General features: G+C 42.3%; 2 protein-coding genes across 8 annotated transcripts; one reads left to right on the top strand and one right to left on the bottom strand.

The window, feature by feature from the left end:
- Positions 1 to 2,232: 2,232 nt before the first annotated feature.
- On the bottom strand, positions 2,233 to 6,982 carry LOC147633720 (U-box domain-containing protein 6-like). 6 transcript variants are annotated; one of them, XM_086804734.1, is made up of 7 exons: positions 5,734 to 6,933; positions 5,486 to 5,551; positions 5,090 to 5,272; positions 4,895 to 5,002; positions 3,533 to 4,746; positions 2,669 to 3,433; positions 2,233 to 2,538 (listed from the first exon to the last, which is right to left on the bottom strand). In XM_086804734.1, exons 2-7 carry the CDS (start codon positions 5,546 to 5,548, stop codon positions 2,529 to 2,531), a joined length of 2,343 nt encoding a protein of 780 aa, XP_086660860.1. In that variant the 5' UTR covers positions 5,549 to 5,551; positions 5,734 to 6,933; the 3' UTR covers positions 2,233 to 2,528. The 6 variants fall into 6 exon arrangements, with proteins under 6 accessions (XP_086660860.1, XP_086660861.1, XP_086660859.1 ...); XM_086804735.1 differs by having other exon boundaries at positions 6,158 to 6,933; XM_086804733.1 differs by lacking the exon at positions 2,233 to 2,538 and having other exon boundaries at positions 2,588 to 3,433; positions 5,734 to 5,835; positions 6,158 to 6,935.
- A 64,193-nt stretch (positions 6,983 to 71,175) lies between these two features.
- Positions 71,176 to 130,943, top strand: LOC147633719 (uncharacterized). Of its 2 annotated transcripts, XM_086804729.1 has the most exons (3): positions 71,196 to 71,332; positions 129,909 to 130,158; positions 130,291 to 130,943. In XM_086804729.1, exon 3 carries the CDS (start codon positions 130,298 to 130,300, stop codon positions 130,694 to 130,696), a length of 399 nt encoding a protein of 132 aa, XP_086660855.1. In that variant the 5' UTR covers positions 71,196 to 71,332; positions 129,909 to 130,158; positions 130,291 to 130,297; the 3' UTR covers positions 130,697 to 130,943. The 2 variants fall into 2 exon arrangements, with proteins under 2 accessions (XP_086660854.1, XP_086660855.1); XM_086804728.1 differs by lacking the exon at positions 129,909 to 130,158 and having other exon boundaries at positions 71,176 to 71,332.
- The last annotated feature ends 13,236 nt before the right edge of the window (positions 130,944 to 144,179 follow it).

Raw genomic sequence — 144,179 nt, 5'->3', positions numbered from 1 at the left:
AAGAAAGGAAGCTCTAAATGTATGCTTCTCTCGAATTTAACGAAATTCTAAAGAATCTAGTACAAGAAGGGAAGTTCTAAATGTTGGGATATAGGGAGAGAAGGTAGATGTTAGTAGGGTTGTCAAGTAAAAGGTAATATTGGTAAAAGAAAACCATGGTGGTAGTGGGATAAGAAACATCACCAATGCAAGAATAAAGAGAAACAAACTAAAAAGAATAAAGAGGAACAATAATGAATAAATCAAATTGAAAGGGTTATAGAAGAGTGTGTGGCGTGTGTAGGCAAGGGTGCAATGGGAGAGAGGGGAAAGGATAGCATGCCAAGGTTGGTGCTTGATGCCATCAAAGCATTTAGTTTTTCAATAGCCATTTGTTACCATCTATTGTTGGAGCTTGCTAAAAATTTGTCACCCATCTCCCCCCCGCCCCACCCTCTCTCTCTCTCTCTCTCTCTCCCCATCCTGTAAGATCTCCATGCAAGGCAAGCAAAGTCTCTATATCTAGCCTCATGCAAAAAATGTGAGAAGAAAAATAACCCAAGAATAATAAAAATGAACCCAGCTTGGCATACCATGTTTAACCACCCAACCATTATATATACCAGTGACCCTGAGTGTCCGATGTGTACCTTATTGGCCACACACCATACTCACATGCCCCCCGTGTCCCCTCCGCCGGTACCCCATGCTACACATCACTTGGTCTTTGGCCCACGAACGTTACCTGTTCACACTTACTATAAGCGATGATATGCAATAGTATGCCGCCATTGGTTTACCCACACAACATCTATGTGTCCCACTCATTACTATCATGTAAATCCCACATAACAATATGCACGTCCCACGTGTTGATCACCACGAAAGAGATTTGATCATCGAGGATCAAAGCAAATGATCACCATGGGATTATAACACAGCATTAAATACTAATCAAATATGTAATGAGATAATCACATGTTGCAAGAGCATAAACCCTATTGACTTTTTCATCATTACAAGGACCATTGAATAGGCCAAGAGTACAAGCCTAGGATGACATCATTGATTACCTTTTTTATCTCCTAAATAGAGTCCTAAATTCTAGGAGCATCTCCCATGGTGGTCTTTACTTTTTGCTAGATTCTCACTTCTACCTACCTAAATGAGTCACCTAGAAGACATAGAAACCTTTTACCTTAGTTAGCTCTAAACCCCTAAGATCCAAGCAGTATCAATTTGTTGTACATCTCCCATAAAGTACCCTCTCCCACCATTACCATTGGCATTAACTATTCCCATTCCAGCATGGGTGCTTGTATTTGATAAGGAGAAGGTAGTAGGCTGTGGGGAGAGCATTACTAAGCTTTAGGAAAAATATGTGTCGGTGGATTGAACGGAGTCACTTGAATGAGTAGTTTGAAGAAGAGCTTTGGCCATAACATTGGAATGCCAACTCAGATGTTAGATCTTCATAATTTACAATTAATAATTGCAACAAAACATCATTAGGACACTTAGCCTGAAAAACTGAAATGATTTACCTCCATGTAATCCGATGTTGTCAGCTTAGGGGCCAATGGGACTATTAGAGTGTCAATGAGAAAATCAACTTATAGAGATGAAGATTCTACGTTTGTTTGTCCCTCATTGTTAGTAGGTGCAAGGACCTACCCATGGGATGGGAGCAGTACAGTAGAAAGAGGCCTATGTATACGAATATGCTTCTTCCCTCTTTATTATCATCAAGATTTGGGGAAGAAGGGGGTTTAGTGATATTTAAAAATGTATTAAGCTATAAGTATTACTCTTGAGAGACAACAATAGAATATTCAATATGCTCTAGAGATAAGTCATATACCACCAAAGACCAAGACCAAAATCTATTTTGATATTTTGATAAAGCTTTAGGATGCCATATGGGTGTGCTATAATGAACTTTCATGAAGGCCTAGATAAGTTAATGTATCATAAGCTTCTACCCATCTCTGAGTAGAAGCTTCAGGATTCCATATATGTAGTATAATGTACTTTTATGAAGGCCTAGATAGGTAAACGTATCATACATAAGCTTCTACCCATCCCTAGGTAAACCACCGCAAATCGTCCAAGAAAGCAGAATAAACTCTTATTAATGACGCCATGCCTAAGAAAGGCCTGACAAAATAGCTAAAAGCAATGGCCATAAGGTCATACCTTATGCTTGTGCTCACAGTTTCAAAAGCCTTATACCTCAGTTTTCGTACAGCGCTATTTTTAAAACCGCCTCGCTACTTCATAATACATGTTTATTACATAAAGGTTACATCAGGTGAGGCACATGATTTTTGCATGTCATGTAAGAGCATGCAATTAGCCTGCTTAAGTACTGAGATCGAAAAAAGTACCTCTTGGAAGCGCAACCAGGCACCATGCCATTGTGGGCATGTAGGCAATGTGATTATATAATGAAATAACCCCTCTTCTAGGTGAATTCGTATCACCGCCTTCATGCTTGGAGAGGCAGAAGGTTTTCAAGTGGCCCAGCATCATTTGATCAAAAATGGTTCCTATGTACACCTACAAATTGAACTTGGTGGTTGAGTTGGGCTGGCATGAGAAACCATCATTGAAAACAGCACATTGCTTCTTCATAGCAAAAGCAAACACAAAATCACATCAGCAGCGATAAAAGGAGAGAGACTTTGACCGTCGAAAGAAGCCAAATGATGGTCCAGGCCGAGTCTTCCTGTGAGAAACACCTTTCTCAGAGCTGTCTTGTGCACCTCCGCCATTCAATGGCATAGATGGGCAGGAGACCTGGGGGGCAGAATGCCATGCACATTCCTTTTGTCTCTGCTCCCTAAAATGTTGTAACAATTTCTGAGCTTTATCTTTTCCTCTTGCACTTCCATTCACCGAAAGCATCACAAGGGATGGGATAATTCCTTCCTGTAAAACTAGTTGTGTGTGATGGGAACTATTTGTACAGATAACCAGCAAGATTGCTGCCACTTGCTCTTTTTCCTTTTGTGTGCCATTATCTAAAATTTCAACTAAGGAAGAGATACAGCTTTCTGTCTCCATCATGGAAGACCTCCCCTCCTCAATACAGGACAGGCTGTAAAGAATAGCAACACATTTACCTGTTAACTCAGTATCACCTAGGCTGAGTAGATAGATGAGCTTGGGAGCAGCATCCGCATTGACTATACAAAGCTGGTTTCCAGAAAAGGCACTCAAATTAAACAGCGTGCTCAGAGCATCTTTGACGCCTTGAGTTGAACCACTGTCAAGATGGTCCACCAAGAATGGTACAGCCCCTGATAAGCCAATGCGCAACCTGTTTTCCTCCACGCATGAAACCGTCAACAAGACTAGTATAGCAGCCTCCCTTACTGTTAAGGCTGCATCTAAGCCAAGTAGCTTCAACAAGAGTGGAATGACTCCAGCATTCACAAGCTCTCCTCTGTTTCTGTCAATACACCAGAAACAAGCAAGATCTCAGAGAGTTGAAAACAAAACTAAGGAAAAACTTTCTCTTAGACTTTTATCCCAGCCGCATGCATGATACCTGTTATTGTTGACAGCAATATTTGATAAGGCAAAGCAAGCAGTTGCTTGAGCAGTTTCATCTCCAGCATTGATTGCTGCACTCAAAAGCCCTGCTAGAGCCGGAATAGAGCCCAAATAACCTAGACATACTCTAGCATCTGCATTGTCTTTTGTCAGAAATCGAATCTCCTCTGCAGCTCTGCACTGAAGGTCTAAAGAAGTGGAGCAAAGTTGCTCTACCACAATTTGCATGTCCTTAATATCATCATCCACCCTCTGCTCACCACTTTCCTCTGTTAAGCTAAAGCATTCATTAGCCACCAAAGATTGGGGGTAGAAATGGCACTTTCCATTGACACCCACTTTTCCTGCAAAATCTTCACCAACCATACACACAACTCCATTTTCAGGCAAGAAAGCTATCTCCAACTGAGTATCAATCGCCTTTCTAGGGGCAGATTCAGAAAGAAGATCCCATCTCCAATTGGTAATGGGTGAGGGAGGAGGAGAAGGAGGACTAGGGATCGGTATAGACTGTCTCTCACACCAACTTATAATTAGTCCCTTCACACAATAGTTTGGAGTAACACCAAGATGTGCAAGCTTTTGTTGAGTCTTTGGGCAGGTATCATGGCCCTCTTCGAACCATTTTTCAATGCAGACTCGTTCATATGTCTGACCAGAGGATATGATGACTGGATCTGCCATGAGCTGCAAAGAGATAGGACACCTGAATTCCTCTGGCGGTATCAGGGCATGGCCCAAACAGCTCGTTCCCTTTTTGTGGACTTCAAAACAAGACAAGTCAGAGCTGAAATCACTGTCTCTCCCACTAGTGCTAGCTTCAGAACCCCTCTCTGATGGAGATGGTGGGCAAGAATTAGAGACATCTTGAAAGGATCCATCCTCCACAGTTGCAAACTTCTGCACCTTGCCATATTTCCGCAGAAGATGCAACAAGTACAAAACAATGAGCTCCTTCTTCTTGTCCTCCTCGTTACGAACCTTGTCGAGGAGTCGTCGTAGAGCTTTCTTCTCAGCTAAGACTGCCTTGCTTGATGTAATACCTAGCACTGAAGCAGCCTCGTCAAATATGTCCAACTCTGTTAGAGCATTGTAACCAGGAGCTTCCTTCTCCTTTTGCAGTAGTGAGATGATCTTGTTGCCTGCCTCCTGATCTGAAGCATTAGGCTGGCATGTTGTCTCTTCCAACTCAGTAACCAGCAGGGAAACCTGGATTACAGAACATACATGCCACACAACAATTACCAAACAGGTTTGAAAAAAAAAATGGCAACTGGACATGAAAGGGTGCAGTTCCCCCCTACAGCGTAAGCACAAACCATGAAGATATCTAGCTGGTCAGATTGAGTGGGCATACCTCCCCAGCGAGGGCCTCAGGAACATTCAACTGCAGCCGCCTCAAACTCTGGTCCAAACACTCTTTTACCTTCTCAAATTTGAGAAGAACCGAGTCACTTGTAATGGCCTGAAATATGACAGCTCCAAGCTATCATGTTAAAACTAATCATGTAACTAGCTTAGCTGAATGAATAGAAAGGCAAGCAAGCACTACCAAGTATAGCTTGCTCGAATGAAAAATTTGCTGAAGAAAAGATTTTGCTTTATCCAGCGCCCAATGCAGCCCACATAAGGCTTGCATGCCTGACTTTGGTGGTTGAACAGCTTCCAATGCTGGAAATAAATTAGTGATTTTTTGCACCAGCACAGCTAGTTTGTGGCACATGTCTCCATACATCTATTAGACAGAACCATATAGAAGATTGAGGTCAGCTAAGGTATGCAGATGTTCTGAAATCTCATATGACAACAAAAGTAAATTCTGCCTTTGAAATATCCTGCTACTCTGAGCCTATTTCAACTGAGAGTGTCTGACTTGGAGCCAATAGATTGTTCAATATGACCATGCAGAAACTGGGTGGATGGTATAAAAAGATGAAGGGCGACAGACCCTTCGATCATTGAAGACACCTGATCCTTCCTCTGCTCCAGTCTCCATCGTGTTTCCCTTCATCACCTACGCATTATAAACATGAAAGAAATTTGATATGCTATCATAGAAAGAAATTTGATATGCTATCTGCTACCTGGAAGACTAAAGAGAACCTAAACACCTTCTGAAGTCTAGACAAAAAGGCGTAGCTGACACAATTTGCTAACAATACTTGAATGAAGTGTGGAGGATTGGGTTCTACTTACTGATTCACTTTTATGACAGAAAAGAACAGGGGTGAAAATCTTTGGAAAGGGTTTGTAGAGGGCTACTACACCACACTGTCAGGCAGCATCAGCAAAGCTAGACTGAAAACAGAAGACGTGTGAGAACTCTAGCATTACGAACGCACGTTTTTTAGCTGCCCCTTACTTTGACACAAAGTTGGGATCAGAAAGAAAGTTGCTTTTACAACAGTTGCATTCTATCGTAGACTGTAGTGGCATGTTCATCATGCATACCCTCCTGTCTTGCACTGTACACAAGTTGTCTCAAAGCTGTTCCACGAAAAAGGAAACATAAAGGAAAGGAAGAGGGCTTGGGTTTCATTGTCTCATTTCAACCTGTTTTGTTAGCTTTTTCTTGCAGTCGTCCTTCTGACAAGACAAGACGAGAGTAGGAGGGAAGCACCTGCTGCTATATGAGAAGAAAGAGGCCATCGCTGCAGAGAAACCCTAATTATGAACCTTCCATGGTGTCCTTGATGTTCCCTGTTGTGTTGAAAAAAATGCCTTTCTGCCTGCAATCGATGTCTTGTATTGCTGTTGCTGTTGCTGCTGCTATCATTTGTCCCCCTTCTCTACGTCTTGCAGTTGCAAAAAAAGCATCTCCATCTGCTCTAGGGCTTCTCATGCAGAAAAAGGTAAAAGTTTCTACTCGGGTGTCCGTGCAGATAAAAACCTCCAGCTTCAGCCACGTTTATTTGATTTTGGTGCAGAGGTCGGCTAGGGTTCTTCTGTGCAGTGAGAGAAGGAAAAATCATTTCCTGCTTCCGCCTGCAAGAGCTGCCTTTGCATTTGTTTCTCGTGCAGCCAAAAGTGAATGCTCCGCCACTTGACAAAACTGAAATCTTCGAACTAGGGTTTGATGTGCAAAATCTAATCGGTACCTCTCCTGCTCTATCAGAAAAACGCGGACTTCGTTACGGTGAGAAAAGCCTCTACTGCATCGCTAAGGTTTTCCTGCGAGAAAATCCACCACAATGTCGCACCAGAAGAAGAAGAAGAAGAGGTGCAGCAGCGCATAGGCAGGACAAGATGAGGAGGGGAAAGTGAAGCAGGACAGTATTTTAACAGGGGAGCACCTCGCTATGGCGAGCGCAGAGCTTGCTAGCGCGCACACAGGGGGGGTAAAGAGAAAGATGATGAACTGACAGAGGTAGAGAGGGAGAGATGAAAACGAAAACCACGAGTTTCTTTATTTTGGCGCCTTTTACCCCCTTCTCTCAGTGCATCCTACACGTTGATCTTCAATCCAACGGTTTCTATCGAACCACGTAGGCACAGCTAGCTTCGTAATGCCAGCCATGTGGAGTGAATAAGGCATCGATATGACCGCCCGCCGAGCACATATCAACCGTTGGATCAAAATCTAACAGCTCACATCTCGCCAACGTTACCGCGTGGAATGCCAGCTTTGCGATCCGACAGTCCGCGTGTCAGGTAGCACAACATCTTTAGTTTTTAACTCATCAAAGTTCACTATTTCATCACCCACCCCAAAAAAAAAAACAAAAAAACAAAAAAAAAACTCGCTAGTTAAAACCACCCAAAACTTGGCTAGAACATTACTTTATGAAGGCAATTGTTTGTATGGTGGCCAAACCACTATCTATTGCATCTTTTTCCATTGGTGAATGGCCCCATTCAAGGCCTATCTCTTCTGTCAAAGTCACCTAATGGCCCTATCCATGTAGCATGTGGTTTACTTCAGCCACAAGCTAGGCTTCCACATCAGTCATAGCCATGGATATACTAGTCTTTATCACCAGATAATGCCCTTTGTGGTGGTGGCATGTGAACTGCTTACCACTAAACCAACTCATTGGGGTTTGACGATGCAACATTTTAGATTCTTAGATTATTTGGAGATTTTAGAATGGAAGCCTCCGAATAAGTCAAATTATGCAAGAATTGCTTATCTTGGAATTTCTTTTTTGCGCTCCTATATCATTTACTCGCTAGTTTTTACTATCAAGCTGCCTTTTCACTACCAACTTTGCTCTTCTCCTGCCAACATCATCCTTATCACTATCTTTACACCAAGTGCATGGTATTGAACACGCACCCTTGAGCCATCACTAGCGTCAAAGTAATCTTTCTCATAGACTATACTATCTATGCAGATATAGTAGATGTATATTTGATTAGTCTTCACTAAACTTGAACTACAACAAGGGTGCTAACATCTTATCTTGCATACACTTACATGGACAATAAAATATATGCAAAAACATGTAAATTACATCTTTTTTGTTTGCTACCCTTTTAGAGTGGGTGATTTCTTACCAAAAAAAAAAACTTAAATTGTGACGAAGGCCCTCGCATAACTAACCCTAGCCCCAAAAAGGAGCTTTTAGATACCATGTCTTTTGTCATAGACAACTTAAATCATGATGTATAGATCTTTTCTAGATCATTTTTAAAAAAAACTTCCATAAAATCTTTCTATAGAAAATGAACACTTGCACATATTCGCTAAACTCAAGAACAAGAAAGGAGATCCTTCCTCCACATACAATAGTTGGTTATAATGTGGCCCTCTCCTTCAATGCAACCTTTATCTTTTACACTTGATGTATATGTATCACATCTTATGTTTAGTATTATTGCTAAAGTCGTAGTTAAAAATTCACCTAAGCCCATGTTTCAAAACATTGAGGGGTCTTATGTTTTGCAGTGGTGAAAATCATTAGCTTCAAGGATTCTCCTTGTGTTGATGGGTTGGAAAAAGTATCATCTTCAAGAACCGCATTTACACTCTTCGCCGTGCATCATTGCTTTATACCACATGTGTCTTACATGGCTACAAATTTACATTTGCTGGTAGCTCCTAATGTTTTGTCTCATACACATTTGGTGGTAGCTCATAATGTTTTGTCTCTACCCATCCCTTTCCCCTAAATCACAAGTGTAATTTCTACCATTTGTTTCCCCTAAATCATAACTTTTAAGTGCGCACAACCATAAAGCATAACAAGAACCAACAACAAAGGGGTGAAGGATCTACTTTCGTTCCGTTGAACACGAATAGGCAAGGTCCATCAAAGCTTGCAAACATGGCTCCTATGAAGAGCAAAAAACGTAACTCTTGCTAGACCTTGGGGAGTCTCCCTAGTAGCCATAATGGTTAATGGGGATTATGACGAGCTTTGTAGAGGATGATATACCTAAGAAGTGCTAATTATTGTCAAGGAAATGAGGGCTTAGGTCTCCCACTTCGACTCATTGACTCAATGCCAAGATGTAGTCTCATTGCTACATCGATGTTGAGGACATCCACTCATGGATGAATTTGGCGGATTTAAGCTTAGATATTGGAGTTGTCAAAAAGGTTATGGCTAAGGCAATGGGGTGTATTGCGCTCCATTAGTATTCCTATTTCTACATCTCTCCTACTTTATTTCTTGAATAGTGGGCTCCATTTTAGTGGGTGGGTTAGAGGGTTCATTACACAATAGAGAATAGAGAAAGGGGAAAGCGGGCAAGGGGAAGCAATGATCTCTCCTAGTTTATTTCTTGAATAGGGGGGAAGCGGGTAGGGGGGGGGGGCAATGGATAAAGAATGCTCAAATTAACATCACGAGAGGATTAGAAAGGATAAAAGCTAGGTAGGTAGTCTACTTTGTGTATGTAAATAACTTAATCCATGTTGCATGCATCAACAAAATCTCACACCTTGTTACGTTGACTTATACTAATCACGTGGTGGCGTAAGGAGGGGCTCAACATGGCAAAAAAAAGAAGGAAGAAGTGGATCCATCACATCATCACCTCTTCTCGCAGTCTCCCCCATCACAATATGTACACCAAGCAAGTAAGTGGCATGGAAACGGGGGAGACCATGCAATATCACGTGGCTTCTCTTCATTTCCTTAGTAGTAGTAATGATAATAATATCTCCTCCAAGCATTTGAATGGGCTCTTTTTCTATAAGTTTTATTTATGATGAGTGGAGGCAAAATAGCTTTACACTTGATTAGTATCTACTATGTTGAAATTCCATAAAGGGTGCTATTTTTCCTTCATACAAGTAGGTGATGTGTGGGATTTCTTAAAAGTGAAGCCCTTAACAAACTAGGTGACATGGTAGATTTCTTAAAAGTGAAGCCCTTAAGAATTGAAAATCTAAATCATGATAAGGGTTCTTTTTGAGATGTTATTAAATCATGACTATATCACAATCTCTAGATACCATATCTTTTATGTTATGTAAAGTATGATCATGATCTATATTTTGGTTAAGGCAAGATACTCATTATAACATACATGAGTTTTTGTCATTTTGTGTAACTCCATCGTGTATAAATCGTGTATAAATATTACATCTTAAGTTAAATTCTATATTAGCCAAACCTTATAACAATTCATATAGCCTATTGTTTCAAAGGAATGTGGCATGTCACTATGGCATTATATATTTTGAAGTGGTGAATATTGTTAACTTCAAAATTCTCCTCGTGTTGATTAGGTGGAAAAAGTATCTTCTACACTGTGCACCGTCCTTCACCTTTTACATCCTTCACAAGGCGTTCTTGCTTTTACAATACCATGTCCCTTCCAAGGCTAGAAAAATGACCTTTAGTAGTAACATCTAGTGTTTTATCTTGCACAAATTTTAGAACAAAGTACTTCCACCCATCCTTTCACCCCTACCAAGTGTAAGTTCTTTTTTGATGTGTAAACTTTCACCAAACTTTAAGCATCACTTTTAGCTTGCAAAATTCCAAGAAAAGACTTCCTTTGCTCTAGGTACAACCATATAGATGAATTTCCTTTTTATGATCTATGCTAGTCTAAAAGCACACTTTATAATAGTATTTAGTTTTCACATCAGTCATACATCATTACTTTACAGCATCAAAGATGCTTGTGACTACATAAGACAAGATAATGATTACATTCCATCGATAATTTTTTGTTTTTTTTTTGTTTAAACAAATCCATTATGTAGATCAATAAACCATAAAGTAGTCTAAAAAAGGTTGAACAAATGTTATAAAGCCTTTTTTCACTACTTATAAAGTATTGGATCATTTCAACTTTTGAAATTATGAATTTTTTACACCACCAACATGATATGAAAATTTTGGTGTAAGATTAATTTATGGAAAAAAATATAATAGGAGAAGATAAGTGCTTTTAGCAACAAAAAAACATAATATGACTTAAAGTTGTTTTCTAATGTGCTACATATAAAATTTGTTGTACAACTTTTTGCGGTATTATACTGCTTACAATTCAAAGAGATATTTTATTTGTGCAACAAAACAAGGATCCCTAGTGATACTTCTATAATTTGAAAATATATCTTCAATGTGAAAGGATTTTGTTACATCTGTTGAAATTTTAAATGCAAATTTCACTCTCACAATAAGAAACCTTTTAAAAAAACTTTAAGCTTAAAGCACACATTTTACTTTTTTGATTCAAAACACAAATTTACTATCAAATGAAATGGTTTTCCATACTAGCCTTTCACTTTCAAGATCCAATTGAAACCTTGGAGAAATATAAGCAAATATAAAACATGAAAATTGTCAAGCACTAATGATTTTACTTTCTCATTGCCTTGTTTTATTTTAATAATTAACCATAGTATGTTTTTTATAACTATCTCCCTCCAAAACTACTTAAATCTCCACTCTAAATGTTTTTTAAAGAAAAAGTTAAAATCACAAAAAAAAATTACTTCTTTGTGCTTGTTTTATTCTTACTTGTGTTATTAAATGCGAAAAATAAAATGACATGTGCATTTAGGTTCACAATTTGAGAAGTAAGAATATGGAAAAGTAAGGTATCATGGTTTCCAATATAAAAATTTCCAAAGGGTGTATACTCAAGCCTAACATGTGGCCATCCTTTTAGATGACTTAAGAAAAGCTAAAAAAGAAAGAATAGCTACTACTACAAGGAAGAAAGTATGGGCCTTTTTCTCCTTCTGATTTTGTCTTGCATTGCTAGTAATCCCCTTAAAAAAAGGAAGTGTTAGAAAATCATGGGACAAATTTGCATTAAGAGATCCAAACATGCAGATGTGAAGGCAAAAAATCAACTCATAACTACATACACAAAGACACATAGATAGCAATTTCCCCACAAAGATACATAACTACATACACATAGATAGCGATTGCCCACAAAGACACATTCTTGAGTCTTTAAAATGCTCTCTTTACTAACATCCATCCATATAGTTATCTCTACAATTTGTATACATCTATGATCTATACACAATCTAAATCAATGATGGTTTGCATAATTTGAAACATTGCACACATCGGTTGTACAACATCACAGGGAGATATTGGTATATAAGTTATGCGTGAGCGATGTATATAGTTTATATAGCTATATCGATGATGGTTTGTAAAATTTTTGTTTTTTGAAACATTGCACACATAGATTGTACATCATCACAGGGAGAGATTAGTATATAAGTTATATGTTAGCTATGTGTATAGTTTGTATAGCTTCTTTCTATATAATGCTAGAATCTTTCTATATAGTTTGTGGTTCATTACCCTAGTGCAAGCTCTTGCATACAACTATTACATGTTAAAATGTTATTGATGAAGAAAATGTGGTCCCTAAGTCATGCTTTTCTATAGAGGAAGAGTGTTCTTTTATGTAAGGGTCATTTGTCCTTTAACATTTAAAAAGCTTAAGCAAAAATTACGAACGTATCTTATCATATAACATTAATAAGAACTTATAAGTTTTTGCGTAGCCTATTATTTATAAATTTGGAGCACCCAAGGCAGCCACTTCATTCATTCAATAAATCCTTTTTTATGTACATGCAAAGAAATTAATTCATGTGTTTATATAGGACATGATTTGACCAACACATGCAGAAACACAGATATCCCATAAGTTAAAATCATGTATTAAATAACCTATTCTCGAGTGTTGCCCACATAGACATCTACTAGCTTTCCCTAGGTTGTTTGGTCGAGAGACCTCCTTTGGCCTCTGGAGAAATATGGTTATCCAGTCATAGCAATACTTGAGATGCATGGCTAACTTTTAGGCCTTGATAAAAGAATGGTCTTCTTCATTGGGGTTTGTTAAGCAAGAAATCAAATCCAATCTAAACTCACTAAATTAAACAGCAATCACCATAGTGTCTCCTATTGAATTGGTTGACATTAACTAAAAAGTTTCTTTATAGATGTGTAAGATATTTGATGTCTCTACACCCACTTTGTGTTCGGATATTCTCTAATAATATATTACCATACAGCCACCCACTTTGTGTTCGGATATTCTTTAATAATATTTTAGCATAGATACCTTAGGATATAGTTCATTCATAGGACTAATTGTTTGTTCAAGTGGAGATGCACAACAGACATACATGTAACACTGTAAGGCGTTTACTAACATTCAGTTCTCTAAAGATGTAATCCATGCTAGGACATGTAAATGATATACAATACATAGTTTATTCTCTCTAGTTTTTTACTATTTGCATGATGTCTTTTGTGGATTAACTAGTCAATTAGTATGTTTATCTTTTTGTGCTAGTTATCCAACCCACCACTTTTGGCGATCATGTTGATCTTCTTTTATTATTTGTTAATAAGTTTGTCTAGGATGTTGTGGGTTCTAATATGGACATGTTGTTGGGGACTTACCTCTTCTGACAAAATGGGCTATTGTTTAAGGTTTGTTTGAGTTGAGGACTTATGTTTGTATTAATGGCCTAGGATTCCTCTTTTAGGATCCTCATCTTTATGAATGGATCTTGTTTGTTAGTGTTTTTTCCATGTTGTATGTGAATGAGTGTCCTTCCCATAACCTACTTTCAGCTAGCTAGTCATCAGGGGTATTTTTTTATCATATAAACTAATTATTTTTCCAATGGCTTTGGGTATTGGCAAAAGTCTTATCTTTGGGAGATTCCTACCAAAATGTGGTTTTAATGGCTTTGGGTATTGGCAAAAGTCTTATCTTGGGGAGATTCCTGCCAAAATGGTTTTAATGGCTTTCATCAGTATTTTGCCTCAAAAAGTGGTATGCACGTGTCCTTTCATTAAGTGGTATACATGTGTCATTATTTTCCCTTATTAAGTGGTATGCATGTGCTCTTTAATTCAAAGATGAAGCACAAACTAGAATAGCCTTAGATTCTTTGGGAAAAACATGGATGTTATTAGTAGAATTCATTCTGTAGTATGTAGATATTAGAGTCACCATAAATTCGTGCCTAGTACCCAAGGGTTTATAAGGGTTAAGGTCCACATTGTTTTAAGGTTATTTGTCCATGTAAAGGCTCAATAAAATGTAAAAGGGGCACCTCCCTCATCCAATGGAGAGGTGGAGTGATTATAGCCTTTATTAAGGATGTGTAGGCTAGATCATAGGGGTTCTTTTTGTTTACGACCCTTACACGTGGGAAGCGTACACATTGATACGTGGGATTTACAGTCAATAATGTGTGGGACATGCAGGCGTTGCTGCGTGGGAAAACCAATGGCGGCATACTATTGCATATCATCACTTATAATAATAAGTTTGAACATGTAATGTTCGTGGGTGATAGTTGTAGGCTAAAGACCCAGTGATGTGTAGCATAGGGGTACCAGCGGGGATACAAAGGATGTGTGAGTATGGTGTGTGGTCGGTGAGGTACACAGTGGACACTTGGGTCACTGGTATATATAATGGTTGGGTGATAAACATGGTATGCCAAGCTAGGTTTTGTTTAGCTATTTTTGAAGAAGTTCTTCTTCTTCTCTCTCACCTTTTTGGATGAAGCTAGTTTTTCACAGAGCTAGGTTGCATTGCATGGAGGCCTAACATTTGGTATCAGAGATTAGGGATTTGTTCTTGGCTATGGGGGAAGGCTTGCACCAAAGCTTGAGCGGGGAGAACATGGAGGTCAAAGATTTACAAACTTGTTTAGCTATTGTAGTTTTTCTGTTTCTTTTCCTTGTCACCTCTATTGATGTCAATCGACGCCAAATTTCCATCATCGTTACCGTTCCTTTGTACTGTCGTCCGTCCGTTTCGTCATATTGTCGTCCGTTCGTTCACATTGCCATTGCTATGGTGCTGCCGACTATCACCATCACACCAAAAGATGGTGGCTAATCCCTTTGTGTGGTGCTTACCAAACCACACTCTTCTTTCTTTCAACCTTGCAGTGCAAGCTACCATCATTGTCGCCTGTCATCATCAACACAGAAAAAAAAGGCCCACAATTTCTTTACCACAAAATCTTATTAAAAATTAAAAGCCCTAAGCTTTTCTACTCTAAGGTTCCATAAGGAGGGTGCACAGTGCATCTCAGGAAGAGAATATCTCCTTCTAGTGGTTCATTGATTGCAGCACCTGGCACAATCTTTGAAGCTATAGCTCTACATGGCTTCCACATTCATCAGCTTTGAAAACCTTATGGACCAAGGGGCTCACTTATCCCTTCTCTTTAAATGTTTTGTCATTTGGTGTTTCTTGTATGGTTAGAAATAGAATTTGATCACTCTGCCCCCCACAATCACCAGAATCTATCCCTCTTCACCAACAAATGCATGATTTGCGGGAGAAAATGAATTTATTTATGAATGATATCCGCACTATGATAACACCTATAGTACCTCAGTCCTGACTTCGGATACCCATCACTTAGGTTATCCTGAGGGTACACCGATTAAAGCCAAAACTTACACTAAAGGATTTGAAACCACCAAAGTACACTGGCACTTTACTTTCTCGCACAGGTGATGTAGTAGATCAGTGGCTTTCTAAGTGGGAACAATGCTTTACGTTGTGTGATATCACAAGTGAGCTTATTAGAGTCGAGTATGTTGCATATAATTTATAGGATCTGGCTCATCATTGGTGGAGGAAAATTCAAAAGGACAAGGCAATTCGAGATACTTGGGAGGAATTCAAGGATATGTTTATTGAGAATTTTGTGCCACCAGATGAGCAAAGTAGAGCCCTTGATACTTGGTTTTTTATCTCTCAAAGGAATCTTATAGTTCAGGAGTATGCTGATAAGTTTCGAGAGGTGCTTATAAAAATTTCGTAAATTTTACCAAATTTCTTACAGATTCATAAATTTGCCTTGGAGTTAAAAGATAAACTTCGACCATTAGTGTGCCATGAGAAGTGTCAAACCTTATCCAAAGCTATAGAAATGGCTTTAGTTTAAAGATGGTCATCAAAAGGGTCAAAATCAGGTAGTGGGTCAAGTTTCCAAGTCTCATTTCATGGTGACCTACTTATGAAGCTTCGAGGTACACTAGTGGGCAAAAGGAAATGGCATCTATGTCTAGTGTACATTCCTCTACAAAGACTCTTGTAGGAGTTAAGAGAAAGGTGTCAATGAAGAATGACTGCATATGTTCTCTCACTCCAAAACAATTTGAGAAAGAAAGTGAAGGCTTATGCTATGCTTGTATGGGCAAGCATCAAAGGTGTGATTGTCCATTGAAGAAGTAGCGCATAGCTGCAACTATGACCACTGAGCCTATAGATTCAGATCATGGGGATGATCTCGAGGAAGATTTATGAGGAGGAGAAAGTGTTTCTACTTGTTCCTCAGAGGACTGAGACGCCTACCAAGTTGTTGCCTAGATATCATGGGCCATGTACAATTTTGAAACAAGTGAGATGTGGCTCATAAGTTAGACTTACCCACAAGATTATCATGTCCACCCAGTATTTCATGTGAGTCAATTGAAGCGTTATCTTTACGACGATAGTGATAATTTAGTTGATGTACGATTACCTTACAGGAACCTATTCAAGAAGATCATGAACTAGAAGAACAGATCTTGTAATAAAGAGAAAGACGATTGCAAAATTGTACTCTTTGGGAATTCTTTGTAAAATGGAAAGGACATCCCTTGATAGATGCAACTTGGAAAACAGAGTTTCAGTTTCATAATCATTATTCTCAGTTTGTCATCGAGGATGATGATTCTTAAAAGGGGGAAAGTATGTTACTGACCTCTACATGTGGCTACATGTTGGATGCGTACACACTGATACGCGGGATTTACACGCCAGTAATGTGTGCGACACACGGGTGTTTTATGGGAAAACCAATGGCAGCATACTATTGCATATCATCACTTTATAATAATGTGTAAACGGGTAACATTTGTGGGTAATGGTTGTAGGCCAAAGACCCAGTGATGTGTAGCATGGGAATACCAGCGGGGACACAGGGGGTGAGTGAGTATGGTGTGTGGCCCATGAGGTACACACTAGATGCCCATGATCACTAGAATATGTAATTGTTATGGCTCACCCTAACCCCCCTTGAAACACATCCAATAAGAGATTACCTGATGGTGAATCGCAACTGTCGTGTGAGGATCTTTCCAATGGCCGAGCTCGTAACCCTTGAGGGTCTCCAAGCTCTACAACTTCTTGAGAAGCAATTCCACCGCTGCGAGTGTTGTCACACTATCGTACTGCACTACGGGTACTCGTCACCCTCCTCTCACCTCAATTCAATCACACACACTCACTAGCATACATTAGGGAGAGAGATTAGCAAGAGTATTAGCAAGAGCAAGACTCAATTGCACAATGGGAGAGTCTATTGTATTATGAGAGATATTCACTTATATACATGGCCATAAGTGTTCACACTTACTTAATTTGTGGCTGGCCGGGCACTTTAGGCTCATAAGAGGCCTAATGCTATTACAATGACTACTCTCATAATATATCCATGAAGTACATGACTTAGGACTTCATCCTAACTTGCTACCACACGCTCTTAAAGTGAGAATCGCCATAAATACTCTGTCACACCATTACGGGAACCTGTCCAAGTTGTAGCTTTGGACACCATTGTTTCATATCTTGAATGTATGACCCTTTGGTGTATCTACTGTGACTCCTTGATGTAAGATAATGGCGATAGCTCTTGTTAACCCTAGGAATGGGTTAACATCCCCCCCTTCGTGATGGCGATCTCGTCCATGATCGCGTTGAAGACCTTTGTGGGGGGAGAATGGACAAGCTTTGTCGATGGCTTTGATGTTGATTGACGCTCAATGGTCTTTGTCCCTTCTTCGGAAGGAATGAGAAATGTTAGTTTAGTGAATGAAAATGTTAGTGGTGTATTGGGAATTCCTAACTGGGTGGGGTTTTTTGCGAATGATTGCAGTTTTATATTTGTGTGAGCATTTACTTTTTTTCCTTTTTAAAAAAAAGTTTTTTTCTCACTTTGTTTTTTGCAATCATAAGCAAGGTTACATGTGATTTGTGTTAGTGGGAATGCTAAGAGATGTTAATAATGGGAGAGAAGAATGGGAAGGATCCGGAGGAACGTAGATGGTGATTCTCAGTTCCTCATTTAATTCATTGAAGCGACATTCATCATTTGAAGAAATTGGCGTTCGATGATGTCTCTTTGTGTGGCATGATTCTTGTCAAATGTTGAGTAGGACCTGTTCTTGCATGCTTCTTCCAATGTGTTTTTTATGTTTTATATATATTTAAGTGCTCTTATGAAGTAGATATACATGAAGTACAAGAAGTGAGTCATATAGACTCTTATTCAACTGCTCTGTGTTGAAGGAGCCACTTGTTGGCAGTGAGGATTGAAAGAATTACGTCGGCTTGCGAGACTAATATAGATATCTTCACTAAGGATTGAAGATCATTGATTTGCGAAGATGGTAGCATCATTTAAAGAGTTTTGGAATTTGAAGAAAAATTCAAGACAATGGGTTGTACCATTGACTAGGCTTTCGCCCACCCCCCCATCGAGAGATGCACTTGGAAGTTGTTGTGATGAGGCTTTGGTGCAAATGTCCTCCAGTGCATGAGCATGGATATGTACTCATGGAGTAGCTGCTACGTGAATTAAAGAATAGTAAGCGATAAGCTTAACAAAATATAATGGCTATTGAAGATCCTTGGGAGTTTCCATATGCGTTACTCCCTTTTTCTTATGTGCTTTTTTTTAAAACTACCACCTTGCGAGCAACAGGTTCTTGTGGCTACTCTCCTTTTTGAGAGAATAGGTTCTTATGTCTGCCGCGTAGCTTTTGCACTTACACTTCTCATCCAGAGGGGTGAAAGAGCATTGTGAGTTTGTCTTTGATGCGCTCATAAGTCTTCGTTATTGATTCTTGAATTGTTAGCTCAAATGTTGTCGAGGCGGTAGGTAAGACTGCTGGTTGGTTACCATTGGGGTTGTTTGGACACATAAGCTCTTGTGTAGGTGCTGAATGCACGAGAGTGGTTGAGTGACTTGCTTGGTGTTGTTTTGGCCTCCATTCTTGTTGAATTTTAGGTAAAGCTGTTGGGGTTAAAGTCGATGGTGAGGCTTTCTTCATGTTGTTCAATTTTGGCAACCATATGATGGCATTACCATTATAGCATCCTTGTTGTTGAAGCACATGTATAGGCACCCATCTTTGATGAACATTATAAACTGGTGGGCTGATGCCTTTGGTGTTAAGGTTTGTTTCTTTGAACAAGTTGAGGGGACTTTTTGATTCTCTTTGGAAAGCCAAGTGTTGGTATGTCCTTAGTAGTACCCTTATGCTTGCAGTAATCTTTTTGTTGGTACCCTTTGGTGTTAAGGTTTGTTTCTTTGAACAAGTTGAGGGGACTTTTTGATTCTCTTTGGAAAGCCAAGTGTTGGTATGTCCTTGGTAGTACCCTTATGCTTGCAGTAATCTTTTTGTTGGTACCCACACTTGTTGACTTGATGGAGTTCTTTTAGGAACTCGAATAGGCTTTTGTGGACGGTGTTGTGGAGTACTTTTATTTTTCCTTGGCCTTTGAGTAATGTGTTGAGGAAGAGGCTTTGATTGTCGTGGCACCCAAATTTGATTGGCACCTTTGTAGTACCTTGAGCTACAAGTAGCTGCTTCTCCACCCACATCTTGATAACATTAAGATACCTTGATTTTGGTTGTCTTGGTGGAATTTTCTTTTTGGTTGATATGGAAGGTTTAGGGCCCTCCTTCACATCGGTTGACGTGCTGAAGGCTGGCAGGTTTGAGACTCATGGGTAATTTTGATGATGATGAGGCGAGAGTCTCTTGTGGAGTGGCTCTATTGATGATGATGCTTGCGATTTTCTCCTTTGGTGTGGTTTGTCGATGAAGAGATATAGGCTTTGGGGCTTTTACTTTGAGTTCCTTGTTAGAGATAGATGGTTAAGGTGTGGGAATTTCTTCAAGAATAGTTGTTGATTGCGAGGTATTGGCATCTAACTTCATTGGTGAGGATGGGGTTGAAGGAGTAGATGCTTTATCAGAGTCGTTCGTTGACGCACATGGTAGGTCATTGTATAGAGGGACTTCTATGGAAGAGGCTTGTAACCTTTTACGTTTAGCATCATAAAAATCCATTAAAGTTGGATCCTCTTCCTTGTAGTATGGTATTGTCAACTTTTTGTCATTGACCATCATGATAATGAGTCTATTGCTAGCAAAACACAGTGGTGCTTGGGCAACAATAGTCCATTTATGCTCCAAGATCAAATCTACTTCTAACACATACTCAACCATAAAAAACTTACAAGTAAGGGGGTTAGTTTCAATATACATTGTATGTTCAAAGTACCCCAAGCATGGCATGTTCAAGTCTTGTGTAAAGGGAGTCCTTTCAAGATGAGCCATGAGTGTTGGTTGACCTAACAAATCCCATAACTCGAGGGTCATGAGATTGTGTTCTTGTGTTGGATAATGTTGTGCTTGAGCTGCGATGATTTCATTGGAAAGTTCCAATCCAATCAGAATCGTAGGGATCTTTTTAGTAAGATATGTTGGAGTTCTAGCTCCTCCAAGGTCTCTTCCTTCCGTTAATAGCAATTGTACAATGCCTGTAGGAGTGTTCAAGGTGACTATTTACATGGATTCATCTATTGAATACAACGAGTCACTTATCCAAGTTCCACCAAGGATTATACTCAAGAAAATCTAGGGTAACATGGAATTTAAATTCCACATCTCCATCGATGGTTTGAGTAGAATAGCTAAAGTAACCGAGAACTTCAATGTTTTGTCCATTGGCTTCAGTGTTCAAGGTGACTATTTACATGGATTCATCTATTGAATACAACGAGTCACTTATCCAAGTTCCACCAAGGATGACATTATACTCAAGGAAATCTAGGGTAACATGGAATTTAAATTCCACATCTCCATCGATGGTTTGAGTAGAATAGCTAAAGTAACCGAGAACTTCAATGTTTTGTCCATTGGCTCCTCTTGTAAGAACATTGTCTGTAGGGATGAGTTTAGGTTGTCCCAATAACACCCAAGTGTCTATTGTTATGATGTTATGCACTAGCTCAAGGGCTAATCAACGCGCATTTGCACTTAACATCATTGCTTGTAGGGAGATCTAAGCATACCATGATAGAATCTTCAAGAGGAACCGTGGATCCTCTTGTAAGAACATTGTCTGTAGGGAAGAGTTTAGGTTGTCCCAATGACACTCGTGTCTATTGTTATGATGTTATGGACTAGCTCAAGGGCTAATCAACGCGCATTTGCACTTAACATCATTGCTTGTAGGGAGATCTAAGCATACCATGATCGAATCTTCAAGAGGAACCGTGGATGTTTTAGTTTTTGTTTCAGCTTCAGATCCCGTTTCTATTTCATATTCCCATTCACTTTTATCCTCTTTTTGGCTCTCATCTTTTTCAAGAGTAGCCAATGTGTACATTGGTACACTTTGTCCCCTGACAATTCTAACTATGTTCTATTTGGAAACTTGTGAATCCTTACAGCCCTATTCTATGGAGCTCTTTATGTCTTGGTATAACTCATGTTGAGCCCTTAAGGGTGCAAGTGTTGATGTTATGCTGGCTTCACCATTAGAGAAGAGCATTCCTCCAAATGAGGTTTTGAGAGATTGCTTTACTTTGGTAAGGGAATTATCGAATTCCTCACGTGCTTTCTCAACCGCATAATTCGTGCAACCTGTCTCGAATGACTCTTCTATAGAGAGTATGTCTTCCTCTTGAAAGGGGAAGCGGTACTCCTCTAGGATTTTTATTTTGGTTGCTTTTTTAGGATTGGCATTATGAGGCTCAATCAAAACCGGTGATCCTGTAAGACACTCAACCAAGCTAAGCATGCTCTCCTGAGCTTACTTTTTGCGTTCTGCATATGTCATGTGATCATGATTTTCAATTTAGGGTGGTTGGGTGGGTTCTAGTTTCTTGATTGGTCTGTGAGGTGCAGTAAGTGAAGAGTCAAAACTTGTTTCATCCTCACTAAGTGATGTACTAGAACTTGTTTCATCTTCTTTCTTTGGATTGTCAGGTTTTCTTTATGTTTGACCATGCGACGAGATCGAATTTTCCTTTGGGCTTTTGTATCATGTGTCACATATATGGGTTTTGTGGTTTGTGTGGTGGCCTTTGAGGTGGATGCTTCTGCATCATTTGTAGCCTTTGGCTCTTTTGGGTTTATATCCTCCACAGGCTCCTTTTCCTTGTCCTTTAATTCAACCTTGGTTTCGATAGTTTGTTGTCCCTTGTTGTCCTTTAATTCAATGCCACATCGTTCACACATGGGTTGCAAAGTGTCAGTGACTATGGGCATGGAAGTATTCCAAACTGTGCAGTCTGCCACTTTGTGAGGTCCACAACAATAGAAACACTGAAGTGTTTGATTAACTGTCTCTTGAGCAGTTTCTACCCTTTGGACTATTTCTGTTTGGTGCATGGGAGATGGGGGTTTTGAGTTAATTGTCTGTGAATTGGGACACTTTTTAGTATCATGATCAAAGGATTTATAATATATGCAGTATAGAAAAGTCTAGGAAGGGGGGTAGCCCAAGGACTTAGTAAGTCTCTCCCAACAAGTGTACTCACATACAACCTAAGTGACTCATACAAGAATATGGTTGTACAAATCTCCAAAATCATGGGCAAATACGATGGAACAACAGACTCTGTTGTTCAATTCATACAAATGTTTGAATAGAGATGTGAAGCCTTTGGAAATCCCAACTGCCCCACCAAGGTACATGCATTGAACCTATGCTTAGAGGGAAAAGCTAGTCATAAATGGTTTATCACATTGATGCCGGCAATCAAGACCAACTTCAGAACCTTGAAAACAGCCTTTATCCACAATTTTTCAAGACAACGTGATTGGTGGAGTGCAGAGAAAGAACTCCATTCAATTGAGCATAAACCAAATGAAACCATTAGAGATTTTATCCTTCAGATAAAGCTCTTGGACTCACAATGTGAGTCATGGGAAAAATTAAATGATTTTCAATTGAAAAGATGTTTCATGATGGGCTTAAAGAAAAACAGCTTACACAACTTGATCATTGTATCCAATCCAGATCAGAGTTGTGAAGAAGCAATATGTTTAGATGACAACATGCTAGAAGATAATCATGCTACAAAATGTTCCTCATCTAAACCAAGTGAAGCAATGGCTAAAGAACGATCGATCTCGGGATTGTCATTCCTCGAATTCTATGTAGTCTTGCTTAAAAGCTTTTGATCGACATCTCTAAGAGAAGATAAGCTCCTTCAAAACCAACCATTCTTAATGCCTCAGTATGTCCAAGGTGTGGGCATCCAGGAAAGGGTTGATACCTATAGGATTTGTGGAGATGTTAGGTAAAGGACCAATGCCCGGTGGGATTAAAGTGACAAGGGGTGTAAAACTCGATGACACGCTTGTTATAGGCACATGGTCAATGGTATTTGGAGGTGCATTTGTTGCGGCATAAATCTCAATGGCTCGAAGATGTCAGCCATTGGATTCAGTACTTATGTGATTCCTGGCAATCCCTCTATTATTGCCATATCTGATTGCCTAATTTCTCCTTAATGAGCAAGCACACGTGGTTTTTTTTTTTGCTTTTTATATTTTCTCATAGCTCGTCAGCCTCAAGACACCTGTCGTTCTCTTCGTTGGGTCAAACGAGTGTCCATTCACCCTAATTAGCTTAGGCGTTATACGCACGTGAACGACCTCTTAGAGATAATGTTTTGAAAAAAGTGCATGCTAGTAACTTCCCAGATGGAAGAGGAGGTCCTAAAACCTATTTTCCATCACTGTCTCAAGACGAAAAAAAATTCGATAATTTTTCCCTGCTTCGCAGCATGTTTTTTAGGGTGTTCCAAAAGGAATTTTGAAAAACTATGTATGAGAGGGTTGTAGTATTTTTGGAGTACTACAACTTTATGAGTCGTTCATGATTTTGTCGTTTAGACCCTCAAAAAGTAGCCCGATTTTGGTTTGACATTGTTTTTGCGCCGTTTTTTTACGGTTTTTCATACTTTTCGGGCTATTTTACCTCGATTTTTGGGTCAAATTTTGCGGCTGCTGGTCGAAGGCTAAAATGATCGATTTTGACTTTGGACGGCCACGACCAAAATTCAAGAGCTTGATGTCAGCTTTCCGATAAGTCCTAGAGCACCTTCATCGGATTCATGGTTTAGGAGATACGAGCCTCTAAACAGGGGTGTTTTTTTTTTTTTGCCGATGGACCCCCTTTCACATCGTGAACTAGCAGGGTGCAGTTCACCGCGTGAAGCGGACTTCACTAATTTTATCAATTTTTTTTTCATGTCGTGAAATGTTAGTGTTTCACACCGTGAATCGGACTTCACTAATTTTATCAATTTTTTTTTTCATGTCGTGAAATGTTAGTGTTTCACACCGTGAATCGGACTTCACGAAAAAATTAAATTTGATTTTTTTTGCGGCGTGAATGAAGTCTTTCACGTTGTGAACTGGACTTCATGGAAAAATTAAATACGATTTTTTTTTTCAGCGTGGACTCCTAGGACATGAAGCCTTAGGCAATGAAAGTGTAGAAATGGTTAATGGTGTGAACCTTTTTTTCGATATTTTTTTTGGGCGGCGTGAACGAAGTCTTTCATGCTGTGAACTAGAATTCACAAAAAAATTAAATTCGATTTTTTCTTAGCACGGACTCCTAGGGCATGAAAGCTTAGGTCGTGAAAGTGTAGAAATGGTTCACGTGAACCTTTTTTTTGGGCGCGTGAATGAAGTCTTTCAAACCGGACTTCACGAAAAAATTAAATTCACAATTTTTTTTTGGAGTCTAGTGGGAAATACGAATTTTCTTTTTGGGGGGGATATTTTTTGAATTTAAAATTAAGGAGATATGGGCATTTTCCCAAAAAGGTAAGTGATAATAAAAAAAGTCAACCTTTTTATGATACCCCTTATACCCTTCATAAATGACCCCCAAAATGGACAATTTGACAACTCATGAGCATCTACTCATTGAATGCTCATTAGCCTTAATGAGTTATGCAAAAAAATGATTAAGAATTAATACTTTTACTAATCTTTTCCTCTTTTACACTAATCAAGGACTGTAATTAACTACTAATCTCTAATTAATTCACACAATTGAGCACATCATTGGATAGAGCAAGGGAATCCTAATCTATGTGCATTAATAAATGTGTAAATTCATCTAAAATAGGAGATTAATTAGACTCTTAATTTTGGTCTCCTCTTTTAAGGTAAAATTAAGGAAAGAGAGTCAAATTCCTCCAATTGATGTGATTAGGTGTTTTGATGCATCTAGATGCTCTCAAGTTACTCAAAAACACTAATTTCAACTACTCACATGATCAATTTAGACCCCAATTAACACATTTTCTAATTTTTGATCCCCTTGTACAAGATTAATCACCCTTAAAGACAAAAACCAGTCCATTAAGAGAAATTAGTCGAATTCAAGGGTTTTTTGATCGTTTTGAGAATTTTTTTGAAATATTACGCTACTCCTAATTCTTGCTAACACTCTAATGCAAACAATTTCAACAAAAAACACACAATTAAACTAAAATTAATGATCTTAGTTCTATGTTTAACACTAAAGAGAGCTAACATTTACTAAAAATTACATTCTATTGCATTGTTTGATGAAATGGATGCAAACTAAGCCTAATAAAACTATGTGCAAGCCCTAAGAACATGAAAAACAACAATAACAACAACAAAAACAACAAATTAAGCAAAAAAGCATTCTTTACAAACACAAAAAAGAGAGCTATTCTACACCAAATCACATACAAATCACCATCAAATCCACATCTTTTTCATGGGAAACCATTAATCAAGATAATAGGCAATGGATAATGTGTAGATTAGAGAAAAAATGATGGAAAAAGCCAAGGGATGGCTCTCCAGTAGTGGTACCGAAAATCTTATGGCTCACCCTGACCCCCCTTGCCAACAAGAGATTACCTGGTGAACCGCAACTGTCATGAGGATCTTTCTAATGGCCGAGCTTGTAACCCTTGAGGTCTCCAAGCTCTACAACTCCTTGAGAAGCAATTCCACCGCGCCTCCCGCGAGCGTTGTCACACCGCCGCGTTGCTCTACGGATACTTGTCCCTCCTCTCACCTCACTTCAATCACACGCACTCACTAGCATGCATTAGTTAGAGAGATTAGCAAGAGTAGGACTCAATTGCATAATGGGAGAGTGTGTTGTTCTATGAGAGATATTCACTCATATACATGGCCATAAGTGTTCACACTCACTTAATCAGTGGTGGCCGGCTAGGCACTTTAGGCTCATAAGAGGCCTAATGCTATTACAATGACTACTCTCATAATATATCCATGAAGTACATCACTTAGGACTTCATCCTAGCTTGCTACCACACGCTCTTGAAGCGGGAATCACCATAAATACTCTGTCACACCATTACGGGCGCCTGTCTAAGTTGTAGCTTTGGACACCATTGCTTCATATCTTGAAAGTATGACTCTTTGGTGTATCTACCGTGACTCCTTGATGTAAGATAATGGTGGTCTTTCTTGTTAATCCTAGGAATGGGTTAACAGTAATGGTTGGGTGGTTAAGCATGGTATGCTAAGCTAGGTTTTATTTAGCCGTTTTTGAAGTTTTTCTTCTTCTCTCTCACGTTTTTGCATGAAGTTAGTTTTTCATAGAGCTAGGTTTTGTTGCATGGAGGCCTGACACTTTCCTTCTTTCATGTACACAAGTTTTTGTTAGCTTGTTGATGTATCCAAAAGCCTATTTAAGAGGCTAAAAGGCTTAATGGAAGTACACTTGATTATGCTTTATTACGCTTGTCATTAGTGCACCATTTTCATCAAATTTTTCTTAGTACGTGTATTATGCTTAATCATTATACTTAATCCTCACTTTTATCCTCCATAATATTTCTAATCCTCTGAATTCCATTATGGTATCAAAGCTTAGGTTAGGATTAACATAGAGATTAGCAATGCCATTAGCAAACTGAGCCGTTTTTATCCCTTTTTCACTCCTTTGCACTAAAATTAACTCAAATATGAAGCTTTGAGACTTTCTACTGTAAACAAAAACATTACAACCCACTTGTCAACATCCTTGCGCTCGTCCACATCAAGGGGCTAGGCCCAATTTGAAGTGAAACGCCATAAAAAAGGCATAACTCGCAGCACTAAAATCATAACTTTGTCACTATATCTTAGAGAGAAGCCAAATCCTCTTACATGCTTTTATGCATGGTACAAGCTACCCACAAATCGAATCTTGGAGAAAGTTGTCAATTGTAGTAGCCGAACATTAACAAAAAACCAGTTAAGAAGAAATCATGAAATTTGTGCCTCCTCATGGAGAGGCACAAATTTCATGGAATCATGAAATCTACGCCCCCTCATGGAATGGAGCAAAACCCTCTTAGGGGAGTGTGATTTTTTGGAATGGAGCAAAACCCTCTTAGGGGAGTGTGATTTTTGGGGGAGTAGTATGCCACCAACTAAGCCAACAATCCATGGTTGGTAAGTTTGCATCAGCAACTTTGCCATTCATCCACCCACGATCTAATGTGTCTGTATTTTAAAAGTTCCTCTTTCTCACTCAATGCACAACGCCACTGAGACGACATAGTCGCTTGTTCTTTTCCTAAAAATTCTTAACTACATATTGTACTGTATAAAGAGAATGTGGGAAAGAGAGAGAGCTTGAGTTCCTTGCAAGCAAACATAAGAGAGTGCAAGACACAAGAGAGATGGATGACTGAATTTTCTTCTATCTTCTTCTCTTCTCTATACAATTTTCTAAATTCAAGAGAGTAAACAATAAGAAGAGTTTAATTAATCACTTGGTTAATCTTTCTAGGTTTAAGAAGGGTTGGAATGTAAAGAAGAGAAGGGGGTAGCCTTTTCATCAAAGGCATAGCATTTGAATTTAATTCAATCACCTGCAATTCATAAAAATCAAGAAAACCATAGATTTTTCATTAAACTTTGTAAACAAAGTAAGAAAACTAGCTAACATGGAGCTTGTAAGCTCTCCTTTGGCTTGAGGGATTGAGGGTTCTACTATTGTTTGAAGCAATAGTGGCCACCAATTCACTTTGGAGAGGATTAGGCCAAAAACAATTGAATTATTAAAAAAAATCAATGTAGATGGCTCAGGACAGGAGTAGAGTAACAGTGCATAAACACCATTAAGCTTTTACAAAGCTGGAGGCTTCTATTTATAGGAAAAAGTGAGCCTCTAACCAAGCAAACTGATTCTAAAATTTTTTCAGATCAGTTTGGTCAAATTTTGACCATTTTTGGGTCAGTTCAGCTTACTTTTTGGATCTAGTTTTGAAATAGGAGAGAGGAGAGATGAAAATGTCTCATTTTATTGATTAAAAATTGAGGGTAATGATGAGAAAAAGGTGCCTACTTCATGAGGGGAGATCCCCACACTAAGGTGTCAAAATTCAGTTTTTTAATTATTTTCTTTGGTCCTTAGTCCACTCTTTGTCTTATGTGAGCATTTACTCATTTTTGGGGGGTGGGTTTTCCTTTTATTCTTCAATTTATCTCCTCCCTACACTTGGATTGATCCTATTGGCCCATAGGAACCTTAATTGTACCATAATCCAAAAAATTTTAAAAATTTGGACCCTTAGGCTAAGGTCCTTTATACCTATTTTCAATTAATTCCAATTGCACATTGGAAAGTTCTTTTTGAATTTCTGTTTCAGAGGAAACTATTTTAGACACTAGGAGGATTTTTATATCCAAAAATATCTCAATTTTGAATTACCTCCCTCTAGACATTTTCTCTCTCCAGGCCAAAACAGGGTAAAACAGGATCTTTCTTTTATTTCAGAGGGGGGAATAATTATAAGATAAGAAGGGGAGGTTCTTACACCTGCACACCTCAAAAGCTGGAGGGAGGAATCTTACACGACCAACGGTGGGACTTGAACTCGGGTGGATCATGGCCTTTATAAGAGAGAGAGAGAGAGAGAGAGAGAGAGAGAGAGAGAGAGAGAGAGAGAGAGAGAAATTGAAGTTTAGGCTACATGGCACCCCTGTGTAGGTTTTATCATGTCTTGTGAGACATATCTTGAGACAATCCCTGAGGTAATTGCACTCTTAGAGGCTTCATACAATCATCTTCATGGTTAGAGAGATCCCCATCCCTCCACCATGCATTTTGTTACGTCATTGGAGAGCATGCTCGAGACTCTACATGCCCTTGATGATGTAGAGTCTTTGACAGCATGGTTAGAGGCCTAGCAAGGTGGATGTATGCATCATGGGTTGTCACATTGAGAGGTTTTGAGACTTCCATAGATCAGAGATAGGATGCTATAGCTTTTCATTCATGAGGATGCACGAGTGGTGACTATAGGGTCGCTTAAGGTGGCTTTTTGTGCACTCATGCAACTATGGTGGCCCACATTCTCCCATGATATGTTGCATACTATGGTGCCATGCCCCATCATCTCATGAGATTTTGAGATACTTTGAACGACAGCTCTATGCTGAGTTCGTTTCTATCATGATCATTGACCTGACATTGTGGCCACGGGATGGTGTAGGCCATCTTCAAGACCAAGACAGGACACCCAAGGAGTAGCTAGGCCACTCCCCCCACACTTCAAGCACCATGTGGGAAGGAGATGCTTCCTTTTGCCATAGAGCATGATCTTTTTGTACAAATTGGTCATCATCAAATATGTGATGCTACTGAGACCATTCTCACGACACGTGGTGGGTCTTTTCTTGGACTAGATCACTACCACAATATTCCCCCAATTTAACCCTTCTAGAGTAATCTTTTCATGATTTGTATTTATAGGTAGGGGAGTTATCCACCAAGATTTTATCTTGTTTGTGTAGGACCCCACACCAATATTAGCGATTAGCAAGGGTGTAGTTCCAATGCATTTTCAAGCTTCTACTTTAGATCAAACAATGAGCGACTTGGGGTGGTATCACGTTTCCCTATAGCCCCTAGCCATGTGAGTCCATTGTTTTGGTTAATTCCCCTTGCTCAAGAATGCTTTATTGTATTTGTCTTAAAATTGGCCACTTTCAATTTTCAGGATGGCAAGATAGATAAGCTTTATCGATAGGTTGCTCAACCTTCTTTCGAGTTACAAGAGCATAATAAGGAGTTGGAGCACTAGAGACAACTAGTTCGTGAGGTGGATATGGAGAGATGGATTGTGTACTATCACGCAGAGCACTATATGAGGGAGTGGTTGAGATGTAATGTGCCAACGTGTATACCCAGCATTGTGATATATCCCCTATAGCCAGACTCGAGACCACATGCGGCTAGCCAGATAGACTATTGTGGCATTTACCTTTGTGAGTTTGACACGTGGGGGTGGTACACATTAGGGTGCCACCACCACTGTTTCCATTTGTATTGCCTTGTCCACTCATTGGTGATGATTGACAAGTGTCTAACATGTTGCCATGGAATAGGCTTTGGTTTATATTATCTTTTGGGAATACTGTACCCTAGGTCAATAGTAGGTGATAGTAGATCTTCACACATGAAGACCGATTGGTAGCACCTGACCTTCATATTGGATATCATTGTTGTGGATGGATATGCTGCAGAGGATTTGTTAGACGACTTTGAGGTACTAGTCCATATGGATATGTCACTCAGCATCACAAAGAGCATGATGGGCTCACATAGACGAGTTTATTGAGAGGAGGCTAGAGAGGTGGCATTATACATGTCATGTAGAGCAGGGGAGTTTGGTGGACCCATTTCGCATCTACAACCAATGGTGGAGGTGACTACACAAGGATGTTTTGTTGCAAGGGTGTATGCTAACCTCCACTTATGGGAGGTGAGGCATTAATGTAGAGCCAACAAGGCTGCTAACCACCAGGAGCTTTCTAATGCCACTACTATCGCACGTGGTGAGTCATCATGCCACAACAAAGAAACCTTCCACATAGAGGACCATTGTAGAGTGGGTTGTATAGGAGCCGAGGAGGAGGTAGAGGGCACGCCATCTAGGAGCTTATTATCAGGTCCTCTTAGATGAGGATTATACATATATATATATATGACATACACTAGTTGTATCTAACATCATGTTATATATAGGACTATAACATATTGGCAGTTTGACCTTTTACAAGTTTGTATTTATCTTTGATGTCCTACTTAAATTGGATCTTTTTTGTAAATGGGACCCCTTGGGCCATAAGCAAAAAGACTGGGTTGTACCACACACCCATCACTGATGGTGGTGAAACTTAGCAAGGGGGGGAGGGCAACCCCATGGAACCACTTGCCAAGTTTTTCCCTCGAGATGGGTGTGATGCCCTACCCAAACCTACTCTTCTTCTTTTTTTTGGGCATACGGGAACCTCTTGGACCATATGCAAAAAAGAGCAAATTGCACCACACCACCCCATAGCCATTCGGCATTTGACTTAGGAAGTGGTGGGAGAGAAACACCATGGAGCCACTTGCCAAGTTTCACCCCCATTGGGACACCAGCGGATGGGTGTGATTTCCTCCCCAAACTAACTCTTTTTGGCATACGGGACCCCTTGGACTGTGTATGTAAAAAAGAACCAGTTGGACCACACTGCCACACACATCGACATCCGATGGGGGTGAGACTTGGCAAGTGGGGGGAGAGAAACCCCAAGGACACACTTGCCAAGTTTTAACCCCATCGGGCACCGAATGGGTGTGATGTCCTGGTCAAACTAGCTTTTTTTGCATACGGGACCCTTCCCAACCATATACAAAAAAGAGTAGGTTGCACCACACCGCACCTGTGTGGTGAGGGGAGAGAAACCCATGGACCCACTTATCAAGTTTCACCCCCATCAGATGTTGGATGTGTGTGATGTCCTACCCACACGCATACAGGACCCCTTGGGCCGTATGTGAAAAAGAGTGGGTTAAACCACCCTGTTGGCGTGTGATGGGAGTGAAACTTAGCAAGTTTGGAGAGAGTAAGTTTCACCCCCATCCGATGGATGTGATGTATTACCCAAAACCGCTCTTTTTTGCATAATATGAGACCCCTTGGGTCGTATGCAAAAAAGAGACCCCTTGGGTCGTATGCAAAAAATCGCTCTTTTTTGCATAATATGAGACCCCTTGGGTCGTATGCAAAAAAGAGTGGGTTAGACCACACCACCGCACCCATTCGGCATTTGGACCCAGTTGCCAAGTTTTACCCCTATTGGACACCGAATGGGTGTGATGTCCTACCCAAACCCACTCGTTTTTGTATACCAAACCCTCTTGGGCCATATCCAAAAAAGAGTGCGTTGCACCACACATCCGGCATCCCAATAGAGGTGAAACTTGGAAAATGGTTGGAGAGCAACCCCATAGACCCACTTGCCAAGTTTCACCCCTATTGGATGTTTGGATGTTGGATGTCCGACCCTCACTTGCTCTTTTTTTCATACGGGACCCCTTGGGTTATATGCAAAAAAGAGTGGGTTGGAACACACCACCAATATGGCATCCACAATAGGGGTGAAACTTGGCAAGTGGGGGGGAGGGCAACCCTTGGACTCACTCTCCAAGTTTCACCCCCATCAAACATTGTATAGGTGTGATGTCATGCCCAAACCACTTTTTTGCATACGGGACTCCTTGGGCCGTATGAAAAAAAGAGTGGGTTGGACCCCACCGCCACACCCATCCAGTGTCATTTGATGGGGGTAAAACTTTGAAAGTGGTGGGAGAACAATCCCATGGACCCACTTGCTAAGCTTCATCCCTATCAAATGAAAAATAGGTGGATGTCTTTCTTAAACCCGCTCTTTTTTATATACGGGACCCCTTGGGCCATATGCAAAAAAGAGCGGGTTACACCACACCCATCCAGCATCATCTGATGGGAGTAAAACTTAGCAAGTGGAGGGAGAGAATCCCCAGGACCCATGTGCCAAGTTTCACCTCGAACACCAGATAGGTGTGATGTCTTGCACAAATTGGGGCTTTTCTGCATACAGGACCCCTTGTGCTGTATAAAAAAAGAATGAGTTACACCACAGCACCACACCCGATGGGGATGAAACTTACTAAAAGTAGGGGAAGAGAAACCCTATGGACCTACTTGCCTAAAGATAATGGAAAGGAGAGGGAGAGCTTGGGTTCCTTATACAAGAAAACACACACATACACACACACAATAAGACATAAGAGAGAGATGGATGACTGATTCTTTATCTATCTTATTCTCCTCTCTACAACCATAAACATAAAGAGATACGAGTACATACTCTGAGGGAAAGTATCTCCTACTATAATGGTTCATAGTGTGAATCCAACTACATGAGCTGGTGCTATAACTATACCATAACTCAAGGGTCATCAATGTCCATATAGCACTAGTTGAGCTCGATATCTCAACACTCCCCCTCGATCTCAACTCCACACACTTCACTCTAAGAAGTAGCTTCTAAACCTATGGAGATTCTCTGTACCAAGTTTGTGAAGATGTTAGCCTATTGTTCCTCTCTACTGATATATACCAAATTTACATCACCTGCTCTAGAACCTTATCTCACACAATGCACCTCAATGTACTTCATCCTAGCATGATATACTAGGTTACTAGCTAACTTTATGCTATTCATGTTGTCACAATAAATGATAACTGCCCTATCCAATGGGCTCATCTATATCACTAAGTAGCTTCTGAAACCAAGCTATCTCACAATCTTCCACCATAACCATGCCCCTGTACTCTACCTCTATACTCGATAAGGAAACTATCAACTATTTCTTGCTCCTCCAACTCACAACAACACTCCCAAAAGAAAACATAAATCCACTGGTAGATATTATGTCTCTACAATACTACCAACCCAATCAACATCTGTGTACCCATGTAGTTGTATCTTTGTGCCAGCCTCATAGAAAAGTCCATAATCAGCTGTGGACTTTGTGTACCTGAGAATCCATCTAGCCACATCCAAGTGTGGCTTCCTGGGGGCTTGCATAAATTGACTCACAAGTCCAACAACATAGCTCAAGTATGGTCTAGTAAAGCTTTGTATTTTTCTCGAATGGTAGTGAAATAGGCTTACAACATAGCTCAAGTCTGGCCTAGTAATGCGCATGTACATAGTGGCGTCCTCCAAAAGCTCACATGTATCTATGGAAAGCTTTGTGTTCTACTCTAATGGCAGTGAAAAAGTCTTATAGTACCTCTATGCCCAAGAAATACCATAGCTCACCCAAATCCTTCATCTTAAACTTCTTCTTCAAAAGCCTCCTAACATCATATATGTTAGCATCATTGTAACCAGTGAAAAAGCCTCCTAACATCATGTATGTTAGCATTGTTGTCGCCGGTGATCATAAAGTCATCCACATAAATGACTAATAGCATGATCCCTCTACTATCGTTTTCACATAAAGTAAAAATCTACATTAGAGATATCTCAAATCTAATGGTAACAAGATACTCCCCAATCTTGTTTGACCATGCACTCAGTGCTAGCTTTGCATAACCTGCACATAAAGTCTAGGTGTGCATCACTCATGTAAACTTCTTGTTGAAAATCACCATGTAAGAATTCATTCTTTACATCCATCTGATGTAAAGACCAACCCTTAAATCACCATGTAAGAATGCATTCTTTACATCCATTTGATGTAAATACCAATCCTTCCCTGCTTTAGCCATAGTAATGAGAGCTCTCACGATTGCCATTCTCACCAAATAGGGTTGAATGTCTCGTCATAGTTAATGCCATAGGTATGTGCATAACCCTTGGCAACCAATCTTGAATTATACTTGCTGACTAATCCATTTGAGTTATCCTACACCCACAATTGCCTTCTTTTCCTTAGGTAAAGGTACTAACTTCCGTGTTGCATTTTCATCCAATGCTACGATCTCCTCATCATCATAACATCTTCCCATTTCTTATTTTCAAGTGCCTCCTCAAAATAAGTGGGCTTCAACTCCTATATTGCTTTAACCATGTAAGAATAATGATGGGCTATATATCTATCATATCTTAACATGCCACAATAGGGTATCTAACCCTTGTAGACCTGTATACACCTAGATCATTGCCAAGTTTCCTCTAAATATCACGAGGAGTAACCATTAATGGAATGCCAAGCTCATCACATCAAGGCTTTGTTCAGAGCCACTAAAGTCTTCATCCACATATGAGTGACCTTTTGACATATTAGGCAAAAAATGTTAATCTACCTTTTCCTTCCCTTTGCATGATATATGTGTGCTTACATCTCTCCTCAACCTACCTGACTATGGACTAACATGGATCCACTATTAGAGAACTGCTCTACATGTGGGGTAGCATCATTACTTTTGGCATCTACATCTTCTATTGACTTCCCTAGTGCATACTAGCTACTCATCTCATCAAAGATAATATCTTTGCTTAATGCATATCACGAGTGATAGGTTTATAATATCTATAACCTTTCTACTCCAAAGCATAACCAATAAAGATGCATTTCTTTGCCTTTGGATCCAACTTTGTTCTCACTTCATCGAGAACATGCACTTATGCAATACACCCAAAAACTTTCAAGTGATACACATTTGGTTTTATGCTTGTAAACTTCTGTTCATGTGTCATACCATGAATAGCTATAGTGGGGGTCACGTATTGTATTGGTTTTTCTAAAAATCATGAAAACTATAAAAACAAGGATCCATCGGTTGTGTTCATGACTTGCATTGCATTCCTAATCCTTGGCACAACCTTTTTGGATCATTTGGATAGGGAAATCACCCTCTGACCATCATTTTATCGACCCAGTTGTAAACACGTGAAAGTACAGGAAACAATTCACGACATGAACTACAATCTACTACTTCACGGCATGAAACACTTTCCATAATCAGCATTGGGAATCTCGAGATTACCTTACTAAAATTAGGGCATCTTATCTTGACACATCTGACACAACGAAACAAAAATAATCTTATCTCGAGAAATAAAACTCCATGACATGAACAATACTCTGTTTCATGGCATGAAGCATAGTATATATACTTCACGATGTGAACCATAACCTGCTACTTCACAACGTGAACTGTCATTTGCTAGTTCATGGATTAGCAGTTCACGAAATAACATTTCACGGTTTGCTAGTTCACGGATTAAGGGTTTTTAGACCAGCGATAAGAGAGTACCCTAATTGCACCATTGGAGTCTATCTAACTCAGATTAAGGTAATCCTAAGTTGAAAATTCAAAGCGTTAAACACAAATTATCGTGGTGTGAAACATAGTTCACGATGTGAACTGCAGTCTGCTACTTCACGACATGAACCATTGTTTGCTATTTCACGGAGATCTACTATGTCACGACCAGAAAAGACAATTCAGCAAAAAACCAAGTGAAATGGTTGGAGTAGTGATTGAGCCTATTGAAACACGTTATCATGCACTTGAGGTCTGAGAAACTCATTGGAGATGACCTTACCCCCGATGCCGGTGCATGAAATCACCCAGGTTCTTCCTATAAAAAAGTGTTGGCTCAGGACGCTCGGCGAACACTCAATTGAGTGTTTGTTTTGTGATTTTTTGTGGTTTTTGGGTTGTTTTTTGCCTCGATTTTCGGGTTGAATTTTGAGGCTACTGGTCGTAGGCTAAAATGATCGATTTTGACTTTGGAAGGCCAAGTCCAAAGTTAAAGAGCTCAATGTCAACTTTTCGCCGATGAGCCCTAGAGCGCCTTCATCGAATATACGGTTTAGGAGATACGGGCCTCCAAACAAGGGTGTTTTCCAAAGTCTTTTTTTTTTCTTTTTGTCGACGGACCCCTTTTCACATTGTGAACTAGCAAGGTGCAGTTCACGGCGTGAAGCAGATTTCACGAAAAAGTTAAATTCGACCTTTTTTTTTACCGCATGAACGAAGGGTCTCACACCGTGAACCCTTAGCATTTCACACCGTGAACCACGGACTTCAGAGAAAAGTTTTTTTTAAAAAAATTTTGCCACATGAACGAAGGGTCTCACACCGTGAACCCTTAGCGTTTCACGCCATAAAGCGGACTTCACGGAAAGGTTAAATTCGTTTTTTTTTTGCCACGTGAACGATATCCTGCTATGCAAAAGCTATCCATAGCGTATGAAGTCGTGGCCGGCTGTTCGAGCATAAAAGCGGTAGCGATTAAAGTGGTGACGATTGATTGTGCTGAACATACCCTCTCTACGTTTATGAATAGCCAACGTCGAAATTCTGTGAGTTCACAAACACAATTTTTGCATTGCATAGCTATGTTGCGCTTCCACTGTGTGCCATTGCAGGTCAGCAAAAACACAAAGATATGGCAAGTTTGTGCGTCTCTGCTGTGCCTAATGCTCCTCCCCCCTCATCTACACTACAAGGAGAGCCTAGCCATGAATTTTGCTGAGCTTTAGAGGGCCGAGAACTCCTGTATCCAGCCCTCGAATTCGGGGTACAATGGGCACAACAAGCTCACCCTCAGGATTGGATGCATAAGAAGTATAAGGGTAAGATTTGCAGGTACAATGCACGAAAGCGCCTATTCAAATGTATTTTTGATGGAGATGCCAACCGTGAACTCTTAGCATTTCATGCCATGAATAAAACGTCACATAAAAGTTAAATTCAATTTATGTTTTTGGCCGTGAACGAAGGGTCTCACACCGTGAACCCTTAACATTTTACATTGTGAACTTGACTTCGCAAAAAAGTTAAATTCGATTTTTTTTTGTTGGGCGCAGGCTCCTAGGGCGTGAAACCTTAGGCCGTGAAGTTGCAGAAATGGTTCACGGCGTGAACCATTTTTCAAAAAAAAAAGGTCTAGTGGGAAATACGAATTTTCTTTTTTTTTGAGTGGGGGGGAGGGGTATTTTTTGAATTTAAAATGAAGGAGATATGGGCATTTTCCCAAAAAGCTAAGTGGGAATAAAAAAAAGTCAACCTTTTATGACACCCCTTACACCCTTCATAAATGACCCCTAAAATGGACAATTTGACAACTCATGAGCATCTACTCATTGAATGCTTATTAGCCTTAATGGGTTATGTAAAAAACTAATTAAAAATTAATCCAAGATTAATTCTTTCACTAATCTCTTCCTCTTTTACACTAATCAAAGATTTTAATTAGCCACTAATCTCTAATTAATTCACACAATTGAGTACATCATTAGATAGAGCAAGGGAATGCTAATCTTTGTGCATCAACAAATGTGTAAATTAATCTAAAATATAAGATTAATTAGACTCTTAATTGTGGTCTCCTCTTTTAAAGGTGAAATTAAGCAGAGAGTCAAATTTTTCTAATTAATGAAGAAATTTATATAATTAAGTGTTTTGATGCATCTAGATGCTCTCAAAATACTCAAAAACACTAATTTTGACTACTCATATGATCAATTTAGATCCCAATTAGCACATTTTCTAAAGTTTTACCTCTTAAATAAGATTAATCACCCTTAATGACAAAAACCAATCCATTAAGAGAAATTAGTCAAATTCAAGTGTTTTTTTGTAGTTTAAAGAAATTTTTTAAAAGATTAAGCTACTCCTAATGCTTCCTAACACTCTAATGCAAACAATTTCAATAACAAACATACAATTAAGCTAAAATTAATGATTTTAGTTTTATGTTTAACACTAAAGAAAGATAACATTCACTAAAAATTTACATTTTATTGCATTGTTTGATGTAATGGATCCAAATTAAGCCTAATACAAACTATGTGCAAGCCCTAAGAACATGAAAAACCACAATAACAACAACAAAAACAACAAATTAAGCTAAAAATTAAACAAAAAGCATTCTTTACAAAAACAAAAAGAAAGCTATTCACATAAATCACCATGAAATCCACATCTTTATCATGGGAAACCATTAATCAAGATAATGGGCAATGGGTAATACGTAGATTAGAGAAAAAACGATGGAAAAAGCCAAAGGATGGCTCCCCGACGTAGCGGCGCCAAAAATGTTATGACTCACCCTAACCCCCCTTGAAACACATCCAACAAAAATGTTATGACTCACCCTAACCCCCCTTGAAACACATCCTTACTTGGTGAACCACAACTGTTTGTAAGGATCTTTCCAATGGCCGAGCTCGTAACACTTCAGGTCTCCAAGCTCTACACAACACCTTGAAAAGCAATTCCACCACGCCTCTCGCAAGCGTTGTCACACCGTCGCATTGCACTACGGGTACTCGTCCCTCCTCTCACCTCACTTCACTCACACACACTCACTAGCATGTATTAGGGAGAGAGATTAGCAAGAGGATTAGCAAGAGAAAGACTCAATTGTACAATGGGAGAGTATATTGTATTATGAGAGATATTACTTATATACATGGCCATAAGTGTTCACATTCACTTAAACTATGGCCGACCGGGCACTTTAGGCTCATAAGAGACCTAATACTCTTACAATGACGACTCTCATAATATATCCATGAAGTATATCACTTAGGACTTTATCCTAACTTGCTACCACACACTCTTGAAGCAGGATCGCCTATAAATACTCTGTCACACGATTACAGGCGCCCGTCCAAGTTGTAGCTTTGGACACTATTACTTCATATCTTCAATGTATGACCCTTTGGTGTATCTATGGTGACTCCTTGATGTAAGATAATGGCCGTAGATCTTGTTAACCCTAGAATTGGGTTAACGAAACCTCTCCCTCATTGGCTCTCTCCCCCTCTCATGCGCTCTCTCTCACTCCCTCTCACTAGCCACCCCCTCACCACCCTCACTCTCACTCCCTCGCCACCCACACCCTCACTCTCGCTCCCTCGCCACCCCCACTCCCTCTCCCCCATCACTCTCTCTCTCTCTCTCTCTCTCTCTCTCTCTCCTCTACTAGGTTTTTCTCCCTCCCTCTCCCTCACGAGCTTCAATTCATATTACTCTCTAGAATCTCTCAATAGTAATGGCTTCTTTATCTTTTCCTAGTTTGCCACTCTCATGGAGGGGTTGTGCGACAAATTTATGCCCTTGGTAGCTGTCACCTGTTACCTTCTCGTTGCGCACACACTTCAGAGAGTCTCTTGCACACCCACATGAGACGACTTCATGGTGGGCAAGCTATCTCAAAAGGCAATAGTTTCAAGTGCCCTTCTTTGGATGAATCAAACTATGGCTCACTTCAACCCTCAGGACACTCAAAAGTTCCAATAGCATTATTGTGAGTTTCTTGACTATTTTGTTAACGGTCAAGGTCCTATATTCTTAGTGAATGTCAAGGTAGACTATGTCAAGGCAACATACAGAGTGAATGTAAATTGTCAGCTACTACTTGCATTCAGGTTATCCGTCTTTATTTCTATTCGGAATTACAAGTAAGTCAATCAAAATATTTTTAGTATACTTGGGTTCATATTTTAAATTGATTTTGTTTTTGAAAAGTAAGCTAAGTGATTTTTTTTTTGTGAGGACTCGAGTTGATTGATGAAATGATATAAAATGAGATTTTCACCCTAGTTAATCATCTTAGATTGTGACCAAATTGTCCATAGTTAGCCTGCCCATCACATGGTAGAACTTGATTCCTTCCAGGGGCTAATTTAAACTTACGTCTGTGTGATTCCCAAGACCTAGGATTCGACTTGAGAATACCAGTGTTCATGTCTTTATCTCTGCATTACTTGAGTACTAGGACAAGATAATTCTTTTTTTTTGTAAGTATAAAAATTAGAATTGTTTATTATATATTATAGAAAGTGAATGTTCTTTTTAAAAAAAAGGTGATTTTCTTATACATGATTGTTTATTTTGATTTCATACCTAGATGGTTCACAACAAACATGGTCTCAAAGTGTGAATGATGATGATGATGAATTTGTAAACTAAGGGACTTCCCCCTAAGGTAACCATTTCAACGAGATCAGTTTGGGACAACCATTTCAATGTGATCTGTTGAGTGATCAGTTTGTAGCAATCAGGCACTCTCCACCCAAGGCAACCAACTCTAAGAATACTTAAAATAGAGATCGAGGCAACTGCTTTCGCGTTGGGTAACCCACCACGAGGTAGGGTGAGGGTTCTTTTTAGTGGTTACAAGCCTAAGCTGAAAATGTCTTCCATAGCAAGAAGAGGGTGAAGGGGACACTTCTCGTTCTCCTATGCGAGGCATTTTTTGTCATGACGATTATAATCTCTAGACTGTTTTGTGGCTCGGTGAACCAAGGGGTTGGAGATGGATGAAACTCCAGACGCCTTGGGTTTGAAATTATGGTTGTTCTTATGAATTTCTATCTACATGTGAAATGACTTGATTATAAAAGAATGTATTCATTAAGAATAAAGGAACCTATGCACAAGAATAAATACATGAATCGTATTGTAACTTGCATCAATGAAAACAATGTGCTTAGTATCTTAGGACAAACCTCATAAATGAATGGTCTAGTCATTGTCGTTGGGAAGTGGGTGGTCCGGTGGTCCCTATGAGTCGAGTATTTCCTCATATTAGACTAGAAACCGAAATGAGATATTTTGACATATTAGGTAGGACCCCCAACATGGTAGAGATTGCTTATAAATCGGATCGTCCCAGAAGAGGCACCAATGAGATAGCTCTCACAATGGGTTGGGATTGATCTTACTGAGTGGGGTGCCTCTCTACTATCCCTGGTGATGAGATGGGTGGGCATCTTACACCTTCCATAAGAGAAAAAGGGAGAGATAGAGGAATAGAGAGAGAGAGAGAGAGAGAGAGAGAGAGAGAGAGAGAGAGAGAGAGAGAGAGAATACATGGATTTGAGAGGGCGTTGAATTCGATACACAACAATCACTAAAAACCAATATATAATAAGATTACATAAAATATTTAATAATTTTTAAAATATTTATATTTTTTAAAATATACATTTACAATTAAAATAATAAATGCATGAAAGTTATGTATACATTTAATATTATATTCTCATTAAAAATGAATTTTGGATTCTCATAATGATAACGTCACTTATAATGATTGAAAGGATGTTTATATTATTTTAGGTAATACTATTTTATTTTATATATTTAATTTTTTTTAATTTCTTTACTTATATATTTGAAACCATTCTTTTAAACTTAAATTCATTTTCTATTCTTTACAATGCACTTCTAGGTCATATATCCTTACAAACAAAGATCTCATTATAATAAATATCCTTTTCCTCTTTTTTTAATTTGTGTATTTTTTATTAGGTTGTATAGTATCTTACAAATACAAATCTCCTTCTTCTCTTTCTTTTTTTGATTTGTGTTTTTATTTGTTGAAATGGAGAACATAACATTTCACATATTGTAGGGGGTTTAGAATGTGATCCTATTATTAGGACTCTGCAAGGGCGTTTTTTATATTTCTAAACCTGATGATTATGTTGAAATTTTATCTACTCTATCTGGGTTAAAGGTATTTGTAATCAAACCAAAGGAGGATAGTATAGATAATCTTATACCAATCCAATCAGGGAGACCCATTGGACAAGAACCATATTATATCTTTGATAAAGATATAACAACACAATACCTTGTGGTTCTATTAGTAGGGGAGTTGAGCAACAATACAATAAGCACACTAAGGCAATCGATTATTGATCTCACAATAGAAGAATCTTATACTTGCCCTATTAGAAGAGTGTGGTGAAATACTTACTATCTATGGATTCTCATGTAGGTGTTCTTTGCAAAATGATATTAGCCTGCACACTTATTGAAAAAGTGAATGAGATTACTTAAATTTACAATGGTAATGTGGCTTTTGAGTTACCTAAGGTACTTGATCCTTCATCCTCGCCAATGCAAGGAATGAAACAAGCATACTATGGGCATTTTTAGGTGAAACATATGGAGAGTCTTGTAAAGTTTCCCAGAATAGGTTTGTTTGAGTGCACTTATGCCTTATGTGAAAGCAGCACTACTACATGATGCTTATGTTTCGATGGCAAGTTCTAACACCTTAGTGTCATCAAAATTTTTGTCTGAATGTGGGTCTACATTTTCTTCTATAATATCGTCGGAATATTGGTCTAAAATATTTTCTATAATTTTGACTGAATGAGCAATAGAAACTGTGTTATAAATTTGTTTTTCCCCAATTTTTTCTCCACTAGTCTTTTTGTATCCAAATCAATGTATATATATATTATCACTTTTGGTATACATAAATATATATAAGCATATATGAAACCAACAAAAAGAGGAAAGTTGGGCACGTCATGAGAATATTTGCATGTTTACAAAATCATAGTTGATCATTATCAACTCTCTCATCTTCAAAAAGATCATTAACCTTGAAAAGATCTATTTCAAGAAAAATCTCTCCATCTTCGAATCATGTAGGACTAGAAGATACATCTATGTCAGCCTCTAAATCTTCTAGCTCTAGTCCTGGTTTCTCATTTGTTTCTAGCTCTTCGTCACTATCACCACCTCCCGTGTCTGAGGCATCTCTTGTGTCTAATTATTCGATCTATATTCCTTGCTCTTGTTATACTTCAATATGCAAAGTAACTTGCTCTTGTTGGTGGCATACACCAATCTCTACTTCATCTTCTATTATTTCCATGTCCTCATAAATTTGTTTACTGCGTGATGATACTTGGATTACAAACCACCATCGGATGATCTCTTGGGTCCTCCTTAAAGATCACTTGCTCACAATGCTCCGGTAGTACAAATGTGTCCTTTTGGTTTGTCCATATCTTTGTGGAGTCCACTTGAACTAATCTGAATTTGTCTCTTCATACAGTTGCATGTGCTCTTATTGTGACTACCTTTAACCACTTCATACGGTTGCGTGTGCTCTTATTTGTGACTACCTTGAACCCCTTCATACGGTTGCGTGTGCTCTTATTGTGACTACCTTGAACTACTTAACATCGAAGATAAACATATGAAACTTTCTAAACCCAACCTTGATATCTTGGATCTTGGATGGTTCCAAAGTAATTAAGCATGTTCACATCCGTATTTAGATCACTTACACTAGCCCTGCTTTCTTGCATGAAGTTTTCTTTAACTTCACAATCGAAGGTTGTTCTCTTATTGATCCCCATTCCACTCGAAAATGGCATCCATGTGACCATAGTGCTACAAATTTTTGGTACTAGAAGCAAATAACACATTGTCCGTTAGTTTGTGGAGAAGTTATAAACAATATTTGGAGAAAATGTGGACATGGCTTAGACCGAATGAAATCGCCTACACGGTAGTGATAACCATATGCAAGCTCCTCTTCCTCATCCGTATAATAACTTCACCGCCGCCACCACGAAGTTTTGCTTCTTGTAAGGTTTGTTGGAGCCATCTACTTAATGAAAAGTCTGGAAGTATGGCAAGTGATGGAGGGTATGGTTGGTGAGCCATAGTCTGACTCCTTCAAAAAGCTCAACAAGCTCGATTCCTTTAATTCTTGGCCTCTCCATACCGCTCAATCCACTTTTGCATACTCCCTAAGTTTAAGATGTAAAATTTATTGATCTTGTCTTGTAAGCCACATCCGCTGCTCTCTCCCTTGTACTTGCAACACTTCTCCAACTACCCTATCATCCTCCTCTGTTGACCATAGTTTAGGCATTTCATGGTCTGAGGTACTAAGAAATTATGTGATGCACACTAGGGATTCCTGCACAAGCCATCCCATTGCCATACTTCCCTCTAGGTGTTCTCTTTGATGGACAAACCCTTTTAGCTTCTTCATGAACCTATCTAAAAAGACATCCACCCTGCCACCTCATCCACAACATGACCTAGGAGATGCATGTGTATGGTTAATATATTGGTTAGGAGAAACTTATCCACCAATGTAACAGCTTCTATGGCATTTAAGAGGGCTACTTCCTCCTTTAATGAAATCCAGCGGACCACGGTGCCAATCTTGTATATTGTATCCCTTATGTTGTCGTGAGGAGGCAACCCTTTATGGCCATAGGCAAGACAAATTGCAAGTAACTTATGCCAATCGTGTGATTTCAAGGTGGAGAGCTTGCCATCCTTTGTAAACGCCCCACTGGGCAATATTTGATCCCTCAATGACCTGTCATATTGGCCACAATGATTAGAAAAGGTAAAATACATAGATAAAAATGGAAAGGGTGATAAGTACTTACGCAAAAAGTTTTGATACGCTAGTATCGAACTATCCAAATATTGATTGCAAGTTTAGCATTGCAAGGCGTGTGTACAAAATAGATATACGTGTCATTTCTTGCTCGAGATCCCCTACGTCATGTAGGGTGTCTATCATATCATCCATGTCTTGATCCAAAGACATCGGAGAGTCCACCATAGTTTCTTCTTCAACATGAGGCTGAGTAGTACTTGCTTGTGTCGTTGTCCATCTACTCCACTCAAATTGAAGGTCCAAGCAGTCGATCTGTTCATCATTTTGCGTAGACGCATATTCACAACAACAACTAAGACATTTAGATGCTCAACTGAAAATATACCATTCTTTTTTACATGGTTGTTGCAAATTCGCTGTTCGTCGAGAGATTTGGTACTTGCACCAATTGCAAGGGCATGAGATGACATGTTTGTAGCAGTGTTTTCGAGGTCCATGATTGATTTGGGAGGGGAGAATGGCCCAATTTGTGTTTTTTGGGAGGAGGGAATGGCCCAATTTGTGTTTTTTTGGGAGGGGGGAATGGCCCCTTATATAATAGGTGTCGGTCTAGTCAGCTAAAGTTTAAATTCAAATGGAAAAGGTGTCGGTCTAGTCAAATGGAAAAGGTGTCGGGACACGAAACACATTTGAATTTCAAAGGCCTTTTATTTATTTTGAATATAAAATCCCTCGTAATCTGTAATGATCGTAAAAAACGTCAAAAATTTCATCTAAAATACGTCAGAATATATGGATAACATTTATGGATATTATTTTCGATGTTGTTACTGATGTCTTTACCAACAGTATTTTAGATACATTTTCCCCAGTTATTTTTGACACATTTTGACGGCGTTAGAATTTTACAGCGTCGAAAACCTACATACTGGTTCGCTTTCTTATAGGTACTTGGAAGCTCTGTGGTGATGGAGGTGAGTTACACCTGCATCTCCCCCCCCTCACATTGTGATGGTTTAACTCACCCCCACACCCTTCCTTCTCCCCTCTGGGTTTCTACAGTCTGCTATTTTCCTCTTTCTACACTCATGTACAAATTGTTGCATGTAGGTCTAACCTAATTTTTTGGGAGTTTTTTGTAGGTGTCTTAGCTCATAACCATCTACTTTGATTCTTGCAAAGGTAAGCCCTTTTTAGCTCTCCTTAATCCTTGTTTATTTGCTTAATTTTGTCAAATCAATCCCTTTTTACCTCCCCCTAATCCTTGTTTATTTGCTTGATTTTGTCATGTAGGTACTCTATAGCTTTCCCCATCTGCTATTAAGAGGTAAGCCCTCTTATCTTATGCTTTTTTTTTCCTTATTTATTTTTGCAAATATATGGCTACATGGCCTTGGATGTTATGTTATAGGTACATATGCAAACCCTAAACCATGTCCATGCATGCGTGTATGTAGATCATGGACGAGGGATATAGCCCGGCAATGACCCTCGGCATTACCCCCCCAACCAACTGTCTTGCCTACTCCACATATTATGAGCCCCAACCAGTTTTTCTCTTTCATTGCACAAGCCACTCCCAAGCAACAAGCCATGGCACGAGCCTAATTCACCCAAGAGATGAGCCTACTGGCCCATCACAGCAAACCACGTGTACGGTCACACCCGTGCCATCCCTTACTCACACCCCTCCCTTAGGCCATTCCTCCAACCATAGTAGACGCTCACATTGCAATGGTGGTGGTGGTGGTGGTTGTAACCGTGGTTCCACGAATGCAATTACCCCGCCCCACTATGAGAGCGGCCACCCATAGATAGTGTGGCTGACTCCCCCATCTCATCACGTTGCTCTAGTCGGCGTTTTGGTAGTAGCCCTCTCCCCAATGCAAGTCAATATCTTTACGCGGTGCGGGAAGAGTGTGTAGTTCTTGATGACAAAAGATACAGAGTCACATAAGACAACTATGTGGCATAGTGTTCACCCACAACACTATGACCACATCCCCCCACCTCTCATTGGAGAAGAAAACTCGAATATGCAATCAAATCAAGAATGAGTTCAATCCAACCCCGAGTAATCAAATCAAGAATGAGTTCAATCAAGAATGAGTTCAATCCAACCCCGAGTAACGAGACGAGGAGGTACCAAATAGATGGATCTACGATCTCATGAGAGATTGTATGAAGCACAAGCAGGCCAATCTCAACCAAGCAATGAAAAAAGGGGGGAAAAAGCCTTGGCACATGGACTAAGATGATGCAGTGAGGAAGCACACTAATAACCCCCGACGGTACGCTCAATAAGAGGAAGCAGCGGTGAAGCAAATGGAGAGCGTAGGAAGCTCGCACCTTGCGAGCAGTGGATGGGACTCACTCTATGAATATTTTGTGTAAGTATCCATGATTCTTGTAGCCTCTCATGTGTATGTAAAGTGTATAGTTGTATGTTTTTATGTGTTGTTTACATGCATAAAGGAGAGGGTGATTAGATGCCAACCTACTGAGCTAGAGGAGCGTTATGCATTCAAGCATGGCACCTGTGCCTTACTTGAGCAAATTAAGCACGATGGCGAGAATGTGAATTGTATAGTTGTGGTTTTGGTACTTCGTACCTTTTGAATATATGTTATGAGCTTGTAGATCACTTTAGTTTGCAGAGGCTAATTTATGGGTATTACATTGTTTTTGTAGAGAGCAATACCTAAGCCCCCCCAGAGGAGACTAGCTCATGGATGGATACCACTTATTAACTTGCATCTACAAGCTTCTTTTTGCTTAGATATGTAGATGGGGTTGTATAGATCCATTTTGCACCCTTTTTGGGGTTGTATAATTTACTCTCCTATACGGCAACATTTATGTATGTAACAATTTTGTATAATGTTTGATATGCGGTCGGAAATTACTTATATCTTTGTATCAATGAATCTTTGTCTTAAATATTTAATCGTGTTAAATTCTTTATTTGAGACTAGTTGAAGCAAGGTCTCTATACATTTGGCATAATGGTGCATCCAGGTACACATCTACACCTAGATGCACCATTATGCCCCCCAAAAAAACTTGTATCAGTCTTTAATAGCGTCAAAAAAGATGTTGGAAACACCATCTAAAAAACAATCATTTTATGTGTCAAAAAAATCATCTAAAAAAGTGTCAGAATATCTATAATAACTAAACTATTTTTCGACTAGTTTTCAGACAAATGTAGAGACATTTATTTAGACATTTATTCCAATAGATATATAGACGGTATTTTCGATGGTTTATTAGATCGTTGTTTAGACGAGTATATCGACGATGATTCGATACCGACAGAACCCCCGACGTGCATATGGACGTTCTTGTATTTTCATTGAAATTCATTTTCGTCGAATTAAACATCAGAATTTAGGCGGCCCGTAGTGGTGCAGGACTATGAATAACACACCGAATAGAACATCATGGATTGGTAAGCTTTATACATTAGTTCAATTTCAATAAACATTGATTAATAAGAGTATTTATTGGGGCTTCAAATTTTTTAAATTATGTTTCCCTCGCTTGGCTTAACATTAAATGGATATGGCTCTCTTGCTTGTTTCTAGTGTAAGACCAGACCTATATACAAAAGCATGTGTGACGCTACAGTGTCTATTGTATGCCGCCTATGATTTACATATGAACAGACTGATGATATATCAAGGAGAACATTTTCATGAGATGCAAAGAGGCACATCAAGGCAAGCGTTGCAAAAGATAAGAATACTTGTGCAAGAGGCAATGTCGTAGGTTGCCACAAGTGGTCCAAGGAAGATTCAAATGGATATCATAAAACAACTAGTATTATTTGATGCAATTTTTGTTAGAAAAGCATATAAGGGATGCATCAAATATTAGCAACATGGAGTTATCACAGTTATTGGATTACCTACATCCTTGGTTCAATCTTAAAAGGTAAGTTTAACTCCGTATACATTTTAATTGCATGATTATGATTATCAACATGATTTTAAATAAATTTTTAAGTTGTCCCATTATTTTATAGATTTAGAAGTATGGTATGTGTTTTTAGAATCAATATGGAAGATGTAGAGTCTAGTATTCTAGATTTGAAGAGACAATGCGCATTTGAGTTTTTCCATGGTAGTCGTTTTTCAGGCCAAGCTTTGGATGAGTCCGAGAGGTGTTATGTATTTAAAATGTCAACCATAAGTCCTATATTAGGTTTAGACCTAGTGAACCGTATGAATCAAATAGGAGATGGTGATTTAAAAAAGGCTTGGGTTTGCTTTGATCATGTCAGGCTTATGCAAGCATGGACAACAATGGTTGTGCACATTATGGTCTTACAGAACTCCTAAATTTATTAACTTCTTTACAACTATTATACTTGTTATATAATGGCATGCAGCTTGCAAGAGCTTTTAACAATTGCTTCTCGTGAAATGAAAGAAGAAGACACAAATACACAAGTTTGATTCTGGGAGATAATCAATGATGTCGTGATACACAAAGGCTTTCCCAAAGTAGATTTTTATGGCTTTATGGTCGATGAGGCAAGAGCTAATTGGAGGAAAGTAAGGAAAATCTATAAAAAACGATGGACCATAAAATAAATTTAAAGGTCGTGACTTTTTCATTGGTCATGTATTTATGGTGGTTGATGAGGCAAGAGCTACTTAGAGGGCAGTAAGGGCAGTCTACAATAATGGACCAAAAAATAAATTGAAAGATCATTGAGTAGTCATGTCTTTATGGCCAATAAGGTAAGAGCTATTTGGAGGGCCGCAGTAAGGATAATCTATAACAATGGGCCAAAAAATAAATTGGAAGGTCGTGAGTGGTCATGTCTTTTTCATTGGGAACAAAGCTTAAATTTTCATACAGTTCAATATGTAGTCAAGAATTTTCAAGACGAGCACAAGTGACTTTCAGTGGCATTGTGCATTGAGTGAAGAACATGCACTTTTGAAATACAGGTACGTTAGATCATGGTGGATGAATGGAAAAGTCACTGATGGAAACTTATCAGCCATGGATTGCTAGCTTAGTTGATGGCATATAAGATGCCCCCATTGGAGGAAGCACCTTATAAAGGTAAGTTTAAAAATCTGGACATGTGCAGCATGATGGATTCTTTCCCATGGTCACCCTACATTTTTCACTATGTAGTAGTGATTCCTCGCTCTCAATTACAAACACTTCCATCTATCCGGCCTCAATGACCAAATGTTTGAAGACAGCATAGCTATATTCGAAATTGCCGAATCTACCCTCTTAGCCACCACATCCAGTATGCCACTTCTAAACCTTGTTGACCGATGGGCTACATCATTTTCTTCTTGGTGTAATCCCTTTTGTAGCATAAGTACTTTGGCCTCTAATGCTCGAATCTTATCTAAATTAAGGTTTGTACCTCTTCCAACTGGCTATACAATTGGGAGTCTTGTAGTTAATTGACATATAGTATTGAATATTATCCAAGTGTGATCCATGCTATCATTGCAAATCCACATGAACTAACGTCTTTGCCCTCCTGACCGCTCTCTCATACCATAGAAAGAAGGAGTTAGAACCTCGCCCACAATTTTTGATGTTCTTCTTACACTTGCCATCTTGACCACCTAACCATCCTTGGGGCAGGTGACCTTGCTATTTAGAGCTGCTAGATTATAGCCACATTGAGTTGTGTATATCATTCTCAAGAATTTCATGCGCTATATCTTGAGTTGCAAATCCTTATTCATTGTGTTAACCACCTTGTGTAGCTGTAGGAATAGAGGGTGGAAAGTTTAACCTCCTACCCTTTTTCTTATGTGGCTGGTTTTCTGTTACGTACTTAGGACGATGTGACGAGTTATCATCCTCAAGGTTTACAATTTGTTAGTTTTCGATGCTCGAGTAACTGTAATGTTATCATTAATATAGTTTGACTGTACATGCATTGGTGTGCCAGTCTCACTATTTCTCCCACCAATTTGCTAGTGGTTGATGGGCTTGGAGCTTTTGATGATCTAGCCTTCTCTATTAACTTTGTTATTATAGGGCCTCATCCATGATATTTGCCTTGCATGAAGGCATGATTCTTTCTAGATTGCAAGAGGGCATTAGTGAGATATGAAAGCAACATCATGTAAACTAATGGTTGCCTTGAAACCCTCTCCCCTACAAACCAACTTGCATGTTTTGTTTCAGCTAGATTGGTGGTTGGCATGTGTGAAAAAGTGGCATCATCCACATCCTTTAACAAAAGATTAACATATAAGGATCCAAAGTTTAAGCTCCATCCACATCCTATAACAAAAGATTAAGTTAACATATGAGAATCCAAAGTGTAAGCTCTATGTTTTAAAAATGGAAAAAGTAATACTAGGGTTGGGGCGGCTGGTAGATCATATTGTGCATGCAAGTACCTATATTTTATATATTTCCATATTTTTGAGTTAGATGCAAACCATGAATGTTTATACATCAACCCACTCTAAAAAAGGAGGACCTAATCAGAATGTTTAGTAGTAGGCAAACAATCTAAAAAGAAGCTCTTTTAGTTGGTATCTAAGTTAAATGATAATGATAACGAGAAGATTGTTTTTTTAGAATGCTTTCTCATAAATATACATGAGAAAGAGCTATATAGCATTAAACTCACATAAAATTATACAATGTCCTTGATATTGCTAGTATGTAATGTCCTTGATATCGTGTCACTATCAACTCTATGAAAGTATATATACTTTTCGCTATTTTATATCTTTCTAGGACAATCGATATGGTTGTATTACAATGCTTCAAATAATGGAAACGACAAAATGCATTTTTTTATGTTAATGTCAACGGTTGGAATATCTTCATTTTATATATTAACTTTTTTTATGTTAATGTCAAAAGTTGGAATATCTTCATTTTATATATTAACTTTTTTTATGTTGATGTCAACATCTTCGTTTTATATATTATCAATGGTTGGAATATATTTTCCTAAATATAGCATTTATGCATGCAATTGCTTTTCCTAAATATAGCATTTATCCATGCAATTACTTTTTTCTAACTTTAGTATTATCCATGAAAATCACTTTTTGCTTTTAGCATGTGCTATCTATATATATGGCCCCTGGCTCTCACTCTCACCCTCACTCCCATCCCTCATTGTCTCCCTCTCTCTCACTATCACTCTCACCCTCACTCCCATCCCTCATTGTCTCCCTCTCTCTCGCTATCATTCTCTTCATAATCTCCCTCCATCTTATTCTGTTTCTCTCTCTCATCTCACTATAATTCTCTCCCTCCCTTTTTCTCCCTCTTTCCTGCTCTCTCTCTCTCTCTCTCTCTCTCATCATTATCTACCTCACCCGCCCTCACTCTCACCCTCTCCCTCATTCTCTATCTTTCTCTGACTCTCATTATCCTTACCCTCACTCATCACGTCTTTATCAAAATGCCCCAAACTCTACTCTCAAGGATACCCTTGAAGCTGTGTGCAAGGATTTGCGCACAAGAAGTCGGGTAGAGATGTGAAAGAGCATCTCAAAATTATAATAAAGGCACACAATCTTTGGGACAAGCTTCTAGAGCAGATGAGCCCATCGAATCAAGAGATTTATATATGTGGAGTATGAAGATTGGAGCTACCATCCATACTTGGCAGAGTTACAGATATAGTGGTGAAGAAAATAAGGAGCCCCTCCAAGAGGAGCTCAAGAATATAGTAGCCCTTAAAAGCAGTTAGGTGTAGAGACCCTTCGAACTCTCTCCTATCAGCTTGCATCAGTATGTAGGTATGTCATGTTGTTTTTAGGAAACAGTCTAAAGGTTGATGTAATAACTTTTTGGAATAGAAATTGTATTTTAATTATAATTGTGGATGTTATTCACCTTGTCAATATTACATTGTTTTTAGGAAACAGTACGTAAGCTTAATGTAATATCTTTTCTAGAATAAAATTATCTTTTACCCATAATTGTCTATATTATTAACCTTATCAATTTTACATCGTTCACATGCAATCACGTGCAAAGGCATGCAACACTATGCAAATGCATGCAATCACGTGCAAAAGGCATGCAACACTATGCAAATGCATGCAAAGATTGTTAATTAAAGGTTATACCACATTAAATGACATGCACAAGGCTATGCAAGCGCATGCAAAAGATTAAAAAAGGGCAACAACAGTCATACAAGGACATGAAAGTGCATCCAAGGGATAATAAAGGGCAAGCAGTACCATGCAATGTAATGCAATGACATGCACATGTAATAATATGCAAATGCAATGCCATGCCATGCAATACAATGTAATGGCATATACATGCATTGACATGAAAAATGATAATAAAGGATAGGCAATGTCATGCAAATGCAAAAAAATACAAGCGCATACAATGTAATGTCATGCAAATGCAAAAAAAAATACAAGCGCATACAATGTAATATCATGCAAATGCAAAAAGATACAAGCGCATACAAAGAGTACTGACATGTAGAGGCATCATGCAATGCTATGCAATTACATGTAAAGTTGAGGTGAGAGAGAGAGAGAGAGAGAGAGAAGGTGAGAGAGAGAGACAGAGGGAGAGAGGGAGGGAGGTAGGGTTGAAGATGAGATGCGAGGTAATGAGAGATAATGACATGCTAGCATATGCAAAGGGACAATAAAAGCAAACATAGTACGAGAGGGAGAGAGAGAGAGAGATGGTAGACAAGGGGGGGAGAGAGAGAGAGAGAGAGAGAGAGAGAGTGAAGAGGAGGGAAGAAGGTGAGAGAGGGAGAGAGAGGGAGATGGAGGGTGGGTGGGTGTGAGGGAGTTAGCTATATGGATTGGGTTGTGGCTAGTAATGTTTAGGCTTTGATGCTAGTTTTGTGATGCCTTTGGCCTAAGGTAAAAAGCTCAAGGTCCTTTAATTGTGCTTAAAGTTGAAGCTAGCCCTAGCAGAGCTTTCCGTGGCCTCAGATAAGTGAATAATGATCAACTCTACTCAAATCTTAATAAACCGAGCTTTTTAAATTGAACACAACTGCTTTGATGTTGTGCTTTAAGACCTTGCAAGCTTGTTGTGCTATCTACCCTACTGGCTAGCATTGCTCGTCTCTTTTGGTAGCTTCTTGTTCTTACGTCTATTGCTGTTGTGTTAAAACCACAAAGTGACCTATTAAACCTTCCTGGGACACACACTCCCTCTATTTCTCACTATAGATAAATTCTAAAACCCTAACGAGAAATTAGTAAGAAAGATGAAAGGAGGAAGAGAGGTTCCTAACTCCTAACTTACACACTTAACCAGAAAAGCAAACCCTAAGTAGACAAGAGGTTACTCAATAACCTTCTAATGAGGCTCTAATACCAACTTAAAAGTTGGATCTACGGAGGCTCAATAACCTTCTAACGAGGCTCTGATACAAACTTAAAAGTTGGATCTATGAAGGCTCAAAACACTTAATCTTCCGCATGGTTGAAAGAGTAAAATCAAGATTAAGAATAAGCTTAACAATGGCACACTTTATTATGACAAAATCTCAGTAATCGAACTCTTAAAATGAGCCAAGGATTACATGATTTTATCGCTCTCAAGGAGCCCTCATCCACAAGAAACATATACCCTCAAGATGACACACTCTATCAAGACAATCTCATTAATCAAGCTCTGTTAACCCATGGCGGACATTGCGACATACTATATTTTACGTCATTAATTTAAATATTCTGAGTCATGGGCCGGGCTTGTCGGCACCATATGTTAAGGATGAAGGGATTGGGTGATCGCCGATGAGAGGCGCACCTTGGATATCAGTAGGATAAGGGTTAGGGTCGGCCGGCCATGTATGGGCGCCCAAGTGTGAACGGCCAAGTCACCTATATGAGTCAAATGTAACCCTAAAATCCTCATTCTCATGTGTTGTGAATAGAAGAGTGCTCTTGCCTTATCTCCTTGTTTTCCTTCTCCTGCGTGTGTGAGAGAGAGAGAGAGTGAGAGAGCGATCGAGCGCACTGTGTAGCGGCACGGCGAGGCGGCGGAGAGGCGGTAGAGCGGCGACGGCGGCTCCTCCTTCACGGCTGCGACGCGGGAATCCTTCAAGGCAGCAGTTAAGCGGTGAGTGACACACCCTTTGGCATTCTGTTTGAGCTTCCTTCCCTGGTTGTATGCTTGTAGCCATTCGTGGCTCGCATACGGTGTCTGGCAAGTCCCCAGCTACGACCTGTGCGGCAAAAGCGCACATTTTTGGCGCCGCTGCCGGGGAGTTGCCCTGCACCAAGCTCCAGTTTGCAGCTCGGCTGCTGCTGCGTGAAGTTTAATTTACACTACTGTAGGAAAGGCGTCTGTGTTGCTGTTGTGGTGTTTCTGTGGTTTTCAATCTCTGTTTCTGCAAGTTATCTTCTGCATTTCTGTTATCTGGTTTCTGCGTGTGAGAGGGATTTCTGAATCCCCAGATCTGTGCTATGTGTGCGAACTGCGCCGCGGCCAAGGTTGAACCGTAAGGAAACCCTAGAAAACCTACCCCACAAAAAAAAAATAGAAAATAAAAAATAAGAAAATTATAAAAAAGAAAAAAGAAAAAATTAAATTTTATTTTCAAAGAAAGAACCAAACGTGTGGAGAGGAAAGCTTTTCTAATTGGAGAAAAAAAATTTGAAAAGAAAGAACCCCAATTGACCCACGACCCACGACCCCGGCCCCGGCCTCGGTCTCAGTCTTTTGATATATATATATAGGAGAGTGAGCCTCCATAGCTTTCTCTCAAGTGAGAGCTTATGGGAAGTCGTGCCCTATATGTAGCCCACTCCCCAAGGAGTAAAGTGAGTATGTGGGATAAAGCCCTCACCCTTTCCTCCACAAGCAAATAGGCATTTGCCCCTTTCCCCCAAAGGAAACGGACTGTTTTGAGGACTACAAGAGCTCTGGATAGGCAAACACGGTGCTGTAAAGCACACTAGGACCCTTTAAACGATACGCTCGTTTCGAGCTATCACACGCCCTAGTCCAAGTTCGACCGTAAGTAAGGGGGTCAAAAACGGGTTAAAAACAACACAAAAACAAGTAAAAACGGGGTGCGAAACACCTAAGAAACCACTTGTGTGAGTTTCAAGGGTAGTTACCAACGTACGTAGGGTACCCACGTCACATGCATCTACGCTCTGGTCGGGTGCTAGAGCCTGAACCACTAGAAAGCGTTTCAGTCTACGCAGGCTCACACCATCCCTCCACGTTGGCATCTTGGCCTTCGGCTGGAACCCAAGGGAGTGCAACCCAAGATCCACGAATAGTGGATAGTGACTCGTCCTCTGACTCAGAAGCCATGGAAGGACACCCTACCAAGAACCCTGAGGAGACAAGCCAAAACATGCCAGTGTGGGCCCCACAGCCCGGATCTAGCATGTTTAGTCGTTTAATAGAGACCTTTAGTAGAGCTACACGCTCTGAGCATGCGACAAGCGAAGTAAATGAGGAAGGAGGGGTAGTAGATTCGCCATTCACATCTTATGTGGACCCTACCCTCCCAAAGAGTGTCCATGTGGATATTCTACCCACTTCGTTTAATGAGGGCCCTACTGAGCTACCACATTCCGATGCTCTTCCTAAAGTAGAGGTCCCTAGAAGCCAATCCATAAGAAGTGACATTGCGTCCACTTCAAGAGAACCGTTTGGCACACCAAGTCTAGATGGGATATTTCTCAATGAAAATTGGGAATATGATCTACACACAGAGACTCTAACGGACCTATACACGGGTTACACATACCATGTAGGTTGGTTAGAAGTCCTACGATCTACATCTAGCGCCACTAATCTAGAGGAGCAACAACACATGATATGTGAGGTGATTCATAGAATTATCCAAATTGAGAGGCAAAATAGGGGAGTGGACCTAGTTTCCACTGGCCCTATGAGGTTTTTGGATACGGGCAAGGCCAAACAACCAACCCTATCACAATTGGAGACTCCCTCGGTGAGTCCCATAGACCCTTCATATGTTGTTTCGCCTGGAGTCTCAATGCAGGTTGAGCCCACGAGTAGTAACTTTAGTTTTCCAACCTTGGCTCAACTTTCCATTAAGGAATCCGCAATGCCTACCCCAATGATGAGCATGACAGAAAGCGCACCTGTTACCACTGTAGTTAGTACGACACCACTACCTAGTGGAACAGTACCTACAACAGTGCGTGGCAGTGCCTATCGGCCTTATGTACCTATTGCTACTCATGCTCATGTAGCTCCTACGCCTCCTAGTATGCCGATGGCGTATGCTCCAAGACTGCCTTATCACCACCCTTATCCAAGAGGAGCTAGGCCTAGCCACATATCATATCCTACGTCATTTGCCAACCTACTCAGACCAACGCCAACTCCTATCAGCCAGGCTATCCCAGAAGTGCCTCCACCAACTATGCCTGCTCACTTAGGTGATCTCGCAGCATTTGCTCAGACGATCGGACGATCCATTGCGGAAAACATGCGGGGCATGCCTGAGAGAGAACCTAGAAGCAAGGCAGTACAAGTGGCTAAGCTCACTCAAAACTTCAGTGGTAACGAGGATGTTAGGAAGCACATTGAAGTCTTTGAACACGTGTGTGATTCCTTGGAAGAGCACAATGAGCTCCATAAGTGTAAAGCCTTAGGCTTAACCTTAAGTGGGAAGGCCGGAGATTGGTATCGAACCTTAAGGGTTGAAGAGCGCACTCACTACCCCACTCTCAAGAGATTGTTCTTGAAAGAATACATACGCGAGGGTGTGCTTTGGGGGGTAGCATCTCAACTCCAAAAAGCTGAACGCGAGGAAGGGGAGTCAGTGAGAGACTTTATAAGTCGATTGAAGCATCTAAATTCTCGCTGCACTCCCGATGAACGCTTCAATAACAACCAACTCCTCGATAGATTCATCCGAGGATTGCGCCACGAGGACATTTACAATGGCTTAGTCATTAGAGGTCTTACAACGTGGGAAGCAGTCACTGCCAATGCAATCCAGTTAGAAGACAACTTGATGATTGCAGGTAAAAAGGTGTCTTCAGAAACAAAATCCGTTAGTTCGCAAGTATCTGGGCACGAGCCAATGACGGTAAAACCAATTACCAAGGAGCCCAAGATATCTGAAATGTCTGTGACCGACCTTACTAAGGCTCTCCAAGAATACTTCAGGGGTAATCGAGCTCCTCAGAATAGCCATATGTACCCAAGGAGAGAGCAACAATGGTGTTCGGTGTGCTTAGGACCACATAGCACGAGTGAATGTCCCACATTCAGAGTCAAATTCAATGGGAATTGCAATGCATGTGGTAAGTATGGCCATCAATCTAAAGATTGCCTAACACTTAAGCGAATGTTGGCAAACCAGGCACCACTAGCTTGGCCAAACACACCTCAAGTACCCGCGCTAATGCCTGCACAACCTATCGAGCAACCATCACAGCACATAGTTCCAAGGAATCCGAATGTAGTCCAGTCTGTGCCATTACCACCGCCAGTGCTAGGACCACAACCTCCACATCCAAGGATTACCCCTGTAAACCAGATGGGTTGTGAGTCACATAGTGCATGTGGGGATTATGAAGAGGAGATAGACCCCACTGCTCCATACGGGATTGATACGTTTGAAATGATTCCCCAGTACTACATGGAGGATCATTTCGGGCAAGTTAAGCCTGTATATCAAGCGGCTGCTCTCGCCACAAGAGGGCAAAACCTTAATACCTTGGCGAGGAGACCACCTCTTCAATGTTACGAGTGTGGTGGACCGCATCGTATAGCGGAGTGCCCTAATAGGCTACAGAAGATCGCTACTCAGATGCAACCAAATCAAGGGAGCACATCAGGAATGCCGGTACTTACATGTAATCGTTGTGGCATAGATCATTTGATCGCTCAATGTCCACATAATCCTAATGCACCCAAGATTACGCCATTGAATTTGGTTGAGGTCACCAACCAAGCACGAGGAACCACACCCATTGTACCCGTGAATGTAGTTACACGGTCAATGCTTCAAAATCAAAACTACATTCTTGAAGAGAGGGATACTGCATCAATCGCTCAGGCGAAGAAAAAGAAAACACGGCGAAAGAGATCGCTTAATGCCACAAGCTCCAAGCCCAGTTCAAAGACTAACATAGGGACAGGAGACGACCCCGTGTATATGAATGATCCTGAAGACGATTCTGATTCAATAGAAACCATGGGGACCAAAGCCACTACCTTAAGGGAGGAACCCACACGGGAGCTCAATGAAAGGGAATCAAGCGAGTACATAAATAAGGGAAAACAGAAGGAAACTTCCTCGGCCCCACAACCAAGTCAGTTAATGCCCTCTCGACCACCCAAACTGACTGAGACTCCCCAAGACAAGCCACGTGGGCCAAAAACCCTCAAGAAAAAGATTGGAACTTACCCAAACCCAGTTGAGGAGATTGAACAAGTACAACACTTAAGGGGTTTGGTGGAAGAAACACAAAGAGAACTAGAGCCAAACCCGAGAAAAGTCAAAATTTCAGACACAGTGTTTCCTACGCAAGTTCAGCCTCACCGGAACCATAAACCGTTAGTTATACCGAGTATCATTCGGGAAGAAAGTGAGGATAGGACATCTGGAAGTGGGCAACCACCCTTCTTGCTGGAAAGAATGTTTAATGAGGGAATGCCTGACCCCATCGAAGAGGAAGTGATTCCATCTTCACCAGTCCCTAGTCAAGGGGCGATGTCTCGAAAAGTACCGTTGAATGTGTCTAAGCTAATGGATTTCATGTCCTCTGAGATCAGAACCACGATCATATCCAAATTATACGGAGATCCTGAGCTATTCTTAGCTCTTCGGGCATTTCTCAATGGAGAACTAAAGGCGGGGCTACCACAATTTGCAAATATGGATAGACCTGACACGCTTCAAGATGAAGGGGAGCATTGGGATCTACAACCCAACTTTGATGAAGATTCGGTCATGGAAATACCTGTGAACAAGTTGGGACAGTACTTTGAAGGTGACGAATCTAATGCCACCCTCCCCATTACTACCAAGGGATTAACTCTAAAGGGAATCCTTGATGGTGGTGCTGGAGTGAGCATTGTGACTAAAAACTGTTGGGAATCTATGGGAAGGCCTCACCTCGAAGTCACAAACATAGTGGTTAAGATGGCAAACGGAACCATAGCTAAACCTATTGGGATGTTAAGGGACCTTAAGATCAAGGTCCTAGGATACAAGGTAAAACATACCTTCATTGTAATGGATTTCTCCAAGCATCCTATGTCATATCAAATGATCTTAGGACGTCCTTTCATGAGGGAAGCACAAATGGTACATGACTGGTCGAAAAACCATGTCTACCTACAATTCCAGGACTCTGTCATTCGAGTTGATCTTGAGAATGGTCGTGCACATCCTTTAGGAAGCAAGGTTATCATCGATAATCGATCGGATACCACTGTTCACTCTGCCCCATTAAGGTATTGCTATACATGCAAAAAAGAGACTGATGATGGGAAAGATTCTCCTTATATGGATGTCCTACCGGGTATGACTGAGTCGGATAACGTGGATTGGGTACACCTAGCGGCAACCATAGACACATGGGGAAATAGAGGCACAAGTTGGGTAACACCTGAAGGGCAAGATATGCCACCGTTAGTGCCAATAAACATGATAGGTGTTATGCACTTGACTCCTGATGGCGAGAACGTGGCAAACTCCACCGACACTGAAAGTAACGAAGACTCTGACCCATGTAACTCTGAGTATGAATCTCAAGAAGAAACTGACCCTGAGCTTGATGGGAAAAATGAATCAAATATTCACCCAAATGTGGAAGCAAGGTGCTCAAGGCCTAGGACAGTGGCCTCCTGCAGTTCATCCGAAAGTGAAGATCGACCAAGTGAGTCCGAATCTGATAGAAACAAAAATCAAAAACTTGGTAAGAAGAAAACGAGACATAAGCGCCAACGCTATCGAGCTAATGTACGCACTGCAATAAACAAGGAAAGATCCACTGCAGAATGGCTCAGTTATGTAGGAGCCATTGATGCTCATCGAAAGATAGCTAATAATTGGGGACAATATCTCCAAAGTGTCATGTGGTGTATTCCGCAACCTCATGACGTCGCCCAATTAGAAATCAAAGAGAAGCCAAAACTAAGTCGTACCGCAAGAAGGCGGCAAAACCAAGAGTTGGCTCAGCAACAAAAGGACGCGGAATTGAAAGAAAAAAGCCTGGCACAACAAGAACCAGTAGACTTACACCCCGCACCCGAGCATTTCAAATCATTCACCACAGGGGAACGTAAAGTGGTCTACACAAAAGCCCAACGAACGCCTACCAATGGGAGTAGCGGTGTCTACGATGGCCCTGCGGTAGTTAAGGAGATAGACTTAGCAGATCCGGGTGAGGAGTCTAAACCAGTTTATATTGCTCAAGACCTCACCAAGGCGGAAGAAGCTGCACTTACGAAGCTTCTTAAAGAATTCAAGGACATATTTGCTTGGACATATCATGATATGAAGGGTGTTCCACCCTCAGTGGTGCAGCACACGATTCCAATGATTAGCACTGCTAAACCAGTCCAGCAACGTCCCTACCCAATGAATCCTAAGTACGCAAAGATTGTACAAGAGGAAATTGAAAAGCTGGTAAAATGTGGATTCATATATCCTATTGAGCACTCAGAATGGGTTTCTCCGATAGTCATCGTACCAAAGAAGAATGGGAAACTCAGAGTGTGCGTTGATCTCAAAAAGGTTAATGCAGCCACCAGAAGGGATCATTACCCCTTGCCGTATTCTGAACATGTGCTTGAAAGAGTGGCCGGCAAGGAGGCATATAGCTTTTTAGATGGGTACTCGGGTTACAATCAGATCACAATTGCAGTCGAGGACCAAGCTAAAACAGCATTTATCACGGAGTTTGGAGTGTTTGCCTTTCGCGTCATGGCTTTTGGCTTGACCAATGCACCTGCAACATTCCAACGATTGATAAACACGGCCTTTAAGGAATATCTAAGGGACTTCTGTGAAGCTTTCTTAGATGATCTTTGTGTTCATTCCTCTTGGGACGAGCACTTGATGTGTTTACGAAAAATATTTGAAAGGTGTAGATTATATCGCATCTCATTGAATCCTTTCAAATGCCAATTCTGGGTTAAACACGGAGTTATCTTAGGGCATATAGTGTCCAAAAATGGGATTTCCACTGACGAGAGTAAAATCAAGGTCATTCTGGAATTACCCCCACCCACCAACTACAAGGGAGTCCAACGCTTTATGGGCCACGTTGGTTATTATCGAAGATTTATTCTCTTCTTCGCCGAGATAGCTCGACCATTGTATAAGCTTCTCATCGAGTTTATTTGGACCGAAGAATGTGACCGTGCCTATGAGCTATTAAAGAAGGCCTTGGCGAGTGCTCCAATCTTGAGAATGCCTAACTGGGATTTACTCTTCCATGTGCATATTGATGCATCAAACTTTGCTATTGGGTGTGTGTTAACTCAACCTGGAGAACACAAGCTAGACTACCCCATTAGCTTTGCCAGTCGCCAGTTGAACGATGCTGAGATGAACTACACCACTACGGAGCGAGAAGGGTTGGCAATGATATATGCAGTAAGGAAATTTCGTTATTACCTCCTTGCCACCAAGTTTGTTTTCTATGTGGATCATCAAGCATTGTTGTATCTGGTAAACAAACCATGCTCCACAGGAAGAATCACACGATGGCTATTGATTCTTCTTGAGTTTGATTTCACGGTTGTTGTGAGACCTGGCAAGAAACATGTTATGGCTGATCATTTGTCTCGCATACCTAATGGTGAGGCTCCTACGGGGGTTGATGATGACTTACCTGACACTTCCCTGTTCATGGTGGAGACAATGCCTGAATGGAGTGAGAAAATTGTTAACTTTTTGGTTAATGGCTTTCCACCCAAGGAGCTTCGTAAAGATCTAGCTCGGAAGCTGATCAAAGAATGCGAACCCTATTGCCTGATAGCCGGGACTCTTTATAAAAGAGGAAAGGATGACGTTCTTAGGCGTTGTGCCCGAGAGGATGAGTATCTATACATTTTACAAGAGGCACATATGGGCGTAGCCGGTGGTCACTTCTCAGGAGACTTAACTGCGCGAAAGATCTTACAATCAGGGTATTGGTGGCCCACTATGTTCCAAGATGCATCACTCTTTGTGAAGGGTTGCGATGAATGCCAACGATATAAGAAACCCCAGAGGAAAGATCAGATGCCCCTACATCCAATCAAAGTAAACCAACCATTTGAAAAGTGGGGTTTAGACTTCGTAGGTCCAATTAGCCCAGCGGCCCGAAACACACAATCTCGCTATATTATTGTGGCCACTGACTATATGACCAAATGGGCTGAAGCGAAAGCGACACGTAAGGCAGATGCGAGGACAACAGCCAAGTTCCTCTTTGAAAATATAATCACACGCTTCGGTTGTCCTTTTGAACTTGTGAGCGACAATGGAACGCATTTTATAAATGACGTGATTAAGGAGCTCACAACAAATTTCATGATATCCCATCACAAATCTACTCCTTATTATCCGCAAGCGAATGGCTAAGCCGAGAGTACAAACAAGACATTAATCTCTGTTTTGACAAAGACAGTTGAAGCTCATCGCACGGATTGGGATCTAAAGCTTACGACAGCTTTATGGGCCTATCGTACTGCGTACAAAGTGGCTATTAATTGCACACCATTCAAAATGGTATATGGCCAAGAAGCAGTCATGCCGTGGGAATTTGTCATTCTAAGTCTTCGTGTTGCTACTCAAGAGGGTTGGGATGGTAATCCCTTAGCAGAACGTCTGTATATCCTTGAGCGGCTAAATGAAGAAAGACAATTGGCTGTATACAATGCCCTTGTGGAGAAGGATAGGAGGAAAAAATGGTTTGATCGCCATCTAAAGGACAAGGACATCAAGGTGGGGGATAAAGTCCTGATGTATGGAGTGCGAAACAAAAAGAAGAAGCTCAAATATGCTGGTAAGGGACCATATAGAGTATGTGAAATTACCCCGCAAGGTACCATCAGAGTGGAGACTCTCGACGGAGTTGAAACCATTGGATTCCTTAATGGGAGTAAATTCAAAAGATACTATGACCCCCTGAGCCAGGAGGAGTTACACGCAATCCATCAAAAGAAGGCAGCTAAAGAACAGGCTGAGCTTAAAAAGATACAAGCAAGAGTCGAAGCCAAAGAACGTCAACAGCGTGCTAGGCGACAACGAGAAGCCAACTTGGGAATTACGCAAGTATTTTTCGAGGAAGCAGAGGAGGATGCACTGGAATCTGACCCACCTCTAAGATACCCAATTGAGTTACAGAGTCCTTACGGGGAGGTGCTGTATAATGCATTATTGGATACGGGAGCTCAACATAATTTGCTATCATATGGCGTGTGGTGTCAACTGGGAAAACCACCTTTAACCAAGAGTTCTATCCAAGTTCAAGGAATCAACAAGAAGAAAACCCCTGTATCAGGAATTCTGCACACTCCGGTTGCCTATGACAAGGGAACCATAATTCAAAGCTTTTTGGTTATGCCTACTGGTACCATGGGAGAGACTGTAATCTTAGGGCGCAAATGGATGATGGCCACCAAGTGCAATATCGATTGGGCAACCAGACAAGTCACAACGCAAGAACCAACACTAGGTCTGACCGCTCAAAATCCCGCACCTAAGTCATCCACTCAAATATTAGGTAACGAAAAATCACAAAGTCCAGTGGCAAAACCATCTTTGATTGTTGGCCACCCCTCTAACGCTTCAATGCCAAGAGTGGAAACAGGCAAGGTGGTCCCTAAAGCTTCACTTACTATGCCAAAGAGTACATACAAATGGGTCCCCAAAGCTTCGTTAACAGCTACTTCCCCTGCTCAATCTCGTTCAGCCACCAAGAAGCCTCGTAAAAGGAAAGTAGCTACCCACCCGAGAAAGGGCAATGTAACATTGCAGTGGATCCCTAAAAAATTATTAGTAGCCCAAGGGTACTACGAGGGGAATGACCAGATTTGGGTTCCTAAACATAAGGTGAATCCCTCTACATCACCTATAAAACCTTGCAAACCAATTGTTGCCACCCCAATGACAATTCAAGACCGTGGTAAGGGAAAGGTAACAGAGTGCTCCGCACCACTTCCAGAGTTAGTTTGGATTCCCAAACGATATCGATCATTACCACCTAGCTCAGGAAGGGGGGAGCCACATGAAGCTTCTAGCTCCTCATGCCAGGCACACAATCATATAGAAGTTTCTACATGCTCTACACCTACTCTTGTCAACACCCAACAAAAAACCGATGAGTCTACGTCTCCCCTTGTAATAGTATCGTCGGAAACCATTTCCTCCATTCGTCAATGGGAGCGTACACTACCATCTCTACAATTGGATGTGGCCACAAGGGTCATAAAAAGCTATTTGCCCACATCACAACCTATGACCCGCTGGACAAATTGGTTCCAAGAGGCTGCAACATCATTGCAAATAATATGATCTACCCAAGGAAAGGGGGAGCATGTACTCACGCTCGACATTCTAATGCTTCCTCCTTAACCTTCTCCCCTGACCATGTAATTGCCAAATTCAAGGGGATGTATATATATAGCTTCATACATAAACAAAACAAAGAAAACAAAATAAAAAAATAGTAAAAAGAGCAAGAGCACGTTAAGAGCAGAGATATCCGTATACAATCAAGAACTAGATTGTCCTGTCATAAACCTACTGATGCTATATCTGTGTTTGCAGATATGGCAGATGTCCGATCATCATACACTTCATCCACTCCTACCTTTGGTGAGAGGTATCATCTGTACCTTTCTCAGATATTCCACATGTGCTATCCTGTAATTGAAACTGAATGGGATCATATAGATGTACTAGCCAGAGAGGAAAATATTGAGGAATTAGAATGGCTAATTCGCCTATTGACCATGACCGACCCCTACTCCGTAGAGGACATATCCCCGATAGCCCAATGCTTTCCTTTTCCACAAGATGACTATCCTCGCATGGTTACATTTTTGATGAGTTTATGTGGATGGGAAAATGAAAAGGAAATATCTGACAATGATGAATGGACGGATGAAACTCATGGCACTACTGAGGTTGATTTTATTTATTTGGATGATGCGGATAGAGGCTTAGCCTTAGGGCTAGAGCCAGGACTCTATAACATCCTCTTACCGTATCCTCAGTAGTAGTGTGGTGACTGGTAGGTAGGTTAGCGTTTCCAAGTTTTTTCTAGTTTAGATTCCTTAAACAAGTCTTGAAATTTTCACACTGATGTGCCTCTCGAGGTATAGTGCTTGTTAGTTGATTGTACAGGTTAAAAAGTTTGAGGTGGGTTCGCTTCCAAGTCCAGAGACTGCCGCAACGTTCATCAAAATATATCTACATCAAATTGCAAGCTGTCTCGTCAAATCAAGGAGATCTCCAATTACAGGTGTAATTCTTCCATACCCACTCTCTTTCGTTTTTACTGTTCAATCAATTGCATAAACTATAATGCATGACCACATGGAAATTATCACTGTACTACTTAGTTTTTGAAGTTGCTTGCATGCTAGTGTAAATCATTAATGAGCTTAACTTTATTGGAAATATTCCTAGGCAGCATGACGTCTTTAGTTAACCTTGGAATACGATTGTCTTAGGTCTAGGGTCAAACCATCTTAATGTTTGAACACCTGGCTGTGTGTGTGTTGACCTCTAGGACATAGATTTTACCCCTTGTCGAAAAGATGTAAGAACACATTTTAGTTCAGGAGCGAAGATCAAAACAAACTTTTAAAAAAAAAAAGCCTACAATAAATGGCAATACAAGTCTATGATGTGCTTTAATGTTGGCCTATCGCCTTATTGATACTTGGTAGGCGAGGAGTATTCTACTCCAGACCGATGCCTTGGTTGGTAGGGGGTAGCCTTGCCTAAAGTGAGCTAATAGATTCCTGGATAATGCCTTGTGTTAAACATGGTACCAGGATCGATGTTAGTTTTGCCTTAGGAAGGTCGCCATTGTGTATAAAAATTGTCATGTGCAAAAAAAAAAAGAAAAGGCAAAAGGCTCCTGTAACTCTGATGTTTCTTGTGTCCCTAGGCTCGTGGTAACTACTTGTTCTTAGAGTAGACATAGTATGGTCATCTGTTTATTTATTAAGCTTGGTTATTTTCCTTGACTTAGGCCAGTTATAAACCTTGATTAACCTTTGACACCTTGCTAACTCTTGAATTCCTTTCAATAATTTTAAACTCCTATTAATTTGCTACACTAGCTCACTCATGTACCCTTAAACTAAGTTCTAATAGCATCATCCATTGTGGTCTCACATGCTTGAATTTATACACTTTATATCTTTTGAATTCCAGCATACCTTCACTCTACTTCCCTGTTTTGCAGACGGTCTACCACAACAACCCTCTCGAGCTTACCATACCATAGCTTCCGAGGACGGAATCTACATCAGGAAGGGGGGCATGTTAACCCATGGCGGACATTGCGACATACTATATTTTACGTCATTAATTTAAATATTCTGAGTCATGGGCCGGGCTTGTCGGCACCATATGTTAAGGATGAAGGGATTGGGTGATCGCCGATGAGAGGCGCACCTTGGATATCAGTAGGATAAGGGTTAGGGTCGGCCGGCCATGTATGGGCGCCCAAGTGTGAACGGCCAAGTCACCTATATGAGTCAAATGTAACCCTAAAATCCTCATTCTCATGTGTTGTGAATAGAAGAGTGCTCTTGCCTTATCTCCTTGTTTTCCTTCTCCTGCGTGTGTGAGAGAGAGAGAGAGTGAGAGAGCGATCGAGCGCACTGTGTAGCGGCACGGCGAGGCGGCGGAGAGGCGGTAGAGCGGCGACGGCGGCTCCTCCTTCACGGCTGCGACGCGGGAATCCTTCAAGGCAGCAGTTAAGCGGTGAGTGACACACCCTTTGGCATTCTGTTTGAGCTTCCTTCCCTGGTTGTATGCTTGTAGCCATTCGTGGCTCGCATACGGTGTCTGGCAAGTCCCCAGCTACGACCTGTGCGGCAAAAGCGCACAAGCTCCTAAAATAAGCCAAGGATTAATTGCTCTCAAGGAGCTCTCATCCACGAGATACATGCACCTTTGTGCCATCCATGTGTCAATAAATGCACACACTCCATGTGCCACCTTGTGCTTTCCATGTGTTACCTTTTCAACCATTGACTTCACCTTTTTACAAGTGACCATACAAATCGACCTTTGAGTTAGGACCCTTAATCTTTCTTTCTTTCTAATGTGCATGCTCTCACCCTTGCTCTACATTTGTTGCACTCTCACACATTGCTATTTCAACAAAGTGTTGACAATTCAACAAGTTCACATGTATCATGCAAAGGAAACATGCAAAGGGAAAGGGAAAGGGAAAGGGAAAGGGAAAGGGAAAGGTGGATTATCCTTTTATAATGCCTGATGTTTCTCTAATTCATTGATAGAGATAGTGGCTTAAAACATAGCCTTGATGAGGAGTTTGGGATTTTGGCTATTAGTGTACAAAGAGCCAAAGTAATGTTGAGAACATGTGTATGCAGGTCTACTAGAGTTAGAATATGATGGGTATATATAGCCCATCGTTATGCATATAATATCAAAGCTATGCAAGAGGTAGATCTCACATGTTTTGAGGAGGCACTTGGACAAAGAGCCAAAGCAGTGTTGAGAACAAGTGTATGTAGGTCTACTAGAATATGATGGGTATATATAATATATAGCCCATCATTATGCATATAATATCAAAGCTATACAAGAGGTAGATCCCACATGTTTTGAGGAGGCACTTGGACATAAGTGTTGGGGAGGTGAGATGTTTACATAAGATGTAAGTCTACTAGATTTAGAATATGATGGGTATATATAGCCCATCATTATGCATATAATATCAAAGCTATACAGCCACATGCTTGAGAAGGCACTTGGACATAAGTGTTGGGAAGGTGAGATGGTTACATAAGATGCCAATGAGACATGGGATTCGATGCCTTTGCCTAAGGAAAAGAAGGAAATTAGATGTAAATGGGGCTATAAAGTGAAGCATAATTCAAATTATTATATTAGTAGGTGTATAAGGCAAGATTAATTGGCCAGGGGATATACATAAAAATATGGCATTGACTAAGAGGAGATATTCAACCCATTGCCATAATGGCAAACCATGAGAGCAGTCATTACTATGGTTGTAGTAAAGGGATGGTCTTTACATCAGATGGATGTAAAAAATACAAAGTCAAGAATAATTCAGATGGTTATATTAGTAAGTGTACAAGGCAAGTTTAGTTGCCAAGGGATATACACACATATGGCATTGACTATGAGGGGACATTCAGTCCATTGCCGAGATGAAAACCATGAGGAAAATCATCACTATGATTGTAGCTAAGGATGGATGTAAATAATACATTTTTACATGGTGATTTACAGGAGGAAGTTTACGTGGTGATTTACAGGAGGAAGTTTACATGGTGCAGCCACCCAGATATCAGGATTATGCACATCCATTTTTTTTAAAATACAGGTTGGGCAAAAGCCTTGTATGGCTTGAAGAGCATAGTCACATAAGATAGGAGAGTATCTTGTGACTATTGATTTTTAGATATCCAATGTTGATTTCTCGCTTTGACTCACAAGGGGATTACACTAGTGGTCATCTATGTTGATAACTTGATTGTAAAGTCATCTATGTTGATAACTTGGTTGTCACGTGACAGTGACAGTGATGAGTGATGACATTCATGAGATGAAGATGATGCTTCTTAAAAAGAAGTTTGAGATGAAATATGGCCAAAGACCTCACCCCTGAGTAAGAAGGAGAATTGATAGTCTTGCTCAAAGAATTTCATGATGTTTTTCCTTGGAAATACACTCTAATCTTGTCAACTAGATCATAATCTGGTCTAAACTTTAAAATATGATTTAATTATCATAATTATTTTAAAAAAAGATGAATTTTGTCAATGGGTGGTTAGGTAAGGGTCACCTTAAAAGTAAATTAGGGGAAAAAAACAAACTAGGGATGATGAGACGACCAACGATCGTGTTGGAAGTAAACTAGGGACGACGACCACCATAATTTTTTGGCGTCAAGTAAACTACTAGGGCCCTTGATGCAAGTATAAACTAGGAGGTGAGGTTAAACTAGGGAGAGGAACCCATCAAGTAAAATAGACAAGAGAGGGTAAACTAGGGAGGAGAGGGTAAACTAAGGAAAACTAGGGAGATAAACTATGGGCTTGGGAATTAAACTAGAATGTGTTCAAATAAAAAAAGAGGGTTGATAATATGGTGGTAATAGTGTATTGGTTAAAGCTTAACTCTTTAAACTAGAGGTCTTGGGCTTAATTCCAAGCTTCATCCACCAAAAGTTAACCTTTTAGTTTTTGAAACATCGAACTTGGAGGTAAAATAAGGAAAATAAGTAAACTAGGGGAAAAATATAACTAGAGACGTCAGAAAATGGTTGCGCCAGCCATCGTCTTTACTTTACTTTTTTTTTCCCATAGTTTACTTTTTGATCCGATGCATAAAAAATGGTGGCAACAACCGTGCATGATTTCACAACAATTGATCTCATTTGACAAGGGTTTTAAAGACCCCCATGCCATATAGTGCCGAGGCCCGCTCAGGCCGGAATGGAAGGGGATATGGAGGTTCTCTACCTCATCCCCCTATCCCCTCATGCCTTCCATCTTTGCTTCTATCGTGGAGGTTCCCTACCTCATCCCCTTGTCCCCTCATGCCTTCCATCGTTGCTTCTACCGTGGAGGTTTCCTACCTCATCCCCTTGTCCCCTCATGCCTTCCATCCCCATGCCCCCCTCATGCCTTCCATATTTGCTTCTCCCCCATGATTTTTTTTTTGGGGGGGGTGTGTGTGTGTGCGCACGCGTGTGTTGTGAGGTTCCCTAACTCATTCCTGTCCCTCAAACCTTTTGTCCACACATAGAGAGAGAGAGAGAGAGAGAGAGAGAGAGAGAGAGAGAGAGAAGCATATGTAGCCCACTATGACAAGTCTATCTCTTGACCGCATCCTTAGAGAAACTTGCTGTAGCGCGAACTAGTAATATTGTAGCAATTTTGACCGGGTTGGGCGACTCCGTGAGAGTCGCCCATGTCCGGACTCCGTGTGAGCGAGAGAGAGATCCGACAAAATGTTTGAGAAAAAGGAAAAATACATTAATTATTTGATGGCGAGAAAAAAACGATTTCTTCCTTCAGTAGAGTGCAAATTTCGTCTGCACGCGGTTAGGGTAAGGGTTGTTTCCAGAAGCTGAATTCCTTGTTTTTTACAGGAGGTCGATCTGCTGAGCAACCCGGTACTGCAAACTCTGCTCTTTCTCTCTGTTATTTCCAAGCATGGCCTTTCTCTTCAAGTATTTTGCTATTTTGCCCTTTGCGTTTGGTTTTTGATCTTCTGGTGATAAGCTTCATCGAGCGCCAAAATAAAATTTCTTTGTTGCGAGTTTTACTAATCTAAGGTGCTAGGGTTCGATCAGCCCGCAGCCATCAGAGTATCTAGGGCTGGGCAGAGCTGTATTTCCACGATGCTCAAGTGATCTTCTCACCATAGGACAACTCCAAAAGATGACCAACACCAAAAGTTTAGCTCTTTGCTGCCTGCACAGCCCTGATTATGGGATGTAGTCAGGCTGTAGAAACCGACCGAACAAGAGCAGCAGCAGTAAGTTATCTTAGAGTAGCTACAGGTGGGTGTCATGACCCAGTGTATTTGTACAGTGTATCCGAACGGGCATGGTGGTCAGTGTGCAGGACATTGGTTAAATGTGGAGTCAAAGGTGACCCTAGGAATTAATAAGGCCCCTTTTCATAACCCATGGGAACAAAGGTTTGAGTTACTACCTTTTTTTTGGGATCGTGGCCTCTACGCTATTATTGGAGAAAGACTCGACTTTGGGAGGAAATTGGCTCCTTGGAAGGCTGGCGGCTGGGCTGCAGGGAACGGAGGGCTGAGCAGGTTCACCCACTTGCCCTCTCTCTCTCTCTCTTGCTAGCAGTCGGGCAGCAGCACACACAGGGCTCTTCCTCTCTGCAACAGGCCGGCGAGCCGAACCGCCTTGTCTCTCTCTCTCTCTCTCTCTCTTGCAAGGAGGCGGGGCTGGACTGAGCACGCTCTCTCTCTTTCGCTTGGATGCATGCAGGCTGGCTGCAGGAGGCGCACAACAAAACTGCAGGAAGGCGTCTCAAGCGCTCTCTCTCTTGGAAGGAGGTATGCTGAGAGGACCAGAGGACTGGCAGTTTGGACATGCATATGTATAAGCCATGTTGTACTGAGTTGAACTCTTCTTTGAATGTGAATAAAGAAATACTAAAAGGGGCGCCAAGCTTTGGGGCCAACAGGTGGCATTGTTTCCTTACAAGAGTGCTCTAGCTCCCTTTTGTTTGTTTACTTTGTTGATTTATAGCCGTGTTAGGGCGATAGTTTGTCCACCGCACTTTGGTTTCTACTAAAGGCCGGTTTTAAGGTTCCATTGTCAGGACTATCACCAACTTTCCCAAGGGGGTGAGCTCGTGGTTGTCTCGAGGAAAGTCGCTGCTGTAAATTTCAGCAAGATGTCTGATCGAGAGGAAGACTATGATTATGATGAAGAGGAAGAGGAGGAGTTGAACGCAATTTTTTCTTCTTCTTCTTAGGCTCAGAAGGGACCCTCATAAATTCAACAAACTTCTCACTCTGCATGAGATGCATGAGCGCATCCATTGTACCTACTAATCGGGCTTTAAATTCTTCTCACTCTGTGTGAGATGCATGAGCGTATCCACTGTACCTACCAATCAAACTTTAAATTCTTCTCTCTGCGTGAGATGCATGAGCGCATCCACTGCACGTGCCAATTGGGCTTTAAATTGGGCATCCTCTTCCTCCTTACTTGGCATCTCTTCTGGCTGCGTTATATCCTCATAACTCGCATTTGCTGTAGCCTATTCTTTTGCATGTGTATCCTTACAGGTCAACAGTAGTGCTATCCCTTAGGACGCTACTTATGGACAATTTTCCAACATGCAGAACACTTATGGTGCTAACCCACAGAATTCCTTTTTTGGGTAGTCACCTATTCCGCAGTAATCTTTGCGTCTAGGTTGTTTTGGTGGCGGTTCCGTGTTCCAAACTATGACTGGGGGTTATCTTCAAGGAGGCATGGGAATGCAAGGGAATTTTGGTGCTAGTTATCAGCCTGGAATGCAAGGCAGCATGCATGTCTCAGAATACACAGCGGAGATGATGACCAGATCTGGGACACGAGCAAAAACGCATGCAGAAAAAATACAGCACAAGAGAGAGAGAGATGTAGGCGTGTAACTCTGCTCTGATACACACAAGAAGATCCCGGTATGATACACAAGTGGTATGGGGGCTGGGGGCCTATATATATGAAACCGGCCTCTGATAGAAAACCAGAGTGCGGTAGATTAGCAATCACCCGTCCACTTGTAGTCTAGATGTGAAACAAAACAGATTGGAGCTAGAGTGCCCAAATTTGAAAACACAGCGACACCTGTTGGCCCCAAAGCTTGGCGCCCCTTGCGGTATTTCTTTATTCAATTAAAATAATATGAATGGCTGAGTACAACACAAAAATCAGCCAAGAGTTTACACTTGTATATCCAATCTGACGGCCCACAAATCCTTCTTAGCACAGAGGATCTATGCACACAGATCTGTGTCTCCAAATAACACACTGTGCCTCCCTCTGATCAGCCAAGATCACTAAGCAGGTCAGCCATGGGTATACATCTGGCATAACTCAAGTGCTTGATACATCATCTCAGCTCAAACATACATGTGCTGTCCAAACTCTGTCTCAACCCTTGTCAATCTGCCATACCCCTCCTCTCACAAGGGGCCAGATAACTCATATCTGCAACAGACATCAAGCAGTAGAAAGAGAGATAGATGAACAGAAACGGAGCTTACCAAATTCAGCTCGTGAAACATCACTGGAGGAAGCAACAACACCAATCTGTACTTGCAGGCACTTGTATCCACAACCTTGCTTCACACATGTGCTTGTACTTGCCTGTACCCTCCTCCTGATGTTGACTCTTATGCTGTCCTTGAAAGTACAGATCTGAAAAACAGCCCCGTACCCGTCTGCACCACCTTGGGATACGTGCCAGGAGTTGTACTTGCACAAGCAGCCTGCTGTCCTGATTCTGGTCGCCTGAATCTGTGTAACCAGGCCTGTCCAGCACCTGTCTGCACCGCCTGCAGCAACTGTACTTGCTGTACCTGGCTGTCCGTACACTGTACGGCAGTCGTACAGTTTGGTACTGGTTGTGTACTTGCTGGTACAGCCTGTACAGGGCCTGTGCGCAGAGAATCCAGCAGAGAGAACACAACGCTTGCAGCAGATTTTAGCAGCAATACAGTACTTGCAGTCGTACAGTGAAGTACGGGCTGCACACGTGGGTAGTACGGCTGGATATGCAGAAGAAAACAGCAGCAACAACAGTCTTCCACAGCCGCCTCCTTCTTCCACAGCTTTTCCACGCTTCCTCTCTCACTTTTGCTCCACGACTCCCAAAAGGGAAGAGAGAGAGAGAGAAGAGAGAGAAACACTCCAAAAGTGGCCCTCTTCCCCAAAATAATCCCTAGGGCCCCAAACTTTAATAAGTCCCTAGGGCCACTAAGGCCTAGGGACAAACTTTAATAAACATTAAAGTTTAATGTTTCTAGTTCCCCCCTTCACACCTAGGGATGTCCACACATCTTAAACTCTGTCCGGGCACCCCCCATGTGAATCATAAGATATTCTGACTCTGCAACCACCATGCCTACACTTGTACTGTTCCATTTTCACAGGGCCATGACATACCCCCCTCTTGAAAAATGGCAAGCGTCCTCGATTGCATTCTGGTGATGCATCAAAATATCCAAAGTGAAATATACAATATGGCAAGATCAGCGTCCCAATCTCTCTAAGCCATACACATGTATCAACATTCACTGCAAACCAATGGCATAGTAATAGTCCAAGTTGTATACCACTGTGAACCATACATATCCACAAAAATCTCATGTGACTAGTACACATATATCATAGAAGTCCCATAAACAGATGTACTGTCAGCCTCAGTACCTTCGGGTGAGAGAAAATCTGCACCAAGCGACCTCTAGATGTCATCTGAGCCTGTCTGTATCAAGGGAGTGGAGGTGCTACCCCCCTCTTGAGCATCAGGTAATGCTCCAGACCCATGCTCTGCTGAACCTGAATGAGCCACAATAAGAGTCGGCTCTAACTCAAAGGCATCGAGATAAAGCTGCAAAACCTGAGGTGAATCTGTTAAGTCATCTTCCTCCATCCACTTCGCATCCATCGGTGAATAGTTCTTGAACTTCACAAGATAGCGACGGGAAACTTTACCTCGTACCTTCCTTTCTTTATGTGCCAGTATCTGCTCTGAAATCAGAACCTCATCAAGTTCCTCAACTTCCGGCTGAGCCTCATCTGATACATCCTCAAGCACATCCCCACGGAAAGGTGTAAGAAGACTCACGTGAAAAGCATTGTGAATCCTCCAGTGATCTGGTAACTTCAAACGATAGGTTACCTCACCAATCTTTTTCAAAACCTGAAAAGGCCCATAATATCGCATGCTCAATTTAGGGAATAAGCGCTCTTTACCCTTCATCTTCTTGAGTCTAGCCTTTTCAAAGCGCAAAAGAACCCAATCACCCAATGCAAACTGTAAATCACGTCTGTGATGGTCTGCGGCTTTCTTTTGCTTCTGCTGAGTTTTCTGGAGGGCCAACTTAACTCTCCGGTAAGCTTCATCCAAGCTTTCCACATACTGATCAGCCTCAAAGATCTTATCCTTTGTATGCAAAATGGGAGGAACCTTCTTCCCTCCTTCTACAATCTCAAAAGGCGCCTTGCCTGTCGAGCTATGTACAGTGTTGTTATATGCAAACTCCACCAAAGGAAGATACTTTTCCATTGTTGCTTGTGCTTTGACACATAACACTTGAGAAGATCCAACACTGTAGAGTTAGCCTCTTTTGACTGACCATCTGTCTGTGGATGAAATGACGATGAAAACTTGAGAGTGGTACCCATGTTGTCAAACAACCCTCTCCAAAACAAACTCGTCATCCGTGGATCACGGTCATCACTAATGATAGACGTAGGCAAGCCATGATACTTGAAGATGTTCGCCATGAACAACTTCACCATATGATCCACTTTAATTGTCTTCCGCACGGGAATGAAATGAGCCTGCTTACTGAACCTGCATATGATAGTCCAGATGCCATCATTTCCCGTTTGTGTCCGTGGAAGATCAAATACAAAATCCATGGCAATGCTCTTCCAAGGTCTATCCGGAATAGGTAAAGGCTGTAATAACCCAAGTGTCTTCTGACGGTCAAACTTTACCTTCTGACATACGATGCATTGCCTCACAAACGCATCAACATCTCTTCTCAAGGTTGGCCAATAAAAGAAAGTCTCCACTGCTTTAACCGTGGCGTCAATACCTCTATGACCTGCATACGGTGGAGCATGACTTTCAATCATAACCTTGAGTCGCAATGGCCTGGTAACACACAGTCTGCCATGCATCAATAAAAACCCATCTCTGAGAGTATAATGCTCATGCCGCTGACCCTCATAGACATCTGATCATACAACCTTTCAAAATCCTCATCATGGGCATACTGCTCTTTCATTTCATCAAGCTCATGATGATAGGCAAGTGAAACTGCAGAGACCTGTGGCTTGCGTGACAAAGCATCTGCCACTACATTCTTTTTGCCTTCCACATGCACAATCTGGAAGTGAAACATTGACAAAAAGTTTGCCCAACGCATATGCTTCTCTGAAAGCTTAGTCTGCGTGAGGAAATAACGCAAGGTCTGATGATCTGTCTGTACAGTGAAATCAGCCCCAAGCAAGTAGTGTTTCCATGTAGAAAGAGCGTGAATTACAGCCAACATCTCTTTCTCATATACTTGTAAATGCTTCTCAGCATCTTGCAAAACTCTACTCTCATAGGCTATCACATGTCCCTCTTGCATGAGAACTGCACCAATGCTACTTCCACATGCATCACACTGGACAACAAAAGCCGTTCGGAGGTCCGGTAACACCAATACTGGGTCCGAAGTAAGCTTTTCTTTGAGCTTTTTGAATGCTGTAATTTCCCGATCAGCCCATCTAAACGGAGTTGCTTTCTTCGTCAAAGCATGAAGAGGCGAAGCAATTTCAGCAAAGTGCCGTATGTATCGCCTGTAATAGGAACACAATCCTATAAAACTGCGTACATCATGCACGGTCCTCAAAGCTGGCCAATTAAGTATTGCTTCTACCTTTGCTGGATCCATACGGACTCCATGCGCAGACACAATATGCCCCAAGAAATGTATCTCCTGCAAGAAAAACTCACTCTTCTTGCCATTAACCACCAATCTATGGTTTCTGAGTTCTGCAAACACAATGGCCAAATGCCTTCTATGCTCTTCCTCAGTTCGTGAATGGACAATCATATCATCAAAGAATGTGTCCACAAACTCTCTATGAGGTCTGAAAATCCTGTCCATCATTCTGTTAAATGTGGCAGGCGCATTTGTCAAACCAAAGGGCATAACCAAGAATTCATACAATCCAAACGTGGTTCGGAATGCTGTCTTATGCACATCCTCGGGTCTAATGCGTATCTGATGATACCCGCTTTTCAAGTCAATACGACTAAAAACTGTGGAGTCCTGTAAGCGGTCCAAAATGTCATCGATCCTCGGTATGGGGAATCGATTCTTGATAGTATTCTTATTCAGCGCCCTGTAATCAATACACATGCGCCAAGAACCATCCTTCTTCTGCACTAAGAGCACAGGTGAGCAAAAGGGTGATGAGCTAGGCTGTATCAACCCTTTATTCAAAAGCTCCTTCACCTGACTCATAATCTCTTCCTGTTGGGCTGCACTAACACGGTACGGCGGTCTATTCGGTGGAGTACTACCAGGAATCAGATCTATGGCATGATCTTCTGGCCTCTCAGGAGGTAATTCTCCTGGCAATGACTCGGAAAAACAGTCTTGAAACCCACTTAAGAAATCAGTCCTGTCCTTATCTAACATAGACAAATTAGACTTAGACTCATCATCATGTGCATCCTTTACATAAATCAAGTACGCGGAAAGATGCTTTTTCATTACTGATGAAATCGCCGAAGCGGATACAATAGGAACAGATTCTCCTTTGAGTTTTACATCCAATACATGCTCTTTCCCTCTATGAGTCAGAGTGATTGTCCTATTGTAAGTATCCACCACCGCATGTACCTTGTGGCACCATGGCATCCCCAACAAAACATCACAGCCATCCAAAGGCATGATGAAAAACTCTTCGCTGTCCACATAACCCTGCAAATGAAGCCGAAGCTTCCCAATAATAGGAGTAACGGGTTCTGCATACCCTGGACAAGCCATATTAGCCTCATGTAACGGCCCCATCTCCTCTGCGCGAATCCCCAATCGGCCAGCCAAATCTGGTGATATGAAGTTGGCTCTAGCACTTGTGTCAAAGAAGATCAAAGCATTCTGATCTCTCACTTTGCCCCATGCCCTGCACAACTCTGTAGCTTCACCACCTAGCTGCTCCCCCACAAGATCAGGAACTAAGCCTGCAGAAGGCTTTGGTTTCTTTGGCTTGGGCTCTCCTTTATTGTGAGGGTCCTTTTTGGACGTTCTTTTGGGACAATTGAATGACATATGCCCCTCTTCAGTATAGTAAAAACACTTTTGAGCATCTCTCAAAGCCTGTCTTTCCTCAGAAGTCCTCTTGGGCATTGGCAACTTCTTATACTTTGTCTCTGAAGACCCTTTAGCATCACGAGAAGCATGCCCAAATTTTTCAGCTTTCTTGCTCAATTTCTTACTGCCTTTAAACCCAGATGAACCACCTGTGAGTAACGCATTAGCTGTCATAGCATTTTCAATCATCTGTGACATGTTCGTTACTCTTGTCTTTATACAATAATCTCGTACCTCCTTGGGCAGCCCACAACAATATTTCTCAACCTGCTCAGATAATGGCCCGGCACGATAAGAAGTCACTGGGAGCAGAGCTTCCCAAAACTTCTTGTTATAATCCTCCAAACTATCACACTTTGAAGCATCCAGCTTGTGCCATGCGGTCATAACATCCACCTCAAATGTAGATGTGAGCCATACGGAAGAGAGAACCTGTTTAAATTGGACCCATGTGGTGGGTGCTATGCCCTGCAAAAGAAGAGTAGACCACCACTGCAAAGCATTGCCCTTGAGAAAAGTGGCAGCTTTCCTCACCTTAGAGGACTCTGTGTAATTCCCACCAGAAAAAGCAGCATCAAACTGCTGTAAAAAGGTAAGTGCTTTCAATTTATCCTTGGCCCCACTGAATGTGTCAAACTTCACTGCAGCTCCCCCTTCCTTGTAATCCTTCGCCTTTCCCATAGGCGTTAGATTATCATATGGAAGTGGTTTCGCAAGATTGCTGCCCCCAACATTCATACCCATCATTGGGTCAACATTTCGCATTCCCATGCCAGGCATACCATACATTCCAGCCATGTTTCCAAACATTCCGTTATGCATACCTGGCTGCATACCACCAAACATATTGCCTTGCATTCCAGGTTGCATGCCCCCAAACATATTTCCTTGCATACCGGACGGCATACCACCATACATATTCCCTTGCATGCCAGGCTGAAAATTGGCTCCAAAAGGCCCATACATACCCATGCCTCCCTGAGGGTAACCCCCAGTCATGGATTGGAACACCGAACCACCACCAAAATAACCTGGATGCATATTCTGCTGAGGAATAGGTGGCTGTCCATAGAAGGAACTCTGAGAGTTTGCACCATAAGCATGCTGCATGTTCGGAAACTGGCCAAAAGATGGTTCCTGTGGGATGGCTCCACTATGACCCTGAGGAAGATTCTTCGAACAAACCTTCTTCTTCTTTTTCTGGGGCTCTGTGTGGGGTTCTGTGCGAGATCTCATAAATTCAGCAAATCTCTCGCTCTGTGTGAGCTGCATAAAAGTATCCATAACACTAGCCAAGCGATCTTTGAACCGAGCATCATCATCCTCTTTACCATGCACATCTTCTGGCTGTGTTACATCCTCATAAGGCTCAACATCTGCAGCCTGTTCTCCTGCAAAAATATCCTCAGATACATCTCTTTCAGGAGAAGTCTTTGGCTCTTCTTCTTCATGATAGAAGTACTCATCCTCTGTATCAGACATGTTTGCTGAATTTTCAGCGATGGCTTTCTTCAAAGCAACCACGAGCTCACCCCCTTCAGAAAGTTGATGATTGGTCCCGGCAATGGAACCTTGAAACCGGCCTCTGATAGAAAACTAGAGTGCGGTAGATTAGCAATCACCCGTCCACTTGTAGTCTAGATGTGAAACAAAACAGATTGGAGCTAGAGTGCCCAAATCTGAAAACACAGCGACACCTATTGGCCCCAAAGCTTGGCGCCCCTTGCGGTATTTCTTTATTCAATTAAAATAATATGAATGGCTGAGTACAACACAAAAATCAGCCAAGAGTTTACACCTGTATATCCAATCTGACGGCCCACAAATCCTTCTTAGCACAGAGGATCTATGCACACAGATCTGTGTCTCCAAATAACACACTGTGCCTCCCTCTGATCAGCCAAGATTACTAAGCAGGCCAGCCATGGGCATACATCTGGCATAACTCAAGTGCTTGATACATCATCTCAGCTCAAACATACATGTGCTGTCCAAACTCTGTCTCAACCCTTGTCAATCTGCCATACCCCTCCTCTCACAAGGGGCCAGATAACTCATATCTGCAACAGACATCAAGCAGTAGAAAGAGAGATAGATGAACAGAAACGGAGCTTACCAAATTCAGCTCGTGAAACAGCACTGGAGGAAGCAAGAGCACCAATCTGTACTTGCAGGCACTTGTATCCACAACCCTGCTTCACACATGTGCTTGTACTTGCCTGTACCCTCCTCCTGATGTTGACTCTTATGCTGTCCTTGAAAGTACAGATCTGAAAAACAGCCCCGTACCCGTCTGTACCACCTCGGGATACGTGCCAGGAGTTGTACTTGCACAAGCAGCCTGCTGTCCTGATTCTGGTCGCCTGAATCTGTGTAACCAGGCCTGTCCAGCACCTGTCTGCACCGCTTGCAGCAACTGTACTTGCTGTACCTGGCTGTCCGTACACTGTACGGCAGTCGTACAGTTTGGTACTGGCTGTGTACTTGCTGGTACAGCCTGTACAGGGCCTGTGCGCAGAGAATCCAGCAGAGAGAACACAGCGCTTGCAGCAGATTTCAGCAGCAATACAGTACTTGCAGTCGTACAGTGAAGTACGGGCTGCACACGTGGGTAGTACGGCTGGATATGCAGAAGAAAACAGCAGCAACAGCAGTCTTCCACAGCCGCCTCCTTCTTCCACAGCTTTTCCACGCTTCCTCTCTCACTTTTGCTCCACGACTCCCAAAAGGGAAGAGAGAGAGAGAGAAGAGAGAGAAACACTCCAAAAGTGGCCCTCTTCCCCAAAATAATCCCTAGGGCCCCAAACTTTAATAAGTCCCTAGGGCCACTAAGGCCTAGGGGCAAACTTTAAAAAACATTAAAGTTTAATGTTTCTAGTTCCCCCCTTCACACCTAGGGATGTCCACATATCTTAAACTCTGTCCGGGCACCCCCCATGTGAATCATAAGATATTCTGACTCTGCAACCACCATGCCCACACTTGTACTGTTCCATTTTCACAGGGCCATGACAATATATGCCCCCACATGAGCAGTCGGCCTGCTGAAAAAGGCTCCACGATTGCATCATCAGTCGGCCAGCACTAAATGAAGCCCACGATTGCATACATCCAGTTCTCAGAACTGCCTCCCAAGCCACAGAAAAAATGGAAAAAATAAGGGAAAAATGCGGAGAGTGGGGAAAAATGATAAAACACTTCATAAGGGCGGGCACACCCACAACAAAGGTCCTAGTGTATAAAACTGGACAGGAGATGACTTCTAACACTCCCTCTCAGCTACTGGCTGTGAAACCAACCACTGGGAGCTGGGGTGCCGCCTGAGCAAATCCTGAGAGAGCGACTTCGTGAAGAGGTCCACCGTACTGTCCTCCGTCGAACAGAACTCTAGCAAGATGTCATCAGCAACGATCTGTTCACGAACAAAGTGCCTCTGGAGTTTGGATGACCATGGGTTCCTCCAGTGGAAGCCCAAACGTGCAATGCAACCTCTGCATTCTCACCACCTCACAAGTAGCATCACAAGCAGCTCGGTACTCTGCCTCTGTGCTCGACAAGGCAAAAGATGACTGCTTCTTACTGCTCCATGAAACTGCTCCTGGGCCTGAAGTAGATCTCCTCGTGTCCGGATCTCCTCCCCAAACTCAGTCACTCCAACCGTGGAGTCGGACTCCACCCAACAACCCCCCTTCTGTGTACAAGAGTCCATGATCCTTCGCATGTCGCAGAAACCACAGAAAACGCAATCCTGCCTCCCAAAGAGTCATCTGCAACCATGAGCTCAACCGCCTCATCAGGAAGCTCCCGTCCAATCTGGTGTCCATCAACCAGATCCATGAACCATACTGCTTCTGAGTCAAAGAGGCATCACACTGCTCACAAGGATCAACACCTGTTACGGTGCAAAAACAAGTCCTGGAAACCTTATGAAGACCACGGAAGGCCTTCTGAAACCTGTCAACCACCCCCTCTGAATTCGGAACCACAAAGCCTGGAGAAACCACCTCCTTCTGCAAGTAATCACCCGCCACCTACCTGGCTTTCCGAAAGGTCCCCATGGAAAGAACATCCTCATCTACTGGAGGTTCGTTGTCCCGAACACGACGAGACATCAGAGCATAAGTGACCTGTTCAGTTTCCTCTGACTCACGAACACAAGAACCACCAACATCAGTACTGGAAAGTTCCTGCCAACTGCTGCCATCTACTGGTAAGCTATCCACCATCTGGTCTCGGAAAGCCTGTACCTGCAGCGTATCCACACTTGAGTAGCCATTACCAGACTGCCACTCATCACAACCCTGAGGACCTGGGAGAGAGAGTGCTGAAAGCTTGTAAACTCCATTCTCCACTCCGCCTTCCCAAACCACCTGGCCTGTTGCTTTGTCTCGGAGAGCAACAAAATGCTCATCAAACTCCACCCATATGCCAGTCTTGCAAACCTAATGCACTGACAACAGATGAAAACCAAGTGTCGGAACATACAACACGTGGGAGGAATGCTTCCCCCCTCTGCCATCGGGAACTATCTCCATCTTGCCCTCACTGTGAACTGGGATAGTGGATGTATCCCCAGTAAGAATATGACCAGAAAGCCTGCAGAGATCCTGTAAACCGGAACGGGAAGGAGTCATGTGCCTGGAAGCACCACTATCGAGAATCCACTCCCGAGTATCCGTTGCGGAGAGTCCTCCAATCTCCTCCCTGTCTGAAGAAAATGAAACATCGGTGTCCATCACCTCCAGGTGCACAAAAGCCGGAGTCTTCATGATTGCTGCTGCGGAGTCTTCACCCTTCTCGGTCTTCCGCTTGGGACACTGCCTCCAATAGTGGCCTTTCTCGCCACAATCATTACAGGTCCTCTCTGCCTTCAGTTTCTCGCGGTCAGCGTCGGACTTCTTCTCAGAAGACTTCTCCGATGAAGCCTTCCCTTTGCCCGAGTTACGGCCTTTCGACCGTTGGCCAGTTAAGGCCTCCGAACCTCCACCCTGAGGAGGGTTCGTGAATCGTTCCTCCTGGTCCAGGACCATGGGCACAAGCTCCTCCCACGTGATGGTGCTGAGCCTGCCACTGGTAATCAAAGACGAGGAAAATGCTGAGTACGAAGAGGGCAAGTGTGACAGCAACGTTATGGCCATGTCCTCTGACGATATCTCCTTCCCTGCCTGAAGAACTTCCTGCTGAAGAGCCTGCAGCTTGTTAATATGCTCTCTCATCGTTGACGACTTTGCAGGGCTCATAACCCGCATTTGTACTTCCAAGGAAATCCTCTTCATGGGCAATACCCTATTGTAAAGTGAGGCCAAATGCTGCCATATACCTCTGGCCAGCGTCATATGCTTTACATGATTGATTACCTGCGGTGTGCAATTGAGAAAGATAAACGAACGGACCCTAGCGTTGAGACGATCCCACATCTGTGTCTGAGCCTCCCGGTCCTTTCGGATCGACGGTAACTCCCATTCCTCTACTTCCGGCCGTGGAACACCAACAACGACAAAATCTGCGAGGTCGTAAGATTCCAGAATAGATTCCATCATAACCTTCCATATGCCGTAGTTACTCCCATCCAACTGACGGTCCACCGGGAACGTGGGGAGTTGCGGGATCTTCACATGCCTCTCGGCCATCTCAAACAGATCTGCCATTGTGGGGATGTACTCTGAAAAGGGTGGGTGGGTGGGAACAAAGAAGAACTAATACCTGCAAGTGGCTGTCCAGCAAATCAGCCCGCCGTCCTCTTGCTTCTCCTCTTCCCGAACAGTCCAAAACAGTCCACCAATCAGCCACACAGCAGTCCCCCTCTTGCTCACACAAATCCCAAGAACTATCTAGAGCCCAAAACAGTCCACCAATCAGCCACACAACACTCCCCCTCTTGCTCACACAAATCCCAAGAACTATCTAGAGCCTAGGCTCTGATACCATGTCAGAATACGCAACGGAGATGATGACCGGATTTGGGACACAAGCAAAAACGCATGCTGAAAAAATACAGCACAAGAGAGAGAGAGAGATGTAGGCGTGTAACTCTGCTCTGATATACACAAGAAGATCTCGGTATGATACACAAGTGGTATGGGGGCTGGGGGCCTATATATATGCCCCCACATGAGCAGTCGGCCTGCTGAAAAAGGCTCCACGATTGCATCATCAGTCGGCCAGCACTAAATGAAGCCCACGACTGCATACATCCAGTCGGCCAACAGTACAGAGGTCCACGACTGCTGTTGGGCAGTCGGCCAGTCACCTTTCTGCTGATGGGTCAGTTGGCCAGCCACTCAGTGCTCCTGCCAACTTAGAACTGCCTCCCAAGCCACAGAAAAAATGGGAAAAATAAGGGAAAAATGCGGAGAGTGGGGAAAAATGATAAAACACCTCATAAGGGCGGGCACACCCACAACAAAGGCCCTGGTGTATAAAACTGGACAGGAGATGACTTCTAACAGCATGGTGGTATGCAGCCCGGAATGCAAGGAAACATGTATGGGGACATGCAGCCCAGAATGCAAGGGGAGCATGCAGCCGAGAATGCATAGTGGCATGTTTGGAAACATGGGTGGATCAAGAGGACTAGGACTGCATGGTATGCAGGGTGTGGGAATTGGCAATATTGACCCTAGTATGGGCATGAATGCAAGGGGTAGCAATCTTGTAAAGCCACTTCCTTACGATAATCTAACGCCTTTGGGTAAGGCGGAGGATTATAAGAAAGGGGAAGTTGCAGTGAAATTTGACACATTCAGTGGGGCAAAAGACAGGCTCAAGGCTTTTACCTTTTTACAGCAGTTTGATGCTGCTTTTTTTGGTGGCAATTACACTGAGTCCTCGATAGTGAGAAAAGTTGCTACTTTTCTCAAGGGTAATGCATTACAGTGGTGGTCTACTCTTCTCTTGTAGGACATAGCACCTGCCACCAACTACTTGGGTATACTTTAAAGAGGTGTGCTCTTTTGTGTGGCTCACATCTACATTTGAGATGGATGTAATGACAATGTGGCATAAGTTGGATGCATCGAAGTGTGAGAATCTAGAGGATTATAACAAGAAGTTTTGGGAAGCTTTACTCCCAGTTACTTCTTATTGTGTAGTGCCATTGTTTGAGCAGGTTGAGAAGTATTGTTGTGGATTGTCCAAGGAATTGTGTGACTATTGCATTAAGACCCGAGTAACAAATATGTCTTAGATGATATAGAATGCTATGATAGCAAATGCATTACTCATTGGGGTTTCAACAGGATTTAAAGGCATCAAAAGCAATGGCAGGAAAACTGAGAAGTTAGGGCATGCACCTTGGGATGCAACAGTGGTTGCAGAGAAGCGGCATAAAATGTTACCAATGTCTAAGAGAACTCTTGAGGAGAAGCAAGCTTTCTTGGATACCAAGAAATGCTTTTTCTGTATCGAAGAGGGACATACGTTTTTCAATTGTCCTAAGCATAAGTCTAGCAAGGACTAAAGGGGAGCCCTATGTCCTTCAATTGTCCTAAGCATAAGTCTAGCAAGGACTCTGACACTAAAGGGGAGCCCAAGCCTAAGAAACCGAAGCCTTCTGCAGGGTTAGTTCCTAATCTTGTTGGGGAACAACCAGGTGGTGAGAAGACAGAGTTGTGTAGAGCATGGGGCAAAGTCAAAGATCAGACTGCTTTGATTTTCCTTAACACAGGTGCTAGAGCGAACTTTATTTCACCAGATTTGGCTGGCAGATTGGGAATCTGTGCAGAAGAGATGGGCCCTATGTATGAGGCAAATATGGCTTGTCCTGGGTATGCAGAACCCGTTACCCCTATCATTGGGAAGCTGAGGCTTCATGTGTAGGGTTATGTTGACAGTGAGGAGTTTTATATCATGCTACTTGATGGGTGTGATGTTTTGTTGAGTATGCCATGGTGCCATAGGGTACATGCGATAGTGGATACGCACAACAGGAAGATTACTTTGACTCATAGAGGAAAAGAGTACATTTTGGATGTAAAGCTTAAAGGGGAATCCGTTCCTATTGTAACGGCTTTTGCCATTTCATAAGTAATGAAAAAGCATCTTTCTGCGTACTTGGTTTTTGTTAAGGATGCAAAAGATGATGAATCTCAATCTAATTTGTCTATCTTAGATAAAGACAGGACCGATTTCCTATGTGAGTACCAAGATGGCTTTTTCGAGCCATTGCCAGGAGAGCTTCCTCCGGAAAGGTCAGAAAATCATGCTATTGATCTTATTCCGGGGAGTACCCCACCAAATAGACCGCCATACCGCATTAGTGTAGCCCAAGAAGAAGAAATCTTTGAGCCAAGTACAGGAGTTGTTAAAAAAGGGGCTAATTCAGCCAAGCTCCTCGCCTTTTTGCTCACCTGTGCTCTTGGTGCAAAAGAAAGACGGTTCTTGGCGCATGTGCATAGATTAGAGGGCGCTAAACAAGAACACCATCAAGAATCAATTCCCTATTCCGAGGATCGATGACATTTTAGACCGCTTATAGGGCTCAACAGTCTTTAGTCGGATAGACTTAAAAAGCGGGTATCACCAGATCCGCATTAGACCTGAGGATGTGCATAAGACAACATTTCAGACCACCTTTGGGCTATATGAGTTCTTAGTTGTGCCCTTTGGCTGGACAAATGCTCCAGCCGGGGGGGGGGGGGGGGGGAGAGGGGTTTTGGCCTATTCCAGCGGCCTCTATGAGGTGTCACATGTGCAAGCTCCATTTTCAACATTTGTGGATGTTTTGTCCAGCTTTTATGTTTTATGCAAAGTGATGATGGATATGTGTTAAGGTTGTGGCCATGTTTAAATGTTTTAATATGCATTGATGGTATCAACAAGTGTGTCAAAGGCGCTAGTCCCCCGAGCACCGCCACAAGTTACATTGGTATTAGATCATAGGCTTTCTTGGAAGCGGAGGCTTCCTTCTATCAATAAGGAAGAGAAAAGATCTCAAGTGGGGACCACACTTACCATCATTGCTGTTGAGCATGGCCAGCCGCTTCATAGCTTATGAATCAAGAGCATGACCAATAGACAGCTTGTTGATCTAAGGATTTATGAATTCACAAAATTTTATCTTAGAAGTGTGCAGTTGGCTTTATGTGCACACTTTTATCACTCTTTCCATATGGATATTGTGGATTATATTATCAAGTTTACAGGCAAGCTATATGGAGATATATCTTGGGATATCTTAAAGGATATGGTGAGGAGATATTTCTTTTGGCTTCATGACCAACCTGGCAAAGAAAAGCTAAGTATACTTTGAGTTTGCAAAGTTGGCGCTTTTGCTATTTACTATGAAGTGTTTTTGATGTTCACTAATTCTTGTATAGCCATGCAAGGAGAAAGGTGGTGTTGTTTGCCTTGAGATGATTTTAGGGAAACATTGTTATGGCTCCCTTTATTGGGATGGATTATATCTATGAAGATTTCTTTCTTGGACAAGATTTATATAGATATTGGGCTTCACAAGCAATTTCTATGGACGAATCTGTCCGAGTTTATAGAGAAGAAATCTTTTTATATCTCATGGATATGATGCTTTTATGGATAAAGTCCATCTCTACTCCAAGGTGTGTGGTTAGCATGGAGTATGTGGTAAGGTTATGGTATACAGGTCTATGGATTCCTGGACCTCTTTTCTAGGGGTTTGGATCTATCCTTAGGTTTATGGATTATTCTCATAGTCACAAGGGACGGGGGACGAGGACGGGGACGGGACGGGGGACGGCCATAAGTAGGGAACGGGGACGGGGGAGGGAACGACACTCAAAAAATACTTTTTTTAAAAATTTTTCTACTCTACACTTATTCTACTTTGGAAGTACATCAAAATGAGCACAAATTTACACTAAAATGGTAAAGCTTTTGAGTCATATTAACAAAATACGGCAATCAAAGAGTGAAGGCGTTCACGGTTGATTGTATTAATAATTAAGTAGATACCAAGGTTGGATCAAAACGTACGTACGGATCCAATCCGTACCGTACATCCGTACGCACGGATCGATTCGTACGCTTTTTTTTTTTTGGTTTTTTTTTTTTTGGTGTGGCTTTGCTTTGCTTTGGTTGCCTGCGATAAACGTTTCGCCTGCGATAAACATTTTTTTTTTGGGGTTTCGCCTGCGATAGCGTCTGGACTCCGTACGGCGCACACCTTCCGGTAAGGGCCTCTACAGTCGCACTCTCTCTCTCTCTCTCTCTCTCTCTCTCTCTCTTCGCTACTGTCGTCGTCACCCTTGCTCAGGCCCCCAAGGCAGCAACATAACTCTCTCTCTCTCTCTCTCTCTCTCTCTCTCAGAGCCTTAGCCCACCCTCTGTCGACCGTGCATAGAGCTCTCAGCCTCTCTCTCCTTCAAGTCTCTCTCTCTCTCTCTCTCTCTCTCTCTCTCTCTCTCAGCTGAGCTGCCCACTAAATATTATGCATTGCATGATTGCTGAATCCTGATTGAAATTGTATGGCATTGTGCATTGAATTTGTCAGAGCAATCATGCATTGACTTGTGATTCTAATTTCTCACTTTTGAATTAGTAGGTTTTTGACCTTGTTGTGTCTCTATTTCGAAAGTTTTATATGTCAATGTGGACATGGACTGAAATTTTATGTAGGTGGCTGAAATTTCTGAGATTTTATGTATTTTTACCAATGGTACGTATTTTTACGTACCTTAAAATTTTTTTCCGTACCAAACAACGTACAGTACGTACGGATCCGTACAGTACATAACGTTTGGAACCACCTTGGTAGATACAAAATGAGTCAGGACTCAAGAGTCAGGACTAAGTCTTAAGGAGGCAGAATACATGGACGGACTCAAATGAGTCAATGACAAAAAAGCGCTAAAGACTAGAGGCTAGAGGCTAGAGCTAAGTAGTAAGGCCCATGAATCATGATCCATGAATGATCATCCACGTGAAGTGCTCGCCTCATGGTCATGGGTAGCTTGTGCCAAAGAAGCATCAAGCTCATCCTCAGTCTCATCCTCACTGGCATGCTGCTCCTGCACCTCATCCTCTTGTTGCTCTTCTTGTTGACTAATCTCTCACTCGGTGAAGGAATCTGCCTTCTTGGTCACGCTCTTGCAAAGCATTTGCAAGTTCGCTCTGACGAAGACAAGGTCATTGGCACGCTCTACCCCGAGTCGGTTCCTCTTCTAGAGGCAATGTGGCTCTAGGTACTCCAAGTTGCTCCAAGCAAGAGGAGCTGACGGCCTGGCTAAGTATGCGGATGGCAAGCTGCTGCAGCTCCGGTCCATCCGAACCAAAGTCCTCCCACCATAGAGCAGCACCAGCTTTGGAGCGGTCAACCTGTGCATCATGACAGCCATAGGAGCCATGAAATGACTTGTACATCGAAAGCTGGTCCCTGATCTTGCGCCTAACTGATGCATCAGGCACAAGACGATCCAAGATGATCCTCCATCCAGCGCTCACCTCCCGGTCACTCTCCTGCTTGTTGCCTTGGAATTCTGGGTCCACCGCATAAGCTGCTGCATGCAATGGAGAGTAGTAGGAATTCCATCTTCCTAGACACAAGGCATGGATCTCGTATCTATCTTTGTTAGGCATGAAGTCTTTCAACTTCTCTATCATGCGATCCATGGCCTCGTAGACCTTGCTTATGCAGTGCATGGTTGCATAGCGTCTACAATCCTCAATAGGTGGACTATGGGCCTCACGATAGCATCTGTGGTCTTCACATGCTCCCACTAAGAGGCGTCATCCGCCCGTAGCCTACACTCTTGACGAGTGTTTGTATGGGACTCTTGCATGGCGGCAAACTCGTCGCTAAGGAAAAGCCCCCTCAAAGCACCGCTACAATCCTTCAACCGACCCAACATGGGAAAGTTGTAGGCAAACCGGGTGTCGGAATATTTGAGGAGAGAGAGACAGGACCTCTTGTTGAATTCATGCCGAAGTCTTTGGTGGTTGAGGACAAAGGAAACCATGGTATTGGCCTCCTCAATGAGCGGGCTGATCCATGGTAATGCCCCGATGTCCTTGAGGAGGTTGTTTAGGCAATGAGCCATACAAAAGGACACCGTGACATGTCCATACATACCTTGGAGAATAGCTCCTTGTCACATGCTGCATTACCTCATGGTTTTTGGGCTGAAGCTGTTATGACAGCCGTTCATCTTATAAACAGGTCACCTAACTCGAGGCTTGGTGGGAAAGTGCCAGAGGAAGTATGGAGAGGGAAGCCTCCGTCCTACAAGCACTTGAGAGTGTTTGGTTGCGTTGCGTACGTGCACATACGCAGGGAAATGCGCACCAAACTTGATCCTAAGTCTCACAAATACATATTCCTAGGATATGGTGATAGAGGTGAAATGGGGTATAGACTTTGGGATCCAGTGAATAGAAAGATTATACGCAGCAATGATGTCATTTTTGATGAAACATGCATGTATAAGGAGCCTGCAAGGCAACAGGAGCCTGGCAGAGTCATCTTTGATGATGATGGACATCATGGACAACAACCAAGGGCTGTAAATCAGCCATTACAGCAGCAAAACCAGCCCTTAAATGGTGCTGAAAATGGTCCAAATGGACAGCCAGAGATGGCAGAAGATATCCCTATGGATATCCCACAGTTAGAGGAGATACCGGGCATGATATTTCAGCCTTATGGCATGGAACATGAGCCACCAATAGGTGATATGCAGGCTGGACAGCAACCTGCAAATGATGGTCATTGGGTACGGAGGTCCACAAGACCCTCCAGAGCCCCTGACAGGTTTGTTCCAGGGGTTGACTACTTGATGCTCACTGACTGTGGGGAGCCCTCATGTTATAAGGAGGCTTTACAGAGGGCAGACAAGGCTCTTTGGGAGCGTGCTATGAAGTCAGAGATGGATTCTCTGCACAAAAATGGAACATGGAAGTTGGTGCATTTGCCTACAGGCAAGAAGGTTTTGCCATGCAAGTGGGTTTACAGGCTCAAAGTTGCACGTGATGCAAAGCCAAGATACAAAGCCAGGTTAGTGGCTAAGGGCTTCAAGCAGGAATATGGTGTGGACTTTGATGAGATCTTCTCTCCAGTGGTCAAAATGACCACACTTAGAGCTGTGTTAGCTTTGGTTGCTCATGATGATCTGGATTTGATTCAGATGGATGTGAAGACTGCTTTTCTTCACGGTGATCTCCATGAGGAGATATATATGCAACAGCTAGAGGGTTATGCAGTAAATGGAAGGAGAAGCTTGTATGCAAGCTGAAAAAGAGTCTTTATGGGCTCAAACAGGCACCAAGGGAATGGTATCATAAATTTGATACATTCATGAAATCCCAGGACTTCAGGAGAAGTGACATAGATCACTGCTTATACACCAAGAAAGCTTTGGATGGCAGTCTATTGATCCTCATCTTGTATGTTGATTGCTGGGAAATCTCGTAAAGAGATGGATGCCTTGAAGAAGAGGCTGCATCAAACCTTTGATATGAAGGATTTGGGTGATGCAAATCACATTTTGGGTATGCGGATACTTCGGGACAGAAATCAGCATGTGTTGTATTTGTCTCAGAAGGATTACATTGGCAAAGTTTTGCAGAGGTTCAATATGGACGGGGGGAAGAAGACTAGTACTCCTTTGCCTCCGTATGTGAAACTCAGTGCTATGGACAGCCCACAGTCGGATAGTGACAGGGCTGATATGGCCAAGATTCCGTATGCTTCAGCTTGTGGCAGTCTCATGTATGCCATGGTTGCTACTAGGCCGGACATTGCATTTGTAGTGGGAGTGGTTTCTAGATACATGGCCAAACCTGGCAAGAAGCATTGGGAAGCAGTGAAAGGTGTCATGAGATACCTGAAGGGCACACAGGATATGTGCATTTGTTTTGGCAAACAGGATGCATTAGTGCATGGTTACACGGATTCGGATTATGCTGGTCATCCAGATAACCGGAAGTCTACTACCGGTTATGTGTTTACATTCACAGGAGGTGCTGTGTCATGGATATCCAGGATGCAGAAGTGCACTGCCTTATCTACTACAGAGGCCGAGTATATTGCAGCCACAGAGGCTTGCAAGGAGGCATTATGGCTATCTCGGTTAGTGGTTGATTTGGGTTATACAGGGGATATTCCATTGTCGCATTGTGATAGTCAGAGTGCCATCCAGTTGGCAAAGAACCCTGTCTTTCATGCAAAGACGAAGCATGTGGATGTGAAGTATCACTTCATCAGAGAGGTGATAGAGAACAAGCAAATTCAACTTGTTAAGATTCATACGGATGACAACCCGGCTGATCTGTTGACAAAGAGTTTGCCTCCGGAGCGGTTTGCTCATTGCAGACACTTGATAGGCATTGGATGAGGCCAGTTTCAGCCTTGATATGGCCTTGTATATTATCATGTACATGCTGATTTTTCTTTTCCTTCATTTAAGGGCACTTTGCCTTTAAGTGGGAGGTTGTTGGGGTAAAGACATTATGCCCACCCTTGTAGTGTGTACAAGCCCATAAGTTATAGTACATAGTACACTTAGTACTTTTAATGTACTAAGTGCACTATGTGTACTAGTGCAATATACATGTGTGATAAGGGAGTCACACACTCACACTTGGTGAGTTGACTTATCCCCACATGTCTCTCTCTCTCTCTCTCTCCCTCTCTCTTCTTCTCTGTGTGTTTGTCTCCCACATGAAACCCTAACCCTAATTCTCTCCCATTCACATGGCTGGTTACTCCCTTTGTACAAAGGGGATAAGGTCTGGGCGGTGGACATTGGGTTATGTCCACCTCGGGACATCAGTGTGTGTGAACATCGGGCTGGTCATAATTTATAAGTGAGTTTGGTCGCCCAAAACTTAATGAAGTGTGTACACACTCACTTATAAATTAGTGCTAACTCCTAAGGCTAGTTTTATGACCAATACTTACCACCTCTCACATGCCACATAACCATGTCAGCAGACAGTTTCACACGCACGGTTTACGGCCGGGCGTCCCCTTACGTGGAACCACACATTGGTCAAGCAAACACATAAAGATGCTATGCAATGCAGCATTGGTATGGACAATCCTCGTTCATGAGACTATACCAAGATAGACGTGCTCCAAGCAAGTACACGAGGTACCAAACCCAATGGAACACCAATCCACCAAGCATTTCCGGGCATGTACACGAAGGCACAAGTCCCAACGGAAAGCCAAGTCCACAGTATCACATGAGTGGCATCAATCCTCGGCATATACAACTGCCATGGACACCAGTCCAGTGTACATACATGAAAAGAAAGCACGGGTGGACCAATTGGGTGGCCAAATGGTGACATCCCTTCCGGCTTGTAAATAGTTGTCCGCAACTGAAAAGCATCCAAATATGTGTGAAGCACATGCGGGCAATCTCTAAAGAACTCTTTATTTACCCATTTAGCATCAATGGGAAGATAGTTCTTAAACTTCACGAGGTAACGCCTCACAACTTTGCCTGCAACAAGCTTGCGTTCCTTGTGATACACAATCTGCTCTGGCTGCAAGATCTCATCAAGTTCATCCACTTGTGGTGGATCCTCAATGACCGTCTCACTGGGCTTCGGCCCTACATACTTGCGAAGGAAACTCACATGAAAAGCATTGTGTATGTGCCAATGACTAGGTAATGCCAATCTGAAAGCCACTTCATTGATCTTCTCGATTACTCGAAAAGGCCCATAGTACTTGGTTGCAAGTTTAGGATATGCACCCTTCTTTGCCGGGCCTCTTTACAAGTCTTGCTTTCTCAAATTTCAGCAATACCCAATCATTCTCTTTAACATCCAATTGCCTTCTATGCTTGTCGGCAGCCTTTTTATGCTTGTCTTGTGACCTTGCAATGGCTGTCTGCACCTGAGCAAAAGCAATATCCAAGTCTCTTACATACTCATCAGCTCTGCAAATATCTCATCCTGTGTGCAAAGGATGGGTGGCAAAACCACCTTACCATAAACAATCTCAAGCGGGGCCTTTCCCGTAGATGCATGCACCGTGTTGTTGTATGCAAATTCCACAAGCGGTAAGTACTTCTCCCAAGAAGACTTCTGATCCGCCACATAACATTTCAAGAGATCCAACACAGCCGAATTTGCAGCCTCACTTTACCCATCCGTTTGAGGGTGATAAGCTGATGAGAAGTCTAATTTGGTGCCCATATTATCAAATAAGGCCCGCCAAAAGAGACTTGTAGTCCTGGGATCTCTCTCTTCCACAATGTACTTCGGCATTCCATGATGCTTGAACACTTGTGCAAGATATATTTTAACGATATGCTCAGCTTTGATGGTCTTTTTGACCGGCAAGAAATGAGCTTGCTTGCTAAACCTATCCACAATTATCCAAATTGCATCATTACCCTGTTGGGTGCGTGGCAAGTCCATAATGAAATCCATTGTAATACTTTCCCATGGCTGCGTGGGAATAGGCAATGGCTGAAGCAAACCTGGTGCCTTTTGCCTATCAAATTTCACCTTTGACAAGTAATACATGCATGTACATGTGCCTCTATGTCCTTCCGCATACCTGGCCAAAAGAAATACCACTCAATCATGTGCGTAGTAGGCATTATGCCTCTATGACCAGCATATGGAGGAGCATGGCACTCATCCAAAACCTTTTGCCTCATGTTAGACACCACACATAGGCAATTATCTTTCATGAGATAAGGCTCTTTGATCACATATGAGGGATGTGCATGACCAGCCATCAAATCAGCCCAAATAGTGGCAAAATCAGCATCCATATGATACAAATCACGCATGGCAGACAAGTCCCCATGAGAGGCAACGGAGATAGTTGCTACATACGGCTTTCATGACAATGCATCGGCCACTACGTTCTTCTTTCCTTGGGTGTGCAAGATCTGAAAATGAAACATAGAGAGGAAATTGGCCATCCTCATATGCTTCTTTGACAACTTAGTTTGGGTAAGAAAATACCTCAAACTCTGGTGATCTGTCTTCACAGTGAAATCAATCCCAAGAAGGTAATGTTTCCATATAGTAAGTACATGAATTACAGCCAAGAGCTCTTTCTCATAAATGCCAAGAGATAGCTCTCCATTATGCAATCTACAGCTCTCATAAGCCTCGGCATGTCCCTCTTGATTAAGGACAGCTCCTATGCAATTTCCAGATGCATCACATTCCACACTAAAAGGCTTTTGCAAATCTGGAATGGTCAACACTGGACCATGAGTAGTTGCATCTTTCAATTTGAGGAATGCATCCCTCTCTACATTAGTCTATTTGAACACGGCCTTCTTCTTTGTCAAATCATGCAAAGGAGAAGTAATCCATGCAAAGTGCCGAATGAACCTGCGGTAGTAAGAGCATAATCCAAGAAAACTACGGATCTCATACACCGAACTCAATTCGGGCCAATTCCGAATTGCATCAATCTTTGCAAGATCCATCCGCACTCCATCTTTGGACACAATATGCACAAGATAATGTATCTCTGACAAGAAGAACTCACTCTTCTTTGCATTTATGAAGAGTTTATGCTTATGGAGTTCTTCAAAAACAATGGCCAAATGAGCTCTATGCTTTTCTTCGGTCTTCGAGAAGACTAGGATGTCATTAAAGAAGACACCTGTAAATTTCCTGTACCCACGGAATATGCGATCCATCATTCTATTGAATGTAGCCGGGGCATTTGTAAGACCAAAAGGCATAACAAGATACTCATAAAGCCCAATTGGTGTCCTGAAAGCAGTTTTGTGTACATCCTCAGACACTACACGCACTTGATGATACCCACTCTTGAGATCAATTCGACTAAAGCATGCCGATCCATCCAACTTGTCAAGGATGTCATCTATGCATGGAATTGGAAACTGATTCTTGATGGTAAGCTTATTCAAAGCTCTATAATCCACACACATACGAAAGAATCCACCCTTCTTTTGAACCAAGAGGACGGGTGAACAATATGGGGAAGAGCTTGGCTGAACCAAACCCTTTTCTCAAGAAGCTCATTCACCTGCTTCATGATCTCCTCTTTTTGGGATGCACTTACACGATAGGCTAGCCTATTAGGTGGTGAGCTACCCGTCATAAGATCAATGCGATGATCTTCCGGTCGTACGGGTGGCAACTAATTTGTAACTCATCAACAAAACAATCATTGTGCTCTTGCAAAAATTTCAGCCTATCATTACTAAGAGTGTTTACATGTACATTATTTTCCTCAACATGATCTTGTACAAAAGTTAAGTACGCAAAAACACTCTTTTTCATTACTTTCTTAATTTGTACATGAGATACAAGGGGAATGGTATCACCCTCTTCACCAGCATCAATTACATGCTCTCGGCCTTTATGCACGAAGGTGATCCTGTTGGTCTTGTAAGCCTTGCATGGATCAATTCGTGTATGCCAAGGCTTTCCAAGCAATACATCACAGCCATTCAAAGGTGCCACAAGAAAATCCTCATGATCCACATAGCCTTGAATGTGTATGCGCAACTTGCCAAAAATAGACATGACCTGCACTTCTCTACCAAAAAGGCAGTCCCTGCTTCAATTTGAGGACCCATGTCCTCCACTTCAATACCCAAAGCAGCTGCCATCTGTGTGGATATGAAATTTTCTGATGCACAATCATCAAACATAAACAAAGGGGGCTGATCCTTGAGCTGTGCCCAAGCTTTACATACAACCTTGTCTTTGCTATCATGTGAAGTGTTGCCTTGCACATCCGGAACCATATGCACATTAGGCTTTGATGCATTTGCATTATCACGCTTCTTCTTGTTTGGGCATGCCTTTGCAATATGCTCTGTGCTACCACAAGTAAAGCATTTCCCCTTACTCATATATTGCTTTTTCTGCCCGGGAGTGAGACCATAGTCTACTTTGGACCATTTTTATCTTGGTTTTGGTCCTTTTTAGGTGGTTGTCCAGTATTTTGCAGGTTTTGGACAGCCCTCTCTTTGCCTTGAAATGAGGGTTTAGCCTTATTGGATCGACTCAATTTGAGTTCCAATTGCTCGGTGGCGGTGGTGGTGGCGGCTACGATTAGTTGGTGTAAGGTATGACCAGGATACATTTGTAGTTCTGCTTTGTACACGGGTTGCAATCCCAATTGAAACCTTCTCTTCCTTTCCGCCTCGGTGACATGCATAAATGGAGACACCTCCAAAAGCACTTTCCAAAACTTTTGTACATATGCATTTACCGATTCCCTCCCATTTTGCTTCACCCAATCGCACTTCATTGTTATCTCATTCAATGCATTGGGAGGCAAGAATTGAGCATAGAACCTCTCCTTGAACTCTTTCCATGATCTAACAGGATTTCGTGAGAGCTTCTCCGTGAGCCACCAATGGGCAGCAGTGCCTTTCATGAACATGCTTACATGCTGGATCATGGATTTCTGAGTGAAATCCTCATCACTGAAAGCAATATCAAACTGGGCAATAAAAGCAAGTGTCTTTGATGTATCATATTTCCCATGATATGTGTCAAACCTCACAGATTTGTCTCCGGCTTTGAAGTCACGAGACTTTGATGCATGTGCGTGCATCTCAACATGTTTTTCCCCATGTTTGTCCATTGGGACAGCCCCTGTGAGACTGGCATCATTTTAGGACCAAAAGGTGATGCATAAGGCATAGATACATGTGCCCTGTAAGCATGAGGCATGGTTGGCCCCTCAACATGCATTGATACATTTTCAGCCATAGCTTCTCCCTCACGAGCACACTCGAAGGCATGTGCACCAACAGAAAATTGCAGCCCATGTTGCATGTGTTGTGCATGCATATTTTCAGCCGGCAATGGCATTTGACATACATTTTGACCACTGCCATAAACATTGTATCCTTCACGGGCTACATAAGGTATTCTTGCAGGGCGTGAAGTCACTGATTGTTCCTCTCCCATAGCATGGAGATTCATCCTCTTAGACATAAGTTCTTGTTCGGGCACCTGTGGGGATTCCAAGACATGTGGGATGGTTGCCTTTTCTGCATAGGCATCCTCGGTACGAGCCAAGTATGCACGTGCTGCATCCCTCGGTTGCATGTGCAACTCTTGAACAATCATTGCCATTGCATGATCCATATAAGATTCAGCTTTCTTGGCCTTCAAACGGTCATGTACCAATGGATCCTCGCTGCGGTAGAGGTTCAATTCTTCTTGTTGTGCATGGAGAAGAGCCTACATACGAGTAAGTTCAGCCCTCAAGACTATGGACTCTTCTTCCTGCATCTTCTCTTTTGCCACGGGACGGCTGTCCCATATATTCATGTTTCCTATTGTGCACCACATGAGTTTGCTCGTCTTGTAAAGCATTGGAGACATGCATTTCATTGTCCCTGCCTCTTGTATTAGCATCTCCAACATTCATTGTATGGCTGTCCATAATGTTCATCTCCAACATTCATTGTATGGCTATCCATAATGTTCTGAGTGTAGAGATAGCTAGTGTTCACGGTGATCGTCTCTCACGATAGAAGTGAAAAAGAACCGTATGCTCTGGTTAGCACGGGACTTATGGGACTGATTTGTCTCGCCCATTTACTTGGGACATGATTATGATATCTGGACTTATGGGACTGTTTTGTCTCACCCATTTATTTGGGACATGGATTTATTTATTTTTAAGCCATATTAGAATCACTATCTCCCCATACAGATGTCAAAATACACAGCGGGAATGATAACCAAACTTGGGTCCACAAGAGCAAGTAGAGTGCAGAAAATAGACAGCACAAGAAACACTAAGAGATAGGCGTGTAAACTCTTCTCTATACACAAGATCCCGTACAAAATTGAATGAGAAAATGGTGAGGAACATGGGGCCTATTTAAATGCCCCATGGATGCAGTCGGCCAGCGCTTGAGGGCTCTCCACCACGACTGCATAAAGCAGTCGGCCAGCAGAAAATATCTCCACGACTGTACAAAACAGGTTGGCCAGCATCAGAACCTCCACGACTGCATCATAGGCAGTTGGCCAGCTACCAGGAGCACATGAGGTGCAGTCGGCCAGCACCAGGGGCTCCTGCCAACATGTGGCATCCATCCACACCATGGAAAAATGGGCAGGGTGGGCACACCCACAACAGAAGCCCTAGTGTCTGATTAAGACAGGAGATGACTTCTAACACCCCCTCTCAGCTCCTAGCTGTGCAATCAACCCAAGGGAGTTGGAGTGCCGCCTGAGCGTAGCTTGAGGTAGAGACTTCGTGAAGAGGTCCGCCGCATTGTCCTCCTCCTCACGTACAAAGTGATACTGTATCTCTATGTGCTTGGTCTGGGCATGGGAGACCGGGTTCCGAGCAATAGCTATACAACTCTGGTTATCGCACTGGATGACTGTGGGCTCCTTCTATGGAAACCCAATCTCACCTAGCAGCCTCCGCAACCACACAACCTCGCAAGCAGCACCACAAGCAGCCCGGTACTCTGCCTCTATCGAAGAGAGGGCAATAGTTGGCTGCCTCTTGCTGCTCCAAGAAAACTGTATCCTGAAGTAGATCTCCTCGTGTCTGGATCTCCTCCCCAATCTGAGTCACTCCAACCTTGGAGTCTGACTCCATCCCCTCCTGTGTAAAAGAGTCCTAGATCCTTCGTACTCTGTAGATACCGCAAGATCCGCAATCCTGCGTCCCAATGAGACTTCAATGGCGTCTGCATAAAAGAGCTCAACAGCCCCACGGAGAAGCTTAAGTCCAATCTAGTGTTCAGCAACCAGATCAATGAACCAACCAACTTCCGGTACTGCGAGGCATCAAGCTCACAAGGATCAGTAACGGTTAACTTTGTGTTTGGGTCCATCGGCGAAGTAATAGGCTTGCAGTTCTCCATCCCAAAGGCCTCAAGCAACTCATGAACATACCGCTACTGAGAGACAAAAAACCCCCTCTGGGTCTGCCAGATCTCCAATCCCAAAAAGAAGTGGAGTAAGCCCAAGTCGGTCATCTCAAACTCCTTTGACAAGGCAGCCTTCATCACACCAATGTGCTCCATATGACCGCTGGTGAGAATGAGATCATCCACATAAAGGATGATTATCGTAACCATGCCGCGTTCCCGAAAGAGATACAGGTTAGGATCTGCAACCGATCTCTGAAATCCAGCCCGAATAAAGAAGGAATCAATCTTCTGATTCCAAGCCCTGGGAGCCTGCTTAAGACCATACAAGGCCTTACGTAACCTGGAAACCATCCCTTTTGATCCTGGAACAACAAAGCCTGGAGGCTGCTCAACACACACCTCCTCCTGCAAGTCACCATTAGGGAATGCAGATTTAACATCCATTTGAAACATGGGCCACCTTTGAGAAGAAGCAAGGGCAAGAACGGTCCGAATCGTGGACATCCGTGCTGTCGGTGCAAAGGTATCCTCGTAGTCGATGCCTGGCCGCTGAGCATAACCTTTAGCCACAATTCTGGCTTTGTGTTTGTTCACCGACCCATCAGACGCATATTTGGTCTTAAAGACCCATTTGACACCAATGATTGACTGTTTCGACGGCCTCGGTACCAAATCCCATGTGTTGTTCTTCTCGATGGCATCAAGTTCCACCTGCATGGCTTTCCTCCAAGTATCCTGTGAAAGGGCTTCCTTGACGGAAGTGGGCTCTTTGTTCCGCATAATACGAGACATCAGAGCATAGTTTACCTGAAGAAGCTCTGCTGTATTGCTTTTATCTTGGACTCTGTGTGATCTTCGAGGGCCGTCCTCTGTGGTCCACTCGGAGGGTAACTCCGTGACACCTGACTCCCGAAGGGTGTCTAACAACCACCTAGGTACTCGAACGGATCGTGGAGCCTCTTGTGGTCACGGGGGCTCTACTCCAGCTGCGGGCTCATCCTCCTGTACTGACTGAGGTTGATCAGCTACTGGAATAATGGTCTGGGAATCATCATCAGACTCCTCTGGATCTCCAAGAAGTGGCGGCTCCTCGACAGTGGATATTGGAACATGCTCATCAAAGACCACATCCCGGCTGACAACAATCTCGTTCCTGTTTGGATCATACAATCTGTATCCCTTGGAAAGAGAATTATACCCCACAAATACAAGCTTGCGGGACTTGGAGTCAAGCTTCCCCCTCTGCTTCTTCGGAATATGTACATACACATCACTCCCAAAAACACGGAAGTGCGAGACATCAGGTTTCCTGCCAAAGTATGCCTCAAATGGAGTCATATGAGGTACTGAAGTCGTCGGAGATCGGTTGAGGGTATGGACAGCCGTTGCCACAGCCTCTCCCCAAAGTGGACGAGGAAGATCACGATGCTCCAGCATGGTCCTCGCCATCTCCACCACAGTCCTGTTCTTACGTTCTACAACTCCATTCTCCGAAGGTGATCCTGTATTGGCCAGTTCCCTCTTGATGCCATGATCTGCACAAAATCTGAGAAATACAGTCGAGGAGAATTCACCTCCTTTGTCAGCCCTGAGAGTCTTTACCTGAAATCCAGACTCTTTCTCCACCATCATGTGCCAATCCTTGAACCGTGCAAAAGCTTGGTCCTTCTGGGAAAGAAAGTAGACCCACGTGAATCTGGTACAATCATCAACAAGCAGCATAAAGTAGAGAGATCCTCCCAAAGATGGTGTCTGCTGAGGTCCACACAAGTCAGTGTGAATCAACTCCAATGGTTTCGAAGCCTGCTTCGGAAAGGATTCCCTGTGCTGCTTACCACGTATGCAAGAACTGCAACGCCCTTACCTACTGCCAACATCTGGCAAGCCAACCACCATCTGGTCTCGGAAAGCTCGCCGAAGTGCATCCACATTTAAGTGGCCAAAACGAAAGTGCCACAAATCTCCGACCTGAGAACCTGTCAACGAGGAGAGTGCAGAGAGCTTGTAGATACCATTCTCCACACCGCCTTCCCAAACAACCTGGCCAGTCTCACGATCCCGTAGAGCAACTGAATGCTCCTCAAATTCCACCCGAAAGCCAGTCTTGCATACTTCATGCACTGACAAAAGATGAAAACCCAGAGCAGGAACATAAAGAACATGGGAAGCATGCTTGCCCCCCTTACCGTCGGGAATAATCTCCATCCGGCTCTCACTATGTATCGGAATAGTGGAGTTGCCGCCAGTAAAGATGCGACCTGACTGCTGTTTCAGATCCAAAAAGAAGTCACGGGACGGAGTGGAAGCACCACTGTCAAGAATCCACTCCCGGGTATCCTTCGCGGTGAAGCCAACTGCCTCCTCGCTTGAAGACGATGAAGCATCAGAGTCCATCATCTCTAAGTGCTCAAATGCAAGAGTCTTTGTAGCTGAGGTTGAGGAATCAGCACTCTTCCCAGTCCGCTTAGGACACTTCCTCCAATAGTGGCCTTTCTCGCCACAATCATTGCAGGATCTTTCGGCCTTCATCTTCTCTCGTTCTGTGTCAGGCTTCGGTGAAGCCTTCCCTTTGCCCTTGTAGTTATTTCGACCTTTCGACCGTTGGCCAGTTAAGGCCTCCGAACCACCGCTGGGAGGAGGGTTCGTGAAACGTTCCTCCTGGTCCAAGACCATTGGCACAAGCTCCTCCTAGGTAATGGTGCTGAGCCTGCCACTCGTAATCAACGAGTAGAAAGCAGAATACTGAGCAGGCAAGTGGGACAGCAAAGTGATGGCCATGTCTTCAGATGACATCTCCTCCCAGCCTGGAGGACTTTGTTTGAAGAGCCTGTAGCTTGTTAATGTGCTCCCGCATCGTCGATGACTTTGCAGGGTTCATAACCCGCATATGCACTTCCAAGGAGATCCTCTTCATGGGTGCTACCCTGTTATAAAGAGAAGCCAAGTGCTGCCATATGTCTCTGGCCAGCGTCATGTGCTTTACATGATTGATCACTTGTGGTGTGCAATTGAGGAAAATAAATGACCGGACCCTGGCGTTGACACGATCCCACATCTGTGCCTGTGTCTCTCGGTCCTTCTTCATCGACAGTAACTCCCCTTCCTCTGCTTCCGGCCGTGGAACCCCGATGACGATGAAATCAGCAAGGTCATATGACTCCCGCACAGACTCCATCATAACCTTCCAGATGCCGTAATTGTTTCCGTCCAACTTGACGGTCCACGGGGAACGTGGGGAGAGTCGGGATCTTCACATGCTTTTCAGCCATCTCTAACAAATCTGCCATCGCGGGGATGTAACTGAAAAAAGGTGGGTGGGTGGGGAAAAAAAAACCTTAAACCTGCAAGTGGCTGTCCAACACCTTAGCCCGCCTTCCTTTTGCAACTTCTCTTCCCGAACAGTCCAAAACAGTCCACCAATCAGCAACTTAACTATCCCCCTCTTGCTCAGAAAATTCCCAAGATCTATCAAGAGCCTAGGGCTCTGATTTCATGTCAAAATACACAGCGGAAATGATAACCAAACTTGGGTCCACAAGAGCAAGTAGAGTGCAGAAAATAGACAGCACAAGAAACACTGAGAGATAGGCGTGCAAACTCTTCTCTATACACAAGATCCCGTACAAAACTGAATGAGAAAATGGTGAGGAACATGGGGCCTATTTAAATGCCCCATGGATGCAGTCGGCCAGCGCTTGAGGGCTCTCCACCACAACTGCATAAAGCAATCGGCCAGCAAAAAATATCTCCACGATTGTACAAAACAGGTCAGCCAGCATCAGAACCTCCACGACTGCATCATAGGCAGTTAGCCAGCTACCAGGAGCACATGAGGTGCAGTCGGCCAGCACCAGGGGCTCTTGCCAACATGTGGCATCCATCCACACCATGAAAAAATGGGAAAAAGATACGGGGAGTGAGGAAAAATGATAAAACACCTATACAAGGCGGGCACACCCACAACAAAAGCCCTCGTGTCTGATTAAGACAGGAGATGACTTCTAACAACAGAGGCTAAGAGGTTCATTGTTTATCTCACCATGCACGTGGATTCATGTGGGATTGTGAGAGGGCAATTCAATGAACACTCCACCATACACGTGGATTCGTGTTGCGATTGTGGAGTGAGTGTTTCATTGTTTCCACACCATGCTTGTTGATCAGAGTTGGGATTGTATGGGAGAACATGGGAACTGTTGGGATTGGGAGAAAGGATTGCCAGAACTATGGAGAACCAGCTTTTCTGTCACCATGGTTTGTGCTCTTGAATGGCACTAGTTTGTGCGCATAGCACATGTTTTTGTGTGAGGCACTAGTTTCTTATGCTTTCTACTGACTTCTATATGCATGAATGATTCTCTCCAAGTGGGTTAATGGACTTGATTGACTGACTGACTCTCTAAGAATGAGGAATGACCTACGTAGCTCGTGCCTTACATATCCTGGATTGAGGATTACAATGGGGTCATGACGCATGACAAATATCAAATCCTAAAGGGTTCTATTTTCTTAGAGTGTTGCACTGATGATGAGCCATCTTGTCACCATGCACTATAGTGCAGAGTGCATGTGACATGTATGGCTGCTGACAAAGTGCTTCTACACTCGGACACATCATGCAATGAGATAAAGTAAGATTGCCCTCTGGAATAGGCAATGACACCATGAATGGATCTGGACCAACTGTCGCTCCACCCATCTGCAATAATTGTGATGCCATTCTGTCTCACAAGAGGACCTAACAATCCTTGTAGCTGTAGCAATTTTGCCCTTCTCCTTTGGTAGTAAGGTGGTTCTCAATGCCTCTGATGACGGAGGACTGTAGGTGGATCCATACTCTGCAATCTTGCGCACTATGTCCTTGAAGTAGAAGCTACGAGCAGCTTGAACAGCAATGGCATCATGGTAGAAGAAGCACGCAACACTACCATCCATCTCCTCCGTCTTCTTTGGGTCTCATCTACTCTGAAGTGTACTCTACCTTGAGTGAGCAGTTCCTCTTATAAGGTTTTATAACCTTTGATGGTTCAAAAAGCTAATTTGGGAGACGCCTTTTTGCTATTGCTCTTGCTTTTTAGGAGAAAAGGGGGCTGGCGGGCGGTTTTTCAGGCGCTTCCCTATTGGTGAAAAGAGAGGGGTTGAAGAGCAGACTTGGGTGCTTATTCTTGGATCGCTGGTCACCAGGGAGCACAAGCGGCACACAAAGCTGCAACGCAGGACTTTTTATGGGCTTTTCTTGGCAACAGGATGGCGAGCAGGGTTGCAGCTACATGCATGGTGCTCTCCTTTTGGCGACTAGTGGGCTGCAGGGAAAAAGCACAGGGCTGAACGCTCTCTCTCTCTCTCTCTCTCTCTCTCTTCCTCTCTTCGCTTCTGGTGGTGCCCCTGTTCGCTTCCGCCGCCCCCCCCCTCTCTCTCTCTCTCTCTCTCTCTCTCTCTCTCTCTCTCTCTCTCTCTCTCTCCCTCTCTTCGCTTATGGTGGTGCCCCCCGTTTCCCGCCCGCCCTGTCTCTCTCTCTCTCTCTCTCTCTCTCTCTCTCTCTCTCTCTCTCTCTGTCTCTCTCTCGCCTGTTCTCCCTCCCGCCTGCTGTCCCCCCTGCTCGCTGCCACCGCCCTGTTCGCTTCCGCTGCCCTGTTAGCGCTGCCTGCTTCACTTCCGCCGCCTTCCCTCCCGCCTGCTGTTCGCCGCCTCCTCTCTGTTCGAACTTTCTGTCACCCCCTCCCGCCTGCTGCCCTGTTCGCTGTACGCCGCATAGTTCTGCTGACAATGGCCAGTCTATCTATCCGTTAGTGTCTGCCCCTTTCCCCACCCACCCTTGCTCAGGCCCCCAAGGCAGCAGAATAACTCTCTCTCTCTCGCTTCTTCCATGGCTTCCCCCTTGCGCAACCCGACGAAGGCGACCTTTATGGTCACAAACAAGAGGATAACAAATGTGGAAAAGGAAATGAAGGAATGGAAGGCAGAGATGGAGGGATGGTGGAAGGAGAAAGCCAACTTTCTCCAAATGGTATTCAATGAGGGTAAGCGGTGGAAAGAGGAGAAGGAGGACCTCATAGCGGAAGTCAAAGACCTTCACGGGGAAGTCAACACGCTCAAAGGCGTAATTTCAGCTCTTCAGAGGGAGCTTGCAGAGGCCAAGGCAAATGGTGGACTTGAAGAAGGTGAAATTCAGCCATCCATGATAGAAGAGCTCAAGGTTATCAAGGAACAAGTACGGGCAATTAAGGAAGAAGAGAAGCAACACGAAGCAAAGACTTCCTCATGGGTGGAAGTCATCACCAAGACTCAAAAGAAGATGGATGAAGCGGAGAAGTGGATAGAGGTCGCCAAGAAGGGTAAAGGTAAGGAGATAACAACCCCTACACCTACAATCATTAACATGACTTTGGAAGAGGAACAACGAAGACGTACACGTGCTTTGCATGTGAGGATTACCGGCCTTAAAGACGGGGATAAAGTTGAAGAGGAGGTGAAAGAGCTTATGGTGTTGATGGGGATTGACAGTCCGGCACACGCAAAAGCCTGGAGAGTGGGCAAAAAAAGCGGAGGCAACGGGGAAACATCAAAGGAAAGAGCTCTCATACTTCGCTTCCCCTCTATTGAGGCGAAGAAGGAGTTCTTGAAGAGACGACCCACTTTAAAGAATACAGGCATTTTTCTTGGTGATGATCTTACTCTTTCACAGCTTGCACATATGAAGGAAGTCATGCCAGAGATTAGAGCGGCAAGAGAAAAGGGAAAGATAGCATTTTATAGAGAAGGGAGGGTGGTCATCGTGGAGCGACGCTCTACATGACGATGCGAGACCTATGGGACCAAATTAAAGCTGGCAGCCTGGAACTGCAATGGATCCCTCAGACTTGATGTAGGTGCCTTTGAGGACAGCTTTAGAGATAGAGATATAGTCTTCTACTCGGAGACTCACCAGGCCCCTGGTCAGATGATGCCACAGGTGACAGGATACAGATGGGAGACAGCTTGCAGAGTAGGGACGAGATCGGTACACAGTAGTAGAGGATCAGGAGGGTTGGCAGTTCTTTTCAGGGAGGAGCTGCAACTGCTTCTACACATCGTTCGGAGAGATGATCAGGCCAGATATATGTGGGTGAGACTGAGGGCCGACACAGGCAGATTCCTGTATATTGCCATATGCTATTTTGCTCCTAGTACATCGACATATGCAGCACCTAGAGGGCAGTCTCCTTTCTCTGTGCTAGATGATGACATATGGGAGTTCTCTAGGGATGGAGACATCATCCTGTTAGGGGACTTTAATGCCCGGACAGGCAACCGCCAGACAGCCTTTTATGATACCTCGGAGGAGATGCTGAGAGAGCTGGACACTCTGGATATGGGATTAGACAGACGCTCACAGGATGTGGAGTGCACAGAGTATGGGAGATATTTGGTAGATATGGGGATTGCACATGGGTTGGCCATACTTAATGGCTTGCAGAGGTTTCCGTCAGCAGCTGGATTTACTTGCTTTCCACATAGACATGGTGCTAGCACAGTGGATTATGTTATGGCTATGCCCAGCTTTGTTTCATGCATTGAGGACTTCACAGTTGGATCTCGGCCCATTGGGGTAGTAGTGGATCGTGCATTGTTGACATTGACTCTCTCTTTTCACTTTACCACAGCTCAGAGGACACGAGGGGCAGATCACACTCGATATACTTTTACCTCAGAGACTGATGCTGTCTACACAGATGGGATTTATAGACGTCTGTACACAGAGGAGCCAGGGAGACCTTTGGAGGAGTTGACCCATATACTGACAGAGACTTTACAAGATGCAGCGAGAGAGGCATATCCACATACTCAGTCTGGACAGAGACAGCGTTCTAGATGTATGCCCCAGAACAGCTGGTATGATGAGGAGTGCAGAGAGACCAGAGCCCGACTGCAGCGGGAGGTTGTTTTGGGAGTCACTACTCACCGACAGTGACGTATTGCCTTCCGACGCCTTGTGCGAAGGAAGAAGCGGGCCTTCCTTGCTCAGCTAGAGCAGGAATTATACCAGGTGTTCTTGAGCCAGGATTCGAGGGAGGCTTGGCGTCTGTTTCATGAGTCCTCCCCTGCTTTGGCCATCACTTCTACAGAGGTCTGAGGTAGTTATGCAGCATCTCTATATACAGTTCCTGGACAGACACCTTTTCCTGACCCGCCAGCACCATGCCCACAAACATGTACTTTCTTTACCGCAGAGATGGTAAGGAAGGCCATTGATAGGATGAAGACTGGGAGAGCATATGATCATGATGGATTGGTCGCTGAGCACTTTATTCATGCGAGAGACATGCTGGCAGAGCTTCTAGTAGTGATGTTCAATCGTGCTATGTGCGAAGGCTTACCCGAGACTTGGAGTAGGTCCACCATCGTGCCTATCTTCAAGTCAGGGGAACCTATGGAGCCAGGGAATTATCACACTATTATGATTGGTCACACACTAGCACGATTGTATGCATCCATTCTTGAGCAGCAGTTGAGTAGATGGGCAGAGAGAGTTGGCATTCGAGCAGAGGGACAGGCAGGGTTCAGGAGAGGTTTCTCTACTCTTGACCACATCTTGACTCTGCGGGCCATTATTGAGGAGGGCAGGTCGCATGGGCGACGGATTTATTGTAGCTTTGTGGACTTCCGCAAAGCATTTGATACAGTGCCCAAAGCCAGATTGATGAGGCGATTACAGGAGATGGGGGTACCCACAGAGCTCATATGGGGGATTATGGCTTTATATAGATCAGTTGCAGGACAGGTACGCACCCCAGAGGGGGTCTCTACTTTGGTTCACTCCACTATAGGAGTGAAGCAAGGTTGCCCGTTATCTCCTTCATTGTTTGGTATGTATGTGGATGAGGCTTCTGACTACATTGAGAGATTGGGGGACAGAGGAGCCCAGCTAGCAGGTACATGGATCCCACTATTGTTATATGCTGATGATATTGTGTTGATCTCTGACTCCCCTGAGGGTATGCAGCGTCATCTGGATGCTTTACATGAGTTTGCACATGATAGTGGATTGTCTGTCAACCTTGGCAAAACCAAGGTTATGGTGTTTAACACCACGCCACAGTGGGTTAGGCGATCAGCTTCCACATTTACATATGGGCAAGAGATTGTGGAGTATACAGATGCATATACATATCTTGGGGTAGTATTCAGTGGGCCAGTGTTTTCGATGAGGAGAGCAGTAGAGACTAGATTGACTAGAGCACATGCAGCCCTGGGTGGTTTGGAGAGGTGTGTTCGCAGGTTCAGTTTCAGGAACTTCGAACGAAACTTTGGCTTTTTGACACTCTAGTGACATCAGCTATGCTTTATGGAGTGCAGATATGGGACCTTCAGTGGGCCATCACAGCGTAGGCGGGTGGAGAGGCATGGAGAGGCCTTTGGTATCGATGATTGCTAGGATTATTAGAGCCAAGGCCGTGGTACCTCATGAGATTATTCGAGCAGAGCTGGCGGCTGCCCCTCTGGTGATTGAGGCTCTTACGAGATCAGTCTCCTACATACATGGCTTGTGGGATCTCCCCCGAGACAGATATGCACGCCTCGCCCTGGAGTCCTCCTGACAGTTAGCTTTACAAGGAGACACGGCTTGTTGGTATGGACAGATGACATCTTGGTTCCAGGCACATGGTTTTAGCATGGACAGATTGCCTCCCTTCCAATATTCTCTGGAGGCACCCTCTCTCACTCTCACACGGACAGAGATTACCAGACTCATTCGTCAGGATTTAGTTCAGCTGGACATTAGGAGGACATGGATACAGCCGACTGAGGAGCTGGGCACGAAGATGGCTTTCTACAGAGAGCATTTTCTTCAGCTCACAGCAGATGGTTTTGTGATCAGACCCAGTTACATGGATGTACACTTGTCTCATGCAGTACGATGTGCTATTGGTCAAATTCGCATATCCTCACACCAGCTTGAGATTGAGATTGGCCGATATAGAGGTATACCAGCTGAGGCCAGGATATGCCGAGTATGCCATGGGGAGCCAGAGACAGAGCTGCATTATATATGCCATTGTACTGCATACTATGAGATACGTGGTCGTTTCCACTGTTTATTCAGAGAGGGTTTTGGACCACTTTCCAGAGTCATGGGGTACGAGGACCAGAGGTGTTTGGGATTGTTCTTGCTTGAGCTGCGGAGACGTGGAGATAGCCTGCTTAGGCGCACAGAGAGCTAAGACTCAGAGGCACATTACAGACTTCTTTAGTCCAGCCATCACTGCGCCAGATGGACCACAGCAACAGCAGGACATGGATATCGCCTACACCAGGGGTACATTGATTGATCGTGCGATTGAGCTTGGGTGGTCCAAACGCCCACGACTACGGAGGAGGGCATCCCAGCATAGACGGAGGTTGCAGCGGCAGATTCGGATTTTTCTTGCGAGGCATGCGGGACACCCAGTCAGGGTGCTGACCACAGAGGATATTGAGGAGATCCGCCAGTGTCCGATGCGGCACATATTATGAGATGGAGGCACCTCCATAGTGTACCCCTCCGTTCCACATGATATTGTATCCCCTCACTATATTCCACTCACCTCCATAGCGTACCCCCCCTCACTATATTCACACCCTATAAGGGTTTCTGTTTACCTTCCAGTTCCAGTTTCATTTTCTAGGTGCCAGTAGTATCATCTTTATTTTTCATTTTCTGGGTTTTTTTTATCCAGACATTGTATCGGATCCACCATGATGTAACTTTTGGTCTCATAGGTCATTATGGCCTTTTGAAGACGTTAATATAACATTTCATTTCATTTCATTTCTCTCTCTCTCCTTTGGAAGGGAATGGCAGGCTGGAGGATAGGAAGCACAGGCTGGACTGCTTACTCTCTCTTTTGATAGGAGTCGGGCAGCAGCACAGACAGGGCTCTTCCTCTCTGCAACATGCCAGCGAGCTGAACCGCCTTCTCTCTCTCTCTTGCAGGGACGCAGTGTTGGACTGAGCACGCTTTCCCACTCTTGCTTGGATGCATGCGGGCTGGCTGCAGGAGGCGCACAGCAGAACTCTACAGCCGAGAGACCTCTCTCTCTCTCTCTCTCTCTCTCTCCTCTCTCTTGGTAAAAAGCAAGGCAGGCACAGGAGGGCTGGACTGCAGGCATACAGGGTTGCATACTCTTCTCTCTTGGTGAAAAGCAAGGCAGGCAAGGCTAGAGCCCGAAGCGTGTGTTTTCTCTCTCTGGGAAGAGCCGGCTGCAGTACACGCACAGCCCAGAGGAGCTTTTCTTTGTCGTAAGGCAGGGCTGTAGGCGGCTGCAGGAAGTGCACAGCCGTGTGGGTTTCTCTCTTTTATGGAAAAAGCACAGGGTGCTGCTGTGGAAAACAGCCCTGGTTTTGGCACCGTGTTTGGATGGTGTATCTGTAGGTTTCTCATGGAAACAGGACATCGGTTTTTCGAGAGGAAATCGGACTTCGGTTTTGGGGATACAGGTCTTTAGTTTCATGTGGAAAACATGTCTTTGGATTCATGTGAACAGGTTGTAGGTTTTCTCGAGGAGATTAGTTACATGCAAGCTCTGGTTATAGGGAAGGACATGTGGTTTGGTACAGCCCTACTGCTGTTTGGGAAAGGGGTTAAGGGATCCATGGTAGAGATGGAGAAGACCTTTGGAAAGCAGGGAGGTGTTGTATAGGTGTGCCTTCTCTATGGTACACTGTGCTGTAATATCGAGAGTTCTCTTTTGGAAACAGATAAGAGTCTTTGCTGTGAGACAGGAGCACTGGAAGTATCGGGATGTGTACCGCTTATAGGGTGAGAGACTATGGGTTGTTGTGGCAGCCCTGATCGTGGGAGAAAGCTTCTGTATGCAGGACTGATGTGAGAGAGTCTTTCGATGTGAAGCCATGATACAGGGTCTTTGCAGGCTTCAGGGGTTCTACTTTGACGGCTGAGTTTCCAGCCTTATTGTAATCCAAGCTCTCTTATAATAAATTAAAGAAATACCGCAAGGGGCGCCACTGCGTTTTGGAGCCAATCGGTTTCCGTGTACTTTTGCAGGAGCACTCTAGCTCCCTCTGTTTGTTTTCCTTTTCCAAGTCCTCAAAGGTGTTGAAGTGTTTTGTGTGTAAGTGTTTGTTTCTCACCGCCCGTCAAGTATCTGAAGGCCAGTTTCATGGTTCCGTTGCCGGGATATCGTCGACTTTCTCAAGTAGGCGAGCCGGTGGTTACTCTGGTCGGGACAATCGCCAACTTTCCTAAGGGAGCGAGCTTGTGGTTGTCTCATGAGAGTCTTCAACATGTGGAAAGTGAAAAGGAAGTGCAGGAGACAGTGCATGATTATGTGTCTTTGCCTGTATGAGGTGAAGAGAAAAAGCTGAGGATGAAGCTCAGAAGAAAAGACGCCAAGGACAAGAAGTAGTCGGTCAGGAGCAAGAAGCAATTGAAGTGTTATGGTACAGAATTTGGGCTGAAGGCTATGGCTTTCGACAGTTTGTCGTCAGTGGTATCTTCATGGAGGCTTCATGGGTTCGGAAGGCAGCTTCTTTCTATGTTTAGCAGTGGTGGTCTACTATGCTTCATGAGGGACTTGTGCTTACCACTTGGGTGAAGTGCAAGCATGTTTTGGGTGCCTGAGGATGTATCAGATGAGACTCAGACAGAAGCGGAGGAATTTGATGAGGTTCTTATTTTCGAGCAGATACTGGCACACAAGGAAAGAAAGGTGCAAAGTAAATTTTCCCGTTGCTATCTTGTGAAGTTCAAGAACTATTCATCGATGGATGCGAAGTGGACGGAGGAGGGTGACTTAGCAGATTCACCTTAGGTATTACAGCTTTATCTTGATGCCTTTGAGTTGGAGTCGACTCTTGCGACAGCTCATTCAGGTTCAGCAGAGCATAGGTCTGGAGCATTGCCTAATGCTCAAGAGGGAGATAGCACCTCTGCTCCCTTGTTACAGACAGGCTCAGTTGTCATCTAGGAGTCGCTTGGTGATATCTTTGTATTCACCCGAAGGCACTGGAGGCTGACAGTACATCTGCTTATGGGACTTCTATGATATTGTGTACTAGTCACATGAGATGGTAAAGTTGGGTATGGTTCACAGTCGGCCGCACCATGAACTATAGCTGCAACTATGGATGGTTTTTGCCTTTGGAACTAAAGTATGACTGAGGAAGATTGGGACATTGATCTTTGTCATATGGTTCTAGTGGCTGTTCTTGACCACAGGATTGGTCAATTGGATATTGAGATGATGCTATTTGTGGAGTTGGTCTCCTTTGGAATGGCATGATTTGGTTGAGCTCAAAGTCTGCAGCAACCTAAGCTAACACTTCGAGACTCTATGAAGGGCGTAAGTCTTGCGAGGAGTCCTAGAGTTAGTTTGGTTCATGGATATATGGATTGAACTCTATTTGTGCATGTATGCATACACTTTTTGAGGTATTATTGTATATTGGTGCCATTGGATCCTAGTACCATTGAGAATACTTTGGGTAATACTCTGGATTGTGTCGTGTGATGCATGTATATTGGTATGATACATCAAGTACTTTATTATGTTCATGGATGCACCACTGTGCGTGACTCTTGCGGGATGGCCATGAGACATATGTGGGAAGTACTTAGTGGATGTATTGTTTGGATGCATTGAGTGCCTTCATATGCTCATGTTGTACCTCCAGTCGTGTCCATGGGCGTAAGGCTTGTGAGCAGCCCTTAGGCTGTTACTTTAGAGTAGGTAGGTAGAGCATTTTGAGGAGCATATTGTTTGCGAATGCATATATGTGTCGTGCATATGTGTGTCATATGTAGAATGATGCATGGTTTTGTTTTTGGCTAACACAGGTTACGTGTTTCCACTTGGTTTTAGACTTTTGCTCCAGGTTTTGAAGGAACAAGCAAGAGTTGTTTGTCACTTTCACATGATGGTGTGGCCTTATTGTGCAAGATGATTTTTTTTCATCACCCAGATGCACTTGAGGGCCATTGCTTTTGTCATATGGGGAGTCTTTGCTCATAAGATGCCTTATTGCCATTGAGTGCAATCGAGGACTCTTGCTATTTTTCAAGAGGGGGGTATGTTACGACCCTGTGTTTTTCTTTGGACAGTATGCAGGTGGGCACGGGGACATGGTAGACAGTGTGAATGGCATTGGTTTGGAGTTGATAAGGAAACCCATGTGTGGACAACCCCAAGTGTGAAGGGGACAAAGAGAATTAAAGTTTAAAGGTTTTATAACCTCTGGTACAAAGAGATTTTAATTTATAAGGTTTTATAACCTTTGATGGTTCAAAAAGCTAATTTGGGAGACACGCCTTTTTTCTATTGCTCTTGCTTTTTAGGAGAAAAGGGGGCTGGCAAGCTGTTTTTCAGGCGCCTCCCTATTGGTGAAAAGAGAGAGGGGTTGAGGAGCAAACTTGGGTGCTTATTCTTGGATGGCTGGTCACCAGGGAGCACAGGTGGCACACAGAGCTGCAACGCAGGCCTGTTTATGGGCTTTTCTTGGCAACAGGCTGGCAGGCAGGGTTGCAGCTACACACATGGTGCTCTCCTTTTGGCGACTGGTGGGCTGCAGGGAAAAAGCACCGGTCTGAACGCTCTCTCTCTCTCTCGCTCTCTCTCTCGCTCTCTCTCTCGCTCTTTGGAAGGGAACTGGCAGGCTGCACGATAGGAAGCGCAGGCTGGACTGCTTACTCTCTCTTTTGATAGGAGTCGGGCAGCAGCACAGATGGGGATCTTCCTCTCTGCAACAGGCCAGTGAGCTGAACCGCCTTCTCTCTCTCTCTCTCTCTTGCAAGGACGCGGGGTTGGACTGAGCACGCTTCCTCACTCTTGCTCGGATGCATGTGGGCTGGCTGCAGGAGGCGCACAGCAGAACTCCACAGCCGAGAGACCTCTCTCTCTCTCTCTCTCTCTTCTCTCTTGGTAAAAAGCAAGGCGGGCACAGGAGGGCTGGACTGCAGGCATACAGGGCTGCATACTCTTCTCTCTTGGTGAAAAGCAAGGATGGCAAGGCTGGAGCATGAAGCGTGTGTTTTCTCTCTCTGGGAAGAGCCGGCTGCAGTACACGCACAGCCTACAGGAGCTTTTGCTTGTTGTAAGGCAGGGCTGTAAGTGGCTGCAGGAAGTGCACATCCGTGTGGGTTTCTCTCTTTTATGGAAAAAGCACAGGGTGCTGCTGTGGAAAACAGCCCTGGTTTTGGCACCGTGTTTGGATGGTGTATCTGTGGGTTTCTCATGGAAACAAGACATTGGTTTTTCGAGAGGGAACAGGACTTTGGTTTTGGGGATACAGGTCTTTGGTTTCATGTGGAAAACATGTCTTTGGATTCATGTGAACAGGTTGTAGGTTTTCTCGAGGAGATTAGTTACATGCAAGCTCTGGTTATAGGGAAGGACATGTGGTTTGGTACAGCCCTACTGCTGTTTGGGAAAGGGGTTAAGGGATCCATGGTAGAGATGGAGAAGACCTTTGGAAAGCAGGGAGGTGTTGTATAGGTGTGCCTTCTCTATGGTACACTGTGCTGTAATATCGAGAGTTCTCTTTTGGAAACAGATAAGAGTCTTTGCTGTGAGACAGGAGCACTGGAAGTATCGGGATGTGTACCGCTTATAGGGTGAGAGACTATGGGTCGTTGTGGCAGCCCTGATCGTGGGAGAAAGCTTCTGTATGCAGGACTGATGTGAGAGAGTCTTTCGATGTGAAGCCATGATACAGGGTCTTTGCAGGCTTCAGGGGTTCTACTTTGACGGCTGAGTTTCCAGCCTTATTGTAATCCAAGCTCTCGTATAATAAATTAAAGAAATACCGCAAGGGACGCCACTGCGTTTTGGGGCCAATCGGTTTCCGTGTACTTTTGCAGGAGCACTCTAGCTCCCTCTGTTTGTTTTCCTTTTCCAAGTCCTCAAAGGTGTTGAAGTGTTTTGTGTGTAAGTGTTTGTTTCTCACCGCCCGTCAAGTATCTGAAGGCCGGTTTCAACCTCATCCCACCAAGACCACTCCGTAGATTTGGACTTCTCTGAGGTGGGCTGAGATTGATCCATGGATGCAAAGATTGTAAAGAAGGTTCTTCTTGGATGCATCTGGTATATACACATAACATTCATAGCCAAATGTTTTGAAATGAGACAATGAAGTTTCTTACGAGAGTAGGCCTCTTGTGGTGTGATACCCTTGAGCGCCATTATATAGCTCCGATTGAGGATGTAAACTATTGTGCTTACGGCTTTAGCCCAGAAAGTGTCTTATAACCCTTTACGTTTTAGCATGCATCAAACCATCTCCACGACGGTTCGATTATGTCATTCTACAACACTATTTTGTTGAGCTGTGTGAGCAGTGGTGGTGAGTTGGCGCTTGATGCCATTTTTCTTGCAGTAGCTATCAAATTCCGTTGAAAGAAATTCTTCTCCTTGATCTGTATGGAAACTTTTCACCTTCTTTTTTATCTCATTCTCACAAGCTTATGCCAATGTTTAAACTTGCTAAAAGCTTCAGCCTTATCCCGAAGAAAATAAATCCATATCTTTCTATTGTAATCGTCAACTAACAACATAAAGTAAGGTCTCCCCAATGCAGTAGAAGACATCTTCCTTATCCTGAAGGAAATAAACCCACATCTTCCTTTTGTAATCGTCGACTAGCAACATAAAGTAAGAAGATTCCCTCAATGGGGTAGTAGACATCTTATTTCCTTATCCCAAAGGAAATAAACCCACATCTTCCTATTGTAATCGTCGACTAGCAACATAAAGTAAGAAGATTCCCTCAATGCGGTAGTAGATATCTTATTTCTTTATCCCAAAGGAAATAAACCCACATCTTCTTATTGTAATCGTTGACTAATAGCATAAAGTAAGAAGATCCTCCTAATGCAATAGTAGACATCTTATCATAGAGATCAATGTGTACTAGCTCTTGAGGAGTCTTGCCCCAATATTGCATTTTTGTGAAAATGCCTTGCACTGTTGCTTTCCCATCATGTAAGCCTCACATGGTTCTTGTAATTTTGAAAATGAAGATAAATTAGCTGCCGTTCTCTTTTTCTGCATCTCCTCTCCTTCAGCATTGTAAATTTGATGTGACCAAATCGCTCGTGTCAAAGCCTACTCATACTCTTATTTGCAGTCGCTGTAAGGGTACTCAGCTCGTATAGATTGTTGCACCTTACTCCTTTGGTAACTAACTTGCTAGCAACATCTAGAATTTTTACGTTAGTTTTCTTGAAGTGTACTTCAAGCCCACGATTTGTCATCGTCGCAACAACTGACACCAGATTTTTCTTAATTTGAGGTACATAGAGCATGTCTAACAGCTTCTTCTCTTCACCTGGAGCTGCCACAAAAGAGATGGTTCTAGATCCTTCGACTGAACATTTAACACTGATGGGTTCATATACGGTGTAGAGGCTTCCAAGAACTATACCAGCCCTTTTTACTGGTTATATGTCGTGATGCTTCACCATCAAAAATCCATGAATCATCAACAATTGGAGCTTGAGCATATGAGCATATCTCTTCAATGGTGATCCAAAGTTTAAGCTCGATCTATGCATTATTAACTGACTCATTTTCTTGCCATGAAGACTTCAGGGTGCCGTTCTTCTCGTCAACCTACTTCTTTCTACGGTCTTTGACAGTGTAAGCTTTCTTGTCACAATAATAGTAGCTCCCTTGAAACTTCTTCTTCTTGTCATAGAAGATGTCGCGCCTTTGCCTTTAGCATTGGTCACTGTCAACGCGGGTCTTGAGCCGTATCTCCTTCTCAAGTAACATAACACTAAATTCTTTAAATAATAGAGGTGGTACTATAACGTGAGTCTTTGGTACCGTAACCAAGCCATCATACTTTTGTGGAAGAATTTGGATGCACCTCTGAGTTAGTTTTTCACTAGTCTTTGTAATCTCTACTTCAACCATTTGATCCGGCTGGTTTTTAATCTGCATGATAAATACTTCAACAATTTCTCCTTCAGTAAACTTCTCAGTAGCAAGCTGATTCTCCAAGTTTTAAATCCTAGTCTAATTTCGGATCTCATATCGATTCCTCAATATGGTCTAAGCCTCCGATATCTTAGTTGTGTTGAATCAAAGTAAGAATTGAATCACTTACACTAGTAATGATGGCACAAAGTGCGCTAGCATCTGTCTCCTCAAACATATCTATAGTATTTGGTGGAAGTGTGTTCGCGCTGTTGTTGGGGTCATGGTTTTGCATCCGTTCCTAGAACAGTTTCTAAAAGATCATATAGAGTGACGTTGATTTTGAATTTCTAGAGAGGATAGTTTGTTCCATCAAGCTTGCCTTCTGTGAAGGCTAGTGGACGAATGCAAAGGACTAGTGCATCAGCAACAGCCAAGGTAGAAGCCATCACTCCTAGTATTCCTTTTCTATGCAAAGAAAGATTAGACTTTATAAACTATTTCTACTAAAAGTACCGAAGCTATGATACCATATAAGAATATGGCACAACGAAAAGATAGATAGCAAAACAAAGTACAATAGACAATGCAGTAGATAGAGAATGGAGAGAATTTAAAATTCTAAGTCACGTACAATGGAGAGAATTTACCATCACATTGCACCTACTTGAGAGCGCACGAGTGGACAGTACCGTCACATTATATCTTTTGTAGAATTTTAAATTCTCTCCATTCTCTATTTGTTGCATTGTCTATTGCACGTTGTTTTGCTATCTATCTTTCCACTGTGCTATATTCTTATATGAAATAAGAGCTTAGATGCTTTTAGCAGAAATAGTGCATAAAGTCTAGTCTTTCTTTGCATAGAATACTAGGAATGATGGCTTCTACCTTGGCGGCGGCCGCCACATCAGTCCTGTGCATTCGTCCATCGGCCTTCATAGAAGACAAGCTTGATGGGACAAACTACACTCTTTGAAAATTCAAAATCAATACCAGTCTAGATGCTTATCAGCTTCTAGAAACTATTTTAGGAACGGATGCAAAATCGGTGGGAACCCCCGACCCCAATAACAACGTGAACACACTTCCACCAGATGCTACACTTCTTTGGGTATGGAAGAGATGCAATGTTGACACACTTTGTGCCATCGTCACCAGTGTAAGTGATTCTATTCTCACTCTGATTCAACACACAACTAAGGCATCGGAGGCTTGGACACGAAATTAGACTAGGATTTAGAATATGGAGAATCAGCTTACTGCTGTTGAGAAGTTTACTAAAGGAGAAGCTGCTGAAGCATTTATCAGGTGGATCAAAATCTATGGGATCAAATGATTGCCGTGGAGATTACAAAGACCATTGAGGAACTAGCCTAGAGGTGAATCTGAATTATTCCTACAAAAGTATGATGGCTTGGTTACAGCACTAAACACTCAGGTTAGAGTACTACCTCTATTATTTGAAGAATTTAGTGCTATGTTGCTCGAGGAGGAGATGTAGCTAAAGGCTTGTGATAGCGGGTGATGTTACATTTTTGGCCAATGCTAATGGCAAAGGCACGGCATCTTCTGATGACACGAAGAAGTAACCAAAGAAGAAGAAGTTTCAAACTTTCAAGAGGACTGCTATTAGTGTGACAAGAAGGGTCACATTGTCAAAGATCGCAGAAAGAATCAAGCTGACGAGAAGAACAACACCTTGAAGTCTAAGGAAGTCAATTAACAACGTTGAGACCAAGCTTGAACTTTGGGTCACCATTGAAGAGGCATGCTCATCTTCTCACGCTCCAATTATCGATGATTCATGGATTTTGGATTGTGGAGCATCCCAATATATAACCAGTAAAAAGGAATGATATAGTTCTTGGAAGCCTTTACAGGAACTCATGAGTGTTGTTGGGAATGATATCAAATGTCCAACCAAAGAGTCTGGAACTATATCTTTTGTGGCAGCTACAAGTGAAGAGAAGAAGCGGCCAGACGTATTCCATGTATCTCAAATCATGAGGAACCTGCTCTCAGTCGCTGTAATGAGAGATCGTGGACTCGAAGTACGCTTCAAGAAAACTAAAGAAGAAATTCTAGATACTGCAGGCAAGTTAGTCGGCAAAGGAGTAAGACGCAACAATCTATAGGAGTTGAGTGCTCTTACAGTGATTGCAAATAAGAGCATGAGGAAGCTTTGGCACGAGCGAGAGCATCTGGTCTCATTGTTAACATGGCCTTGATGGCTAAGATAATGGGAACAATGAAGGAGCCAACCACCTTGGACGAAGCCGTAGCATATCCAAAGTGGAAAGCCGTGATGCAGTTTGAGTATGATAGCATCATAAAGAACAACACCTAGGAGCTAGTTGACTGCACCAAACAAAAGGTAAGTGGTACCAAATGGGTTAGGAAAGCTTGATGCTCACGGGAAAAATACAAAGCTAGGTTAGTTGCACAAGGATTTTCACACGGGGAGGGTTTTGACTTTGCCTTGGTTGCTCATAAACAGTGGCCAGTTTTTTACATAGATGTCAAATCAACACTTTTGAACGGACATCTCAAGGAGGAGGTATATATAGCTCAACTAATTGTACAAGCTGAAACAGGCCCCAAGGGCATGGTATCATAGACCAATTTTATGAAAAGATTAGGTTTATTATTAGTTCTTTTGATTGCTTTAGTTGTCCTGTATGTAGATGACTTGGACATCACAGGTGACAATGAAGAAATGATTTAGCAGACAATGGATATGTTGAGCCGTGAGTTTGAGATGACAAACTCGGGTCATGCATTTCTGTTTTGGGATTGAGGTCTCCCAGGAGTTAGGCAAAATCTTCATATCACAACCGAAGTATCTGTGGGAGATTCTCATAGCATTTGGGATGACTGACTGCAAACCTGTGGAACGCCTATGGAGGTGAACGTGAAGCTTTCTGGAGAAGAAGATTCTTCACCATTAGTAGACATTAGGAAGTACAGGATGCTGGTGGGAAGTTTAATTTTTCTCACTAACACTCAAGATTTGGATACGGCCTTTGCATAGATTCAGAAGGTGTGATATGCAGCGGAAGTCTTTGTATTGGAAGATCCTGTCACACAAATGCTCACACCGTCTTCTGTATCCTGAGTTTCGTGAGTTTAGCAATCCACTTTAATACTTCAAACTTTAAAGAGATATGAGAGAGAGATATGAGAACTGTACACCAGATTGGGTCCCGAATTACCCACTGAAGGGCCCCCTATCCCGATAACGAGATAGTATTTGCTTATTTCTTTAGAGAGAATGACTGTGGACTGTAGATAAGCCAAACGCAAGATCTCGGAGGATCGGAGATTGGCTGAACTGTACACGGCTATAGAAACACCTCGATGAACTGATCTCGAGCCTATGCACTCTTCCCAAGGGCACGAGGAAGGGCTACACACCTGAGGCTGAGAAAAGAAGATGGTGGACTGTTTTAAGCTATGTTAGAATGCTGTAAATGCTTATGAATGCTATGTTACCTTCACCAGATGACTGCTGCATGTATGGATGATGCACAGAGGGCTGGACACTGCTGTAGAATTGATGCAAGACTGAAAACGCAGGCTGTAGGACTGAAACGCAGGCTGTTCTGCTGCTGGACAGAATATGTACTGCTGCTGCTGGACAGAAACACTGGTTGTACGGCTGCTGCTGGACAGGAAACGTAGGCGACTGTACGGCTGCTGATCTGTAAATGCAGAGGACTATAGGCTGCTGGTGCACATGCAGAAAACGCTGGACTGTATGCTGAATTCTGGCGTTTTTTTGAGGCTCGACTGTATGCTGAATTCTGGCGTTGAGCTGAGGCTGAATGCAGGCGCCTAGGGCTGTAGGGAGTGCTGAACTGCAGGTCTTGGATGAACAAGGCTGGCTGAAGCAACCTCAAACACTCCAAGGGCTGGATGAGACTAGTCTAGTGCTGAAGGCAAGGGAAATTCCTAGGGCTGAGGAGGAAAGCTCTTAGCACACTGAAGACTGAATGATAAACTAATCCCTATGCAAGCCTATTTATACTAACTGTGTATGCTGAATTCTGGCGTTTTTTTGAGGCTTGACTGTATGCTGAATTCTGGCGTTGAACTGAGGCTGAATGCAGGCGCCTAGGGCTGTAGGGACTGCTGAACTACAGTCTTGGATGAACAAGGCTGGCTGAAGCAACCTCAAACACTCCAAGGGCTGGATGAGACTAGTCTAGTGCTGAAGGCAAGGGAAACTCCTAGGGCTGAGGAGGAAAGCTCTTAGCACACTGAAGACTGAATGATAAACTAAGTCCTATGCAAGCCTATTTATACTAACTGGAGGTTGGTCAAGTTGGCTGGTCATTTAATAAAGTTTATATTTATAAATGACAATAAATGCTAAATAAATACTATAAAATATAGGAAAAATACCAGATAAATCCTAGTAAATTCCCTAAGGCTTCTGGGATGTTCTAAATGATGCACAGGCATATGCATGCATACTATGTAGGATGCAGAGTGCTTTCTGATGCAAACCCTAAGGCTTCTACTAACTCTACATGCATGAATGATTCTCTCCAAGTGGGTTAAGGGACTTGACTGACTGACTGACTGACCTGCTAAGGCTGAGGAATGACCTACATAGCTCGTGCCTGACTTATCCTGGACTGAGGATGTACAATGGGGTCACGGCGTACGACAATTATCATCCTACTGGGTTCTAATATTGTACAACTGTTGCACTTCTGATGATGAGCCATCTTGTCACCATGCACTGAGTGCAGAGTGCATGTGACAGAAGGCTATTGAGACCTCTCAAGCCTAGCAAAAGAAAGCTGTAAATAAGCATAGAAGAAAGGTCACTTTTGAAAAAGAGGATGCGATTTGAAAAAGCAAGACTTAGAAAGTCTAAAGCTAAGGAGCACAAGGAACCCAAGCTAGCTCCCAGATATATTATGGACCTTTTCAGGTTATCAAGAAGATCAATGAGGTATGTTATCGATTGGACCTTACTGATCATTGGAGGATATATAATGCCTTCCATGTTAGTTTATTGAAGCCATATACGGGACTTCCTCCAGAGGAGCCTATATTGGAGGATCCACCAGAAGTGGAAGAACAAGAAGAAATCTTACAATCGGAACAGATTGTATTCCATTTCGTAAAAAAAAGAGGAAAGACAATGGTCAGGAAATTCCTCTTGAAGTTTAAGAACTATTCACCTATGGATGCGAAATGGATGCCGGAAGAGTACTTCAAGGACTACCTAGATATTCTTCGAGCTTATGAGAAAGCACTTAGTTCATTTGTATTTGAAGTACAGACTTGAAAATCTAGACAGATATAAGAGGGAGGGATTGTACCTCTAGCTCTCTTCATTGTATATATTTAGACTGAAATGAAATTGATCATTATCTTGCTTATGTAATGGTTGATTAGATATGCTCTAGTCTGGGTGGCAATGATTCCAGAAAGCCCAAGGAGCAAGATTTGTATATGGGAGGCAACGATGCCAGAAGACCCATTGGATGGCAACAATGCCAAATATTTTGGACTTCGCAGTCGGGCGGTCATTGCGACCAAATGATTGTATTGGATCTCATAGTCGAGCGGTCAATGCGACCAGATGGCCCAAATGACTATGGAAGAATTCTCGGGCGGTCCTAGTGACAAGATGGCCTTGAGGATAGTCTCAGCGGTTTCCTCGGGAACCAAATGGTTGAGCGCGGTTTCGATCAAACCAAACTGAACAATCCATGAACAGGAGGATCATTACTTGTGCATTGCATACTGATGTATGTTTGAATTTCTTTAACTTTGTGTGCTGTTTTTGATGTGTGGACAATGGTTGGATTTATGGCATGTGATAGTCCATTGGGCTCCAGACTATCTAGCTAGTACCTGGAATACCCAATAGACGCAAATGATGCATACTTGTTTGTTGACTAACTTGTGTCTAGTTTTTGCAGAAGGTGAGTATGCATTTATTATTTGTAACACATGTGACACAGGCTATCAAGAACATGTACCATCAAGAACAAGGACATTGGTCAAAGAAAGGCATAAAGATGTTGCCAGAGGAGTAGAAGGCACCACTTATATGAGGAAAGACCAGATGCACAAGAGCACCAGATGGGGCTAGTACCACGATCATATGGTATATTTATATCCCACAGTTGAGGACAACTATTATATAAGAGAAAGAGAATGTATCTATTTGGACTTACGCTCTTTTCACATGATAGAACTCATACCACATGGGAACAGGGTTCCTAAAGCTGGCATTGGAAAAAAAAGAAGAAGCATGAGTCTTAGTCAAAAAGCAAGAAAAAGCAGAAGGTCAAACTATGTTGAATGAAAAGTTGAGGGCACCATTGGAAAGAAGACATCGAACTGGATCAAAAAGCTAAAAGCTGCCTTTTCAAAAAGCAACTCCAGGGCCAAAAAGCAAGGCCCTAAAGCTACAAAAAGTAAATCAAGAACTTTGGCTATTATTAATAATATTGAAGGAGAAGGAAAAACAAAAGCCAAAGATGGCAAAAGCAGGCACCCTCATCAAGTATATAAGGAGCTTGTTCTATCTTGAAGATGCATAGAAGTACTCGTGGAGATTTTTGAAGAAGAAGTTGTGGAGATTCATCATTATCATCTTTCTCTCCACTGCCCACAGCAGCGCTTTGTCCCTCCATCTTCGCTGGCAGCCGCCTCTGTAAGCACCCATCTCTGCCAGCTATTCCACCCTACTCCGCCTCTATGCTGTTGCCTCTGTGTCACCCTGTGAGCAGCACCACCGTTGTTCTGCCTTTGCGCCTCCTTGTACCTCCTCTGCACTGCTGGTTGTGCCGCCGAGAAGCACCCTAAGAAGCGCCTACTCCGCCATCATCGCTATTGCTTTGTCACTGCTCTGCATGTTGTTCCTGTGCCGTCTACCATTGCCTTTAGTCACCGCCCGCCAACAGCACTAGCCCTAGCACCGCCTGCATCAAGAGAAATGCCTCTAGCACATCCGCCACTTGTTCCTCCTCAAAGCACTGCCATTTTCCAAAAACCGTCACCATCCGCCACTATCTTGATGGGTGCCTTTTTGGATTCTCTCTGTCCAGAATTGGTGAATGGGTATATGAGAGTATCATACTTGATTCAGACATCGGATATTGTTACTAGCCTGGTGTAAGACTCTTGTGGGTCATCCTCGTGGTGAGCTCTTTATCAGGGATCTTGTGCCTCGACATTGACTTCAGCCCAACCTCAACATTGGCACTTTTGTTTGATATTGTATTCATTGTATTGGTCCTAGCTTGGAAAAGCCCGTGGATTGTTCCTGAAATAAATTCCTGAAAAGGGAGCGGGGCCTGTTCCCCGCTCAGCGTGGTGTACTGTGTGAAACCCCTATACCCATCTCTTTTTCCCTTCTCTCTCTATCTATATCTCTTGTACACGTGGTTGAATCTGTCACTGCTCGCTCCGTTGGGCTTACAGTATCACATACAGTGGAGGTGACACTCTTATGTTATTGTGATTCAGATTGGACAGGAGATTGTGATTCCAAGAAATCAGTTTGTGGATATTGATTTTTGTGGATATTAGTCGAATTTGTCACTGCACGCTCTGTTGGGCTTACAGCATCACTTACAGTGCAGGTGACACTCTTATGGGTTATTGTGATTCAGATTGGACAGGAGATTGTGATTCCAAGAAATCAGTTTGTGGATATTGATTTTTGGTTGGTTCTGGTGCTCTCTCTTGGAGCAACGAGAAGCAACTTACAGAGGCACTTTCTTCTAAAGAAGCTGAGTACAAGGCAGCTTGTTTTGTTGCTTGTAAAGCAGTGTGGCTAAGGAGGATTCTAGTGGACATGGAAGTTCAAATTAGTGGGGCTACAACCTTGCAATGCGACAACGAGAGTTGCATGGCTATTGACAAGAACCCTACGTTTCATGCTCAAATGAAGCACATTGAGATTCAGTATCATTATGTGCGAGAACTAATTGAGGATGAGATAGTGGAGTTGAAGTACTGTTCTACGGACCAGAACTGCGTCGATATCTTCACGAAGGCTCTTGGAAAGAACTAGCTCACGTGGCATCTTCATCGACTTGGCATTGGGCCAAGAACATAATCTGTCTTCAGGCAGACATTGAGGGGAGCATGTATCTCACATCTATGTTTGGTGCACATTTGTAAAGGCACCCATTATGAGAAGAAGGCATTGGTGTACGTGCCTTTGGTGGGAACCCCGACTCGGACGTCGATGGAGTTGTTATTGTGACCATTGATGGTCATGGGTTTGAGCATTAGTTAGGATCGGGCCCCCCCCTAGCCAGCTGTCCCTAGTGGTGGTCCGAGGGGCGGGACCCTGGTCGGGGAATGGTCGGGGAATCAACGGTTTGGGTTCATTATAAGTGGGTGGTGGTCAGCTGGCCACATTTTGAGGGCGGTGACCATGTCTATGCCATGTAACCACCCATGTTGTATACACGCCTACCACACCACTTGCAGTACTATATATGGATATAATTATCACAAGCTAAGGCATCCAATGCTTGTGAGTAGCCACATCCTCTACACTTAGTATATCCTCTATCTAGAGTCTGTCTAGATTGTCGTCTAAGCTCTACTTCAGAGCGCAGGGGTGCTGCTTTGCCACAAGAACTGATCTGAGAGTTAAGTCGTGCCTTCCTTTGAACACACACTCCCAGCGAATGCTTTCCTCCGGCTTTGCTTGTTGCAAACCACCTCATAATGCTACCTTTGTTTGTATTCTGTTATGGATTCCTAGGACACTTTAGAGGGCTAAGCCTGAATGCTCTAATACCAATATTGCATGCATGGAAGCCTTGCTTACTTATCCTCATTCGTAAGCCTGATGAAGAACAATGATGCAAAATTTAATGATGATTAGATGGAGAGAAGGGAGAGATGAGTTGTGTGTTCAGTGTATTATATGGTACAAAAAGATGATGATGTCTGTACAGCATGTGAGGCCTTTGGCCTGACCAAAAGGTTGACTCTAGGCCTTCTATTGCATGCTTATGACCTGATCCCAAAGGGGGATTAGATGATATGTACAAATGAGAGCTTGGCTTTTATTAGGGAGAGAAGGAAAATTTGTAATCTAGTTGATTTTGCCTTTTCAGCCCACAAAACTTTGTCCAAAAAGTCATCTTTTGTGTCCAGATTGTGCCCAGAAGATGTACTATATATGGGTGTATGTCCTAGGCAGTTTAGGAGCCTATCTAAATCTGCCCCTAAAACATTGCCAAATCCAAGACTAATGATAAGGTTATCCATGTCCATTGCTATATACTCATCTTTTTTGCCACTATAGAGCAGCATGAGCGGGATGTTGAAAAGGTCTTGCAACTATTGCAGGAATGCAAAGAAGAGCAAATTTGGAGTAGTGGAAATCCACTATCTATGATATGTCATCAATGCAAACGGGTGCTCAAGTTGGCTTCATAGGTGATTACCGATGCCCAACAATTTAGCCATTGAAAATAAACAAAAGAGAGAGAGTAGAGAGAGAGAAGACACCACACTAGGCGTCGAAATAGCCTTGCGTCCCCCCCCTCCCCCTCCTCCTCCTCCTCCCCCCCCCCCCCCCCCCTCCCCCTCAGCGGTTATATTAGATAAAACTCCTTGGAGAAGTCTTTGAGTACAAATTCTTAGAGCTGGAGAGCTCTCGTCTTTTTACATGTCTCAACAATGAGAGAATAGCTGAATTTTTAGTTCTTGTCCAAAAGCACTTGAGAAAAACGCTCTAAAACTCACTTATAGTCCAAAAAGCATCTTATTTAATAATAAAGGCTCTTCTCTCTTCAATTTTTAAAATCTTTTAATCTTTTGCTTTCCAAAAGCTAGTCGCATGATTCCAAGCCTGTAAGGTGACCTTGCACTCCTTTTTTGCCACGTCACCATCACCATGTCATCATGCCACACACCTCTTTTTTTTTCAAAACTTAAAAAAAAAAACTTTTTTTTGGGCACGCGTTGCGTTTGGCATCTCAGCAACTTGTATTTTGATGCTTCAGTGACACTAGCACTTGATGCTAAGCACCATGGAGTTCCCATACTTAACACCAGCCAGCATTCAAGGCAATAAACAGTTAATTTCCAACATATATAACAAGCAGTCAGCATCTAATGTTGGACCAGCATTTAATGCTAACATTAAATGCTAGGCATTGACATTTAATGCCTAATCTCACAAGTTGTGTGTCACGTGCACATCCATGCCATGGCATAAATCTCAGCATATTCCCTGGCTTAGACAGCATTTAGGGCATTAGCAAGGCTAGGATATGGTCTTTTGAGCAGTCGGCAGCATGAACAGCATCAAGGTCACGTGTGTGAACATTTAATACTGAATTTATGAGATCGTGGACATATAAACAGGCTGACAGCCCCTACATCTCATCGATCAGCTCTACCGAGGCCTATATAAGCGTTAGGCATCATTTGTAGAAATCGTCTATTCCCCCTTTTGGGCTTAGGTCATCATGTAGGTAGTAGAAGTGCATCAGCCACCTTTTGGGCAGGCCAAAAGCCTCATGAAGCTGTGAAGTCTTTTTGTAATATTGTAATATACTGAATACCAACATCCATCTCTCTCTCTCTCTTCTCTATCTAATCATTTCCTTAAGCATCTACAGGTTAATCAGGGGCTGGATCAGAGAAGGCGGCCTCTGCATATGCAACATCGTGGGCTGGAATACCTGGATGACAGCAGCTTACTAGCACCGACGAGCATCATATTCACCTATATAAGCAGCCCCTAGTTCATTGCATAAATCATATCGTTCTATAGAAGTTTAGTCAAGCAGTCAAGAGAACATGTGTGCTTAAGTTCCCTCAGGTTCTTGGAGCATACAAACAGCCTCAAACACTACGTGCTTCAGTCCAAGGCACAGCATAGAACTCAGCTAGCATATGTGCATATCCTCAGCAGTTCCAGGCCAGCCCTCATTTTGACGACTGGGTAAAAAGAACTTCAGAAGGGTCCTGCAGTCTTCAAAATGAAGGCTGGCTGCCCCCCCCCTCCATCTTCCTTCCCTTTTCCGTTCTGTGCTTCACTGATATGAGAAAGAATGCTACAAGGCTGGAAACTGCAAGTAACCTTACTAGTGCATTCTTCTGCATAGACAGACGGGAAACTGAGCAACAAATTGTACTTTCATCTCCATCCAACACTACTTAGTACTCCTAAATTTGTAGGTTGCTTCTGAATGTGCCGCAGCTGGGGTAGCTTGTGGGCTATGTTTTCACTGCTGAAGGCTGATAAAACAACACTTAACAACACCAACACCCCCCCCCCCCCCCCCCCCCCCCCCCGCGCCCCCCCCAAAACCCAAAAAGAAAAAAACCAGAACACCAACCCTTAAAAAAAAACAGTTTCTGGTTTTCTGTTGCTTCCTGGTTCCCAATCTGCCCATTCAAATTTTTCCTTGTACATGACCTCAGATAGGAACGGCAGATGCATTTGAGACTTAATGCATGACAAAAGGAGCTTATTTGGCAAGGCTTTTAGGAGAATGGGAGATATGCTTGGATCTTCTATAAATTGATACTTGAGCTGTTTGACAAGGCTTTTAAGAGAGATTTGCCAGCCAGATGGGTTTTTATGGCTCTGGGAAGGGTGCTGAGGCAGCATCTGCATCACTTTTTACTCTTTTATCAGCATTGATTGGTCTGGCTAATACAGCAAAGGCAGGCAAGATTGTTTTTTTGCTTGGTTTGTTATCACCTTGGTTGAGCGTAAGTTCGTGTAAACATTGTTTACACAAAATATAGGTTGGAACCTTTCGGTTAACACTAGTTCGTGGTTTCTATTGTTTTGTTCCAGGTTTAACATGGCATTGGAATGGGCTGTTCTGGCTTATGTTGTGGGAGCGGAGGCCATCATTCTCTTGATGGTGAGCATGCCTGGGTTGGAGAGTCTACGCAAAGGTGTCATTGCGGTTTCCAGGAGTTGTCTGCAGCCATTGATGGCAATCATCCCTTTTTGCCTCTTCCTTCTTCTGGACATTTATTGGAAGTTTGAGCACATGCCAAAGTGTGACGAACCAAATTGCACTCTGGCTGAACAGACAAAGCATGCCAAGTCCATGATGAAAAGCCAGCGTAATGGCATCCTTGTCCTTTCTGCCCTTCTTCTTTACTGGCTCCTGTACTGTGCTACTCACATGTTGGTACAGATTGATAACCTTAAGCAACAAGTGAAGCAGTTGAAGCAACGTCACTCTGATTGATGTATTAAAGTCTCTGCCTTGGGGGCATATGAAGCTTTGTCTCAGTATGCCACTTTAGAAAAATTGATGGGACAAGCCGCCTCACTGTTTTGCATTACTATTTCTCTCGACTTGACAGCCATTTGCCAAAATGTCTGAAGTTTGTGGATACCATGTTTTTAATCCGATGTGGAAAACAAATTTAGGTAGCACTACTCTGTTCATAAAAGTAAGGGTGTTTCACTGCCCACCCTAAAGCAGGGTTGTTTCCTCATTCATCTCATCTTGTCCTGCCTGAGGTATCTTTAAACAAAGAGTAGGATTGTTGGTATGAGTCTTTGCATTAAGATGTGTTATCAATCGACTAAGTGGAATCTTAAGTACGAATTGTGCAATGACACATATCCTTATTAAAATGCAAATAGGGTTATCCTTGAAATTCCATGAAAGCTTGAGCTTGGTGGTATTTTATAGGGTTTCCAGGGGGCTTGGCTTTGCAATGTTGCAAAGTTACAATGTATCCGTGGTAAATGTAACATGTCATGTAATGAGGGAAATTACCAAGCTAAAAAAAGAGGATGCAGGATATCTCCTCTGCATTGCTGAGCTCATAAATGCTCTACACCATCGTCCATGTCTTTGGAAGCTTTGAGGCTATTATCAAACCACACTTAAATGTGATGACCATGATATTGGTGATGCCTACCTCTCAAACTACACACACTAAGTTCTCTCTCACAATTGTTAGTTTTGAATGGTGGTCTTGGTGTCTTTGTCGATGAATTTAAATCCATTGTTTTTAACAAAATATATATTACCCATCCTCAACAATAAAATAATATTTCAATTTTCAAAGGGCATATAAAATTAAAGTTTTTAGGGAGAAACTAAAATTTAAGTATATAAAGCTAAGTTCTTTTGTAAAAACTATGTGACGTTTGTTTTGATAGGAATGTATTCATTATATCAAATGTCTTTGTTCTCTAATGTTTTGTTTGTTGGAAATATACATGGAAAGCACTCTAGAAAGGCTATGTCCGCATGTCTTGTAGATATGAAAAAGGAGTCATTCATGAGGGCTTATACAAAGAGGACATGGAGTCAACAAAAAGAGCATGCAAGAATGAGGACATCACATCACATTACCTCCCATTTAGGGAAGATAGGACACTCCAGGCTTGTGGCACATCCCATTTAGTGAAGGGAGGACATTACAAGGTATGGCACACCTTGTGACTTACTAGCTTGTATGCTAGTTTGATTGAAAGATGGAAATTTTGTACCAACTTATATGAGATTTGAAAATATGAAAAAGATTATGGACGACAACCAACTATTGAGAAGACAAAGTTTACTATGTTGCATATATATAGAGTGCTTATTTGAGACTCCACAAGAGAGGGAATGTGTAACAAAGCTATTTTCCACAAGCAGATGTACACATTGGGGTTTAGGCACATAGACTTTGGACATGGGCTAGTTTGGACACATTTTAGGGTAAGTGGCTATATAAGCCACTTGGGGGACAACTATTATATCTTTTATGACCTTTATGACATTACACACTAGATCTTCAACTTTCTTTCTCTAATCCAAGCATTTAAATCATTCTCGAATTAGATTTTTTTTAATAGTTATTTCTTTGAGTGTTCTTGATCTTTGATCATTGATTAGAGTTGACTAGGTTAATCATTCTTGAAATAAGGTTAATGGCAATTTGTAACAATGAAAATTTTGAGCTTATATTAATTTTCTTGATTAGTATTTACTTAATAATCTTGATTAAGGAATCTTAATCTCCAATACAATTTTATAGCAAATTTTGGAATCATAATCTTTATCATTAGTGTAAGATTTACCTTGATTAGTGGTTCCTTTCATCAAATCTATTCATAAACCTTGGTTTTCTTTCACAATTGTCTAGTTTTTAGAGAATCTTAGCAATTTCTAGTTGTTGCGCAAATCTTGCGGTAGAGTGTGAAGATCATAGTTCTGTTTGCAGATTTATGTGAAGATTATAGTTAAGTAACATTTAAGCAGATCTACGTAAAGATTGCAGTTTTGTTGAAGATTTTATGTAAATTTATGTGAACTTTACAGTTTTGTTATAGATTTAGACAAAGTGTATTATGCAGAGTGAAGTTTACAAGAATCTTGGTGCAGATGTATAAAGTTTGCTTAGTACAAAACTATAGCCATGGGTGGTTCTTGATCAAATCTTTTATATCTTGATCATACTTTGCAAGAATTGTGTTTATTTAAGAGAAATTGTAAAAAACTTCAAGAAAATCGTGAAAGATAACAAAATTTGATACAAGATAAGCATAACAATTGTATTCTTGTTTAGTTTGATGCAAGAAAGCAACATTATTGAATCTTGGTGGAAGTAGAGCAAGAGTAATGCAATAGTTTGATGCATATTGGATTACAAGCTACAAACATAGAATAGATTTCGGATCTACTACCCAAACAAGAGCTCCTAACTTGCACAAGTGTCATTAGGTTGAGAAAGAACTAAACAAGTGGATTGGTGTGATTGTGGGCTCGCAACTGATGTTGTCTAGGACTTGGTAGGCAGCTTGCTTGATGCTAGTAAGGGTCATCTCTACAAGCACGATCTCTTGCTAGTTGAGGGGCAAAGGCTATGCCACAGTGAAGTCTCTTTGGAAGAAGATGAGGATAATGATGTGGGGATGATTGATGTGATGCACATGGGTTCACCAGGAAAGCCAAGTGGGTGGCTACAGAGAGGCTGTGGTGCTCAGCCTCTCCTTAAGTGCATAGATGGGTAACTTCACCCTTAAGCTTCCCAAGGCTGCAATTTCCAGCAGCTTCTTGGTATCTTGCCCTTTGCTTTTTATCTAGGGTTTGCTAGTTTGCAAGGGGTTACTACACCATTGATTACACAAGGCACTATTGCAAAGGGCACGTTGATTACACAACCCCTATACTTTGGGAGAAGGCAGCGTTTCTTCCTTTCACAACACACTTTATCCCTAAACTTTAGGGTTTTACCCTTTTCCACAATTTGACCTTTCACACCTTGCTTTTCTCTCACACTCCCCTAAACCCTAGTGTGTTTCTTCCTTTCACAAAACACTTTATCCCTAAACTTTAGGGTTTTACCCTTTTCCACAATTTGGCCTTTCACACCTTGCTTTTCTCTCACACTCCCCTAAACCCTAGTGTGTTTCTTCCTTTCACAAAACTCTTTTATCCCTAAGCTGTAGGGTTTCACCCTTTTCGACAATTCGGCCTTTCACACTCCTCCACACCTTGCTTTTCTGGACACTCCCCTAAACCCGTCATTGGTCACTTCACACACACACCTCCATGCCATATTTTTTTCCTTTTGCACCCTCATTTTCCCTAAGGATTTTGACCTTTTTACACTTTCCTACCCTCACCCGTCTGCACACTTTTCCCAACTTTTCACACATCCTTTTTTACAATTCTCCACATATATATATATATATATATATATATATATATATATATATATATATATATATATAGCCTTGCCCTTCTACATTTTGGCCTTACACCTACTTGCCCATCCAGACTTCGTCTTGCCCACATTACCCTCTCTTATCCAAGTTCATTAATCCTCCATCCCCAAATTCTTTTTCTTTCACACTTCCCTCTACATTGGTTCGTCCAAGGGGGTTATTCACATGTGTTGGGAATTCATGGGATCTATTCACACTTGTGTCTTGTGGGTGGATTTGCACTATTTCAACCATTCACATTGTATGTTAACGGTTCACATGCATCATGATGTGGGCATATATATGGTGATTGTGAGGTGTTCACATACGTCATAGCTTTTGTGTGTTGTGGGGGTTTATTCTCGCACTTGGGGTGTTTGTGAGGGACGATCACTTGCGGTGTGAGATTTTAGTGCATTGTGAGAGTTTGTTCACATGCTTTGGGCTTTTGTTGGTAATTGTTCACATGTGATGTGAGTTCCTTATGCATCGCTAGCCCTTTTCATATGCCTAACGCATTGTGGACACACTTGGGGACTTTTGTAGGCCTTGTTCACACGCTTTGAGCATTGGTGTTATATTCACACACGGAACCATGGTTTATTACTACTATCCTTTTGCTACCCGCACCATGATCCTTCTCTCTGTGGCATCAACATCATTTGGTCACTCTCAATTATTGGGGGCACATGTGTGATGCTAGATTTCTATTGGCGGTTCTTCACACGCAATACCATGGAATAACTGACACGATCAGATCATACATCACCTTTGCCGACTTTGTGCATACATTTGGGACATCTAGTAGACTCCAGCTCATTGGATCCTTCATCATCTACCTCTCATGATGAGGAGATAGTCCATTCAAGCCATAGATGGAGGATGGAGTTGCAAAGTTTATTGACTCTACATATCTCACCATCTCTAGGATGAGAGAGATTGGTACATTCGGCGATCCCTTGATTGTTGGTCATTGAGATACTTCCTAGAGACAAACGGGTCAGTTTTTCTTAGTTTTGCTATGATCGCTTATTCGAGTGTTTTATATTCTTAAGTAATCGTGATTATATTACTGAGTACACATATGATGATATTGATACATGTGCACATGATGATACACATGCACGTAATAATGATGTTGTTAATGCATTCCTAGGGTTAACAAGAGCTACTACTATTATCTTATATCAAGGAGTCAAGGTAGATACACCAAACGTCATACATTCAAGATATGAAGCAATGGTGTCCAAATCTACAACTTAGATGGGCACATCTTCTTGTTGGATGTATTCCAAGGGGGGTTTGAGTGAGCCATAACATTTTTGGCACCACTGTCCAAGGAATTATCCCTTGGCATTTTTCATTGTTTTTCTCTAATCTACGCATTACCCATTGTCTTGATTAATGGTTTTCCATCAAAAATATATGGTTTTGATGGTGATTTGTATGTGATTTGATGAAGAATAGCTCTCTTTTTTGTTTTGTAAAAAGAATGCACTTTTTTGTTTTGTAAAAAGAATGCACTTTTTGCTTAATTTTTGGCTTAAATCGTTGTTTTGGTTGTTGATAGTTTAGTTTTTAATGTTCCTAGGGCTTGCACATAGAGTGTGTTAGGCTTTGTTTGCTTCCAAACTATCAACAATAAAAACAACGATTTAAGCTAAAAATTAAGCAAAAGAGCATTCTTTACAAAACAAAAAAGAGAGCTATTCTTCACCAAATCACCATCAAAGCCACATCATTTTCATGGGAAACCATTAATAAAGACAATGGGTAATGCGTAGATTAGACAAAAACGATAGAAAAAGCTAAGGGAAACAAAAAACACACAAATCAAACAAAAATTAATGATTTTAGCTCTATGTTTGACTCTAAAGAGAGCTAAAAATCACTAAAATTGCATTGTATTGATTTTAGCGTTTTTTTAGCTCTCTTTAGAGTTAAACATAGAGCTAAAATCATTAATTTCTGTTTGATTTGTGTGTTTTTTATTTGATTTATATGCATTAGAGTGTTAGCAAGTATTAGGGGTAGCTTAATTCTTTTAAAAAATTCACAAAAACTCTTGAAATCGTCTAATCTTCCTTAATTGACTCGTTTTTGTCATTAAGGAGATAAAAAAAACTAGAAAATGTGTTTTTTGAGGTCAAAATTGATCATGTAAGAGATCAAAATTAGTGTTTTTGAGTATTTTGAGAACATCTAGATGTATCAAAACACCTAATTACATCAATTGGAGAAATTTTTCTCTCTTTTGCTTTATTTTGTATAAAGAGAAGAGACTAAAATTAAGAGTTTAATTAATCTTGAATTACACATTAGTTGATGCACATAGCTTAGTAATTTCATGCTCTATCGTGTGAATTAATTAGTGATTAGTCGTTAATTAGAGCTCTTAGTTAGTCCAAAAGGGAGAAAATTTAGTGAAAGAATTAATCTTTGATTAATTCTTAATCACCTTTTTTTATAACTCATTAAGGCTAATGAGCATTGAATGAAAAGATACTAATGAGTTGTCGAATTGTCCATTTTGGGGGGTCATTTATGAAGGGTGTAAGGGGGTGTCATAGAAGTGTTGACTTTTTTATTCCCACTTGCCTTTTTGGAAAAATGTACATATCTCCCCAATATAAAATTCAAAAAATATTCCCTCCACATGAGGAAACTCGAATTTCCCACTAGACTCCCAAAAAAAAATTCGACGTTTCACAAGTTACTGTTTCACGGCGTGAAACAAACCTCACAATAAAAAATAAACAAATCAATGTTTCACGAGTTAGTGTTTCATGGCGTGAAACACATCTGTTTCACATCGTCAAACAAACCCCCGCACATAAAAAAATCGACGTTTCACGAGTTAGTGTTTCACGATGTAAAAGAGACCCCCATAGCCCTTTAAAAAAAATCGTGAAACGTACCTGTTTAACGAATTAGCATTTCACGGATTAAGCAGTTCATGTATTAGTGGTTCACGCCCCCAAAAATTTTATTTAATTTAATTTTTAGTGTGAAGTCTATTTCAAGTCATGAAACCCTGCTGTTTCACAGCGTGAAGAAACAAGCCCGTGGGAAAAAAATAAAAATTACTTAATTTAATTTAATTTTTAGCATGAAGTCCATTTCACGTTGTGAAATCCTACTGTTTCACGGCATGAAACATGTTCGTGGGTAAAAATAATAATTTATTTATTTATTTTATTTTTTTAGCATGAAGTCCATTTCACGTCGTGAAACCCTACTGGAGGCTCATATCTCCTAAACCGTGAATCCAATGAATGCATGTTAGTGCTCATCGAAAAATCGGCATCAACCTCTTCGAAATTAATCTTGAGCATCCGAGGGAAAAATCTATCATTTTGGGTTCCAACCAATAGCCTCAAAGCTTGACCCGAAAATCGAGGCAAAAAACCACCTTAAAGCACTAAAAATCACCCAAAATAGCCCGAAAAAGATTGCAAACCATATTCGGACTACTTTTTTAGCGTCTAAACGACAAAATCACGAAAAAATCAGAGATACAAAGTTTGTGCTCCAAAAATACAACTCTCATACAAAGTTTTTCCAAAGTGGAACACATTCGAAAATGGGCTGCGAAACAGGAAAAATCTTTCCAGAAAAAAAATTCATCTCGAGACAATGATGGAAAATAGGTTTTGATACCTCCTCTTCCATCTGGGATGTTAATGGCATGCACTTTTTTTTGAAAAGTTCATCCTAAGTGGACGCTCATGCACTTTTGAGACGGCGACTTCCATCTAGAACACCAGTGGCACACACTTTTTTCAGAAAAATATCTCTAAGAGGTCGTGGACACTCATTTAACCCAGCGAAGGGTGCGCCAGGCCTCCTCACTGTAATGAGCTATAAGAAAACCTAAAAAGAAAAAAAAACATGCGCTTGCTCATTAAGGAGCAATTGGCAACGTTATGATATGGCAACAATAGAGGGATTATGTGGACTCACACTCAGACTAACCCATCCAAGCCCCAAACGCAACTCCCAACACCATCTGCCATGCCAACAACAAACACGTCATCAAGTTTTACACCTCCTGTCACATCAATCACTCCAGGATTTAGTCCTTTGTCTAGCACTACCACAAGACCTAAACCTTTAGAAGTGCTAGGTACCAACCCTTTGCAACCCCTAGATACCCACACCTTGGATATATCGACTAATCTAGAAAGGGGGGTTTCCAAGGACTACGTGAGTCCCCACCTACATTAGCACCCACACACGGCCTTCGTGACATACAAAAACACAGCCGTATAGATTTCCAAAATCATGGGCAAATACGATGGAACGATTGATCCTATTCAATTCATACAAATGTTTGAACAAAGATGCAAAGCCCTTGGAAATTTAAACTACCCCACCAAGGTACATGCATTTGGAAGGGGCCAGTTGATGATTCATCACATTGATGCTGGCGATTAAGACAAACTTCAGGACCTTGAAAATAGCCTTTATCCACGGCTTTTCAAGACAAGGTGATCAGTGGAGTGTAGCAAAAGAACTCTATTCAATTAAGCGTAAACAAAACAAAACCATTAGAGATTTCATCCTTCAGATAAAAATCTTAGACTCACAATGTGAGCCATGGGAGAAACTAAACGATTCTCAATTGAAGAGATGTTTTATAATGGGCATAAAGAATAAAAGCTTATATAACTTTATTATTCTATCCAATCTGGAAACATTCGATCAATGTTATAAAGAAGCAATACAATAGATGACAACATAATAGAAAATGATAACGATATGAGTTGTTCCTCATCTAAACCAAGTGAGGTAATGGCTAAAGAAAAACTAATCTCGCAATTGTCATTCCCTGAATTCTATGTAGCCTTGCTTAAAAGCTTTGAACCAAACACTATTGTCGTGATGAGGCTCAATGTATCTTTGTGAAAGAACAATGCCTATTGCATGGGTAATAGGCAAAAAGGTGGGCCCATGCAGAAGCTTCTTTTAGTGAAAGCTCCAACACTACTTTTTTGATGAGCCTTAACTTGTTGAGCATACAAGGAGGAATTATTTACCCTCCTTAATGCTATCACAAGGCCCTCTTAACACTAGAGGATATTTTGAAGCAAGGATAGACAATAATAGTTAATCACCTACACCAACAAAGAGTGCCTCAAAAATAACACCAACATTAACCGTTAACATCACCACATCGAGGCAGAGAGAGGCTATGAAGCATATTAAAGAAAGGGGGAAAGAAAATAGAGAAGACGCAAGCGGTCCTGAGTGCAAGCAAAACTTTAGCAGACTGCTACACAAAGAGAGAGCATCAATCGCTTGTGAAGAAATCAACAGCAACCATAGCAAGCTTGAATAGGCTTATGTAGCAGTCACAGCCTGGTTCTAGCAGGAGGCCTCTACGCATGATAGTGCCAAGAGCAAGGCATTTCTATGTGCAACTCATCCCTGCAAACTAAAAGAAGAGTCAGTAGCCTCGACAATTAGAGACAAGCCTCGAAAGAGAGAAAATCTTGGTGTCAGCACAGCGACACATTGGGAACAGTGGATGGTCCAACTCCATGCTCCATGATATTATTGAGATAAGCTTCTCTGATGTTTTGGAAAAATCTTAGTTTTCTTTTTTTTTGGTGTGAAGAGCCTCTCTCACTAGATGTTGCTCACATGCTTGATGCATGTTTCTGGAAATATCTTGTCGAAGCTAAGTAAAGGCATATGAAAGGTGTATGTATGCCCAAGTCACATATTTATGTAATTGAGGGGGAGTATTGGAAGCATAATTTGGGTAATATCAAAGGTGTAAAAGGTAAACACATGGGTAGATGCTATCTTAGAAAGGTGACAACTCATGGATAAGGATGCCACATGAGTCTTAACTAGAGGCTAGCTATATTAGAAGCCTCTCATAGTATGGTTATAATCATATTATTATACATTTGGTTGAGTGTGCTCATTACAGTCCACATTTATTAATCATGGATTATTTAGATTATTTTAAGCCTCCCTAATCTATTCTCTCTCATTATGTGCAACAATCTGCCACGCCTATTCCTAGCACCTTATACTCTCAACATCACTTGCACTATGTAAGCTTATGGATTGGTTTAGTTTGTTGCTTGCCGGATGTGTACATCTTTTGAGTAGAAAATTTCTCAAGGGTGATTCCCGAGCGAAAAATTTAGTGACTATCTTGTAGAGTAATTTCTTCAAGAAATAGGTAAGTAGTAGCTAGGAAAATTACCCACAACCAAACACAAATAGGTAATTATAAAGAGAATTATTACTTGGCAAAACATCTCCCTAAGAGTACATTTGCTAAAGCAAAAACCCTTTATGGGAAAACACAAATTACCCACAACCAAACACAAATAGGTGATTATAAAGAGAATTATTACCTGGTGAAACATCTCCCTGAGAGTACATTTGCTGAAGCAAAAACCCTTTATGGGGAAAATACACACAAAGGGACTCTAAAGGGTATTTCTATTTGAGAAAATATCCCCCCTAATTACCTTCTTATGGACCTCAAAGGGTAGTTTTTGGAGGGGGAAATGCTCACTCAAGGACCTCAAGGGTATTTTCTTAAAGACCTCAAAGGGTAGTCTTGGTGCGGGGAAAATATTCACTCAATGACCCCAATGGGTATTTTCTCTTGAGAAAATACCCCTAAGGGTATTTTTGTTGGAAAAAGGGCCCCTTCATTACCCTTTGAAGAAACCTAAAGGGTTATTTTGCTAGAAAAAATACCCTTTGAAGAAACCTAAAGGGTTTTTTCGTTGGAGAAAACCCTCGTGTTTTTTTTTGAGAAAATACATCCCAACATTACTTTTGTTAGAGAAACACCCCCTTAAAGACCACTTTTTTAGTGTTTTATATTTTAAAAAATGCACTATAAATTTAACATATATATGCATCTTATGTTTATTCTTAGACAAACTATGTTTTTTAATGAGAGAAAATTCACCCATTAGTTTCCCCATTACTCAAACCACTTTGAGGATTTCGCTTGGAAAATGTATGTCCAATTGATGGCCTGCCCTTGATCGTGTTGCAAAAGAGACGTATCTTGATTGCCACAAGTAAAGTAATAGGGTAACATGGCCAAGGTAGCCATTGGTGGCTTGAGGAATTCCTAACTTGATATCGACATCCAAAGCTTGGAAAAGTGTGGCATTTGACATGGTCTGAGCACTTTTGGTTTGGCCAAACCTTGACAGTCCTAGTCCGGCTCCCTCATTGGAGATTCGCCAAAAGAAAGGACGATTCCATGCCCTTTTCATGAAATTCATGGAGCCATTTACTATGCATGTTGATGAATTTGAGGCTTGGAGGATTATGGTGCCTCCCATTTCCAAGGGTTATGTGGTTCCTCCACCTATGTCTGCGTTTACTTAGCTAAGTCTCCTTGTTTATTAAGGTAAATTCAAAGGAAAGTGGGTTTGGAGATGCATGGTTTAATGTGCTACACTTGATTGGATCATTGTTTCTATAATCATTAGCTTAGATCGAGTTCACATCAAAAGAGTTTCTCTTAAGTGAATCCATTTTAATGCTCCTTGAAAACTAAGTCTAAATGGATTCAGACACGTGTACTACTATCTAAGATTTTTTTTTGGATTTTAGTTTTTTGAACCCCTTTTTTGGGTTTTACATGAGCTTGACTCACGTCACATCTAGATGGTAGTCTCATGCATGGTGGTCTCACATCTAGATGGGTTCACGGTATGGTGGCCTCACATCTAGTCTAGTGGCCTCACGTCACACCTACTAGCATCATGTCACATCTAAGTAGGTTAGTGGACTCACAACACACCTGATAGATGTATGTACGATGGACTCACCTGATGGCCTCACATCACATCTAGGTAGGCTCAAACCTTGTGGACTTACATTTGAATGGGCTTATGTTTGATGGATTCATGTCTGGTGGGCTCACATGTTTTTAATGAAATAGGCTCGTATGATTTTGGATAAAATAGCCTCATATATTTTTTAGATGAAATAGGGCCTAGTGCTCTAGGTGGCAAGTTAGCCATGTGCTTGTGATAGGGTTGGTGATAAATTATTGAGCAATAATTAGGCCTTAATGCTCTCAATAATTGAAAAGGAAAATAAATTTCCTTGGAATTTAAGGTTGATACAGATTTCATGACCAGAAAAATCTTCATAAGACATACATAGGTATAACCATCAAGGCCATTTTAATCACTCGATATAATATTAGGTGTAACTACCATTAGGCTCACATCATGTCTTGCTCGTTTCATGTCACGTCTCATTGGTTTCACATCACATTTTTCTGGTTTCAAGTTATGTATCACGTTACTTCTGATTTTTGTGTGATTGTGTGCTCATGTCCCCAATTTTTCATGTTTCTCATGGTATCTTAGACTTGTATAAGGGTGATTAATGTTTCTAATCCTAATTTGGGGGATTTATGTAAGTGTTTGAATGTTTAATGGTTGTTTTTTATTGAATTTATGTGCTCTAATGTAATTGCAAGAATGCATGAACAAGAAGGAAATTAACTTCTACACTCTATTCTTGTTTTTCATGGTTTCTTAGACTTGTATAAGGATGATTAAGGTTCCTAATCTTAATTAAGGGGGCTTATGTAAGTGATTGAATGTTAATAATTATGTTTATTGATTTTATGTGCTTTAATGCAATTGCAAAAACGTATGAACAAGAAAGAAATTAAGGGGGATTATGTAAGTGATTGAATTAAGGGGGATTATGTAAGTGATTGAATGTTAATAATTATGTTTATTGATTTTATGTGCTTTAATGCAATTGCAAAAACGTATGAACAAGAAAGAAATTAAGTTCCACACTCTAATCTACATAATTTGAAGCTTATGACCAATGTATTCGGAATAAATGTCATTTTCCTAATCATAAAGGCAAGCAACAATGCATGAACAAGAAAGAAGTTAAGTTCCACAATCCACATAATTTGAAGCTTATGATCAATGTATACTAAATAAATGTCACTCCTAATCATAAGGCTAAGCAATCCCTTGGTGCAATGAGATCTAGGCCTTTTTAGGCCTAGATCTCATGCAATGAGCCAAGAAATAGAGTTTTCTTCCTGAACCTGTGCATCAAAATGTCCTAATCTAACTCATAACAAGAATTAAAACAAGATTGAAACTAATAAAATCAACTCATCCAAGACTCAATTTTAGGGTATGACCTCCTAATTAACAGCATCTATGTTGGGTAACCCAATAGCTTGGAATGGATGGGAATCAGTGCTAACCCCTTAGGGTACTCCTCAAAGCAGGTAGCGAAGGGCTTACCTTGCCTATGCTGAAACATGTGTCATTGGGAGCTTTGCCATAGAGCCGCGAAATGCAACTTCCCTCAATTATGGGTGTGCTAGTCTATAGTCCTCACTCCATTGTCACACCATAATCCCTCAATTATGGGTGTGCTAATCCATATCGTTGGTCCATTATCACACTATAATCCCTCAATTGTGGGTGTGCTTATCCATATCCTCGCTCTATTATCACACCAGAATGCTTCCATGGTTATCGATGTGAATGGGAGAGTTCTATCTGAGGGTTACCTTCACAACGATTTAATATCATAAGAGTTGGGTAGAAAGGATCAAACCTATCCATGCATTCTTCCATCGGTTCATATAAAAATACCCAAAATTTTTGTGCTTTAGGTTAATGAATATCGTGCTCTCACTTTGGCATTATTTTTATGCTACATAACCCTAATACTTAGGTTATGTTTTTTTTTAAAGTTTTTTGCAAGGGAGGAAATGCGCCCAAGGAAAGGATGGAAAACACAATACTATAAAAGTGATTCCCAAGGTGAGAGAGAGAGAGAGAGAGAGAGAGAGAGAGAGAGAGAGAGAGAGAGAGAGAGAGAGAGAGAGAGAGAGAGAGAGCTACTACGAGTCTTTAAGCCACATGCTACGTTGTTTCAAGGTCCGCTTTGAGATTTCTTCAATATGATTAACCAAGTAGCAGCAGCAGCAGGAGGCGGTTCTAGTGGCTACTAGCAGCAGGAGGCGG

The sequence above is a fragment of the Cibotium barometz genome, chromosome 11 (genome assembly GCF_041138505.1).
Source record: "Cibotium barometz isolate CiBa-2024 chromosome 11, ASM4113850v1, whole genome shotgun sequence".
NCBI classification, from domain to species: domain Eukaryota; kingdom Viridiplantae; phylum Streptophyta; class Polypodiopsida; order Cyatheales; family Cibotiaceae; genus Cibotium; species Cibotium barometz.
Note: the sequence above shows the minus strand (reverse complement) of the source record. Positions and strands in the feature narration are given on the sequence as shown.

What these genes read in the sequence shown, in the direction of transcription:
- LOC147633720 (XM_086804731.1), bottom strand. Translation starts at nt 5,548, where the DNA reads ATGAAGGGAAACACGATGGAGACTGGAGCAGAGGAAGGATCAGGTGTC. An exon ending in GTGTCTTCAATGATCGAAGG is followed by an intron (nt 5,273 to 5,485) that starts GTCTGTCGCCCT and finishes TCTGTCTAATAG; the next exon opens with ATGTATGGAGACATGTGCCA. An exon ending in CTGAGGCCCTCGCTGGGGAG is followed by an intron (nt 4,747 to 4,894) that starts GTATGCCCACTC and finishes TCTGTAATCCAG; the next exon opens with GTTTCCCTGCTGGTTACTGA.
- LOC147633719 (XM_086804728.1), top strand. Translation starts at nt 130,298, where the DNA reads ATGGCATTGGAATGGGCTGTTCTGGCTTATGTTGTGGGAGCGGAGGCC.